This window comes from Salvelinus namaycush, chromosome 4, assembly GCF_016432855.1.
Source record: "Salvelinus namaycush isolate Seneca chromosome 4, SaNama_1.0, whole genome shotgun sequence".
Taxonomy (NCBI): domain Eukaryota; kingdom Metazoa; phylum Chordata; class Actinopteri; order Salmoniformes; family Salmonidae; genus Salvelinus; species Salvelinus namaycush.
The window spans coordinates 16,002,819-16,109,797 of record NC_052310.1 but is presented as its reverse complement, the minus strand read 5'-3'; the positions used below and the strand labels follow the sequence as shown (position 1 = coordinate 16,109,797).

At 43.0% G+C, this 106,979-nt stretch overlaps 4 protein-coding genes and 3 non-coding genes across 9 annotated transcripts; 3 read left to right on the top strand and 4 right to left on the bottom strand.

The window, feature by feature from the left end:
• Window positions 1–2,120: 2,120 nt before the first annotated feature.
• LOC120046889 lies at window positions 2,121–2,231 on the bottom strand. The gene has a single exon (XR_005476871.1). It is a non-coding gene; the product is annotated as a U5 spliceosomal RNA (small nuclear RNA).
• Window positions 2,232–12,262: 10,031 nt separating this feature from the next.
• LOC120046888 lies at window positions 12,263–12,377 on the bottom strand. Its single transcript, XR_005476870.1, has one exon. It is a non-coding gene; the product is annotated as a U5 spliceosomal RNA (small nuclear RNA).
• Window positions 12,378–16,839: 4,462 nt separating this feature from the next.
• LOC120046228 (transmembrane protein 180-like) lies at window positions 16,840–24,649 on the bottom strand. The gene is made up of 8 exons (XM_038991282.1): window positions 24,539–24,649; window positions 22,336–22,603; window positions 22,090–22,169; window positions 21,395–21,844; window positions 20,791–21,008; window positions 19,128–19,299; window positions 18,496–18,689; window positions 16,840–18,312 (listed from the first exon to the last, which is right to left on the bottom strand). The coding sequence occupies exons 2-8, from the start codon at window positions 22,504–22,506 to the stop codon at window positions 18,062–18,064; spliced, it is 1,536 nt and encodes a 511-aa protein (XP_038847210.1). The 5' UTR covers window positions 22,507–22,603; window positions 24,539–24,649; the 3' UTR covers window positions 16,840–18,061.
• Window positions 24,650–29,268: 4,619 nt separating this feature from the next.
• On the top strand, window positions 29,269–29,345 carry trnae-uuc. The gene has a single exon. It is a non-coding gene; the product is annotated as a tRNA-Glu (tRNA).
• A 6,476-nt stretch (window positions 29,346–35,821) lies between these two features.
• Window positions 35,822–69,847, top strand: LOC120046227 (semaphorin-4G-like). Of its 3 annotated transcripts, none has more exons than XR_005476783.1 (16): window positions 35,822–36,000; window positions 41,958–42,229; window positions 50,611–50,759; window positions 51,599–51,661; window positions 52,255–52,353; window positions 52,518–52,611; window positions 52,752–52,865; window positions 54,645–54,799; window positions 57,133–57,308; window positions 58,858–58,996; window positions 59,332–59,554; window positions 59,762–59,877; window positions 59,988–60,142; window positions 60,785–60,846; window positions 61,310–63,428; window positions 68,743–69,847. XR_005476783.1 is itself a non-coding variant. In XM_038991281.1 (15 exons), exons 2-15 carry the CDS (start codon window positions 42,100–42,102, stop codon window positions 62,338–62,340), a joined length of 2,709 nt encoding a protein of 902 aa, XP_038847209.1. In that variant the 5' UTR covers window positions 35,823–36,000; window positions 41,958–42,099; the 3' UTR covers window positions 62,341–63,827. The 3 variants fall into 3 exon arrangements, 1 of the variants encoding a protein (XP_038847209.1); XR_005476782.1 differs by having other exon boundaries at window positions 35,823–36,000; window positions 61,307–63,428; XM_038991281.1 differs by lacking the exon at window positions 68,743–69,847 and having other exon boundaries at window positions 35,823–36,000; window positions 61,307–63,827.
• A 2,835-nt stretch (window positions 69,848–72,682) lies between these two features.
• Window positions 72,683–74,104, bottom strand: mrpl43 (mitochondrial ribosomal protein L43). The gene is made up of 3 exons (XM_038991280.1): window positions 73,853–74,104; window positions 73,547–73,653; window positions 72,683–73,229 (listed from the first exon to the last, which is right to left on the bottom strand). Exons 1-3 carry the CDS (start codon window positions 73,981–73,983, stop codon window positions 73,012–73,014), a joined length of 456 nt encoding a protein of 151 aa, XP_038847208.1. The 5' UTR covers window positions 73,984–74,104; the 3' UTR covers window positions 72,683–73,011.
• A 195-nt stretch (window positions 74,105–74,299) lies between these two features.
• twnk (twinkle mtDNA helicase) lies at window positions 74,300–80,619 on the top strand. Its single transcript, XM_038991278.1, has 5 exons — window positions 74,300–74,380; window positions 76,604–77,994; window positions 78,242–78,482; window positions 78,576–78,825; window positions 79,151–80,619. Exons 2-5 carry the CDS (start codon window positions 76,629–76,631, stop codon window positions 79,532–79,534), a joined length of 2,241 nt encoding a protein of 746 aa, XP_038847206.1. The 5' UTR covers window positions 74,300–74,380; window positions 76,604–76,628; the 3' UTR covers window positions 79,535–80,619.
• The last annotated feature ends 26,360 nt before the right edge of the window (window positions 80,620–106,979 follow it).

Below are 106,979 nucleotides of genomic sequence, written 5' to 3'. Positions count from 1 at the left end.
TTCCCAGTGTTTCAGAAGTTTACATACACTCAATTAATATTTGGTAGCATTGCCTTTAAATTGTTTTACTTGGGTCAAACGTTTCGGGTAGCCTTCCACAAGCTTCCCACAATAAATTGGGTGAATTTTGGCCCATTCCTCCTGACAGAGCTGGTGTAACTGAGTCAGGTTTGTTGGCCTCCTTGCTCGCACATGTTTTTGTTCAGTTCTGCCCACAAATTTTCTACAGGATTGAGGTCAGGGCTTTGTGATGGCCACTCCAATACCTTGGCTTTGTTGTCCTTAAGCCATTTTGCTACAACTTTGGAAGTATGCTTGGTGTCATTGTCCATTTGGAAGACCCATTTGCGAACAAGCTTTTACATCCTGACTGATGTCTTGAGATGTTGCTTCAATATATCCACATAATTCCCCTTCCTCATAATACCATCTATTTTGTGAAGTGCACCAGTCCCTCCTGCAGCAAAGCACCCCCACAACATGATGCTGCCACCCCTGTGCTTCACGGTTGGGATGGTGTTCTTCGGCTTGCAAGCCTCCCCCTGTTTCCTCCAAACATAACGATGGTAATTATGGCCAAACAGTTCTATTTTTGTTTCATCAGACCAGAGGACATTTCTCCAAAAAGTACAATATTTGTCCCCATGTGCAGTTGCAAACCGTAGTCTGGCTTTTTTATGGCGGTTTTGGAGCAGTGCCTTCTTCCTTGCTGAGCGGCCTTTCAGGTTATGTCGCTATAGGACTCGTTTGACTGTGGATATAGATGCTTTTGTACCCGTTTCCTCCCGCATCTTCACAAGATCCTTTGCTGTCATTCTGGGATTGATTTGCACTTTTCGCACCAAAGTACATTCATCTTTAGGAGACAGAACTTGTCTCTGTCCTGAGCGGTATGATGGCTGCGTGGTCCCATGGTGTTTAAACTTGCGTACTATTGTTTGTACAGATGAACGTGGTACCTTCAGGCGTTTGGAAATTGCTCCCATGGATGAACCAGACTTGTGGAGGTCCACAATTTTTTTCTGGGGTCTTAGCTGATTTCTTTTGATTTCCCCATGAAGTCAAGCAAAGAGGCACTGAGTTTGAAGGTAGGCCTTGAAATACATCCACAGGTACACCTCCAATTGACTCAAATGATGTCAATTAGCCTATCAGAAGCTTCTAAAGCCATGACATTTTCTGGAATTTTCCAAGCTGTTTAAAGGCACAGTCAATTTAGTGTATGTAAACTTCTGACCCACTGAAATTATGATACAGTGAATTATAAGTGAAATAATCTGTCTGTAAACAATTGTTTGAAAAATTACTTGTGTCATGCACAAAGTAGATGACCTAACCGACATGCCAAAACTATAGTTTGTTAACAAGAAATTTGTGGAGTGGTTGAAAAACGAGTTAATGACTCCAACCTAATTGTATGTAAACTTCCGACTGTACGTGATGAATGCTTAGCAGGACAGGAAAATGGTCCAAATCATGCACTTATCAAGAGGACACCTGGTCATCCCTACTGCCTCTGATCTGGCAGACTCACTAAACAAATGCATCGTTTGTAAATCACGTCGGAGTGTTAGAGTGTATACCCCTGGCTATCCGTAAATTTTAAAAACAAGAAAATGTGCTGTCTGCTTTGCTTAATATAAGGAATTTGAAATTACTTCTACTTTTACTTTTGATACTTAAGTATATTTTAGCAATTATATTTACTTTTGATACTTAAGTACATTTAGAACCAAATACTTTTAGACTTTTACTCAATTAGTATTTTACTGGTTGACTTTAACTTTCTATTAAGCTATCGTGCATTAAACCCAAAACTAACTGGTAAATGCACCACCTAGCCTCGTGTTCACCTGGTTTCTCTTTTTAATTTATTTCACCTTTATTTAACCAGGTAGGCTAGTTGAGAACAAGTTCTCATTTACAACTGCGACCTGGCCAAGATAAAGCAAAGCAGTTCGACACAAACAACACAGAGTTACACATGGAATTAACAAACATACAATCAATATAGTCTATATACTGTGTATGCAAATGCTTACTGGTGTATTGTTTACATTAAGATATTCAATATACCCAACAGAATACTACTGCAATTTAATTTCAAAATCAAAGTAAGCCCCGTAGTAAAGCAAGGTGTCAAAAAAAGTTATTGATACTTGTATTGTTCCTCTCCACGGAACACATTAGTAAAAGGCGAAAGATTTACGCGACATGAAGAGAACAGAAAGCGTACGCCTAACATTGGGACGGGATTCAAGGATTTCCCTTTTCCTATTGCGGTAATACTAATCTCGCTGCCCCGAAACAAATCTCGTGCCATGTTCAATGTGTACAGTCATAACTATGTAATGCATAACATTAGGATAGTAAAAAATATATTCCTGTTTTAATATATTACAGTGGAAAACAAAATTATTTTACACGACGTGCATGATGGGTAACTACAAACGCATGCGCAGTTGGATTTGCACTTGCTTAACGGCAGGTGGCACTCTTGTGCTGATTTCGCCGTGCGTTTGAGGCTGTCAGGTTCTGAAATCAACCACGTATCATTGAAACCCAGCTTTAGTTCCAAAGAGAAAAATTATAATGTAAAATGAAATAAACAACAACTGGGTCATTTTATCTTAGGTAAAGTCGAAGTGTCCCCACCAAGATCTTAGAATGTTTACCATGATAACTTTTAATGACAGAGATTATGGAGGAATTTCTTTCTCTACCTGTCTGATCATGATTCCGTGCAGCACATATTTACACTGAACAAAAATATAAATGCAACATTCAAAAATGTCAAAGATTTTACTGAGTTACAATTCATATAAGTAAATCAGTCACTTGAAATTAATTAATTAGGCCTTAATCTATGGATTTCACATGACTGGGAATACACATATGCATCTGCTGGTCACAGATACACCACATGGACAAAAGTATGTGGACACCTGCTCGTCAAACATCTCATTCCAAAATCATGGGCATTAATATGGAGTTGGTCCCCTCGTTGCTGCTATAACAGTCTCCCCTCTTCTGTGGAGGCCTTTCACTATATGTTGGAACATTTCTGCCAGGATTTGACTCAATTCAGCGACAAGAGCGTTAGTGAGGTCCGGCATTGATGTTGGGCAATTAGGCCTTGCTCGCAGTTGGAGTTCCAATTCATCCCAAAGGTGTTCGATGGGGTTGAGATCAGGGCTCTGTGCAGGCCAATCAAGTTCTTCCAAACCGATTTAAACAAACCATTTCTGTATGGACCTCATTTTGTGCACGGGCATTGTCATGATGAAATAGGAAAGGGGCCTTCCCCAAACTGTTTCCACAAAACTGGAAGCACAGAATCGTCTAAAATGTCATTGTATGCTGTAGCGTTAAGATTTCCCTTCACTGAAACATGAAAAACAGCCCCAGATCATTATTCCTCCTCCATCAAACTTTACAGTTGGCTCTATGCATATGCTCTTCAGCACTCGGCGATCCCGTTCTGTGAGCTAGTGTGGCCTACCACTTCACGGCTGAGCCGTTCTTGCTCCGAGACGTTTACACTTCACAATAACAGCACTTACAGTGGACCGTGTCAGTGTTAAGAACCTGAACACGCTGTCGTACACGTCAATCCAGAGCATCCCAAACATGCTCAATGGGTGACATGTCTGGTGACTCTGTAGGCCATGGAAGAACTGGGAAAAAATATTTCTTCCAGTTATTGTGTACAGATCCTTGCGTTATGTGGCCTTGCACTATCATGCTGAAACATGAGGTGATGGCAGAAAATTAATGGCACGACAATGGGCCTCAGGATCTCGTCACGGTATCGCTGTGCATTTAAAATTGCCATTGATAAAATGCAATTGTTTTCGTTGTTTGTAGCTTATGCCTGCCCATACCATAACCCCACCGCCACCATGGGGCACTTTGTTGACATCAGCAAATCTCTCACCCACACAACGCCATACACGCCGTCTTCCCATTCAGTTGAAACCTGGATTCATCCGAGAAGAGCATACTTCTCCAGCGTTCCAGTGAACATCGAAGGGGGGCAGTCGGTTACACCGCCTAACTGCAGTCAGGTCAAGACCCTGGTGAAGACGACGAGCACGCAGATGAGCTTCTCTGAGAACGTTTCTGCCGGTTCGATTGTGAAAACCCACAGTTTCATCAGCTGTCTGGGTGGCTGGTCTCAGACGATCCCGCAGGTGAAGAACCCAGCTAGACCAGTTCAAACGTTTAGCTAATAGTAATACAGATACATATCTTGCTAAAATACATAGCATACATCACGCATAGGTTTTCAATAGGCCTAGCCGATCTGTTTGTCTAATCCTTTCTCCTTCCATCTGTCTAGACCCCTAGCTACTCACTCGGTCTGCTGCTGTGGATATTCGCCCTGCGCTGCTTGTGGCTCACGAGTAGAGGTGTCTGGACCAGAAAGACCCAGAGCCCTCACAGATTAGAGGGAAACAAGAGCTCAGTCAGTCAACAAGTCAGGACAAAAAGCAACTTCAAGAACTGCAGTCTGATATCTCCCCTTTCCATTCCATCCTGCTGTTGGGAACCAGTTGAAATCTCTCCGGGTTCAACCACTGACAGTAAACAACCAAATTTGGCATCTCAATGATGTGCCAAGTTTTTTCTCAATTTTATTACTATACTACTCCATATTACATGTACAATTTACATGTGGAAATAAAGAATGCACTTTAACCACAGGCTAAATCTAAACAAATGGAACATTAACTTTCGCAGATCTGCAAAACACTGACAGGTTGCTTCCAGGTAGGAGATGTACAAAAAGTAATGTACAAAAACAGTCCAATTTAGACACGTTTGTGTATCTCCAACATGTGCAATTAAAGAAAGTGCACTAGATAGAAGATGACACCAGAAACAGTCAAGGAAGACATAGCCCTGTGTGTGTACTGTGAGTACAGCCTCTCTTTATTTATAGATCACTGATCAGGGAACTAAAGATGCCTTTTTGCCACACAGGAAACGGTCATGTTTTCTTCCTCTTGGGCATTCTCCTCATGGGTTTGTCATTAGTGTGTTCCATAGTGTGAATTGTCAGATGCTTGGTTAATATATTTCTGTCGCTAAAACATTCGTCACATACTGTGCACACAAAGCTTTCTCCCCTGTGTGGCTCCTCATGTGCAATTGCGGATTTCCACTCTGATTGAACACTTTGCCACACTGATAAGGATCCTCCCCTGTGTGAGTCCTCATATGTCTCTTCATTTTAGTACTCTTGTTGAAATTTTCACCACAAACATGGCCCACCAGAGTACTCACCCCTACTGTCGACCCTGGTCTTTTAGTGGACAGGAGGACACGAAATGACCAGTAGTCCCGTAATACAGACTCTCAGGGGAACTCGGGTAGTCTTGGGTCTTCTCGGCCACGGAGACGTCGGGAACTTCCGGGAAGCCTCGGAGGTAAGGTGGAATCCTTGGGTGGGCGAGTGGAATCGGACCTCCTCTCCTTCCTACGTTCCCTTAGCCTCCCATCGATCCGGATGATCGAGGCAATGAGCGAGTCGAAATCCGTCGGTAGATCCGGGCTACTAGCTCGTCCTTCACTTCCTCCTATAATCCGTACAGGAATGTGTCGAACAGCGATTACGGGTTTCAGGCACTCTCCGCTGCCAATGTGCGAAACTCCACCGCAAAGTCTGCCACACTGCGGTAGTCTTCCCAAAGCTGGAGTAACTTCCGGGCAGCCTCTCTCCCGGACAATATAAAATCTAAAGCCTTCTTCACCTCTGCCACAAACTCCTCCAGACTGTAGAATACGACCGACTCGAGCAGTCCGAGGGGAAGGAGGAGGGCTGCAGCTCAATGATGAGAGAACACTGCGCGAGAAACGGCCGACAGGTTCCCGACTCTCCAGCGAAGCATTCCGGAGAAGGTAAACAGGGTTCTCTGGAAACCGGGGAGGCCGCGTTGCTAACAGCCGGGTTACTGAGGGGCTGGGAGGTTACGGCCTTGGTAGGCTGCCTGACAGACAACCCGCGGAATTGCTCCAGCAATGTGTTCAACGCTCAGTCAAGGTGTTCGGCCAAGGATTTTATTACGTTTGCAATCGCAACAAATAATCTGCTCAGACCCCAACCAAGGAGCATCAAAAGTAGTGCTATAAATTCTCAGACAACCCAAAGATTCCTTGATGCCCTTCCAGACTCCCTCTGCCTACCCAAGGACGTCAGAGGACAAAAATCAGTTAACCACCTAACTGAGGAACTCAATTTAACCTTGCGCAATACCCTAGATGCAGTTGCACCCCTAAAAACGAAACACATTTGTCATAAGAAACTAGCTCCCTGGTATACAGAAAATACCCGAGCTCTGAAGCAAGCTTCCAGAAAATTGGAACGGAAATGGCGCCACACCAATCTGGAAGTCTTCCGACTAGCTTGGAAAGACAGTACCGTGCAGTATCGAAGAGCCCTCACTGCTGCTCGATCATCCTATTTTTCCAACTTAATTGAGGAAAATAAGAACAATCCGAAATTTCTTTTTGATACTGGCGCAAAGCTAACTAAAAAGCAGCATTCCCCAAGAGAGGATGGCTTTCACTTCAGCAGTAATAAATTCATGAACTTCTTTGAGGAAAAGATCATGATCATTAGAAAGCAAATTACGGACTCCTCTTTAAATCTGCGTATTCCTCCAAAGCTCAGTTGTCCTGAGTCTGCACAACTCTGCCAGGACCTAGGATCAAGAGAGACACTCAAGTGTTTTAGTACTATATCTCTTGACACAATGATGAAAATAATCATGGCCTCTAAACCTTCGAGCTGCATACTGGACCCTATTCCAAATAAACTACTGAAAGAGCTGCTTCCTGTGCTTGGCCCTCCTATGTTGAACATAATAAACGTCTCTCTATCCACCGGATGTGTACCAAACTCACTAAATTGGCAGTAATAAAGCCTCTCTTGAAAAAGCCAAACCTTGACCCAGAAAATATAAAAAACTATCGGCCTATATCGAATCTTCCATTCCTCTCAAAAATGTTAGAAAAAGCTGTTGCGCAGCAACTCACTGCCTTCCTGAAGACAAACAATGTATACGAAATGCTTCAGTCTGGTTTTAGACCCCATCATAGCACTGAGACTAAACTTGTGAAGGTGGTAAATTACCTTTTAATGGCGTCAGACCGAGGCTCTGCATCTGTCCTCGTGTTCCTAGACCTTAGTGCTGCTTTTGATACCATCGATCACCACATTCTTTTGGAGAGATTGGAAACCCAAATTGGTCTACACGGACAAGTTCTGGCCTGGTTTAGATCTTATCTGTCGGAAAGATATCAGTTTGTCTCTGTGAATGGTTTGTCCTCTGACAAATCAACTGTACATTTCGGTGTTCCTCAAGGTTCCGTTTTAGGAACACTATTGTTTTCACTATATATTTTACCTCTTGGGGATGTCATTCGAAAACATAATGGTAACTTTCACTGCTATGCGGATGACACACAGCTGTACAATTCAATGAAACATGGTGAAGCCCCAAAATTGCCGTCGCTAGAAGCCTGTGTTTCAGACGTGGTGGATGGCTGCAAACTTTCTACTTTCAAACTCAGACAAAACAGAGATGCTTGTTCTAGGTCCCAAGAAACAAAGAGATCTTCTGTTGAATCTGACAATTAATCTTGATGGTTGTACAGTCGTCTCAAATAAAACTGTGAAGGACCTTGGCGTTACTCTGGACCCTGATCTCTCTTTTGACGAACATATCAAGACTGTTTCAAGGACAGCTTTTTTCCATGGCAAAAATAACATGGCAAAAATCAGAAACTTTCTGTCCAAAAATGATGCAGAAAAATGTATCCATGCTTTTGTTACTTCTAGGTTAGACTACTGCAATGCTCTACTTTCCGGCTACCCGGATAAAGCACTAAATAAACTTCAGTTAGTGCTAAATACGGCTGCTAGAATCCTGACTAGAACCAGAAAATTTGATCATATTACTCCAGTGCTAGCCTCCCTACACTGGCTTCCTGTTAAGGCAAGGGCTGATTTCAAGGTTTTACTGCTAACCTACAAAGCATTACATGGGCTTGCTCCTACCTATCTTTCCGATTTGGTCCTGCCGTACATATCTACACGTACGCTACGGTCACAAGACGCATGCCCCCTAATTGTCCCTAGAATTTCTAAGCAAACAGCTGGAGGCAGGGCTTTCTCCTATAGAGCTCCATTTTTATGGAATGGTCTGCCTACCCATGTGAGAGACACAGACTCGGTCTCAACCTTTAAGTCTTTACTGAAGACTCATCTCTTCAGTAGGTCATATGATTGAGTGTAGTCTGGCCCAGGAGTGTGAAGGTGAACGGAAAGGCTCTGGAGCAACGAACCGCCCTTGCTGTCTCTGCCTGGCCGGTTCCCCTCTCTCCACTGGGATTCTCTGCCTCTAACCCTATTACAGGGGCTGAGTCACTGGCTTACTGGTGCTCTTCCATGCCGTCCCTAGGAGGGGTGCGTCACTTGAGTGGGTTGAGTCGCTGACGTGATCTTCCTGTTTGGGTTGGCGCCCCCCCCTTGGGTTGTGCCGAGGCGGAGATCTTTGTGGGCTATACTCGGCCTTGTCTCAGGATGGTAAGTTGGTGGTTGAAGATATCCCTCTAGTGGTGTGGGGGCTGTGCTTTGGCAAAGTGGGTGGGGTTATATCCTGCCTGTTTGGCCCTGTCCGGGGGTATCATCGGATGGGGCCACAGTGTCTCCTGACCCCTCCTGTCTCAGCCTCCAGTATTTATGCTGCAGTAGTTTATGTGTCAGGGGGCTAGAGTCAGTCTGTTATATCTGGAGTACTTCTCCTGTCTTATCCGGTGTCCTGTGTGAATTTAAGTATGCTCTCTCTAATTCTCTCTTTCTCTCTTTCTTTCTTTCTTTCTTTCTCTCTCTCGGAGGACTACCTAGGACCATGCCTCAGGACTACCTGGCATGATGACTCCTTGCTGTCCCCAGTCCACCTGGCCGTGCTGCTGCTCCAGTTTTAACTGTTCTGCCTGCGGCTATGGAACCCTGACCTGTTCACCGGACATGCTACCTGTCCCAGACCTGCTGTTTTCAACTCTCTAGAGACAGCAGGAGCGGTAGAGATACTCTCAATGATCGGCTATGAAAAGCCAACTGACATTTACTCCTGAGGTTCTGACTTGTTGCACCCTCGACAACCACTGTGATTATTATTATTTGACCATGCTGGTCATTTATGAACATTTGAACATCTTGGCCATGTTCTGTTATAATCTCCACCCGGCACAGCCAGAAGAGGACTGGCCACCCATCATAGCCTGGTTCCTCTCTAGGTTTCTTCCTAGGTTTTGGCCTTTCTAGGGAGTTTTTCCTAGCCACCGTGCTTCTACACCTGCATTGCTTGCTGTTTGGGGTTTTAGGCTGGGTTTCTGTACAGCACTTTGAGATATCAGCTGATGTAAGAAGGGCTATATAAATACATTTGATTTGATTTGACTGGAACCCTTCCAAAAGACCACGAAGCAACTCCTCGTGCCTTCCAATGGTGTCTCCGTGGGAGGAGACTGCTTTGCAGAGCTGGTCCTATCTGCTGGGTCCGTCATGGCCAGTTTGTACTATCAAGGCTCAGGAGAAGACCCAGATGCAGACAGTTTCAAAGTAACAAAAGTTTATTACAAAAATTGGGGGGCAAGCAAACGACAGGTCAATGGCAGGCAGAGGTCAGTAATCCAGAGCAGAGTCAGAAAGGTACAGAACGGCAGGCAGGCTCAGGGTCAGGGCAGGCAGAGGTCAGTAATCCAGGGTGGTGTGACAAGGTACAGAACGGCAGGCAAGCTCAGGGTCAGGGCAGGCAGAGGTCAGTAATCCAGGGTGGTGTGACAAGGTACAGAACGGCAGGCAGGCTCAGGGTCAGGGCAGGCAGAATTGTCAAAACCGGGAAAGCTAGAAAACAGGAACTAGAGAAAGACAGAAGCACGGGGAAAACGCTGGTAGGTTTTTTGTTCTGTTGAACGAACTGGCAACAGACAGTAGATAGCCACTAGGTAGCCTAGTGGTTAGAGTATTGGACTAGTAACCGAAAGGTTGCAAGATTGAATCCCCGAGCTGACAAGCTAAAAATCTATCATTCTGCCCCTGAACAAGGCAGTTAACCCACTGTTCCTTGGTCGTCATTGAAAATAAGATTTTGTTCTTAAGACTTGCCTAGTTAAATAAAGGTAAAAAACAGAACACAGGTATAAATAGCCTGGGGATAATGAGGGAGATGGGTGACATCTGGAGGGGGGTGGAGACAAGCACAAAGACAGGTGAAACAGATCAGGTTGTGGCAATTGGCACTAAAACTGAATTACGAGACAAGCTGTCAAAAGGGCTTATACCAAAGAGGAGGAAATAGCCTACTGTCAATCATTAATGTATATATTTCTGTAATTAACTGATAATAGAAACATGATAATATGAAAGAAACAAAGTTCATCACTTGTAATATACAGTACATTTAGAAAGTATTCAGACCCATTGACTTTTTTATTCTAAAATTGATTACATGTATTTTCTTCCTCATCAATTAACACACAATACCAAATAATGACAAAGCGAAAACAGGTTTCTAGACATTTTTGTACATTTATTACAAATAAAAAACAGAAGTACCTTATTTACATAAGTATTCAGAACCTTTGCTATAAGACTCGAAAATTGAGCTCAGGTGCATCCTGTTTCCATTGATCCTCCTTGAGATGTTTCTACAACTTGATTGCAGTCCACCTGTGGTAAATTCAATAGATTGAACATAATTTGGAAAGGCACACACCTGTCTATATAAGGTCACACAGTTAACAGTGCATGTCAGAGCAAAAACTAAGCCATGAGGTCGAAGGAGCTGTCCGTAGAGCTCCGAGACAAGGATTGTGTAGAGGCACAGATCTGGGGAAGGGTACCAAAACATTTCTGCAGCATTGACGGTCCCCAAGAACACAGTGGCCTCCGGCAGCAGGTAGCCTAGTGGTTAGTGCGTTGGGCCAGTAACCGGAAGGTTGCTGGATTGAATCCCCGACCTGACAAGGTAAAAATCTATCATTCTGCCCCTGAGCAAGGCAGCTAACCCACTGTTCCCCGGGCGCCGTGGATGTCGATTAAGGCAGCCCCCCTGCACCTCTCTGATTCAGAGGGGTTGGGTTAAACGCGGAAGACAGATTTCAGTTGAATACATTCAGTTGGACAACCAACTAGGTATCCCCCTTTCACCCATTCTTAAATGGAAGAAGTTTGGAATCACCAAGACTCTTCCTAGAGCAGTCCTCCTGGCCAAACTGAGCAATCAGGGGAGAAGGACCTTGGTCAGTGAGGTGACCAAGAACCTGATGGTCACTCTGATAGAGCTCCAGAGTTCCTCTGTGGAGATGGTAGAACCTTCCAGAAGGACAACCATCTCCGCAGCACTCCACCAATCAGGCCTTTATGGTAGAGTGGCCAGATGGAAGCCACTTTTTAGTAAAAGGCACATGATAGCCAGCTTGGAGTATGTCAAAAGGCACCTGAACAACTTTCAGAGCATGAGAAACCAGATTCTCTGGTCTGATGAAACCAAAATTGAACTCTTCAGCCGGAATGCCAAGCATCACGCCTGGAGGAAACCTGGCACCATCCCTACCGTGAAGCATGGTGGTGGCAGCATGTTTTTCAGCGGCAGAGACTGGGAAACTAGTCAGGATCGAGGGAAAGATGAACGGAGCAAAGTACAGAGAAATACTTGAAGAAAACCTGCTCCAGTGCGCTCAGGACCTCAGACTGGAGCGAAGGTTCACCTTCCAACAGGACAACGACCCTAAGCACACAGCCAAGACAAAGCAGGAGTGGCTTTAGAACAAGTCTCTGAATGACGCTCCCCATCCAACCTGACAGAGCTTTAGGGTCTGAAAACTTATGTAAATGTGATATTTCAAATTTTTATTTTTAATACATTTGCAAATAATGTTTATATAATCCTTTTTATAATAAGAATGTAATGTAACAAAATGTGGAAACAGTCATGGTGTCTGAATACTTTCCGAATGCACTGTATAAATGTTATAGCGACTGAAAATAATTATAGTAGTAATAGAGTATCAAAGCTGCAGAAAGTAATACGCTCATCATCTAACACATAACTAACTTGTAAATGCACCACCAAGCCTCGAGTCCACCAGGTTTCGCTTACTGATATAGTGTTTACAATGACATATTACTGTCCTAAATGTTAATACCTAACTGCACAGGTCTGAAATTACACTTCACAATCCGAAGGACGACCCGCAGTAAAGCAGGGTATCAAAAAATGTGTTGATACTCATAATGTTCCTCTCCACGGAAATCTTTAGTAAAAGACGAAAGATTTATGCGATCTGAAGAGAAACCAGAGTTTACTGACAACTCTAACGTAACATTGGGATGGGATTCAAGGACTTCCCTTTTCCTATTCCGGTAATACTAATCTCGCGATCCAGAAACACATCTCGTGCCCTGTTCAACGTGTACAGTCACGACTATGTAATGCATAACATTAGGATCGTAAAGAAATATGCCTGTTTTAATATATTACAGTGGAAAACAAAAACCATTTCACATGAAGTGCATCATGGGTAACTATAAACGCATGCGCAGTTGGATTTGCACTTGCTTAACGGTGGCACTCTTATGCTGATTTCGCGGTGCGTTAGAGGCTGCCAGAGGTTCTGAAATCAACCACGTATTATTGAAACCCAGCTTCAGTTCCAAAGAGAAAAATTATAATGTAAAATGAAATAAACAACTGGGTCATTTTATCTTAGGTAAAGTAGAATTATCCCCACCAAGATCTTAGAATGTTTACCATGATAACTTTTAATGACAGAGATTATGGAGGAATGTATTTCTCTACCTGTCTGATCATGATTCCGTGCAGCACATGTTTACACTGAACAAAAATATAAATGCAACATTCAACAATTTCTAAGATTTTACTGAGTTACAATTCATATAAGTAAATCAGTCACTTGAAATTAATTAATTAGGATCTATGGATTTCACATGACTGGGAATACACACATACAGTGGGGAGAACAAGTATTTGACACACTGCCGATTTTGCAGGTTTTCCTACTTACAAAGCATGTAGAGGTCTGTAATTTTTTATCATAGGTACACTTCAACTGTGAGAGACGGAATCTAAAACAAAAATCCAGAAAATCACATTGTATGATTTTTAAGTAATTCATTTGCATTTTATTGCATGACATAAGTATTTGATCACCTACCAACCAGTAAGAATTCCGGCTCTCACAGACCTGTTAGTTTTTCTTTAAGAAGCCCTCCTGTTCTCCACTCATTACCTGTATTAACTGCACCTGTTTGAACTCGTTACCTGTATAAAAGACACCTGTCCACACACTCAATCAAAAGACTCCAACCTCTCCACAATGGCCAAGACCAGAGAGCTGTGTAAGGACATCAGGGATAAAATTGTAGACCTGCACAATGCTGGGATGGGCTACAGGACAATAGGCAAGCAGCTTGGTGAGAAGGCAACAACTATTGGCGCAATTATTAGAAAATGGAAGAAGTTCAAGATGACGGTCAATCACCCTCGGTCTGGGGCTCCATGCAAGATCTCACCTCGTGGGGCATCAATGATCATGAGGAGGTGAGGGATCAGCCCAGAACTACACGGCAGGACCTGGTCAATGACCTGAAGAGAGCTGGGACCACAGTCTCAAAGAAAACCATTAGTAACACACTACGCCGTCATGGATTAAAATCCTGCAGCGCACGCAAGGTCCCCCTGCTCAAGCCAGCGCATGTCCAGGCCCGTCTGAAGTTTGCCAATGACCATCTGGATGATCCAGAGGAGGAATGGGAAAAGGTCATGTGGTCTGATGAGACAAAAATAGAGCTTTTTGGTCTAAACTCCACTCGCCGTGTTTGGAGGAAGAAGAAGGATGAGTACAACCCCAAGAACACCATCCCAACTGTGAAGCATGGAGGTGGAAACATCATTCTTTGGGGATGCTTTTCTGCAAAGGGGACAGGATGACTGCACCGTATTGAGGGGAGGATGGATGGGGCCATGTATCGCGAGGTCTTGGCCAACAACCTCCTTCCCTCAGTAAGAACATTGAAGATGGGTCGTGGCTGGGTCTTCCAGCATGACAACGACCCGAAACACACAGCCAGGGCAACTAAGGAGTGGCTCCGTAAGAAGCATCTCAAGGTCCTGGAGTGGCCTAGCCAGTCTCCAGACCTGAAATCAATAGAAAATCTTTGGAGGGAGCTGAAAGTCCGTATTGCCCAGCGACAGCCCCGAAACCTGAAGGATCTGGAGAAGGTCTGTATGGAGGAGTAGGCCAAAATCCCTGCTGCAGTGTGTGCAAACCTGGTCAAGAACTACAGGAAACGTATGATCTCTGTAATTGCAAACAAAGGTTTCTGTACCAAATATTAAGTTCTGCTTTTCTGATGTATCAAATACTTATGTCATGCAATAAAATGCAAATTAATTACTTAAAAATCATACAATGTGATTTTCTAGATTCCGTCTCTCACAGTTGAAGTGTACCTATGATAAAAATTACAGACCTCTACATGCTTTGTAAGTAGGAAAACCTGCAAAATCGGCAGTGTGTCAAATACTTGTTCTCCCCACTGTATGCATCTGTTGGTCACAGATACACTACATGGCCAAAAGTATGTGGACACCTGCTCGTCGAACATCTCATTCCAAAATCATGGGCATTAATATGGAGTTGGTCCCCCCTTTGCTGCTTTAACAGTCTCCACTCTTCTGTGAAGGCTTTCCACTATATGTTGAAACATTGCTGTGGCGACTTGCTTCGATATAGCCACAAGAGCGTTAGTGAGGTCCGGCACTGATGTTGGGCAATTAAGCATAGCTCGCAATTGGTGTTCAAATTCATCCCAAAAGTGTTCGATGGGGTTGAGTTCAGGGCTCTGTGCAGGCAGGTCAAGTTCTTCCACACCAATCTCGACAAACCATTTCTGTATGGACCTCACTTTGTGTACGGGGGCATTGTCATGATGAAAGAGGAAAGGGGCCTTCCCCAAACTATTGCCACAAAATTGGAAGCACAGAATCGTCTAGAACGTCATTGTATGCTGTAGCATTAAGATTTCCCTTCACTGGAACTAATGGGCCTAGCCCGAATCATGAAAAACAGCCCAAGACCATTATTCCCCCTCCATCAAACTTCACAGGTAGCAGGTAGCATTCTCCTGGCATCTGCCAAACCCAGATTCTTCCGTATTACTGCCAGATGGTAAGAGCGATTCATCACTCTAGAGAACGCGTTTCCGCTTCTCCAGAGTCCAATGGCGGCGAGCTTTACACCACTCTAGCCGACGCTTGGCATTGCGCATGGTGATCTTAGGCTTGTGTGCAGCTGCTCGGCCATGGAAACGCATTTCATGAAGCTCCTGACGAACAGTTCTTGTGCCAACGTTGCTTCCAGAAGCAGTTTGGAACTCGGTAGTGAGTGTTGCAACCGAGGACAGACGATTTGTACACGCTACGCACTTCAGCAGTCGGCGGAACCGTTCTGTGAGCTTGTGTGGCCTACCATAACAGCAGTTACAGTTGACAGGGGCAGCTCTAGCAGGGCAGAAATTTGACAAACTGACTTGTTGGAACAGTGTCATCCTATGACGGTGCTACGTTGAAAGTCACTGAGCTCTTCAGTATGTGCCATTCTACTGACAATGTTTGTCTATGGAGATTGTATGTCTCTGTGCTCAATTTTATACCCCTGTCAGCAACAGGTGTGCTGAAATAGCCAAATCCACTAAATCAGGCTGTTGATTGTGGAATGTTGTTCCACTCCTCTTCAATGGCTGTGCGAAGTTGCTGGATATTGGCGGGAACTGGAACACGCTGTCATACATGTCGATCCAGAGCATCCCAAACATGCTCAGTGGGTGATATAGCTGGTGAGTATGCAAGCAACGGAAGAACTGGGACATTTGACATTGTGTACAGATCCTTGCGACATGTGGCTGTGCATTATCATGCTGAAACATGAGGTGATGATGGTGAATGAATGGCATGAAAATGGGCCTCAGGATCTCATCACGGTATCTCTGTGGATTCAAATTGCCATCGATAAAATGCAATTGTGCATTTGCCCACTGAAGTTGGTTACGCCACCTAACTGCAGTCAGGTCAAGACCCTGGTGAGGACGACGATCACGCAGATGACCTTCCCTGAGACAGTTTCTGACAGTTTGTGCAGAAATTATTCGGTTGTGAAAACCCAGTTTCATCAGCTGTCCGGGTGGCTGGTCTCAGACGATCCCGCAGGTGAAGAAGCTAGATGCAGAGGTCCTGGGCTGACGTGGTTACACATGGTCTTCTGTTGTGATGCTGGTTGGATGTACTGCCATATTCTCTAAAACAATGTTGGAGGTGGCTTATGGTAGAGAAATTAACATGACATTCTCTGGCAACAGCTCTAGTGGACATTCCTGCAGTCAGCGTAGAATGCTACATTGAACGCTCTACTAATCTGAGCAAAATACACAATTAATATCCACATAACATCTGCAGAAACCATGTTCATGGATTTCTGTTTTACACATCATTGTGTATGCTGTGCAGTGAGAGCACCTATGTTTTGCCTGGTAAAAAAAAAAATGCATCATGGTAACATTCTGTATTTTGTAATTAGTGTTCCAGAAGAGGCCTGAGGTGAGAAACTTCACCTGTCCCAGTTGAGGAAATGAAGGTCGATCAGAGACAGACATGAGCTTCTGGGTTTGGTGCAAGGCTGCTAGACTTGTCCTGACAGAGCAGAAAACATATCTGTGAAAGGGGGCAACAAGACACATTCCACAAGCGCTCAAGTAGTGAGATCACTTTAATAAGTCACAAAGATGGTCAGAAAATGGCAGATGCTACAATGAGCAGTTGTACAACCAGACAAACATTGTACAGTATTTTGTAACACAACTGGCAAATACAGGCATCTCTGCTGTAAGGCTGTCTTGAAAGATATAACCTCTGCTTTCCTTCTGGTTACTTAAATCCCATTGTGCTGAAACTGTAATTCCTGAGTCACTCAAACACTTCCATGAAGGTGTCTTCAGTATTTGACAAATTACGAGAACACTCAGACAACTCATGTAGCAGCAGTAATAAAAATGACTTTGAAAAAAAGTACAGAACGTATTCTCCACGATTATCATACATCAGGTCATCATGACGCAATAGTTTCATGTTTCCAGTCAAATCTGTTTCTCAATTCTCTTCATGGTCTATAAAAAAAAATGGATTTCTTTCCTGACTCTGGGGTACAAATGTAAACAGAGGTTGTTTAAGGGCCTTGTTATGTAATCGTCACCTAAATGCTTCCACGTGTCAGGTTAAAACATCATGCGTGAGAAAACATAGGAGACACCGGAGTTGAATATTGGCGATGGCAGTTATTTTAGTACCGGTCACAGTAAAACAAATAGAAAAACATTTGTTAGACTTTTGAAAATACAGATTAGTACTAGAAGTACTTCATGAAGACAATAGCATGGTGATGGTCAAACCTTATTTCAATTTCAAGAGCAAATCAGGATTTAGATGTTATGCTCATGTACACGCACACACATACCTGTTCTCAGTACTTAATATTTCCCTACACACACACACATCAGAAAGATGGGTATTTACCTAGCTATGCAAACTCTCGATTTGGTTAACCACACTGTAATAGCAAGGTTGGTGATTATGTGTGTTCCTTTGGGGATAGAAATGCATACCAGGCTACGCCTCAACCTAGGATGATGTCTACTCGCTGGATAAACAGGAGGCGTCACACCTTTGCCCTACCCCAGAGAGGGGCATGAGCTTGGCTCTGCGGTATCATTTGGTCATCAGTTCATACATAAATATAGTCTTTGTCCTCTTAATATCAAAATAAGGCATGTTTCACACCCCCAAAATATTTTTGTCCCTGGCTAGACAGCGAGATTTCATCAGTTCTCCAGTCTACGTCCCTCTGCTGACCCCAATGGCAGAGGGTGGTATAGCATTACGCAGTTGAGCGAAGGTGCAGACGAGCTGGCCTCATATCAGATAGCCTTGACGTCCATGAGGTGGCTGTGCTGGGCTCCCTGCCTCTGGGCCTTGACGCCCTGCAGTCTGCGGCCGTGGAGGGTGAAGCGGGACCAGGCCATTAGCTGCAGCAGGGCGCATGAGATGGGCACAAACACCAGCAAGTAGAAACAGCCCTGGCGCAATGGAACAGTGGAGCTCGCTAGGTCCAAGACAGGGGGCGCTGCCGCAGAGTCCTGTACGGAGTTTCTCTCAAAGATATCGTAGCCTGGAAAGAAATAGACAGATTAGAATAAATAACAGGCATGAATTTGTGGGAATCCACCTAGAGTAAGGTTAGTGAAATTGGTTTGATTCTAGTTCATTCACAGTGGCGGATTTCTACATTTCCATCATCAAGGAGCCTTCATTAAAACAGGCTTTTGCCCTCCACTGTCCATATAAAGTATACCTGTGTAGACACACAGCAGCCAGGTGCCGATGAGAGGGGCGAAGGTCTGGCCAGGCTTGGTCACTAGGGCCACCATGCCGAAGAGCAGCGCCGACGCCGCCTGCTGGCGCCGGTTCACCACAAAGTCCTCGTCCACCAAGTCCGTGATAACCAGGTTCAACAGCTTGCAGGTGCCCTCCGTAAACACTCGGTTACTGAGGGAGGGGGGAGAAGGATATTTCAGAGCCGTTACTGATGTGTTGTCACTGTTTCCAACTGCTAATATACAATGATGTGGATTCTGCATCAGATTTTCCTGAGCGGGAGTTTAAAAATAATAATAATGTTTAAAGATAATAATACGGGTCAAGGCATTTATATGAAGTCCGAAACCAAGAGCCTCTCCCCCACTCCGACTTTATCTCAGAGTACACTATGAAAACAATGGCACTGTGCCAAGAGGACAAGTGGTAGGCTGCGCCCAGCCACTGCCAGCCTCATGTTGATAAAGGGATTGGCCATCTTGGCTGACAACACTCAGCCAGATCCAATGCAAACAGAGCCACACAAAACAAGTATTGGAAAAACCCACTGGATCCTTGATATGAAAATAACTTCCATGACCTTGATATCTAAACTGTGTGTGTGAGTACCTGGCAATGAAGATGCACAGCAGGTAGACCTGGTCGGCCCCGGCCAGCAGCATGGCCACACTGAGGGCTAGTTTGACCAGGAACAGCCAGCGGATGACCGTGTACACCCCGTAACGCTGGCACAGGGTCAGGAAATACAGGTTGTTCAGGTGGGGCGCTATGTAGGAGATCCCTGTGAGGAGTTGAGAGCAACTGTTAGTGGACGGTAAATAAACTCAGCAAAAAAAGAAACACCCCTTTTTCAGGACCCTGTCTTTCAAAGAAATCATAAAAATCCAAATAACTTCACAGATTTTCATTGTAAATGGTTTAAACACCGTTTCCCATGCTTGTTCAATGAACCATAAACAATTAATGAACATGCACCTGTGGAACGGTCGTTAAGACACTAACAACTTAAAGATGGTAGGCATTTAAGGTCACAGTTATGAAAACTTAGGACACCAAAGAGGCCTTTCTACGGACTCTGAAAAACACCAAAAGAAAGATGCCCAGGGTCCCTGCTCATCTGCGTGAACGTGCCTTAGGCATGCTGCAAGGAGGCATGAGGACTGCAGATGTGGCCAGGGCAATAAATTGCAATGTCCGTACTGTGAGACACCTAAGACAGCGCTAGAGGGAGACAGGACGGACAGCTGATCGAGGGGTGATGGTCGGATTCGCGTTTATCATCGAAGGAATGAGCGTTACACCGAGGCCTGTACTCTGGAGCGGGATCGATTTGGAGGTGGAAGGTCCGTCATGGTCTGGGGCGGTGCATCACAGCATCATCGGACTGAGCTTGTTGTCATTGCAGGAAATCTCAACGCTGTTCGTTACAGGGAAGACATCCTCCTCCCTCATGTGGTATCCTTCCTGCAGGCTCAACCTGACATGACCCTCCAACATGACAATGCCACCAGCCATACTGCTCGTTATGTGAGTGATTTTCTGCAAGACAGGAATGTCAGTGTTGTGCTATGGCCAGCAAAGAGCCCGGATCTCAATCCCATTGAGCACGTCTGGGACCTGTTGGATCGGAGGGTGAGGGCTAGGGCCATTCCCCCCAGAAATGTCTGGGAACTTGCAGGTGCCTTGGTGGAAGAGTGGGGTGACATCTCACAGCAAGAACAGGAAAATATTGTGTAGTCCATGAGGAGGAGATGCACTGTAGTACTTAATGCAGCTGGTGGCCACACAAGATATTGTCTGTTACTCCCCTCTTTGTTCAGGGACACATTATTCCATTTCTGTTAGTCACATGTCCGTGGAACTTGTTCAGTTTATGTATCAGTTGTGGAATCTTGTTATGTTCATACAAATATTTACACATGTTAAGTTTGCTGAAAATAAACAGTTGACAGTGAGAGGACATTTATTTTTTTGCTGAGTTTACAAGTATGTAGACAAATAATATTAATTACTAACGATAATAATAATGTTTCCTCACATTCTAAGAACTAATCCTCCCAAAAAAATAAAACACCAATACGAAAAGCCTGGTCCTAGATCTGTTTGTGCAGTTTTGCCTATTCCTATGGTCATTGTCAGACCAAACGTAGACTAGAATAGGCAAGACAGCACAAATAGATCTGGGACCAGGCTATGAAACTAAGCCCATTCTATGAATGAGGCCTTTCCCTGGTCATGAAACATAACCAGCAGTAGTACGCTTGTCTCTTACCCAGCAGAATGGAGCCAGTGGAGGCAGAGATGCTGTCAGAGAGGAGGTGCTCCAGGAACAGAGGGAAGAAGTTGCTGTTGAAGTGACAGTGAAACACCTGGACCAGGTTCATAGAGGCGAACCACATAAAGTTTCTGTGCTTGGAGAGCTGCCTTAGATACTCTCCTAGAGTGACTGGCTTCTCCTGCTGAGTCAGAGGGTTCTGGACAATGCTCAACCTGAGAGAAGGGGGAGGGGGGGATTAGTGAAAGGACAATCAGTGTAACACACACTACCCAGGGGATTGAGTCTGTAAACTGAGCAAGTGTTACCGTCATCTCCCTGACAGATATACTGTATGAGTGTGTGCACTGTGCAATATTATTAACTCGCAATTAAATTCCACTAGTCTCTTTAAAAATACCATTAGCAAGCAATATCCATGACCAAGGCTGGCATAGGCACCACTGGGTAGAAAGATTAAAGGCTTGATTTGAAGCCATAAGGTGAGTTGTTGGAAGCAAACCCACAAAATATGGGTGTTGTTCAGTTGCCCCTTGCTTGTTAGTGAATAATGTAAACCGAGTGTTTCTCAAGTGCATACATGAATGATCGTGTCACCTACTCTTTTAGTGCCAGTGCCTCGTCCTGCCTCAGACGCGCCTCCTTCTCAAATCGCCTCGTCAACAGGCGCGACACAGTGGCGAAACCCAGTGCCGAGACGGCAGCCAGCGTCACGCAGAAGAGCCGGAACGAGTGGAAGTCGCCCTTGTCCCAGACGCTGTAGGACAGGAAGACGGAGAGCGAGCCCAGGGCGCTGAACAGCGAGCAGTGGAAGTTGAGGCGCGTGCGGTCGTTGGCCGACACGGCCAGGTCGGCCAGCAGGGCGTTGTGGTTGAGGTCCACCACGGTGAGGAATCCGTCGTACAGGCACAAGCACACTAGGAACTGGATGCCCGGCCGTGCCCATGACACCCAAAAGGCCAGGAACGAGATGGCGAACAGGGGGCCATTCCGGGAGAGGGCCGCCAACCGCTTTAGTACCACCTCTGGGCTGGAGATCTGGGTGCCAGACCTACGATGGAGGAGTGTGAAAAGTGATTTTTTTTTTCAGTACAACGGTAAAGACAAACTTCTCCCACTTTTCACCAACTGTGGCGTTCAACCGTGCTTTCAAGATAGAGTGAGAGAAAGTTAAAAATAGGGAGGGAGCGAGAAAGCGGGAGAGAGAGCAAGACAAAGATATTTAAAAAGGGGGGGGGGGGACGAGAAAGCGGCACCATTGATTTGAGAAAGAGAGGAAAGAGAACGAGGTCTTACTGTGAGGAGCTGAGGAAGGAGCGGTCACTCAGCCAGCCGAAGAGAGGGTCGTTCAAGCTGTTCCATATCAGAAAAACTGCCTGTGTGGGCAGAGAGAGGGGGAGGAGTTAGTAGAACAGACTAGCATTAAACACCCTAACCCAGAAAAAAAGCCAGGGTATCAGTCATTGTCACACCGTCTAAAGCAGAAAGCTTCCAAAATACAGCTATTATAATAACCCATGGAAAGCAGGAAGTGTCACTCACCTCTCCCACCCAGAAGGAGAGCTTGTCGATCTTGTAAACAGAGACAAAGGTCTCCACATAGTACAGCAGGAAGACGTTGTGCAGGATGGAGACAAAAAGGGCCAGGGAGCCGTAGAGGACTGCAGTGGAGACACCAGTGGAGACAGCTAGCCTGCAGCCCCTCCTACCCATTCTCGTCACTCAGTCACTCTGCTGTTCCATTCCCCGCCGCTACGCCACGCTCATCGAGTCATCCCACAGACCAGCTGGGGCACCACCGTACCCACTCCTGCCAGAGCAAACATGTCAATAACCATTTGGAGGGTAGACTAAATGCGGATGTACGAAGCAGTGGAGGCTGCTGACGTGAGGACAGCTCATAATAATGGCTGGAATAGAGTGAATGGAATGGCATCTAACACCTGGAAACCACCTGTTTGATATCATTCCACTCCAGCCATTACCATGAGCCCGTCCTCCCCAATTAAGGTGCCACCGACCTCCTGTGGTGTGAAGTATGAGGTGGGTTGCATTACCGTACAGAGTGGGAGAAGAGCCAGCTTGAGCAAATAGACATGAAGGAACAAGAGTAACACATAGCCTACTTACACACACACACACACACACACACAATAGGCCATGTCTGAACAGGGTAGTCTCCATTACAGAGATCAGGGTAATTTCACACACCGAGGGCCATTCAATGCATTATAAACTGGATCGCAGGGCTGTGTAAGCAGGTGAGGGAGAACAGGCCATTTCCATGGCGACCCCTACTCTATTCATTAGGTGAGAGTGAAGTTGTTGTGAGCAGTTACACCGTTTCCCAAATGGCCCCCTATTCTCTACACAGTGCACTACTTTTGATCAAAACCCTATGGGCCCTGGTCAAAAGCAGTGTGCTGTATAGAGAATAAGGCACCCTTTAGGACAGCATTCATTTCTCCTGTGTCTCCTCTGGCCCAGCTGGATGACAGGGGAGGGTGTAATCCTATCCTCTGATCACTGCGATTATGGGGTCCGTCTCAGGATACTAACTACACCATTCTCATAAAACACTTAGCTGGCCTCTTTCACACAAGAAGGGAGACAATTAAAAAAGATACCAAATCTCTCTCACACTCATATTCTAGATTTTGGTCCTTATTTGTTCTATGGTTGGTTTTGTAGGTAGGCCCTCTTTTTGCCTGAGGCACACTAAGGTGTAGCCTTGCTTTGTCCTCTCAAATGTCAAGAAAGAAAAGTTGCCTTAATTCAATATTGTTCTGTTATGTTGAGTCACTTCCGCAAATAATTAGCTCATCTGCTATTTGTTAACTGGGTGGAGCATTGCCTGCAAAGCCTAACAATTATTTTTCCCCCCATATCCTCCTTCTGTGGCCTGGTGGTTTACTGCTGTAGTTTTGCCATCTGTAAAGTGAAGCCTAGAGGCAGTTATTCCCCGAAATTATCCAGCATGATCCTCCCTTCAGAGCACAAGTCTCACATGTGGCATCCAATGGAACAAATATATAGCCTAGGCTCTGGCTACACCTCACAAGCCATGGCCCTGTTCTACCACTATGCCATTTTACAGAAAACAGTCAACTCGCAAAAACAAATTCTAAACAATTACATTTTCTTCAGCTCTCACTAGAGAAACTGCACACAGGGTTCTGGTTAGACTAAATTTCAACAAATACAAGTACAGCAAGTGCCAGCTGTGTCTGATCCCATCAGATCCATGCGGTGGAGCTGAACGACTTCGCAGCATTGTACTGTATCACATCTCCAAATGTGATTCCCATCCCAGTCGTCTTAATTGATCTAGTCTTCTGGAAACAGGTAGTTTGTGTACAGTATAGTTCAGTGCACCTCTAAATAAGGTAGAACTTAGTTATAATGGATATCAGGGCAGCTCTCACCTGCCTGTAGAGACTGGAGAGGCTTCTTGGCAGAAAGAGTAGGTCGTGATTATCAGCCAGTCAAGGCATTGGTAGCTAGTTAGTAACGTTACCTATTTAAAGAGTTAGCGAGATAGCTGTACACATATAGCTAGCTGTACATATATAACTAGTTAGCTACACAATACGATTGGTGCCCCGTATCAGACATTTGTTCAGTCCTTCCACAGGTTAACGTTAAGTTAGCTGGTTACAGCTAGGCTAACCAGTAACCAACGAGTTAAGTAGCTAGACCTGGCTGTGGTTAGACAGGCGCCTAACCACAAAGACAATGTACTTACCATCATCATTGAATGAAGCCTTTGAAACGAGTGGGAAACCTTGCTAATCAATACAATTTTCAACAGGCGGCTGCTAGCAAGACAGTTTACATTAGTACACGTCACATCAACCTCGCCCACTGGGCTGATCACGAATCGGATTTCAGAAGGGTTTCCCCACCATAGAGATAGATAGAGGACTCATCTTTGTATAGTGTTTTTGACAGCATGGGCAGCGCCCATTGTCAATTTTCTTCTTCACGATTTTTGTTTTGTTTTTTTAAAACCTTTTTTTAACTAGGCAAGTCAGTTAAGAACAAATTCTTATTTACAATGACGGTCTACCCCGGACGACGCTGGGCCAATTGTGCGCCGCCTATGGGACTCCCAATCACGGCCTGTGATGCAGCCTGGATTTGAACCAGGTACTGCAGTGACACCTCTTGCACTGGGATGCAGTGTCTTAGACCGCTGCGCCACGATTGGCCGATGCCTCCTGATGACCAATTTTGACATGAATCCATGTCAACAGGAGGGTTCAGCCAACAATGTCAGACTAGTATTAGACATACTTGACTACTCAGACCTAATAACTGAGGATAGCTTCATATTATTTTTAGATTTTTATAAGGCATTTGACACAGTAGAGCATCAGTTTCTCTTCCACTCCCTTGAGAGACTTGGCTTTGGGGATTTTTTCTGTAAGGCTATTAAGACTCTCTGTGCAAATGGTAACAGCTCTATCAAATTGAAATATGGCACCTCACCTAGATTTGAGTTAAAGAGAGGAATTAGGCAAGGTTGTCCTATCTCCCCGTATCTGTTTTTATTAATCACCCAACTTCTTGCAAATTCTTTAAAAAATAGTCCTGTACAAGGTATTTCCATAGCTGGTAAAGAAATTATTATAAGCCAGCTGGCTGATGATACTACACTTTTTTTGAAAGACGCTAACCAAATTCCCATATCGATCAATGTGATACAATCCTTTTCCAAAGCGTCTGGTCTATACCTTAACATTAATAAATGTGAACTCATAGCTGTCAAAGATTGTGTGACACCTTCATATTATGGTATTCCAGTAAAAGAAGAACTTACATATTTAGGCATAACCATTACAAAGGATCAGAAGTCTAGAGGCTTACTAAATTTTAACCCTCTTATTAAAAATACCCAGAAGAAGCTAAATCAATGGCTACAGAGGGACTTATCTTTAAAAGGTAGAGTCCTAATAACCAAGGCCGAAGGTATCTCTAGACTAACATATGGCGCTCTATCTTTATATCTTGACAGTAAAATAAGCAAGGAGATAGACCAGATGCTTTTCAACTTTCTTTGGAGAAACCGTACCCATTACATTAGGAAAACTGTTGTAATGAACACTTATGAGAATGGTGGACTGAATTTTCTGGACTTAACTACTTTAAATAATACTTTTAAGATCAATTGGATAAAACAATTCCTAAGAAAACCCACTTCTATCTGGAATTTTATTCCTCATCATGTCTTCCCTACTTTTGGTGTCCTTAACTTCATGTTGTTGTGCAATTATAATATTGACAAAATTCTAGTGAAACTTTCTGCTTTTCATCGGCAGGTTTTCTTGTCATGGTCCTTAATTTATAAACACAATTTTTCTCCACACAGATATTATATATGGAATAATCGGGATATATTGTATAAAAATACTTCTTTGTTTTTAGAATATTGGTTCCAAAATAATATCCTATTGGTGAGCCAACTGGTAAATGCAGAGGGTCTTTTACTCAGTTATAAGGAATTCTTATCTCTTTACAAGGTCCCTGTAACACCTAAAGATTTGCAATTGTTTTAGACGCCATTCCCTCAGGTGTTGCTCTGTTATTCAGGAACGTGTCAAGACCTGACCCTCAGAGCCTACCTTCTATTGACCCTGTTGACTCATCAGTAGGAAAGATTTGTTTCTCTTTTGGCCCATTCAACAACAGAGCGATACGAACCTTGTTTCAGCAGCATGTTGTATCTATACCTTATTTCATGCCTTATTGGAATGGATTTATTGATAATATTTGTTGGAAAAAAGTTTGGATGTTGCCACACACATACCTACTGGTTAACAAAATTAAGGAGGTTTCCTTTAAAATTATTCATAAATATTACCCTGCCAACCACTATATGAAGAAGTTTAAGGAAAACATAAATTCAAATTGCTCCTTTTGTAATGACCACCCAGAAACAGTGTTGCATCTTTTTTGGCATTGTATACATGTAAGAAAACTGGCAAGACATCAGTAGATTTATAATTGAACACATTTATGAAGATTTTACACTATTGTGGAGAGATGTACTGCTTGGATTCTTTACATACGATAAAAATAAGCTGAAACATTTTTATGTAATTAATTTCATTATTCTTTTGGCCAAATTTCATATACACAAATGTAAATTTACTAACAAAAAAACACATTTTCTTACCCTACAAAAAGAAATTGAACTGTATTTTAAGACTATTAAATACTCTACTAACAAAAAAGCTGTTAGAATTGTAAGTGTATGTATGTCCCTTAATAAGGTCCTTGTGTAATTGTAATGTGATATTTGTACCCCCTAGCTCGATTGTCCATTATATATAATCTATATATACTTGTGTTCCCTTATGTACTTTCTGTATTGATTTGTTGTTAATTAAAAAAAAAGAAAAAAAAAAAAAAAAAAGGAGGGTTCAGCCAATGAAGTTGAAATTCCCACCCAGTTGATTACATACATTAAAATGGTGGAAGCCCTCAATGGCTCTGCCTATGCTAATAAGGCATTTTGGCCACTAGTGGTATGTATCATTGGGCTCGTTGGAGTAGATCACATTTGTCAAGTCGGTGACCACAGCCTTTCAACGTATGTTGCATTATGGGGATAAAAATTGTCCAGCTTGCACCTACATGTCAACTGCATGAACATTAGAACAACCATTTGATCAAAGGTCATGAAGTTTCGACTGTAGTCGATTTAACATTTCTGCAGTTGCTCCTCACCAGCTGCAACTTGCAGCCATCATCTGCATTGTGGGAGGCACTATTTGTCTGCCAATCATTCGATTTCCTTTGTTTGACCCACGTTAACCTAACGTAGCATGCGTAAAATAAACTACATGCTAGTCTTGACAAGGAGAAAAAAACTGTTGGGGAGGTTCTCTTCTGCACTGTTCAACCAATCCTGTAAATGTAGAGGAGCAGGAGTTAAGATGAAGTGTCGCCACAGAGTTTCTAAAACTACCGTACTGTCTTTGTTTTTGCCTTTGATAATGTCCACGTGCGGAAGTTGCGTCACAGTCTCTCTTTCCATTTTCCCTGAAATCGGATCATCTGGTTGTTGGGGACTTGGCAGAGGCCGTTAGACCCACACGAACGGGACCAAAGATGTGACTGAAATAGGAAGCAACTTTGTCGCGATTCATATGTATACAGTGGATATGTACAAATTCATGATATTTTAATCTATATCTCCCCAAATGATACACACATATATATTTACAGTTTGTGAGTGTGTGATCTGGGGGTTGGATACATGTTTATTTCGACATGACAAATAAACGTTATAAACAGTGAGCCTTGCTGTTGGAAAACCATTCGTCTGCAGTCGGTTGTTTCAGCCTTGCCACTCAAAGAAGCCCAATCGCTATGTTCCCTACTCATTTTTGGAGCATTGATGTGTGTAGTAGCTATGACCAGGGATGGGAAACATTTTAAAAATACAAATACGAAACACCATAAAGATCAATGTATCAAAATAAACTACAAAGTACTTTTTCACAATACTTAACATTTTTAATTGTTTTTATTAAAATACATGTACTTTGTATTTTTAAATACAAAAATTAATGCGCCAAGTAGCCAGCCTGAACAGCCAAAATATTATCAGTTATGGTTACAGACACGTTTTACTTGCTGACTGTGATATGTTGTTTATCTACTTTAGTTGAGCAAGTTACTCTGGAGAAGAGTGTCTGCTAAATAACCAAAATGTAAATGTAATGGAAAATTAAAATACTAAAATGAACTGCAAAGCACACTGGGTATTATTATTGGCCTTGTTTGGGGGGGGGGGGGGGGGGGGGGGGGGGAGATTATTAGAATAACACTCAGCATGCTTTGTAATTGTTCATTTTTACATTTTCATTTACATTTTAGTCATTTAGCAGACACTCTCATCCAGAGCTACTTACAATTATGTGAATTCATATTAAGATAGCTAAGTGAGACAACAACATATCACAATCGTATCAAGTACATTTTCCCTCAACAAAGTATTTATCAAAAGTTTTACATCTACATTTATATTTAATTAATTTAGCATACGCTCTTATCACACCATAGTGCTATCAGACTTATGATACCAATGCAGGGTGAAAGGGGGGCCACAAAATTTGAACCGCTATAAAAAAAAATGCTATAGAAAAGTATTTTATATTTTGAAAAATTTAATCACAGTATTTTGAAAATGCAAAACAATAAATACATTGGAGTGTAGTTCAGCCCAGTGTAATTCAAATGACAAAATACTCAGAAGTAATTAAAATGCGTATTTCAAATACATGTAACAGAAATACTGCCCATCTCTGGCTATGACAAGGGTTGTAGTGCCACCTAGAGTAAAGTTTGCTTGAAATTGTGTTTGTGTGCTTGTTATGTTTTCTTCTTCCTTTCTTTTCTGCAGATTCAAATATCTGCACAATAATGGGACAAGTGTGCTGACAATAAGAATGAAGCAACTTCGTTGGTCCCGTGTGGCTCAGTTGGTAGAGCATGGCGCTTTCAACGCCAGGGTTGTGGGTTCAATTCCCACGGGGGGACCAGGGTTCAATTCCCATGGGGGGACCAGGATCAATATGTATGAACTTTCCAATTTGTAAGTTGCTCTGGATAAGAGTGTCTGCTAAATGACTTAAATGTAATGTAAATGTTGTAATTCACATGTATCTGCTAAGGGGGCCAGACATTTTTGCAATATCCTACCAACGTCAAATTAACAAAGTGTTTCTTTCCTCGTCTCTGTTGTCCTTGATAGGTGATGGGTTGCTGGTTGTAGCTGCCAGGCAAGAAGAACTGAATCCATAGATGTCTATCTGAGCAACTACCATCTATGGAATTCAGTTCTCATGGCCAAACGCTCATTTGCAGCATCAGATAGACTTGTTGGTTTCCACAATTACATTATATTAGTAGACCAGAAAGTAGCACACCAGAAAGGCCAGAAACAAATGTTTTCATAATGAATTGTTGTTAAATTTGGTAGACATCTTAATATGAAATGAAATAGCACTGTTATTGACATTTAAAACCATACATACCTCTAATCTTTGACAGCACATCTAGTTGCTTATGCCCTGTGAGAGCCCATTGAAAGTACAGTGCTAGGGCTGGTACACAACCCTCCAAAATCCCCAGCTGAAATGACAGTGAAATGTCCATTAACTGGAAAAAGAGTGGCCACGGTATTTCACGATAGATTTGCAGAGAAAACAAACTCACATGAGAATGAATGAGTCAGGGTTATCTCTAGGCCACTCCCTGAGTCACGGCGTACAGACGTGTGCGATCAGACAGTTTGTGTGAGTCACATGAGGCCCAGGGTGGGCATTTGAGTGCGTAGAACCTTCATGGAATAAGACATGACAACACATACTTTAGGTAAGCTATAGCCTGTCACAATATGTATGTAGCGGACAAGTGTAAAGTGAATTATTGATCTTTGTCTTGTTGAGTCTGATTTAAGTCACAACTGTTTAATCTCTCTCTCTCTCTCTCAAGAAGTACAAGTATGGTACACTTTACTAAGGTTTTATTTCACTGAATAAAATTAGATAGAGATCAGTCACAGTCACTGTTAGGGAGACTAGTAAAACAATCTTGAGCAGCATTACCATAATAATACAATAGAGAGAATCACTAACTTACCCCTTGACATTTCTCACTGACGTTGAAGTTACACTGGTCCCCGGTCCCTGTTGACATTAGCACTGTTACCATGTTGTACAATAGACCCCTGTTGAAAGAGAAAAGCCTACTTTCATCCAATGAAAACTATGTTCTGTCTTCAGTTTGACTTCGATTATTGCAAGGCTTTCTGATACATACTAGCATTAGTGTGTGACGAACTCTCTACATACCCTCTGTGACATATCTGTTTCTGTGTCTGTCTTTCTTCAAGTTGAGCCAAGCAATCACTTCCAAGTATGAAGGGAAGGGGTGGGAGGGTGCCTCTGAATCAATACAAATATACAAAGCAGTTCTGAGAATAGAAAAACAGCTGACTGGCTGCCCGGCCCTTGGTTCCCATAAAAATACAAAGGGAACTGCTTGGAGGAGGAACTAGGAATTCCCCCAGTTGAGATTAAACTGTAACATAGTCCAGAGAGACGGGAACTAAAGATGGGCTATGGACTGGAGGAAGAAAAACTTGTGATAAAATGAGATGTTTTCAGATTATGTCACCCTGTAAACTTTGTGGCGTAAAAAAAAAAAAATGTAAGGAATGGGGCAGTCCCACTCCTTTCGTATTTTTTTGTGTGTTTTATTGGGTAGGATAGAGATAACGAGGTAGAGATGAAAGGAAGGGGGAGAGCCGTGCTTGCAGCTGTACACAGTACATGTGATTCTAGAGGCAGCGGCTTAGACCGCTAGACCACCCCAGGGCCCAGGCCATCATTGGGCTCTTTTTGAGGTGTAATATTGTATTGGTGTAGGCTATACAATGCTACTGTATGTCTCAGTATGAGGTGAATCCTTGAAAAAGGAGCTATTTGGGCTTTTGTGTCTCTATTTGGGTCTTGTGTGACATTCGTTTAATTCCTAAAAACCTATCTATTTTAATTGTATAGCCTCCAAAAAAACAGTAATTGCTTCTGGAATCTTATGTATCAAGCTTCTCAGAGTAGGAGAGCTGATTTATGATCAGTTTTTCCATTTGATCAGAATGAATAAGATTTCATGGATGGGGGAGCTGATCCTAAACCAGCACTCCTAATCTGAGATGCTTGATACATACAGTACCAGTCAAAAGTTTGGACACACCTACTCATTCAAGGGTTTTTCTATATTTTTACTATTTTCTACATTGTAAAATAATAATGAAGACATGAAAACTATGAAATAACACAAATGGAATCATGTAATAACCAAAAAAGTGTTAAACAAATCCAAATATATTTTATATTTGAGATTCTTCAAAGTAGCCACCCTTTGCCTTGATGACAGCTTTGCACACTATTGGCATTCTCTCAACCAGCTTCACCTGGAATGCTATTTCAACAGTCTTGAAGGAGTTCCCACATATGCTGAGCACTTGTTGGCTGCTTTTCCTTCACTCTGCGGTCCAACTCATCCCAAACAATCTCAATTGGGTTGAGGTCGAGTGATTGTGGAGGCCAGGTCATCTGATGCAGCACTCCATCACTCTCAAAGGGCTATCTTGGTCAAATAGCCCTTACACAGCCTGGAGGTGTGTTGGGTCATTGTCCTGTTGAAAACCATATGATAGTCCCACTAAGCACAAACCAGATGGGATGGCATATCGCTGCAGAATGCTATGGTAGCCATGCTGGTTAAGTGTGCCTTGAATTCTAAATATATCATTTACAATGTCACCAGCAAAGCACCCCCCACACCATCACACCTCCTCCTCCATGCTTCACAGTGGGAACCACATTTAACCAGTGCTGTACTGCACCGCTGTAGCTCTGCGTTGTGTGTGGTTGATTGAGACTATAGACGTGGACTTCGGAGATCAGGTTGTTTTAATGAATCAGAATTCACTCTCTTCATCCAAAAGAAAAGACAAAACATTTGTAGAGCACAATTCTGCGAATCGTTGTCTCTTTCTCTTATAGTGCATCAAAATGATTTGCCAGAATACAAAAATGAGTACAGCCTCTCCTTATTATGCATCAACACATAACATATATTTTTACATAGATACAACCACATACCTGCATCCAAATGAAAAGACAAAATATAGCACAAATATGTTCTGCGAATCATCACCTTTTTCTACAACAGACGCACAACACAAGGGACTGGAATCATTCGAGGAGCTAGCTATCGTTCACACATACAATAGCTAGCTAGTAACCACATGTTGAATACAGAATGCTAATATCATCCTAAAATGTACAATTGCATTTTAACAATACCATCCACTTATGAGTAACCTCTAAATATACAACATTATTCATGAACAAAACACTGTGTGTATGACTTTGTGCTTAAAGGAATCAAACTTTTCTGAAGATGACCGAAAAAGTGTGCCTACCTCTCATAGTGCATCAAAATGATTTGAGCAGAGCACGCAGGGCAAAACGTAAGTACACACTCACCTATTCCCAGGATGCAGGCATGCATAATACCAAATCAACATGCCATATTCATATATGAACCTGGTGAAATTCACAAAGTACTTTAACAAATGTTACACATGCGGAGATCATCCGTTCACCTACTCTGTGACACGGTGGGTGGAACAAAGATCTCACATTTGTACTCATCAGACCAAAGGACATATTTCCACCCGTCTAATGTCCATTGCTCGTGTTTCTTGGCCCAAGCAAGTCTCTTCTTATTATTGGTGTCCTTTAGTAGTGGTTTCTTTGCAGCAATTCAACCATGAAGGCCTGATTCACGCTGTCTCCTCTGAACAGTTGATGTTGAGATGTGTCTGTTACTTGAACTCTGTGAAGCATTTATTTGGGCTGCAATATCTGAGGCTGGTAACTCTAATGAACTTATCCTCTGCTACAGAGGTAACTCTGGGTATTTTCCTGTGGCGGTCCTCATGAGAGCCAGTTTCATCATAGCGCTTGATGGTTTTTGCGACTGCACTTGAAGAAACTTTCAAAGTTCTTGAAATGTTCCTTATTGACTGACCTTCATGTCTTAAAGTAATGATGGGCTGTCATTTCTTTTTGCTTATTTACGCTGTTCTTGACACAATATGGACTTGGTCTTTTACCAAATAGGGCTATCTTCTGTATACCACCCTTACCTTGTCACAACACAACTGATTGGCTCAAACACATTAAGAAGGAAAGAAATTCCACAAATTAACTTTTAACAAGGCACCTGTTAATTGAAATGCATTCCAGGTGACTACCTTGTGAAGCTGGTTGAGAGAATGCCAAGCGTGTGCAAAGCTGTCATCAAGGCAAAGGGAGGTACATTGAAGAATCTCAAATATAAAATATATTATGATTTTTTTTACACTTTTTTTGGTTACTACATCAAATCAAATCAAATTTATTTATATAGCCCTTCGTACATCAGCTGATATCTCAAAGTGCTGTACAGAAACCCAGCCTAAAACCCCAAACAGCAAGCAATGCAGGTGTAGAAGCACGGTGGCTGGGAAAAACTCCCTAGAAAGGCCAAAACTTAAAAAGAAACCTAGAGAGGAACCAGGCTATGAGGGGTGGCCAGTCCTCTTCTGGCTGTACCGGGTGGAGGTTATAACAGAACATGGCCAGGATGTTCAAATGTTCATAAATGACCAGCATGGTCAAATAATAATAATCACAGTAGTTGTCGAGGGTGCAGCAAGTCAGCACCTCAGGAGTAAATGTCAGTTGGCTTTTCATAGCTGATCATTAAGAGTATCTCTACCGCTCCTGCGGTCTCTAGAGAGTTGAAAACAGCAGGTCTGGGACAGGTAGCACGTCCGGTGAACAGGTCAGGGTTCCATAGCCGCAGGCAGAACAGTTGAAACTGGAGCAGCAGCACGGCCAGGTGGACTGGGGACAGCAAGGAGTCATCATGCCAGGTCGTCCTGAGGCATGGTCCTAGGGCTCAGGTCCTCCGAGAGAGAGAAAGAAAGAGAGAAATAGAGAATTAGAGAGAGCATACTTAAATTCACACAGGACACCGGATAAGACAGGAGAAGTACTCCAGATATAACAAACTGACCCTAGCCCCCCGACACATAAACTACTGCAGCATAAATACTGGAGGCTGAGACAGGAGGGGTCAGGAGACACTGTGGCCCCATCCGATGATACCCCCGGACAGGGCCAAACAGGAAGGATATAACCCCACCCACTTTGCCAAAGCACAGTCCCCACACCACTAGAGGGATATCTTCAACCACCAACTTACCATCCTGAGACAAGGCCGAGTATAGCCCACAAAGATCTCCGCCACGGCACAACCCAAGGGGGGGGGGCGCCAACCCAGACAGGAAGATCACGTCAGTGACTCAACCCACTCAAGTGACGCACCCCTCCTAGGGACGGCATGAAAGAGCACCAGTAAGCCAGTGACTCAGCCCCTGTAATAGGGTTAGAGGCAGAGAATCCCAGTGGAGAGAGGGGAACCGGCCAGGCAGAGACAGCAAGGGCGGTTCGTTGCTCCAGAGCCTTTCCGTTCACCTTCACACTCCTGGGCCAGACTACACTCAATCAGATGACCCACTGAAGAGATGAGTCTTCAGTAAAGACTTAAAGGTTGAGACCGAGTCTGCGTCTCTCACATGGGTAGGCAGACCATTCCATAAAAATTGAGATCTATAGGAGAAATGCAGTTACATGATTCCATATGTGTTATTTCATAGTTTTGATGTCTTCACTATTATTCTACAATGTAGAACATAGTAAAAATAAAGAAAAACCATTGAATGAGTAGATGTGTCCAAACTTTTGACTGCTACTGTACGAGCATCACCAGTTCGATTCAGCTACAACCGGAAGCTACTTTTTCGTAGCACTAGCAGGTTAGGAGAACCTGCTCTCCTAACTTGCTACGAAAATCACTTCCGGTCATAGCTGTATCGAAGTGGCGCGAAAAGAGTGTGTCCCTGATACATACGGTCCCTCTCACATCAACTCCCATTGTCCCCCAACAGGTGGCGCTCAGTCGATATGGGTGCATCTTTATCATGATGAAGAAATTCATGAAATCACGTAAAAACATAAGAGCGCCAGATGCAGTTTCAAGTATAACCTGTGCAAAATCATTTAACCTGTCAGAAATCAATCACACACACACACACAAACATTTCTATGAGGGATAATAACATTTATTATATCGATTTGAATATAGTTTAATCGTAGGAGGCTATTAGAATTATATATGTTGTAGGCTTTCGACATCAGGCATCCACATTAAGTAACACTATTAACCCATTAAAATAACATTTTAACCTATGTGTGGTGACACATTTGACCAATGAGTTGCATGTTATCATGTCAGAAGTAGCAAGGACATGAGCATAGAGAGAATTGTTTACAATGGCAAGAAGGGATTACAATTCTGTTTTGAAACCATTTGCGCATGTTTTGAGAGAGAGAGTGCGGGCGAGCGAGCGAGCGAGCGACACCGGTGTACGGTCTAGAATACACATGTGGCAAAATACGCTGGTTTTGACAGAACAGAGGCTGGCATCTGCGCACCACTTCACCACGTAGGGACTCAACAAATAATTATTCTTCAGAAGATAATTCTCTAGTTTCGTAGAACATTTGCAAGGTAAGATTAAAAACATTGTAACTACAGTAGGCTTACTGTACTGTACGCTACTCTACCGTAGCCTACTGCTCTATATTGTATTTCGTTCAGTTTACCTATTCAGCCTTGAATGTGGTGTAAGAGGTATGGGACAAATTGCAGGCAGGTGAAGGTGAATGAGAATGCGCTCTGCTAGGTGTTCTTTAAAATGCTGCAGTGTTCGTCAAACAGGTTACATTGTGGAAATGTGTATTGCGTCGGGGGTGTACTCGGCTATGTACATTTCTTTTAGACAGAGCACATCGCACGGTTTTATCAATATCTGTAAATGTGTGATAACATGGAACAACATTTGCACGCGTGGCAGAATCGTCAGAAGTTATGTTGGAATGTGTACATGGGGGCATCGGAATGCAAATTAAGCATAGCTATGGTTTTGTCTGATCTTGGAAATAATACAAAATATTTAGCCTACAAAATTGCTACGATATTGAGAACCAGCCTGGTCTCATAGACTAGACGTAACATAATCAATGTAAATACGGGACATTCAAATTAGTATGATATGTTACGTATGGTATGGTTACACAAGTCAGAAGGTTAAAGCCCAATTATTATTTTTTTATGAGCGTGAACGAGAGTGTACACACTGGAATTATAATGCATGGTAGAGAATGAGAGAAAAAAGACGGACTCCGAGCGTCAACTTCAAATTAGAAAGCATGCAAACAACAAATACTGAGCCTTTATATTCATGCATAATGAACCAAATACTGAAAGACTGTAGTTTTGAGTTCCACAAAGTGGGTGTGGAAGAGGTGAGAAAATGGTTGCTATCTATAAATAAGGACAAACCACCTGGTACCGACAACCTGGATGGTAAACTACTGAGGTTGGTAGCGGAATACATTGCAACTCCTATATGCCACATCTTCAATCTTAGCCTAGAAGACTGAGTGTGCCCTCATGGAGGGAGACAAAGGTCATTCCGCTACCCAAGAATAGCAGATCACCCTTTAATGGTTCAAACAGCCGACCAATCAGCCTGTTACAAGTGCTTAGCAAACTTTTGGCAATTTTTTTTGTGTTTGATCAAATACAAAGTTATTTTACAGGAAACAAATTAACAACAGACTGTCAGCATGCTTATAGGGAAGGGCACTCAACATGCTCGGCGCTGACACAAATGACTGATTGGCTGAAAGAAATTGATTGTGAGAAGATTGTGGGAGCTGTTTTGTTAGACTTCAGTGCAGCTTTTGATGTAATTGATCATAACCCATTGCTGAAAAAAACCTAGGTGTTATGGATTTGCATTCTCTGCCTTATTATGGATTGAGAGTTACATATCTAGTAGTACACAGAGGGTTTTCAATAATTGAATAATGTGGCTATTGAGCACGTTCAGGAGACTAAACTGCTGGGTGTAACCCTAGATAGCAAGCTGTCATGGTAAAAACATATTGACTCAATAGTTGCTAAAATGGGAAGAGGTCTGTCCATGATAGGACCAGTCGACCAGACTGACCAGTCTCTCCTGCATGTCAGTCTCTCCTGGCTCAAAGTTGAGGAGAGATTGACTGCATCACTATTGGTCTTTGTGCGAGGTATTGATGTGTCGAAGGTACCGAACTGTCTGTTCAAGCAGTTGGCACACAGTTCGGACACTCATCGGTACAAAACAAGACATGCAACCAGAGGTCTCTTCCCCAGGTCCAGAACTAAGTCTGGGAAACGCACAGTATTAAATAGAGCCATGACTACATGGAACTCTCTGCCACCCCAGGTAACTCAAGCTAGCAATAAAACCAGTTTAAAAAAACAGATAAAAGAACACCTTACTGCACAAAGGGGACTGTGAAGAGACACAGCCATTTTATACATATTGTATTGTAATTTACACTGTACTATGTATTAGACCAAGATACTGTCTATATGTACTGATATGTAGGCTGTGTGTGACGTTTTAAATTTATGTATTTCAGTCCTTGACTAATAATGTGCTGTACTATGTATGATGTCACGTTTCATGTGGACCGCACGAAGAGTAGCTGATGCTTTTGCAGCTGCTAATGGGGATCCTAATAAATACCAATACCAAGTCTATTTTTCTTGCGTCTACGCAAAGTAATGCTGGTAAAGTGAGCTGATAAATTGCCAGAAAATAGACTGTGCGTTGTTACGTCTGGAATGGTGACATGTATAGTTAAAAAGTGTGAAACTCGAGGAACTCCGTTCAATAGAAAATACTGTTATGTAGAAAGAATGAGACTAGCTAAATTCTTTATAAACTGCTAGGGTGTATTAGCTACAACTTTCCTCACCTTCATGAGCTAACATAACAGGCGGCAGGTATGTTGGCTCCCGTATGATATATAAGGTGAGTCAAAGGGAACACACAACACAAATTCACAAGGGCTTCATAGCGAACATAACAAATACAACTGTTTATTATGGATTCTCATAACAATTAAGTTGGAATACGCTACGCAATGTACGTGAATTTACGCTCTTTTCTCTCGCACGCATATTATGAAGCTGTTGACGGCGTCTCTTCGGTTTCAGTTTAAGGCAAAAACAAAAGGAGGGTTGTTGGTCGAGGTGAACGTATAGCAACACAAGGGTTGCGTGTTCGAATCTAATCACGAACAACTTTAGCATTTTAGATAATTAGCTACTTTTTAACTACTTATTACTTTGTAGCTACTTTGCAACTACTTAGCATGTTAGCTAACCCTTTCCTAATCTTTTTAGCTAACCCTTCCCCTAACTCCTAACACTTTAACCTTAACCCCAAACCCTAGTCTAGCTAACGTTAGCCAGCTAGCTAATGTTATCGTTAGCTTTAGCCACCTAGAAACCTAGTTATTAACATTAGCCACACATTTTTTAAAATTTGTAATATATCATATGTTTTGCAAATTCATAACATATTGTACGTTTTGCAAATTCGTAACATATCAGACGAAATGGATGATGGACATCCACAAATTAATACATATCATACGAAAGGTTTAAATGACATCAACATCATGGGCATCCAGTGCCATCCTCTTCATGTTTGTATCACCAACCAATTAAAAGTGTTAAAATGAAAGTGCGTAGCTACTTGTCCATCGCTAAGAAGGAAATTACATTGGGTCATGGCTATTCACTAGCCCTTTAATGCTCTTATCTGGATTGGCTTTGGTTTTAAAAAATACACTTTTTATGCAGTTTGGTATTTTACAAAAAAACGTATCTCTATCAATGTGACAGCATTGTTAATATGCCTCTAATTACTACGTTGTAGTAATGTTGTTAGAATGTTGTATTTGTTATTGGGTGCTATGTGTCAGATAAGGCTAAATAAATTGGCACAACATAGTAATACAGGCATATTAACTATGATGTCATATGTTAAATTGCCATCCGGTTCAAAGGATGTGCTTGATACCCAAATAAGATTGACATAGACATCTCAATCCTTCTGTATACAGTTCTTTAGACTTATCCAGAATAGAATGGCAGATTATTTGAGACACAATCCCCATTTCATGCTACTTTGCCTTGGTACATTTGCTGTCTCCTAGTGGATATGGTCTCTACTTAGAAAAGGGTGATTTCATTCATCCATCCTCATTCATTTGATTAATCTCTTCAGTTACGGTTATTTATTTCATACTTGGCAAACAAGTATCCGACAGCAGCAAAGGCAGAGCTCTTTTCGCCCTTCTATGTGGGACAGAAAAAGTAAGTCTTAACCCAATCACTTGGTTTCCTGGTTACTAAAATTCGAATAGTTTGCCTAATTTCCATTTATGTGACAAAACAAGCAGTCATTGTGTAGAGAATCATTGTACCATCTAAACCTCTATGAAATATATTGACCATAACCAAAAATATTGTCTTTTCAGCTGTTTGAAGCTGATGTACAAAACCGAAAGTAAAAGCAAAAATGAAACTTAACATTGGGAAGTATAGAAATAGTGCACATAGAACAGATTTACCGCTTCTTAGACTTGCTTTCAATGAGAATTTTGGTGAAATTTTCTTCTCATAGCTACAGTACCAGTCAAAAGTTTAGACACACCTACTCATTGAAGGGTTTTTCTTTATTTTTACTATATTCTACATTGTAGAATAATAGTGAAGACATCAAAACTATGAAATAACACATATGGAATAATGTAGTAACCAAAAAAGTGTTAAACAAATCCAAATATATTCTATATTTGAGATTATTTAAAATAGCAACCCTTTTGCCTTGATGACAGCTTTACACACTCTTGGTATTCTCTCAATCAGCTTCACCTGGAATGCTTTCCCAATAATTTTGAAGGAGTTCCCACATATGCTGAGCACTTGTTGGCTGCTTTTCCTTCACTCTGAGGTTCAACTCATCCCAAACCATCTCAATTGGGTTGAGGTCAGGTGATTGTGGAGGCCAGATCAGAAAATAGTAAAAATAAAGAAAAACACTTGAATGACTAGGTGTGTCCAAACTTTTGATTGGTTTTGTATATTAAAGCGAGGAAGAGAAGAGACAATTGGAGCGTATCGGTAGAAATGTCAGACTGGATAATATTTTGCATATCATTATGTCTTGCCTGACAGATGGCCATATCCAGAGAGACTATAACTCCATTTTATATCTTTGCACATTCTGTAGGCCATCAATCAATATAACTGTGCTTTCTGAACAGGGAGGCAACTGAGGCCAGTTTGTCAGAAACGTTTTAAAAACGCTCAGGGGAAGTAGCCTCCAGCAGTAGTGCTGAAGAAGTTACCCTCAACCCAGTACTTCTTCTGTCCCAGATAAAACCCTTAAAAATAGTTGAATTCCATTTCAACAATGAATACATGTAATATTTTGAGCTCCAAATAGATGTAAAAAAAATTTGGGCCAGATTTTAAATGTTTTTCAAAGCGTTTCAGGGGAAATCCTGCTCGTGCTGTTTTGTTCGACCCTTTCGTTCATGAGTGTGTTATGATCCAGGCGTGATACAGCTCAGGCAGATGTCTTTACCTTTCCATGTGCAGTTTCCATGTTGTCATCACGGTGACAACAGATAGGCCGTCATCGCCTGGCCACCTTCCACAAGCGACACCATCAACACAATAGTGGCAGATGGGTGAGACCCTGGTGTGTTTACACAGTAGGCTGTGTGCGTGTGTAGTAGTGTTTCTCAACTCTGATCCTCAGATACCCCCAAGGTTGCTCATTTGTGTTCCAGCCTAGCACCAGGACACCTCAACTAATCACCAAGCCCGTTTGAATAAGTTATACCTTGGAGGTAGCCTACCTACACAAGGACTGGAGTTGAGAAACACACAGACATACAACAGACTCAACCTTCCAGAAAGAGTTGCCTCCCTCTCTCTTTTCTCTCTCTGTGTGGGATCCTATAGAGAGGTTCGAGTGCCCTTGCTGCTACTACAGAGTTCATTAGCCACATCATGTCTTCTACTGTGAAAACATTGTCAGAGAGGCAGCCGGGGAGATCAAGGCTATGGGAATTCTCCTGTGTCACCGTGCGGAGGAGAGGAGAACAGGATTCATGGCAGAGGCCTTTGATCAGTGACAGAGCGCGTGAGTGCAGGAGACCAGGCGAAGACTGTGCTGATGGCATCGGGCCTAATCACTAGATTAGTCATCAGATAGCCTAGCCCGCCTAGCCTAGCCCCTTGACGCACACTGCTAATTAGGAAGTGGAGAAGTGGAGCCATGTGCCAGAATATGAGAGAAAACAACAATACTTTTTCATCATCGACTTTTTAAATTGGTGTTTTATGTAACACGTCTTGTACTAATTGTTCCTAAGCTAATGTGGGGTGACGCAGTGTGATTATGCACAAATTCAACCAGGCCCAGGAAATGAACACACACACACACACACACACACGCTCTCATCTAAACAATGGCATCTATAGTTGCAAGTTGCGCTATATCCTTATGGATCTCTATGAGGGATAACATCTGTTTTTCTTCTGTGTAGAGTGAGCCTTCCTACAGACTGAGAATGACCTAGAAGCCACCACTGCTGAGCCCAGCAGAGCAGGATATCATTCTTGTGTGTAAGCAACAAGGTGTGTGACAGAAAACAGGGCTCCAGCTGCACCCGGGTCAACCTGTCAAACATGGAGGGCCACGTCACACTGTTGCCCCCCCTGCTGCTGCTCCTCTGTAGCCTGTCAGGGGTGTGGGGGTTCCCCTTCGGCCCCGTCCTTGACATGGACGTCAACCCCAGGACCACAGTGTTCTCCCAAGGTAAGATCAGACCAAGGCTCCAGCTCTGCTGTACACTCTTAGAAAAAGGGTTCCAAAAGGGTTCTTTGGCTGTCCCCATAAGAAAAACTTATTTGGCTCCAGTTAGAACCAATTTTGTTTCCAGGTAAAACACTTTGGGGTTCAATGTTGAACCCTCTGTGGAAAGGGTTCTATATGGAACCTAAAAGGGTTCTACCTGGAACCAAAATGGTTCTACCAGGAACCAAATAGGGTTCTTCAAAGGGTTATCATGGGGACAGCCGAATAACCCTAGATAGCATTTTTTTCATAAGAGTGTATACTAGTTTGAGCCAGGTTGTCCTGTCAACATGACAGCACCTGACCTAGAGAAACCTCTGGGACCTAGCTATAGGCCTAGGAGTTTTTCCTGGTCAGATCACATGGCCTGGGAAAACTCCTGGCTCTACATCTACTGTGTACTAGTATCACACGCGGTGTCCTGATTCAATACAACTGACTTTTAACAAGTGGCACAGTTTTGAAATTTGCCCTGAAGACAGCCAGCCCCTACTTCCAGGGAGTTATTAATCGTCTCTCTCAAGTCAAGTCCTAGTTCACTTAGTTCACCATGCAGCTCTAATGAAACACTAGAGAATAGAAGAGGACCCCATAGAAGAGGACCCCTCTACGTTGGAACCCTGACCAGTGCCTGTGTAGAAAATGAAATAGTACTGAACAGGGGATTTTAAAAAGGGGTTAGGGTACATCATTTACACGCATCAGCATCTCTTTCCCTCCCATATCAGCTCAGCCTCTCTTTGTCTATCCACTGCAGCATAATCTTTCACCCAGAAAGCTACTGTAGCAAAGGGATTACCCAGCCCTGGCAGGTTCTTCAGATGACTATACTGTACCTGGCTACTCTCTCCTCTCCACTCCTCTCCACTCCTGTCTCGAGAGGAGGAATATTATTAACAGGAGGGGAGTAAAGAGAGCCTGGTGTATCGCCTTCCTGGACAGTGGTGCCGTCACAAAACCAGGCTATTACAGTGGAAAGAGATGGTTAGAGATAAGATAGACAGGACTGTTAGGGGGGGTTAAAGGTGACATAAAACCACCCAAAAGTATGGGTTGAATATTTCTTCCCTCTACCCAATCAGGGAAATGGATTCCAGATTATTTGATGGGTGCCCTATGGAAATCATTTTTTTTGTTCAGAAAGCCTCTATTGCTAAGTCGGTCTAACACAGTCAATCTTATTTTTCTCCTTGTCCTTGTAGAAGGAAACCCGTGACCTACATTCAGACTCCCATGGGCTGTGTGTGTGTGCACGTGCGTGTGTGTGTGCATGCATATATGATCTCTACTCACATCTAAAATCTGCACGTGCATGCACCCCCAGTCACTTTCACTTAGGAGAAACATGCCCCAGTGCAGAATGAAGAGTGGAGAGAGTAGCACCTCGTAGAGAAAAATGGCCGCCGGGCAAATGACTGTAATGTGTATGAAAAGGAGGGCTATTCTATATGGGTGGTGCTGGTGGTGGTACTGTATGACCACCGTTGGTAGTCTGAGATCTCAGCTATATTTATCTCTGTGGGTGGGGTGAGAGGGCGATCATTAATTTGCAATATGTTTTACAGTTGGTCTGTAGGAGTGGGTGTACGTTGACTCACAATAAAACTCGCTAAGAGCTGGCATATCTGACATACTGAAATTCAAAAAATGTGTATGCATGCGTGTTTGTGATTGAGTGTGTCTCTCTATGGTTAGATGAATGCCTGTCTCTGGTCTGAACTCAAGGGAGGAACCTAGGACATTGTCTCCCACTCTCTCTGCTGGTGCCAACCAGACCTGAAGTAATGGAAACATGCATGTACTATTGATGCATGGGTAAGATCTGTCTACTGCTGCTATGAGGAGAGAGTGCAGCGGAGGTCTTGATCGTAGTGGATTCCTGTGTATTATTTAGTCATTGGTTTAGAATATTGCAGTTTCTTCAGTTGAAAGGGGGAGATTTTATGTAGACTAGCATACCACTCCTGAGGCATGTAGCTATGTTCAGGGCGTGCGATAGTAAGGTTAATAATTGGCAATAGTGATCTGTAATTCACATTTCAAATCAAATTGTATTGGTCACTTACACATATTTAGCAGATGTTATTGCGGGTGTAGTGAAATGCTTGTATCTATTTAGTCAAGTCAGTTGTTGTGTGTAGGTAAACAGAAAAAAGGGCTCACTAAAATACTAATGAGGTGACGAGGCTCAATCTGAAAACAAGTGTTTTGTCTCTCTCAGCCCCTAGAGTCTATCTCTCTGCCTTTCGTTCTTCTTGTTGGATGCAGCATCTCACAATTTGTTCTCACCAGTCAGTGTTTGCAGAAAATGGCTTCTTTTAATGTGACACTCGGGTGACAATAGAGAACAATTGGACATCTTGACCCTGGTGAGTTATCCAGTGATGCTCTGGTCGATCTCTTTCTCTGGTGTTCCCTGAGCTTGGTGGTTGACAGGATCTTAACAGAGACAGACTCTGGCTAGATACCTGAAATGGCACCAGGATGTATGCACTAACTGTAGGAGTTTTTGATACCATCATAAGACAAATATCTCTGCTTTTTGTTATGGCTGTGCGTGCACTGCTTTCGTTGTAATGTTGTCTTTCAGAACTCTCATGGTAACCAAAAAATATTGGGAAAAACATAGTCAGGCTGATGGAGATAAATAGAAAGGGTTACATTGTGACAGGCAACCATGAGAGTTGCATAAGGCCAAAACCTCAGTACTGCCAAACATCACAAGAATGATGGTAAATATGACAGACCACTCGTGATAGACAGAACACACTTGTTTATGTTGACAGTGTGTGGGCTGTTCCCTCCGATGATTTAAGGAAATGAAGCCACTAGTGGTGAGGCAGCTATGCCGATCCTTGGTCGAAATAATCGATTTCCCGATATGCTCAGACATTTTAGGGGTTTTTGAAAATAGGGAACAGGAAGTATTGTATTCTTGATCATTTATTTTTGTCAAACTTCATTTTAAAAGTCAGTACTTTATAGTCTTGCTTCTCGAGATGTACATTTGGGTGCAATTTATTCCAATCATGTTCTATAGATAAATCTATGATAGTTATGACTAGAAGGCTAGAACTCCTACAGTTTGCCTTGACAGGTATTGGTGGACCAATACCTGACAAGGCAATATAATAACATTGATCAATTTAGCAACAGCTGACAGTTCTCACCAGTGTCAACAGTGGTTAAGTCATGTCTTGTCCCCCCAGCCCATGTACCCATGTGTGTGTGTGTGTGTGTGTATGTGTGTGTATGTGTGTGTGTGTGTCATGTGCCTGTCTTAGTTAGTCAGAGAGGATCAGGCGTGCGCAATGAGTCACAAGGGCAATCACACACAGAACAGCTCTATACTCCCTCAATCCAGTAAGACACACACTAGATTTACTGTGCTTTTGGACCGACCCCAAGGATAGGAAAACAGACGGACACACACACACACACACACACACACACACACACACACACACACACACACACACACACACACACACACACACACACACACACAACACAATAAAACACACACACATCCTTTGTTCTTCTATCCATGAAAGCACCTGTAGGGACATAAACTCTTCACATACATAAACATACATGAACATACATGAACATACATAAACATACATAAACACAAATGCACCCTCAGACCTCTTCTGATGCCGAGAGAGCCGACCCTCCTTTTTCTCTGTGAGACAGGTGAAATGGCATAGATGCAGAGTGTGTGTGTTCAGTTTACACACAGGGGTGATTCCACGTGCGGCACTAGGGACAGGGGTGAGAGGTCACAGCGACAGCCTCCCTCAGATCCTCCTATCATCGCTGGACGACAATGGTAGATAGAAGAAACCGCCCCGTCGGCTCAGACTCAGCTGGCACTCTCCGTCGCTTGTTGACTCTCCTCATCGATTTGTTAACGGAGCACAAGGTGCAGCTTGTGCTGTGGGTTTAGAACCTCTCTCTCTCTCTCTCGCTCTCTCTCTCTCTCTCTCTCTCTCTCTCTCTCTCTCTCTCTCTCTCTCTCTCTCTCTCTCTCTCTCTCTCTCTCTCTCTCTCTCTCTCTCTCTCTCTCTCTCTCTCTCTCTCTCTCTCTCTCTCTCTCTCTCTCTCTCTCTCTCTCTCTCTCTCTCTCTCTCTCTCTCTCTCTCTCTCTCTCTCTCTCTCTCTCTCTCTCTCTCTCTCTCTCTCTCTCTCTCTCTCTCTCTCAGAAGTGCACAACTCAGGCCCTCAAGTTTCTGAGTATTGTTGTTGTCTGCCTGTGTGTAAGTCAGTTTCTAGTTGATGTAAAAAGTATATATGAAATCAGCAGGACTGGGGCCCTTGACGACTGGATCTATGCCTAATAGATTCTTGGTTTTTCCATAGTTGGGAGGAAGCTGGGGCCGTCCTAATACTTATGTCTATATAATCGTATTCTTCTGTGTTGAGAAAAATGTACCTTCTATGACTATGATATGTGGTTGTCTCACCTAGCTTGTCTCACCTATCTTAAGATGAATGCACTTACTGTAAGAACTGAACAAAATAATGAAATCATCATAATCGTTTTATTGCGTTCATTGTAGGATTCAAATTTATTTTCAAGTAGATTCACCCAATAGAAGTTTTTCATTTTAATATGAAGAGGGTAAAGTTGGTAATAATTTTACGAGCAAAATTCAATAATCGTCACATCGCTACTTATGTGTTTGTTTGGCCTTAGAACGTTGCCTTCGGAGCAGCTCATAGGTCAGGCTTCTGACAGACATCAAGGACACTTCGCCCCCGACTGCCTTGGGCGGCGGCCTTATTGCATCATCATCGTCATCATGGTCGGCCTATTTTTAAAACGAAGAATCCAAGGCTATTCTTGTGCACACACTTGGATTAGTCAAATGAAAAATGAGATTTGTTTTTACATTGCCACGGGTTGTCATTGTGTTAGCGTAACTGCGCAAAATAAAATAATCTGGGACAAAACGTAATGTTCTTGTTGGGTTTTGAGAAAGGGAGAGTGATAGAGAGTGTGAGTGTGTGTGTCTGCCTGTCTGTGTGTGTGCACGTCTTTGTGTGTGTGTGTGCGCGCAGGTTTGCTTGTCTGTGTGTGGTTCTGTTTGTGTGTGCCCTGCTGTGTCGTGACTGCCCCCCCCCCCTCCCTTTCTGCATAACCTCCAGTGTGGCCTGACCTTTGAGTTGGTCAGAGGAGAAGAGATTCTCATGGCTCACTCATGTCTCTGCCTGTCTCTCGGACTGCCTGTCTCTCTGACTGCCTGTCTGACTATCTCTCTGCTTGCATGCTAGTCATGGGTGCTACTCATAGTATCACCATTGTATCCCTGAGTGACTGTTTGTGCGGGGAGGAGGTTTTCAAACAGGTTTGACAGCATAACGAAGTGACTTTACCAGTGACAAGTGACAACATGTAGTATTTGTTGTAGTAACTGGCAATCCCAATTTTTTTGTCATTTAAGCCATTGCCGTCTGCGAGGGCGGTTGAATTATGCGAATTGTGCACCTGTCCACAGAGATGTATTGAAGGACATTTACTACTTTTTTGTCACAAACTACAGTAATGCAATTGATGACATTATTAACCCTATCAGAAGAACCCAATAAATCTGACTGGCACGATTGTGTGTATTATAAGTCTTGGCACAGTGTGGTCTCTCCATAGTGTGTTTTATTGAAACAATTTTTCAATTCTTATAGAAGACCAAAAAGTCAAAGCATGATTTAATGAACAGCATTCTGTTCATCAAAGAAGGTGTTTAGGTTGTTCGTGAGCGAGGCGTTGGTGTCCGCGACGTGGCTGGCGTTCCCTTTATAATCTGTGATTCTCTGGAGTACCTGCCACATATGTCTTGCGACCACTTTGTCCCTGTACTGTCATTTGTCCTCTTTGATTGCCTTATGGAGGGCATAGATGGTCTGTTTGTACACGTCCATGTTCCCAGTTACCTTGCCGTGTTTAAATGCGGTGGTTTGCGATTTCAGTTTTGCGCGAATGCTGCCATCCATCAATGTTTTTTGGTTTGGATAAATTCTAATCGTCGCAGTGGTAACAACATCCTCTATGCACGTCCTGATGAACTCAGCCACTGAGTCAGTGTATACGTCAATACTATTCTCGGAGGCAACCCGTAACATTTCCCAGTCTGCGTGATCAAAATGATCTTGAAGCATAGATTCTGATTGGTCGGACCAACGTTGAACAGTCTTTACATGGGTGCTTCCTGTTTAAGCTTCTGCCTGTAGCCATCTTGGAAGGGGGAGTAGCAATGGTCAAGAGTGCTCGATGAGCGAGGAGCTTTGGTTGCATTTTCCTCAGATTTCCTTTATTAAAGTCCCCAGCTACAATAAATGTGGCCTCAGGATATGCGCTTTCCAGTTTGCACATAGTCAAGTTTAGTTCCTGAGAGCTGTGTCAGCTTGGGGCAGATATATCTCGGGAGGTAATGAGGTCGGCATTTGATGGTGAGATATTCCATATCAGGAGAACTTGAGTTCCTGTACATTACCACAATCACACCACGAGTAGTTAATCATGAAACATACTGTACACCGCCACCATTTCTGGTCGAAATGCTGATGAGTGATCGCCTATCTAATATCCATAAGTTATTTTCGGCTCTAGGTAATAATGCAAGAAACGTTATGAGCAAATAATGTAAGAAATAACATACACAAACAAATCAAATATGCAAAATTGGATAGGAGCTGGAAACAGGGCGACCATGTCTGTCGTCGACATCATATATAAGTTCCCAGTAATATTGGGTAAACCACCAATATTTCAGAATTACAGTGCCTTCTTCAGGGTAATATCATGAATGCTTTTTTAACCACATGGGAGCATCGATCGATGAGTCTTCTTTTTGCTGAACATGCAATTTGATTTATAGCACCTGCTCACAACCATTGCATGTTTCTATGTTGTAAATCTTAATATCGTGGGGTAGTAGAAGTGATGGTTGTGTTTGAAATGGGGTATTGGGGGAGGGCATTTTAAGGCCATTCAGCAGGAGATGTGCCCCAGTACTGTCAAATCATATAAGCGTACAAATGCCACAATTAGGGCAGTGTGCGTGTGTCTGTGTGTGTGTGCCATTGGGGGAAGGGGTGCACAAGAAGGGTTGATTAGGGTTATCTCAATCACTGCATATTGTACAGCGCCTGAGCTTCATAACCCTTGAACAAATACAGCAGACAAACAACACAAGGTTACACATTTCTTTCATTCCTTTGTGTTTTGACCTTAATTCATGGAAACGGATCAAACTAAATATTTTATCAGTAGTCTGGAACCTCTGAAATGGGGGCAAGCTGCTCCGTTTCTACGAAGTGGTGAAAAAGAGGTCATTGTTTTCATCTAGGCTGCTATATTTAAGATGTGATCTTATTTAGTGGTGAGGCAGATAAGACAGTATTTTAATTGTGAGTAGCAGCACTGCTCGTTCATTGATGGAGTTTGAAGATAAAAAAGTGAGGAATATGGGATAGAAAAAGAAAGAGAGATTAAGAACGGGATAGAGGTGGACAGAGATGACGAGAATAAATGTGAGATGGAGAGAGGGAGAGTTGAACAAAAGGAGGAAGGAATAATGGAAAATACACTGAGGAATATGAGTCAGCATGGTGTAGATGGGTATAATAATTTAGCACACATCCTCCCCTCTTTAACCTCCTCTCCTCCTCCCCTTCTCCTCCTCTTCCTCCTTCCTCGATCCTCCTCCCCCTCGTTTTCCTTTCCTCCTCCTTCTTCCCCTCTGTTCCTCCTCTCCTCTTCCTCCCCCCTTTATTTTGGTGAATTGATGGGAGTATGTCCCAGGCTGATTGCAGTAATAAGAACTTATATGCATGACGTCCCACATATTGATTTACTGGGGACGGATGCACGCTTGTCACAGTCAATCTGTTGCACTTCCCATTTACTTCTGATAGATAGTTAAGCTACCGGGAAAAAATTATGAATCGGTAGAAAACACAACCTGATATAATGTCACCGAGACCATTGGAAAGAGGAAGTATGTGCGTAGTTTTATATAACTTTAAGTACAACTTTAAGTACAGACAGTTTCATTCTATGAGGCAAGACTTACAGCATACCTAAGACTGGAATTCCACCAAATCCAACATAGTAATATTTGGGGAATGTTTTGTCATTGCGCTATATTTTCTTATTCTGAAAGTAGAAGCATCAACTTGTGGGTCTAGTATTTGGCAGTAGTAATAGTACTTATAGGTTTTTCCAGTAACAACACCATTCTGTGACTTTATTTGACCATGGGAAAACTGTGCAAATACCACAATGCAGGTTCAGTTAAATCGACCCCAAAGACTCAGTAAGTTTGTGTGTTTGTTTTCAGGCCTGTTAGGTTGCCAGCGTTTCAGCAGCCCATCTCAAAACTACAGCACACTGCTCCTGGAGGAGGACAATGGGGTGCTATACGTGGGGGCCAGGGGGGCTCTCTATGCCCTGGACACCACCAACATCTCCACGCCCGGTAACCTCACGGTGAGTGCCGGGATGCTATCTTGCTAACCCTTAGATCGGCAATTAAGTTGTATTGTATTTGTAACTGGTCAGCTGGTACAGCACATCATATCTGTCAATAGTCTAGGTGATGTGGGTAAGGCGGAGTCAGGCGCAGGACACAGAGATGAGTAATAATCGTAACTTTACTCAATAAACAATCTTCCATCAAGGAGAACAAAATTCCAGAGCACATAAACGAGACAACTTGACAACAATAAACACACACAAAACCATGATGGAACCCAGAGGGTTAAATAGGGAATAAATTATAACGTAATGGAAACCAGGTGTGTACAATCAAGACCAAACAAAAGGAAAAAGAAATGTAGATCGGTGGAGACTAGAAGGCCGGTGACGTCGACCGCCGAACGCCGCCCGAACAAGGAGGCACCAACTTCGGCGGAAGTCGTGACAACATCTCATGACCGTTATGTTGCAATTTGCAAAACTAACCCTCTTTCACAAATCTTTTTCTCTTTCACAACTTTTAAACAGGACAGGCTAATAATAGCCTTAAGGAGATTCAGTAAATCCTATTGTATGTTCATTTTCTTCAGTGTAGGCATTGGATTAAATGCATGGGGTAAGCTTACTCACGGGCCAACAGAATAGATTAAAACACAATGTGGTTGATGGGAGTAACTGGAGTATTAAAATGGAGTATTAAAATGGAGTATTCACTGGAGTATTTAAATGGAGTATTCACTGGAATATTAAAGAGCAGTATTCACTGGTATTTAAATGTTGGCATGTTACACTGTCCATCCTCCCACTACCTATTTGGGTGACATGAGAGGTCATTCTTCTCCCCCTTACAGATTGACTGGGAAGCTTCGGCCGAGCAGATGAAACAGTGTCTCAACAAAGGAAAAGACAATCAGGTACAACCCATTGCATGTAGCTAACACCGCTCAACACACACTCTCTCTCTCTCTCTCTCTCTCTCTCTCTCTCTGTCTGTCTGTCTGTCTGTCTGTCTGTCTGTCTGTCTGTCTGTCTGTCTGTCTGTCTGTCTGTCTGTCTGTGTCTGTCTCTCTGTGTCTGTCTCTGTCTGTCTGTCTGTCTGTCTGTCTGTCTGTCTGTCTGTCTGTGTGTGTCTGTCTCTGTCTCTCTGTGTCTGTCTCTCTGTATCTCTCTCTCTCTCTCTCTGTGTCTGTATCTCTCTCTCTCTCTCTCTCTCTCTCTCTCTCTCTCTCTGTGTCTGTCTCTCTGTATCTCTCTCTCTCTGTGTGTGTCTCTCTCTCTGTCTCTCTCTCTCTGTGTCTGTATCTCTCTCTCTCTCTCTCTGTGTCTTTATCTCTCTCTCTCTTTCTCTCTCCTTATTAAATGGTATAAAAATGATGTGCTGTTGTTATTATAATGTAATAATGTAGTCCTCATGCAGAAGGAGTCAAGTGAATGTGTTAGCCTGTGTCTTCAGGACTAGGTTGATGCTTTATAGATGTATAACCGTCCTGCGTTGTCTCTCCTACAGACAGAGTGTTACAATCACATCCGCATCCTACAGAGGTACAATGAGACTCACCTGTACGTCTGTGGCACGCACGCCTTCAGGCCCCTCTGTGCCTACATAGTAAGAGCTGGTCTTCCTGTTGCTGGAAGCTTCCCTGTTTACATTCTGGCTTCCAACGTACTGCCCATTAGCATGCTGTGTTATCTGTTTTGTTATGGTGGTAGTGTGATTTATGTTCCCGTAGTGTAGTTATTGACCCTCTCTCTTCTTCTTCTCTCTATCAGGATGTGGAGCGCTTCAGTTTCTCCTCTGGCTTCGAGGAGGGCAGGGACAGGTGTCCCTACGACCCAGCCAAGGGCTACACCAGCCTCCTTGTGGGTAAGAACCTTAATCTACTCCTTGGGGTGCACTATTTTGCCCTAACCAAGCAGTAAGAAGAAACTGAGAGACACTCTTCGATCTCCTGTTCTGTGTCCTCTCTCTCTGACCCCTCCATATCTCTCTCTGTGGTCTGTCAGACGGTGAGATGTTCTCAGCGTCCCAGTATGAGTTCCGCAGCTCTCCGGACGTTCGTCGGAACTTCCCCTTCCCCACTCTGAGGACAGAGGAGGCTCCGACCAGGTGGCTGCTGGGTAAGGACAGATTATGGCCCATCCCTTATCTTATACACATTGGTCACATTTTGCGGCTTGATCCCTACGGTTATGCAATTTTGGAATACCAATACCAAAACTGTCATTTTGATTCATAATACTACAGCTATACGGCACTAAGCAGACCTGAGGGTATTTTCAAATACACAGCCAAAAAACAACTACTTCAAATAGACATGGTTGTAAATACATGCCAATACTTTCCAATTTCCAAATACATTATGGCAATATTCAACTACTTGTGAAAATAATTCAAGAAACTTTGTCAAAATACACTATATATACAAAAGTATGTGGACACCCCTTCAAATCAGTGGATTTGGCTATTTCAGCCACACCCGTTGCTGACAGTTGTATAAAATAGAGCACACAGCCATGCAATCTCCATAGACAAACATATCACTAGAATGGCCTTACTGAAGAGCTCAGTGACTTTCAACATGGCACCATCATAGGATGCCACCTTTCCAACAAGTCAGCGTGTCAAATTTCTGCCCTGCTAGAGCTGCCCCGGTCAACTGTAAGTGCTGTTATTGTGAAGTGGAAACATCTAAGAGCAACAACGGCTCAGCCGCAAAGTAGTAGGCCACACAAGCTCACCGAATGGAACCGCCGAGTGTTGAAGCTCGTAAAAATCATATGTCCTCGGTTGAAGCACTCACTACCAAAAACTATTAGTCGGGAGCTTCATGAAATGGGTTTCCATGGCCGAGCAGCCGCACACAAGCCTAAGATCACCATGCGCAATGCCAAGCATCGGCTGGAGTGGTGTAAAGATTGCCGCCAATGGACTCTGGAGCAGTGGTAAAGCATTCTCTGGAGTGATGAATCGCGCTTCACCATCTGGGAGTCCGACGGACGAATCTGGGTTTGGCGAATACCAGGAGTACGCTACCTGCCGATATGCATAATGCCAACTGTAACGTTTGGTGGTAGAGGAATAATGGTCTGGTGTTGTTTTTCATGGTTCGGGCTAGGCCCCTTAGTTACAGTGAAGGGAAATCTTAATGATACAGGACACAATGACATTCTAGACGATTATGTGCTTCCAACTTTGTGGCAACAGTTTGGGGAAGGCCCTTTCCTGTTTCCGCATGACATTGCCCCGGTGCACGAAGCAAGGTCCATACAGAAATGGTTTGTCGAGATCGGTGTGGAAGAACTTGACTGGCCTCAACTCCATCGAACACCTATGGGATGAATTGGAAAGCTGACTGTGAGCCAGGCCTAATCGCCCAACATCAGTACCCGACCTCACCAATGCTCTTGTGGCTGAATGGAAGCAAGTCCCCTTCAGCAATGTTCCAACATCTAGTGGAAAGTCTTCCCAGAAGAGTGGAGGCTGTTATACCAGCAAAGGGGGCACCAACTCCATATTACTGCCCATGATTTTGGAATGAGATGTTCGACAAGCAGGGGTCCACATACTTTTGGTCATGTAGTGGAATTGTTTCTAAATGTATTTAAACGTAATTCAAATACAGTAAATAGTATTTGAAACCAGGTCTGGTACGAAGTACTGGTTGAAAACATAGGTCATTTAATATCCATTCCTTCATAATATAAGATCTTCCTTCACTTTAGCATTCTTCAATTTATATACTGTGGTCATCCTTGCTTTCAGCCTACATTATCTCTATAGGAGTTGGTGGCATGGTAGCAGGTTGTCGTTAACATGAATCTCTCCATAGTATGTGCTTTGTCCGAAGTTGGACAGAATATACACAGAATGATGGTGTGTTGCTATTGTATGAGCAGAGGCGGACTTTGTGGGCTCGGCGCTGCTGAAGGAGAGTGTCAACAGCTCGATCGGCGACGACGACAAGATCTACTTCTTCTTCACGGAGAGGAGCCAGGAGCAGATGGCCTACCCCAGCCAGACCAGGGTGGCACGGGTTGCCCGCGTCTGCAAGGTAGGCCTGGAGGGGGACAGGTGTTATGTAATTTGGGGTTGCCCTAGAGGACAGGCTCAATGGCTGGAATGGAATGAATAGATCAAACACAAGGAAACCAGCCATTACTATGAGCCCGTCCTCCGATTTCGCCCTCTACCAGCATTCTCCCGGAATAGCTTCCCTTCTCACCAAAACTCCAGGCCAAACCTGGAGGGTTGGCAACCTTATATTGGATTAATTTAGTGTACTTCTTGTTTTCAGTTCTGAGGAGAGGAGTAGCGAGCTTGCTCTTGGAGTTGCCTGTGTTTTTCATTCACATTGTGCTCTCACCCACTGAGTGAACTTCAGGTTGATTATTGTTCTCCTCACATCTTGGCTGCTTTCTGAAGGGCTTCACAGTGTGCCACTGTTGCCAGGCAGGGTAGAAGCCCACCCAACCCCCGCTGCAGTGGTAGACTCTCTTTCTCTCCCCACTTTCTCTCTCCTCTCGCTCCCTCCCCCCACTCTCTCCCTCCTACCTAATTTTACTGGAGATCAGCGTCTCTCTCCAGACACTGTGCCCAGAAACCACTCCTGGAGATACAGAAAATGGTTGTTTCACTCCTCCACCTCCTCCTTTCTCTTTGGCTGTGCCTGGTGTAACTGTAATCTTCATGCTTGCAGTCTCCCTATTTCAAAAATGCAGCTTTCTGGGAATGGGGTCAAGTCTGCTGCCTGTGCCCACTTTGTGGTAGTGGTGGTGGTGGAGGGGTAGAATGTGATGGATCCAGCCATAACTGGGCCACAGCAGACCACGCAGATGTCAGTCTGGGGGGTGGCGACTCGGCACAGTGGCAGTCACCCATGATGATGACAGTTGCAGCGGCGACAGATCCCCAGACACAGAATTCCCATAAGTTGCTAGCCAGAGACAACTGGAGGCGTGCCACTGGTCGGTCTGCTTCTCAGCCAATCCCCAACCTTCTTTTCATCGGCAACCCACATCTACGGTGTGCAATCCATTGCACAGCCATCCAGATGCCAGATGTGGCATCCATGCTTAAGGTGGCCCTACATGGCTATCAGGCTATATAGCTCTTAGCCATAGCCCCTGCATGGCTTCTACCACTCGTTTTAGACCGTTGCCAAGTAGTAACACACCTGAACCAAGGGCTTGGTTAGTTAATAAGTTGATCAGGTGTGCTACTGCTGGGCTAGAATGAAAATGTGCACCACTTGGCACTGGTCCACTTCCTCCACAATTTATTTTCACATAGGCATATCCTCAGGGTGCTGTGCTAGGGTCCTTGTGTCTGTTAACAGATTATGAAGTGACAAGATGATTAGCCACAGAGCGTGTGCATTACAATTCACCTGACAGGCTATTGTTAACATCACCACAACCAACATCATCACAACCCAAATATCTTTAGTCTTCTATACCGGCTGCTTGTGCCTACTTTTGGATGGCGGGCATCTTGTCTCTCTGCCCAGAGCTGGTTGCCAACTCTCACCAGGGGTCTAATTCACTAGGGAGAAGATTAACCTTCAGTGCCGGTGTATTTCTCTGCTTAATCTTCTCTTTTTTTTGCATTGAGAACAACGCTATTGTTCTCGATGGATCAGCCCTTTTTATGTATGAGTAATGTGTGCTGTTTTGTGTTTGTTTTGGTTACTTTGTTTACTGTGACTACAGTGTTTTGCGGCGGATACAGTACTGAGGCTGGGTAGAGAGATGATAGAGGTCTATGAAAGACAGAAATGAAGAGCGACGGGTGTATTAAAACCCTGCCATACAAAGAGGGGAGAAGTCTCTTGTCTAAATGAGGTGTGCTAAATCACTCTATTCAGGCTTCTTCTCCTCCGAGCGCCTCCTCTGCTGCTGCTGCCTGAAATGCAATTGGAGTAAATGTGTTCCAGGCACACTGTGAGCCTCAACTGAACACTCTCATTCAATGGTGCTCAGTACTGCTTCTAGGTGGGGTTGTGAATAAGTGTGTGTGTGTGTGTGTGTGTGTGTGTGTGTGTGTGTGTGTGTGTGTGTGTGTGTGTGTGTGTGTGTGTGTGTGTGTGTGTGTGTGTGTGTGTGTGTGTGTGTGTGTGTGTGTGTGTGCGTGTAAGGGGGTGCGTGTGGGTCTGTGTGTCTGCCTCTGTGTGTGTGTATACAGTATGTGGATGAGTTTGTGGTATGTGTACGTATGATCATGAGTAAACCTGTGTGTGTGTGTGTGTGTGTTACTGTATGCGTGTGTATCTCTGTGTGTGTGTGTATGTGTGTTTTGTGTGTGTGTGTGTGTGTTACTGTATGAGTGTGTATCTGTGTGTGTGACTGATGTTCTGTCCATCGCTCCCTTTCTCCCCCTCCCTTCCAGGGTGACTGGGGCGGCCAGAGGACCTTGCAGAGGAAGTGGACGTCCTTCCTGAAGGCTAGACTGGTGTGCTCCGTTCCTGACTACGAGCTCCACCTGAATGTGCTGCGTAGCGTCTTCGTACTGGAGGGCCCAGACGTACACAGCACCGTCTTCTACGGGATCTTTGGCCTGGAATGGTAAGAGAATGGAGCAATGGACTCACTGTAAAGCCTATTGTGTTGTCTACCATACAGGGGACTGGATAATTGTCAACTGGCTTTATACTGTTGTGTAGTCATGCACTCACCACTTTGTATGCAGAGATTTGTGGTCTGTTGACAGTGTAAGTATATAGTAGTTTGTTGGGGTTATCGGATGGGAGATTCTAGGCTGATAGAGAATGATGGGGAGTGAGAGAGGCTGACATTGGGGCTGCAGTAGGAGCATATCAAAGACCCTGTCAGTATCAGAGATTCTCTCTCTCTCTCTCTCTCTCTCTCTCTCTCTCTCTCTCTCTCTCTCTCTCTCTCTCTCTCTCTCTCTCTCTCTCTCTCTCTCTCTCTCTCTCTCTCTCTCTCTCTCTCTCTCTCTCTCTCTCTCTCTCTCTCTCTCTCTCTCTCTCTCTCTCTCTCTCTCTCTCTCTCTCTCTCTCTCTCTCTCTCTCTCTCACTCACTCACTCACTCACTCACTCACTCACTCACTCACTCACTCACTCACTCACTCACTCACTCACTCACTCACTCACACACACACACACACACACACACACACACACACACACACACACACACACACACACACACACACACACACACAAAGGTGCACCTTTGTGAGTTACACCCATCACCATGTGTGTGACCTGAGTGAGTAAGCCCTTGGGCAACACTGTATTACTCTGGGCAGACACCAGAAGAAGTCCTGGATTGGTTGTGCGGGCTGAGGAGGACACACAATAGGCTTTACAGTGACTCACACAGGCTAATCCTACCTGCAGGCTAGGAGCATTTGACAGTTATTTCACCTGGTTCCCATCTACTAGCACATACACAGGACAAAACGACTCTTTCTTTCCTAGGTACTCCCCAACAGAGCCATGTCATGTGGCTTAGAGTGTGTGTTCCAAATGACACCTGACCTTGACCAGACTATTTGTCTCTAGTGGAAATAAGGTACTGTAGGAAATCGGGTATCGTTTTAGATGCGGCCATCCAGTCAGTCTTTCACCCAAGCGTGTAGTCCCAGGTAGTAAGACTTATGCCAACACAGTTGCGAGTACATGACTCAACTGCACATTGAATACGAATAAAGCATAAGCTTAGTGCTGATATACAGTAAGACAAGAGCTTACCCCTGTCAATGACGTGGTCTCAACTCTCCATATCCCTGTTGAAAACAAAGGGAAGGAGAGAACAAGGAAAAGATTACTGTTACCCAAAACCAAACCCCCACTTTCCTTCCCACCAGTGGTGGAAAAAATACTCAGTTGTCACACTTGAGTGTGACTTTACATCACTGCTTCCATCACTGCTTCCCACCCACTACAGCTTTCAGTGAATTATCTACTAAAACCTTACCAAGTCTATTGACATTTTCTCTCTCGGTGAGTGGATCGCTGATGTGTTTGAAATTAGTTTTGGGTGGCCGGTGGCAGTTACTTTCCAAGAACAAGCTTCAATGTTTTATATAACGTAGAATTATTATTCTCTGACTTTTCTTCTGTGTCTTGGGGCATTTTTTTCTCTCAGGAAAAATGTCAAGGTGTCTGCGGTGTGCCAGTACTCCTTCACAGATATTCAGAGGGCCTTCGAGGGGCCTTACATGGAGGTGCAGGATTCCAAATGGAGGGAATATAGAGGGAAGGTTCCGGTACCAAGACCTGGCTCGGTAAGTCTCTAGGAATACCCCTCAATCACCTATTCCTCCCCTTTCCCCCGTTCCTTACCACCTTGGATCAATCTCAATACTCTCTACACAGTGTCCTCCTTTCCTCGTCTTCTTTCCTTCATCTGAAAAGACTGAATAAGTGAAAGCAGTACTTAGACTTGGCTGTCACCTGACTAGTTCTTTAATATGCGGGTGTAGAAGAGGAAGCCCCTTAATGCTGTTGAGGTGAGCCCTTGTCTATTTCTGTCTCACTCACTCTCTTCTGATCTGTATTGACTGCTCTCTCTTTCCCTCTCCTGCCCCTCTCTCTCTCTCACTGCCTTCTCTCCCTCCAGTGTATCACAAACATACACCGGTCCCAGGGCATCAACTCGTCCCGTGACCTCCCAGACAACGTGTTGGCCTTTGCGAGGCGCCACCCCCTGATGTCTACACAGGTCCACCCCATAGGAGGGCGACCCCTACTATTCAAGAGAAGTGTCAATTACGTCAAGATGGCCGTGCACCGGGTGGCAGCTCTGGACGGACACGTCTACACCGTGCTCTTCTTGGGAACTGGTGAGTCTGGCTAGATGTGTAATGCGTAATACATATTTTTTCTTGAATGAACGTTACATGAATGTTATATGACAGTTATATCAATGTTATATCATATGAATGTTATTTGAACGTTATATAAACGTTGGATGAACATTATATGTCTGTGTTTTTTACATTTACATTTACATTTAAGTCATTTAGCAGACGCTCTTATTTTTCCTGCAGATGAGGGCTGGCTGCACAGGGCTGTGGAGGTCAGAGGTCAAATGCACATCATAGAGGAGCTGCAGCTTTTTGAGAACCCTCAGCCTGTAGACAGCATGGTCATCTCCCAGACACAGGTACTATATGTTGCTCATACATGCACATGCTACGTTTTAAAGCATTGTGCCTGCCAGTTATAAGTAAATTGTTACCAAATAGTCATGAAACATGAGCTCTCGTCCAACAGGGAAGTGTCTATGTGGGCTCCAACTCTGCAGTGCTCCAGGTCCCCTTGTCCTCCTGCCAGCGCTACACGTCCTGTTTCGACTGTGTGTTTGCCCGGGACCCCTACTGTGGCTGGGACGGGACGCTGTGTGTGGAAATATCCTCACGCACAAACAGGTGAGGGCAGGCACACACACGCACGTGTACACGCATGCGTACACACACACACACACACACACACACACACACACACACACACACACACACACACACACACACACACACACACACACACACACACACACACACACACACGTGGGAACACCAGTGAGTGAGGCTGGGGACTGTTTTGTGTCTGGATTCATTTACTCTGCATGAGTGAGCGTCAGACATTTTAATCTTCATTGCTGCTGCAGACACATCAGACTCCTCTGTGGTTTTCCTGTGGATTTGTTGCTGTGCTTTGAGCACCGCGTTAGTTTGAGAGAGTTTCATTCCAATTGAAAGAAACCTTGCAGATCAACTGCTGTCATATTTCAATAGGCTCTGCTTAGAATGTTTTTGTTGTTTAATTTCTTTTATTGACTTTAACTGAACGCACCGTGAGGTACCTCTATAAAATGGGTGGATTGTTTGATTACTTAAATACACAACCCAACATCCTATTTTATGTGTACTTCAATGAGTAATATGTAATGACTCCTGTTCAAATGTTATACCGTTTCTGCATTCCTACTTGGTCTGTGTGTACAGTATGTGTGGGTGCCCACTGCCCTGGAAGCATAAATGAGAACTAACATTCTTCTGGCTCCTATTCAGCTCCAATCTAACCCAGGATATACAGAAAGGCAACAGAGGCTGTGACAACAGCACAGGAGCTGGTATGTACTAAGCACACACACACACACCATACACTCACACACCACGTGTGTGTTCATCGCTCTCAAACACATGCATCGTACATTCACACACACACAAGTTCTATTTTAAGGGATATCACAGCATTAATATATTCCGACATGTGGCTCTTTTACCCGCAAACCCAAACCATTTAAAGGCCATTAAGGGATTTCATTAGGTGTGCAGTGCTGTTACTACTCCCCCGGGCTGCTCCACTCACTTTAATCAGTTCCTCTTACATTAAATTAGAGGTCAGATGATCGAGCTGTCTGCATTGCGGGGTTCTGTCCGCTTTCAGAAGCTTACTACGAATAAAGATGAGAAGTGACGCTGAAAGGTTAATATGTCCTGCTAGCTCTGCTTTGATAATATGACCTGCCATTTCTTTACATCTGTTTCTGTATTCATCTCTCTCTCCTACTCTCTCTCTCTCTCAATCAGTAGTCCACCGCAGGCGTACGGTGATGTCTGGGGACGACATCCTCCTCCAGTGCGAGCTGCACTCCAACCTGGCCACGCCGCACTGGACCCTGGATGGGCACGAGCTCCAGGGCTATGACCTCGACTCGGGCCACCGCGTGGGCACCGACGGCCTGCTCCTCATAGGCGCCCGGGCCGACCAGAGTGGAGACTACCACTGCTACGCCGTGGAGAACGACGTGTGGGTGCCAGTGAGGCTGTACACGGTGAAGGTGCACCCTGACCTGCCCTTCCCTGTGGGGCCAACAGTCACGACGAACACTTTATCAACCACCGCCACTACCGCCACTACCGCCCCACCAAGCCCTTCTCTTACTCCCAGCAGCCCCACCGAGCAGCCCCTGCCCTCCCCACCTGCTCCCCTCCCCTTTGGACCCGAGTTCCAGACCTACAGGCACATGGAGGCCATGTATATCTCCCTGGTGGCTGTGCTGGGCGGGCTGTGCCTGGTGCTGACCATAGTGTTGCTCTACGTCAGCTTCTGCAAACGAGCGCCCTACCAGGGCCGCAAGTACTCCCAGGAGGGGCTGCCCGAGTCAGGGGCCGCAGCCGAGAGGAAGAAGAGCTCCCATTCCCATCTGGAGCTCAAGACCATGTCCATCCACTGCAACGGCAGGCAGGACAGCAAGCGAGGACGGCGCTCCCTGTCGGCTTCTAACGTGGAAGACGTGTGCGACGGCTTCCTTCAGATTGTGCCCGGGGGAGGGTCTCCGGGGAAGTCGCCGGCCCCTCCCGCCCCGCCTCTCCCAATGCCGCCGCCCCTGCCCTCCTCGGCGTACGCATCGTCAGAGTACGCCAACGGGATGTCGGCGACATTACCCAGTGTCCTTCGCAAGATGAACGGCAACAGTTACGTGCTGCTGAGGCAGACGGCGGACCCCGAGGGGAGCACGTCTCCCCTCTACCACTCGTTCACCGAAGAGCTCAACCGCATCCTAGAGAAGAGGAAGCACACACAAATGGACCCCCAGCTGCCAGACGAGAGCTCTGTCTAGCCCCCCCCCCCATCACTTTCCCATTGATCTGTTTATTGGTTTAACCCAACTACCCCAGAGTTCCCCCAAGAGGCAGGGAGGTCAAACTTTTGTATTATACTGCTGCTGTTTACCCAGTGTCAAAGCAACCTGTGGGAGTATCCATACCTAAAACTCAATGTGCAGCTTCCTGTGACTCGAGATAGGTGCCCCACGTAATTTCACTACTGAACATTGGAGTAAAGAAGACTTAAAGAAGACAAACTGGAGCAGTCATTGATATAGTCATGGTAACCATTTTGGACACACATTGTACTATTACATGGACCCTTTGATTGACTTTCAAGGACTTAAGGTCACATACATGATACATATACACAAGTTAGTTACAATCCTACCTCAGATCCTTACCCTATTGGGAAAGTAGGGTCAGTGATGGTCTGGTCAGCAGACACACTGACAGCGAGTGCTGTGGTGTATCGTCGGACACGGGACGATGAGAGCCCAGGTCATATGACCAACGACCATGAAGTGAGATGGTGATGAACGTAAGACTGTGAGGAACTACCAAATCCGGTATGAACATTATAGACCATCGTCTAAACTATTGAGTTTGGAGAACAATGGGTACGGTAGTTTAGTGCCATACACGTCTAAGATGGCTCTTATTGACCCAGGCCTACAGAACTTCATATGAGAGCAAATATGGTTGGACAAATAATACATTTCAGTCATAACTTAATACCACACACTTATCTTCGTTTTCTTTTGTGCTTATGTAAATAGCAATAGTATCGCGTGGCAGCCATCAGTAGCAACCTGTTGAAATAATGCCAGTTGAAATGGTTGCACCGAAACCATATTGAAATGGAACTTTTTAGCATCTTTGTGTTGTTAGCGTCGGACTGTGTCAAAGGGGGAAAGCAGTATGGATAGACGGCAGGTTTTATCTAAGCTTGGCGGGATGAAGACTATCATTAAAGAATGAAGACAATCGTTAATGACTGATCTCTGGTCAGATTTGATCAGAGAAACTGAGTGATGATGATGTTGATGATGGATCTGATTGCCAGAGATGTGTGAGCCCAACAGGAGACCAGAAGGCAAAGGTAAGACTGAGAGAAAGCTGTGCCCTGCACGTGTTGTTGAAATACTTCTCAATTACTATGAACATGCACATTGTCACTGTCATTCGAACCTTTTTTTCAAAGTCAAAGTCCACCACTACCAAACATCAGCAGATGAAGGCGATTGCGGCAGACATATTGATTTACACAGTTTAGCAGATGTTATAGCGGGTGCAGCGAAATGCTTGTGTTACTAGCTCCTAACGGTACAGTACAAATATCAAACAATTAAAAACTAGAACGAATCCAGATAACAATCTCAAATAACACTGTATCGGTAATCCAAATGCAATCTATTCGTATGTACGGAGCTTTCAGAAACTATTCATACCCCTTGACTTATTCCACATTTTTGTGTTACAGCCTGAATTCAAAATGAATTAAATATACACTGCTCAAAAAAATAAAGGGAACACTAAAATAACACATCCTAGATCTGAATGAATGAAATATTCTTATTAAATACTTTTTTCTTTACATAGTTGAATGTGCTGACAACAAAATCACACAAAAATTATCAATGGAAATCAAATTTATCAACCCATGGAGGTTTGGATTTGGAGTCACACTCAAAATTAAAGTGGAAAATCACACTACAGGCTGATCCAACTTTGATGTAATGTCCTTAAAACAAGTCAAAATGAGGCTCAGTAGTGTGTGTGGCCTCCACGTGCCTGTATGACCTCCCTACAACGCCTGGGCATGCTCCTGATGAGGTGGCGGATGGTCTCCTGAGGGATCTCCTCCCAGACCTGGACTAAAGCATCCGCCAACTCCTGGACAGTCTGTGGTGCAACGTGGCGTTGGTGGATGGAGCGAGACATGATGTCCCAGATGTGCTCAATTGGATTCAGGTCTGGGGAACGGGCGGGCCAGTCCATAGCATCAATGCCTTCCTCTTGCAGGAACTGCTGACACACTCCAGCCACATGAGGTCTAGCATTGTCTTGCATTAGGAGGAACCCAGGGCCAACCGCACCAGCATATGGTCTCACAAGGGGTCTGAGGATCTCATCTCGGTACCTAATGGCAGTCAGGCTACCTCTGGCGAGCACATGGAGGGCTGTGCGGCCCCCCAAAGAAATGCCACCCCACACCATGACTGACCCACCGCCAAACCGGTCATGCTGGAGGATGTTGCAGGCAGCAGAACGTTCTCCACGGCGTCTCCAGACTCTGTCACGTCTGTCACATGTGCTCATGTGCTCAGTGTGAACCTGCTTTCATCTGTGAAGAGCACAGGGCGCCAGTGGCGAATTTGCCAATCTTGGTGTTCTCTGGCAAATGCCAAACATCCTGCACGGTGTTGGGCTGTAAGCACAACCCCCACCTGTGGACGTCGGGCCCTCATACCACCCTCATGGAGTCTGTTTCTGACCGTTTGAGCAGACACATGCACATTTGTGGCCTGCTGGAGGTCATTTTGCAGGGCTCTGGCAGTGCTCCTCCTTGCACAAAGGCGGAGGTAGCGGTCCTGCTGCTGGGTTGTTGCCCTCCTACGGCCTCCTCCACGTCTCCTGATGTACTGGCCTGTCTCCTGGTAGCGTCTCCATGCTCTGGACACTACGCTGACAGACACAGCAAACCTTCTTGCCACAGCTCGCATTGATGTGCCATCCTGGATGAGCTGTACTACCTGAGCCACTTGTGTGGGTTGTAGACTCCGTCTCATGCTACCACTAGAGTGAAAGCACCGCCAGCATTCAAAAGTGACCAAAACATCAGCCAGGAAGCATAGGAACTGAGAAGTGGTCTGTGGTCACCACCTGCAGAACCACTCCTTTATTGGGGGTGTCTTGCTAATTGCCTATAATTTCCACCTGTTGTCTATTCCATTTGCACAACAGCATGTGACATTTATTGTCAATCAGTGTTGCTTCCTAAGTGGACAGTTTGATTTCACAGAAGTGTGATGGACTTGGAGTTACATTGTGTTGTTTAAGTGTTCCCTTTATTTTTTTGAGCAGTGTATATTTTTCTCACCAATCTACACACAATACCCCATAATGACAAAGTGAAAACGTGTTATTACAAATTTTTACAAATGTATTGAAAATGAAATACAGAAATAGCTTATTTACATAAGAATTCACACCCCTGAGTCAATACATGTTATAATCACCATTGGCAGCGATTACAACTGTGAGTCTTTCTGGGTAAGTCTCTAAGAGCTTTGCACACCTGGATTGTACAATATTTGTCCATTATTCTTTTTACAATTCTTCAAGCTCTGTCAAATTGGTTGTTGATCATTGCTAGACAGGCATAGATTAGTCTTGCCATAGATTTTCAAGCCGATTTAAGTCAAAACTGTAACTAGGCCACTCAGGAATATTCAATCTCATCTTGGTAAGGAACTCCAGTGTATATTTGGCCTTGTGTTTTAGGTTATTTTCCTGCTGAAAGGTGAATTTGTCTCCCAGTGTCTGTTGGAAAGCAGACTGAACCAGGTTTTCCTCTAGGATTTTGCCTGTGCTTATAGCTGTATTCCATTTATTTTTATCATAAAAAACTCCCTAGTCCTTGCCGATGACAAGCATACCCATAACATGATGCAGCCACCACCATGCTTGAAAATATGAAGAGTGGTACTCAGTGATGTGTTGGATTTGCCCCAAACATAACACTTTGTATTCAGGACATAAAGTTAAATTCTTTGCCACATTTTTTGCAGTTTTACTTTAGTGCCTTATTGCAAACAGAATGCATGTTTTGGACTATTTTTATTCTGTACAGGCTTCCTTCTTTTCACTCTGTCATTTAGGTTAATATTATGGAGTACCTACAAAGTTGATCCATTTTCAGTTTTCTCATTCAACTCTGTAACTGTTATAAAGTAACCATTGAAATTCGCTGCTCGACTGAAGGACCTTACAGATAATTGTATGTGTGGGGTACATCGATGAGGTAGTGATTAAAAAATCATGTTAAACACTATTATTTCACACCGAATGAGTCCATGGAACTTGTGTGACTTGTTAATCACATTTTTACTCCGGAAGTTATTTAGGCTTACCATAACAAAGGGGTTGAATACTTATTGACTTAAGACATTTCAGCTTTTCATTTTTTATTCATTTGTCAAAATGTCTAAAAACATAATTACACTTTGACATTATGGGGTATTGTGTGTAGGCCAGTGACACAACATCTTAATGTAATCAAATTTAAACTCAGGTTGTAACACATCAAAATGTGGAAAAAGTCAAGGACTGTGAATACTTTCTGAAGGCTATGTACACCAAAAAGATCTACAAAGAATGATATATACAGTAGTAGATGTAGTAAAATGAGTTATGTGAAGAATACAGTATATGGATACACAGGGTGAAAAACAGTATAAAAGAAACAGTCCAGATTCCATCCCAGTTTGATGTTGGCGCTATGTGTCCTTTGCTGTCCCAAGCTGGTGGCCACATGCCAGATGAGCTATATGACCTTCGCACAAAAAAAGACCTGCGTCATTGTTACTTAACCCGCAACGCTCTCTCAATGTTTACGTGACATCGGTGTCAACGCAAACACAATGCATGCCGCTAGCGACGACCTACTCCACTGCTTCATTCCCTTGAGAGTCCACTCTGACCAAAGCAAGTATCTGTGTCTGAAATGGCATCCTTCTCTATGAAGTGCACTACTGTTAGTGCACTATAGGGAATATATAAGGCTCGGGCCAAAAGTAGTGCACTATATAGGGAATATGGTGCCATATGGTAGAATTTGCATCCAGCATAGGAACAAGATGACAAACAGCCAGTCAGTCGGTACTCTCTAAGCATGTCAAGGCTTGCCGTGTTAAATAAAGGCCTTTCCTCATCACAGTAAAGTGTGGAATCAGCTCTTGCCCGGCTGCTCCCTGGTGGCTCGCAGCACAGCGCGCCGGTTTGTGTATCTGATACTGCATTGCTGACAGTAACAGCGGTGCTTGGCATCGCTCATGGGCTGGACTCCATAGAGACACCAAGTGAAGGCTTGTTGTCCTTTTGTGTGTGGATTCTATCGAAGGCGGCCGAGCGGCACAGGGAAACATTTGACCTGTGTGTCCTGGGCATTGATGTAGAGAGCTGATAGAGTAGGAGAGGGAGGGTGTGTGCATATGTGCGTGTGTGTGTCTGTATTTGTGTGTGGGAGGGGGGCTGTCAGGAACTGCTTTGCACCCCAAGAGGTTTCCCGCTCCTCCTCCTCCTAACCCTCTCTCCCCCTACCTTTATTCCCGCCCTCTCTTTCTCTCTGTCATTATATCCTCCCTTTTCCATTCCCTGTTCTCTCCACGTTACAGTATCCATCATCCCCTCCTGCCCTCCTTTTCTCTCATTCTCCCTCTTCCTTAGTTTCCCACACTTGGTCCTGGGTGCATGTTTTGGTTTTTGCCTTAGCACTACACAGCTGATTCAAATAACCAACTCATCATCAAGCTTTGATTATTTGAATCAGCTGTGTAGCGATAGGGCAAAAACCAAAACGTGCACCCAGGGGGGACCCAGGACTGAGTTTGGGAAACCCTGCCCTAGAGGACCCTGCTGAGTTCACAAACCTCCATGATAGCACCCCAATCAATTAAGCCTGGCCTATAAACAGTGCCTGTGACCTTGTCTTTGGAAAGGGGCTACGGCAGTGTTCCTAAATCCTGTTCCCTGGAAGGACCCACAGGGTGTGCATGTTTTTGTTCTCGCCCAGCACTAATGAAAACACCCTATTCAACTAATCAAGGGCTTGGCAATGATTTATGTTGAATCAGGTGTTTTAGTGCTGGGCTATAACAAAGACATGCCATCTCCCCATTGGTCATTAATAGCCGAGCAGAACCTGGTTGTTTAGAATATTTCTGCGCTATGATGTGTGTTTCATTACACATGCCGTTTTCACAAGGTGTCTCGGTGGAAGTGTAAAGAACACAATGTCACAGGAGCGTTATATTGATGTTGTACAAAAGCTTGTCTACAGCAGGGGTCAAGCAAGCCTGATGAATGTGTTTTGCTTATCTTATTATCTTGTCATGTCAAATAAATAATGATGTATCGAAAGTGCAATCACACAAATGAGGGTAGTTGAGCATGTTCACTCAGCCTATGATAAGAACAAACTGGACATTTATGACAAACTGGGCATTTATACTGTAGGGCATGTCATTTCTCATTAGAGGTGATTCACTGATGCTGTCAAGTTATGTTGAAAGTTTTAACGGAGAGAAGTTTTAACGGACCAAAACTAAAAAACAGACATACTGTATATGTAGAGTGTATTTCTGCCGTATTAAGTCTTTATGTCCGCTGTCTTATATTGAATCTGTCTTTAGATATGCAAGAAGCCAGATCACATTGATCTCAGAAGAGATGGAGAAGATGGATGGAAGGAGTGTGTGAGGAACCCTGATGATCTGAGCCAATGACTGCTCAAAATACACAGAAGGACGATCAGCACGTGAAATCTCCAATGGCAGGGGACTTGGATATGGTTATTGTAGTGTGCTTACTACTTATGGTCAATTGGAAAATATGCTGGCTACTACAGTCAAATACGCACCTCCAGTATGCCCCCATAAACACTGTGGAACACTTATTTCAACAAACATACTCGCTCACGTCACACTGTACAGACATGACAACATTCAAATGGAGGTTTAGACAAAGGCCCAGTGCAGCCGGTTTTATCTCAATATCAAATCATTTCTAGGTAACAATGAAGTACCTTACTGTGATTGTTTTCAGTCAAAACAATCGAAAAGAAACAAAAATAGCTTCTTAGCAAAGTGCAATTTCTCAAGCAAGAATGTTGCTATGACTCTCGGAGTGGTCTAAGTGGGGAGGGGAAAACTAGCTGTTATTGGCAGAGAGGTTTGGAACTCTTTCCTATTGGTCTATTAACTATGATGTCACCAGGCAGGCCAAAACTCCATCCCACCAAAAAAGGCTGAAAACTCAGGCAGGCTTTTCAAACAGCTCTTACACTAAAAGGGAATTATCATCAATTTCGCAGTTTTATTCCAACCTCAGTGTGGAAATACAGTATAAATAAAACACAGAAAAATTGAATTATTGACTGCACTGGGCCTTTAACTCCACATCACCTACAGAATACATTTGAGTGAACAATGACTAAAAGATTAATTTGCGTTATACCTCTTTCGAGGACTTTTCTTGCTCTGTACATAAGGAGATTCAGTATACCCTTGTAAAGTGTTACATCAATGTGTTACATCCATGTTGTGTTGTTTTCTGGTTCGATGTAGATATGACTACTACTTCACAATCTACTTAGTATTTTATCAGCCATGTAATTGGCCATGTCATGCGTAATTCTTTGGGCATCATTGCACTTGAGGAGAAAATACAATTCTCATACAAGTACCAGTCAAAAGTTTGGACACACCTACTCATTCCAGGGTCTTTCTTTATTTTTACTATTTTCTACATTGTAAAATAATAGTGAAGACATCAAAACTATGAAATAACACATATAGAATCATGGTAACCAAAAAAAGTGTTAAACAAATCAAAATATATTTTATATTTGAGATTCTTCAAAGTAGCCACCCTTTGCCTTGATGACAGCTTTGCACACTCTTGGCATTCTCTCAACCAGCTTCATGAGGCAGTCACCTGGAATGCATTTCAATTAACAGGTGTTCCTTGTTAAGTTAATTTAGGCCTCCCGAGTGGTGCAGTGGTTTAAGGCACTGCATCGCAGTGCTAGCTGTGCCACTAGAGATTCTGGGTTCGAGTCCAGGCTCTGTCACAGCCGGCCGTGACCGGGAGACCCATGGGGCAGCGCACAATTGACCCAGCGTGGTCCGGGTTAGGGGAGGGATGCATAGCTCTCGACCTTCGCCTCTCCCAAGTCCGTACAGGAGTTGCAGCGATGAGACAAGACTGTAACTACCAATTGGATACCACAAAATTGGGGAGAAAAAGGGGTAAAAACCACAGAGTGAAGGAAAAGCAGCCAACAAGTACTCAGCATATGTGGGAACTCCCTCGACTGTTGGAAAAGCATTCCAGGTGAAGCTGGTTGAGAGAATGCCAATAGTGTGCAAAGCTGTCATTAAGGCTACGGGTGGCTACTTTGAAGAATCAAAAATCTATTTTGATTTGTTTAACACTTTTTTGGTTACTACATGATTCCATATGTGTTATTTCATAGTTTTGGTGTCTTTATTATTATTCTACAAATGTAGAAAATAGTACAAATAAAGAAAAACCCTTGAATGAGTAGGAATGTCCAAACTTTTGACTGGTACTGTATGTTGTAACTGTTTTGTGCAACTACCCGTAAAGGATAAAAAAAACACTATTTTGCATCAGATTGACTGGAAATAATCCTGTGTGTCAATTCCCAAGGGCGAAGTCAGTACAGTACAGCATTATGCAAAACATGTTCCAACGGCGTCCTTTTGTCTCGACAGCATGACACCCAATAGTATTGCTGTTGGGTGATAATGATAATCAAGGCCTTGGTCATGTTCATTAGGACACGCAATGGAAAACGTTTTATACAATGCAAAGACCGGTAGTCCCTCCCTATTTTAGTCTGTTTTCTTTCGTTTTGGAACCTAATGAACACGACCCTGTTTTCTCCACAGACTGCTCAACATATCATTGTGAGTAACTCACACATATGATTGTGACAGGGTATGGGGGTACAGCACAGGCTGAAAGACTGGTGGGAAAAAAGGCAAGTCTGAGTGGCGCGTCTAGGGCCGTAACTAAGCAACAGCAATCTTTATTTAGAGCTTTTACACCCGTAGTGTCAGTCAAGCTCTGACAGTTCTCGTTGGGGGGAAAAAATGTGATGTGAGAACTCTAATCTGGTCAGTCTCTGCTGCCTGTAATCGGTGTGTGATAATTAGCTATGTTAATACTAGTGGCAACCCAACTCCAATCCATAGAAAAAAAAACAGCAGTCTGTTCAGCAGATGTTCTTAGAATAACAGACTTATCATTTTTCCCAATTTAAATAACTTAACTAGTATGAAGTTAAGTGGATTCAATTAAGGTTAACATCATCTCCTGTTTTAAGTCCAACCTACATTCTGACAGGTAACCGTCAAAAAACGAGCCAGAATGAATAGAGGCACAATTTCACATTTTATGAATTGTTGAAACTATAAATCTATAACACTGACTACACAACCGGAAAATGTAATGCCATTCTCTTTGGTCACCAAACAAATTGCTAACACATGACCACATGACTGTAATTGCTCTGCAGTCACAGGTACACTTCCTCTTCCCTTCCACACTCATGAGTCACGCACCCTTTGCATTTTACACAATCAACCTTCGGTTTATACTATTTCCTTTCCTGTGACCAGTCACACGCAACCCGTCTGTAACTCATCCATCAAGTTCAACCAGAAATCCTATCTGACCACATATTTTACATCACGACCCACAGCTATGTTGTCATCGGCAGACAACACGGAGTTCATACAAGACATGCTTACAGTCAAGTCGTTGGGGACATTCACTGTTCTCTTATTGATGGGTAGCTGATAGAGACGTTCAAGAGCCATATGTTTCTGGGTCATTCCACACTGTTTAGATGGTTTTGGTGATTGGCAGACATTTTGTGAGTTGAGATTCTGTCTGAACTGTGGTGTAAGTAATGGCAACTTGAAACACTGCTGTTGATGTAAATGAGTACATCTGCTACATGCCATGGAAAATAAACATCTCTACAATGTGTCTAGGATTGTCTGTCGTAGTCATCTGTAATTATTTTGATGTATCTTTCAGAGAACTCAGTCGACTGATTCAAAAGCTTGAACAGTTTAAATGATCATCCATGTAAATACCTAGCCTCCCAGGGTCTTAAATTACCCCCTCCCAAATGATCATCCATGTAAATACCTAGCCTCCCAGGGTCTTAAATTACCCCCTCCCAAATGATCATCCATGTAAATACCTAGCCTCCCAGGGTCTTAAATTACCCCCTCCCAAATGATCATCCATGTAAATACCTAGCCTCCCAGGGTCTTAAATTACCCCCTCCCAAATGATCATCCATGTAAATACCTAGCCTCCCAGGGTCTTAAATTACCCCCTCCCAAATGATCATCCATGTAAATACCTAGCCTCCCAGGGTCTTAAATTACCCCCTCCCAAATGATCATCCATGTAAATACCTAGCCTCCCAGGGTCTTAAATTACCCCCTCCCAAATGATCATCCATGTAAATACCTAGCCTCCCAGGGTCTTAAATTACCCCCTCCCAAATGATCACAAATTAGTCACTTCTGAGTCTAAAACATTGACCACTTTATTCTATTCGTAAAACACAGCTGCAGTGAGCAGTTTGAAATACTGGTTTGGACACACAAACTATTCTGTATGCACACCACTGATACCAGTTGACAAGCCTCTGATAACTGTGCAAAATTCGTTCAAACGAAAAGGGCAGATATGCTATAACATATCTGGTGATTCAGGTGTTTCAGAAACACAATGGCTTGTCTGCCATGGACAGTTCTGTGGAGAGTGGATACCTGACTTGTAGTCGTTCTACCACTGATGAGGGTGACGATAACAGACAAAAATATTGCCAGTATTATGAGGTTTCACAGTCTTCAGTTGGCCTGCTGTTTCTGGGGTCCGATTGGTCCAATGGACAGGGGTCGGTTGGTGAAGGGATGCCATTGGCCCTGGATGCTGGGGCTGTCTGTGTGGACGGGCTTGCGGATACGGATGATATCCAGGCCAGACTGGTTGGTCAGTTTGGTTATTAACTCTACGATCTGTTGAGACGTCTTGCTTGTGATGGCTTCCTCCTTCACATTGCCGTTTACTGCAGGAAAAAACAAGGCACATTCTGCATCACGTGAATATCCAAACTGCAATAATCACAAACAATGTAATGTAAAATTAATTTAAAAAATATTCTATACAACGACATTGGTTTTCAATGCACAATGATCCTGGATCACACTCAATGACAGAGAACATGGCTCTGGCGCCACCTACCGTAATGTTTGTGTAATGCATCCACAAAAATGTGACGCGTTCATATTACTGTAGCAGTGAATTCTGATATGGCGGAACAATATTTAATACATCGACGTTAACACATTTCTCCATACAAAATATCATGCAATTCACACTTACAGTATTCCGCAACAATTTTAGGGATCCTGCATGACTGAGGAGATACGTAGACAACGGTTCCAGGGTTATTTTGGGCAAAATCCACCACTCCTTCTTCGATGAATTCCCTAAGAAAGGATTTGTTGATAATCATTTACATTTTATTAATTTAGCAGATGCTCTTATCCAGAGCGACTTACAGTTAGTGCATTAATCTTAAGATAAATAGGTGGGACAACCACATATCACAGGCATAGAAAGCACACTAGATAATAAATGGTAACTAACCACATAGGCTAGATAGCTAGCTAGCTTTATGACACTAACCTGGCTCCCAGAGAGCTCTGTCCATTCTTGGAGAAGATGAGGGAAATGCGCTTCAGTTGACAAACATACCGACCCACCCCGTTTTGCAGAACACTTTGTAGGAAGCGACTCGGGGTGCCTCTAGATGTCATTTTGCAATATTGATAAATACTTTGACATCTATATAAATGTAAAATGTGTATGTTTAACTTCCATGGACTAGGTAGCTAAAGGACAATTTGACGGACATGAGAAGAACATGCAGTCCGTCAAGTGAAAAGTCCGGGCGGAAAGACAAACACAGGATTCAATAAATGTTTAATTAATTTATACATGTTATACATTTCAGTTGGATTTTCGATGTAAAAAATAATCAAATATGAATATAAAATAGATTTATCAATCACAAACTTACAATCAAAGCGTTCTTTGTGTGATTTGTGTATGCGATTAGAGTACTGGTTTGATGGCTTTGTTTCACACGGACGTATTTTTATAACGCAACAAAAGCCCACAAAAGCATGCATGGGAGAAGAAATGTAAGAAAAGGTTGGTGTGCATCATTATAATTTTTGTTTAATTTGAAAGAATGTATGCGGGGATGCATATCAATATAAAAGGTTAAAGCTACCGCAACCTCGCTGTTGTCCACTTCTGCCTTCCTTTTTGGCCTCTTAAATCACGTGTCAAACTCATTCCATGCAGAGCCGAGTGTTTGCGGTATGTCGCTCCTCCCTTCGTCAATCAAGTAACATTACTTGATTGATGAATTAAGGTTACTGTTTAGTTTAGAACTCCCCTCACCTGGTTGTCTAGGTCTTGAGTTTGACACCCCTGTAAAAATGTTGCTAGCTAGCTTAGGTCACAAATTACTAACGTCAGTTAGCTAATTACCACGGCACTAAGTCATAAACCACACCAATTTCTACAATTTATCTTAACATGTGATTTTAACTTAACCACACAGCAAACCTTATGACTAACCTTAAATTAAGACCAAAAAGCTACTTTTCCCCCCCATGAATGTTTACAATATAGCCAGTGGAAACCGGTAGTTAGCTGGTTAACAACAACCAGCAATCTAGTGCAGGGGTAGGTAACCCTGGTTATGGAGTGCCACGTGTTATTGATTTAACCGACCTGGAAGACCAGGTGTGTTAAATTTAGGCAGTCATTTAACTGATCTATTATCTCAGTTGGTCAGAGGTGTGGTGCCTAGTTGGAACAAAATCCTGCAGTACCTGCGGCCCTCCAGGAACAGTTGCCTACCCCTGATCTAGTGGTTAATGTACAGCAGGGTTCTCCAATTGGCGGCCCGAAATAGATTTTATTTGGCCCCAAGTTTTCTGAGCAAAATAAATAACACAAAAGACAAAAATCCCCAGGAAATCTGTTCTAAGCTATTTTTATTTAGGAAATCTGTTCCCAAGTATTTCCAGCATAAATAGAGAGACATAGATATGGAATCGTAAACAAATGTTATCAAGAAATTATTTTATTTTTGTCAAATACTAGCTAACTATATTTGTTTGGGCTTCTTGTGGTCAATTTGCAGTGTACAAATTAATTAAATGTTCTGGCCATGGTTTCCATTAGGAAAATGTGGCGCCGGACTGGGTGACCTGGAAAATTTAGATTTACTGGCCATTTGAGATACACTATATATACAAAAGTATATATTAGTGAATTCAGCAACACCCACTGCAGACAGGTGTATAATATCGAGCACACAGCCATGCGATCTCCATAGACAAACATTGCCAGTAGAATGGCCTTACTGAACAGCTCAGTGACTTTCAACGTGGCACCGTCATAGGATGCCACCTTTCCAACGCGTCAGTTTGTCAAATTTCTGGCCTGCTAGAGCTGCCCGGTCAACTGTAAGTGCTGTTATTGTGAAGTGGAAACGTCTAGGAGCAACAACGTCTCAGCCGTGAAGTGGTAGGCAACACAAGCTCACAGAACGGGACTGCTGAGTGCTGAAGTGGACAGCCTAACATGCTTTTCAAACAGTTGGAGACAGACAGAAGGGTGTGTTCATAACAGTTCAACTTGGTTGGCTAGCAAATAGATCCAAGTTGGCTAAACTTGAAATATAAAGATTAGCTGGCTAATCACTAGCACGAGGCCTTGAGGTTGTTGAGACCAGTGTTCATTTTCTATAACCAGATGCCTGCTACAAGAAGTTAGTGCATTATGCATAGTTCTAGTTAAATTTGTAACAAAAAAAGGCATTTTCATAGATACTTGAAAGCCAAATAAAAAGCAGGTTAAACTATTTTGATTAAATAAATTCATTTTTAGTTGGTCTTATGGTTGTGAAAGGCTTGTGTGTGTGTGTGATAGTTGTGTTGGATAAATAAGATACATGATGAATTACAAAAATACACACAGACCAATTTAATTCCACTAAATAATGCTAATTAACCTATAGACCTATAAGCATGAAGGTCAAATGTATTTCCATCAACTGGTATTTCCAACAATGAATAAAAAGCATTATTTTGCCATGTAATTTTTTTCCGGTCATTTTGGCGAGCAACAGTTTTATTTATCTGCTTTTCTTTTCTGGGGGGGGGGGGCAAAGGCCGGCAATTAACGGCTAACATAAACCCTGGTTCCGGCCCTGACTATACGCTCAATAAAAAAATTGTCCCGCGGCTGAATGTATTTGGGATCTCTAATGTACAGTATGTTGCTTACTAGCTAACTGATTAGCGTAGCTATGTTTTTCCTTGCTAGTTGTGTAATCCTTTCTTTTGTATGTTTCAGGTCCAATGTCTTGAACAGGTAACAAATGTGGATGAGCTGGTTCCTGAAAGGGACCACCTGTCTCTTGCAGGTGGCAGCCCGTAGCACCCCAAGGATGCCTCCCCAAAGATGCCTCTCTTCCTCCCTTGTCAGAATCCTAACCAAGCCACACCCCCCAAGATTTGCTATTCCTTCATACTATCCTCAGGGACAACTATGGGGGATGTCATTGTCAATCAGTTGTACCAGGAGCTACAAAAAGGATACCAAGTCTATCCTAGACTTTCCTGTCGACCCTATTACAGTGACCGATATCAAACAATATCTACGCTCTAAAGACATCCCATTCCACGATGGCTACAGCTGCTTGCACGCCCCCAGCATGTTCCTGGACTCGGCTGTGGGTGTCCCTGCGGATACAGGGAGGGAGAGCTTTACAATGTTCATTGACAAAACCACAGGCCAATTTCTGTGCAAGGAGACCCTGGTGGAGGGGAGCTGGGAGGACCTGCAGGACTGCCTGGAGGTGATGCAGAAGGAGGGCCAGGCCTCCCTCAGCCCTCACGTGCTGCTGGGCTACCCCGAGAGCCAGGAGGAGCGGGAGGAGAATGAACAGGAGCTCAGGGAGGTGCAGAGGATCTGGTCCAGTGCCGTGCCCTTCTCAGACCTCCCTGACGAGGAGGCGCAGCTAGTCAAAACCATGTTCCAGATCAGCAAGATCTCCAACGCTACGCTCAAAAAGTTTGCGGTGAGGTTATTCAAGCCCACCAAGAGCCTGGTGTTCCCCTGGTTTGGTGGAAGGGACTCCAGCCTGCGAGGCGTCAAGCTGCTATCCGCCCAGAGCATGGAGGGCGGGACGGTGGCTTATACCGAGGCCACGGTGCCCAAGGCTGGCTCCTACCACAACCTGTTTGGACTGCCTCTGGTGGGACGCATGGACTCTGAGGTGGTGCTGACAGGCCAGGAGGTGGACACCCTGGCAGTGAGCCAGGCCACAGGCCTGCCCAGCGTGGCTTTGCCCCGGGGTGTTAACACCCTGCCCCCAGCTCTCCTGCCCTACCTGGAGCAGTTCAAGCGGGTCACCCTGTGGCTGGGAGGGGACATGCGCTCCTGGGAGGCCTCCAAGATCTTCTCCAGAAAGCTGGGTCTTAAGCGCTGCTCCCTAGTGCGCCCGGGGGAGTTCCAGCCCTGTCCTCTGGAGGCCCTGTTCCAGGGCAGGAACCTGGCCCGCATCGTCAAAGCCTCCATCCCCGCCGCCCACAAGTCCATTGTGTCGTTCAGGCAGCTCAGGGAGGACGTCTACGGGGAGCTTGCCAACACGGAACAGGTGGCTGGGGTGAAATGGATCAGGTTTCCAGAGCTCAACAGGATCATGAAGGGTCATCGCAAAGGGGAACTGACAGTCTTCACAGGTATAGCGTATAGTAGGATGACATATTGTCATTTGATCATGTTGTTCTACACAGACGTATATAGCCAGTTATGGTAGAATATGCTTCAAATTGGGGTTGATTTTTAACCTGACACTAGACTGAGTGAGAATATTCCTTTACTGTGTAATTCAAAACAAAAGCAAATGATCAATCTGCTACCAGACTATGTTGATAGTGGCTCTAACTTTAACGTACCTCTCCTCCCTTTTTTTCTTCTCCCCTCCAGGACCCACGGGCAGCGGCAAGACCACCTTCATCAGTGAGTTTGCCCTGGACCTGTGCATGCAGGGCGTCAACACGCTGTGGGGCAGCTTTGAGATCAACAACGTGCGCCTGGCCAAGATCATGCTGACCCAGTTCGCCATGCAGAGGCTGGAGGAGAACCTGGACCAGTACGACTCGTGGGCCGACAGGTTTGAGGACCTGCCCCTCTATTTCATGACCTTCCATGGGCAGCAGAACGTCAAGTGAGTCCTCTGAAAGTGTTGAGTGATATGTCAATCAGTAGATGTACTGTACAGCTTGAGTTGTAAATAACTTCCTCCTCTCTCCCTCTGCAGAGCTGTGCTGGACACCATGCAACACGCTGTCTATCTTTACGACATCAGTCACGTGATCATTGACAACCTGCAGTTCATGATGGGCCAGGAGCACCTCTCTGTAGACAAGTTTGCCGTCCAGGACCACATTATCGGAGCTTTCAGGAAGTTTGCCACCAACAGCAGCTGTCACGTCACTCTGATCATTCACCCCAGGAAAGAGGAGGACGACAGAGAACTACAGACAGCGTCCATCTTTGGAACAGCCAAGGTGAGTACAGGGTTAAATCTAATACTGAAACATGTCAATATAAATGTAGACAGATAAATATAACGCGGCTTCCTTGTTTGCCTCTTTAAAGCATTGAGTGCTTTTATTACACCTGTCATTCTGTTGGGCGCATCGCTATGTTTGATCGATAGGTGGTGCTTGTGACAACATTATCAAAAACAGTTCCATGTACTGTATATCTATTAGTTTCACAGACCCGCATTCTTTTTCAATCAAAGAGATTCACCATAACACACATTGTCACCAATGTATTTTTAACCTATATGTGTTGGTACTAGTAATCTTTGAAATTCCTGTCTACCAGGCCAGCCAGGAGGCGGACAACGTGCTCATCCTGCAGGAGAAGAAGCTGGTGACATGCCCCGGCCGGAGGTCCCTCCAGGTGGCCAAGAACCGCTTCGACGGAGACGTGGGCATTTTCCCTCTGGAGTTCAACAAGGCCTCGCTCACTTTCTCCGCCCCAGTCAAGGGCAAGCACAAGCTGAGAAAGGTCAAAGGTGACAAGGGGGAGGGGTCAGATAATGAGGAGTCTTTAGGAGAAACTCTAAAGAAGGAGGAGACAACGGTTAAAAAGGAGAAACTAGTGAAGTTGGAGAGGCCACCCAAAGCTACCAAAACTCCCAGAGCTGTTAAGAGTCCTGCAGCAGGGAAGGGCACACCAGAGGGCGAGGGGAAGAAACAGCCATAGAGAGAAGACTTCACTCATTGATCTAAGCAAAGAACATTGTCTCAGTGTATAATGATTTGAAATGACAGAAAGGTATTGGGACTTAATTTATGGTACAGTATCATAAAATGAAGGAAAATGTATTGCTTAATATTGATGATTTGTCACCTGATTGGAAAATGTGCTTACTTATGTCACAGAAAGATGGGATGAAAGCTGTTATCTAAAGGAGAAAAGAGCTATGTAAAATAACATTAGTATGATATGGATGTTGGCAATGAATGACCATTGAAGAGTACAGTATTGTCACTTGAAGTAACTATCCAGTGTTTCCAGATTTCTATGAAATGATTATTAATGCTTACAATATGAGGGAAATAGTTTTCCTTACAAAAATTGTAATTAAGTATGTTGAAAAGCAGCTTTTTTGTTTTGGAATGGTGTAGGCGTACCCCAACAACAGAATGGTGTGGGCGTATAATGGTCATAAGATATTCATTCAAGTATACCACTGATTGGCCAGCTCATCCTCCTCTAAACCACTGATTGGCCAGCTCATCCGCCTCAGGGAGATGACATCATATTCTATGAGGAAATAGCAAGCATTTTGAAACTGTATGTTTGAGATGGTTTTATTTGTTTTTTTCTTCAATTTATGCATTGGCCACAAATACAAATATAGGACAAGTCAACAACCTTATTTGCATATGAGTTAACAGAATATTAACTTTTAAAAGTGATATTTTCACTGGGCAGCTACTTTAAAATAATAGTTGAAAGATAGTTGACTTACCGAAATGAAGTTCTGATAGTTTTTATATTTCTACTACTACTGTACTGTTATGTCTGCTTTTCCCCATTTCAAAGGTGGTGAAATTCCGTTAAGCTAAATTCCGTTAATCCAAACCCTTGACTGTCCATGTTATTAAACGTATTGTTATATAGTAACAGTATACTGTCATAACAGGAGCTAGGACTTCTGAGGTACAGTATTCCACAAGGATAAGCGCCATCACTGTACGTGGATTGTTGCAGAATGTGAATGTTACCCTCTACTGAACACAGATATAGTGCTGCTGCTTGTTTGCCTCATTAAAACGTCAAGCGCTCATGTCAAACGTCTGCATCTCCAATTCTGATCCCTAGAGGGTGCCTGTGATTCATCACAATAGTGTGCTGTGAGTTTCATGCATACTCATGAGTGATTTATTTACAGTAGGCCTATGTAGCTAACCTACAGCTTAGTACGTTTATGTAATACCAGCGTCCGAATGAGAATAATCAGGTTTGTGCCCCCTACTGAAACGTTGTCCGACACCCCTGATGTACTGTGTCCCAGTGTCATAACAACATTACATTTTTAAACCGACCTCGACGCGGACCATGTGTTTCTACATTAGATACCCACTAAAGAACACTCAATTATTCCTTAACGTGCATTCCAGGTCAGGGATTCTCATGATATTCAGATTGATGTACAGTACAGGGATATCGGGGTTCGTCTCTATGTTTCATAGTATTGTTCCTCTTCTCTCAGGGTTGAAATGATAAGACTGTGGAGTCTGTCAGATCCACTAGTGGTCTTCCCTACACAGAGCAGTCCTCGGAAGCTCCTGGCTGGCAAGACACACTGTTTAAACACATGTCCTGTAGTCCACCTGAGCTCTCTGGGCAGCTACTGGAACTAAAATATTGTTCTAAGCACAGCGAATCATCCCCCCCAAAATGGTATTGTGTTCCTGTAGTCTAACCACGGAGTCGCATGCTGTACTTGGCTTGAGAAGTAGGGAAAACCAACAGGATATCATCCACTCATTGCTGAACACAAGCAATGGAGAAGGGAGCAATTTTAGTGTGACACACAGCTTTGCTGAGACAGCAGCAGGGGAGACAGTTTCTGGGCAGATTTGGTGCTAGGTTTTTCATTACATAATTTCCCTCCTTGGTTCTGAGGTTTTTCTTAATGTGCCTTTTCATGTGAATGCTTTACTGCTGTCGAAGTAGGCTACAGTAACAGAACATTCCATAATGATTCCAGGCTGTGTGGTTCTGGGTGTCTGGATGACAGTGTGGGTGTGGGACATTGGCGTTAAAAGCGTGGTTGAAAGAGGCCCTTTGTGCTCTCTGGGCGTTCCTGGATGGGGACGGCGGCTCCATCACTTGCCAGCATCGGCTCCGAGGGGTAGGAAACGTACACAAACACAACTGAATGCATATGTCACATACACATGTTTCTACGCACACATGGTAAAAAACACACACTGAGTCATTACCGTAGTCAACATTAGTGACAATCATACATTCATGAAACCCTGAATGGTTCACATATGTTTTCTTCTTCTTCGTGTAACAGTTATATATTGCGTTTCATATATTGCGTTTCAACAACCATGTTTATCCATTTCCGCAAGATCACATGGAATAGAAACCTGCTGTTGAATGGACTGAGTACATAGGAAACAATAAGCAGTGAATAAGAGGACCGTTTTGAAAGAGGAACTATGATCAGGTATTGATATCCCCAGTTCCTCAAAGTCCTGAAGCTTTGTTTGTTCTTTTGATTTATGATTTGTTAAATCTGATCTGAGCTCTGTGCTCATTCAACTTACTGACATCTGGAGAAGGAGAGGAGGATGGAACACTTCAGAGCAGCAACTTAATTATGGAGGAGGCAAAGCACGAGATCTTTGTAACCACAGGAATTTCACTTATCAAACTCAAGTGTCTGACTGTTTCAGAATATAAGGGAAATTGGCAATAGCTCATAATCTACTCACGCAGATTTAAAGGTTTATCTTCAGAGAGCTTATACGTTATGTAAATGTACTGTACACGTCATCTAACACAAGCATAGAGCCATACAGATAAAACAGGAATCTCAACAATCTTGTTTATCCCATGAATCCTCTACTGCTCTTTTCTAATACAAGGTTGGTGGGGATGGATATGCAGAGTTCTTCGGTCCATTAACTCATTTTGAGATCAAGGCAACTATGTGGACAAAGCTGGAGGTACAGCGCCTTCAGAATGTATTTACACCCCTTGACTTTTTCCACATTTTGTTGTGTTACAGCCCAAATTTAAAATGGAGGAAATTTTGATTTTGTGTCACTGGCCTACACACAATACCCCATAATGTCAAAGTGGAATTATGTCTTTAGAAATTCTTACAAATTAATAAAAAATGAAAAGCTGAAAAGTGTTGAATCAATAAGTATTCAACCTCTTTGTTAAGGGAAGCCTAAATAAGTTCAGGATTTGCTTAAAAAGTCACATAATAAGTTGTATGGGCTCACACTGTGTGAAATAATAGTGTTTAACATGATTTTTGAATGACTACCTCATCGCTGTACCTTGCACATACAATTATCTGTAAGGTCCCTCAGATGAGCAGTGAATTTCAAACACAGATTCAACCACAAAGACCAGGAAGATTTTCCAATGCCTCGCAAAAAAGTGAACTTATTGTTAGATTGTTCTTTTACCTAACAAAAAAAAAACAGTCACTTCAAAGATACAGACGTCCTTCCTAACTCAGTTACCGGAGAGGAACGGAAACCACTCAGGGATTTCACCTTGATGCCAATGGTTTAAAACAGTTACAGAGTTGAATGGCTCTAATAGGTGAAAACTGAAGATGGATCAACAACATTGTAGGTACTCCATAATATTAACCTAAATGACAGAGTGAAAAGAAGGAAGCCTGTACATAATAAAAATATTCCAGAACATGCATTCTGTTTGCAATAAGGCACTAAAGTAAAACTGCAAAAAATGTGGCAAGGAAATTAACTTTGTCCTGAATACAAAGTGTTATGTTTGGGGCAAACACAACACATCAATGAGTACCACTCTTCATATTTTCAAGCATGGTGGTGGCTGCATCATGTTATGGGTATGCTTGTCATCGGCAAGGACTAGGGAGTTTTTTGGGGTGGATAGAAAGAAATGGAATAGAGCTGAGCCAAGGCAAATTCCTATTTCAGTCTGTAATCCAACAGACACTGGGAGACAAATTCATCTTTCAGCAGGAATAACCTAAAACAAGGCCAAATATACACAGGAGCTGCTTACCAAAATGTAATTGAATGTACCTAAGTAGCCTAGTTAAAGTTTTGCCTTGAAAATCTTTGGAAAGACTTGAAAATGGCTGTCTAGCTATAATCAACTACCAACTTCAAAGCCTTTCAAGCATTTAATACAATAATCCAGGTGTGCAATGCTCTTAGAGACTTACCCAGAAAGACTCACAGCTGTAATCGCTGTCAAAGGTGATTATAACATGTATTGACTCAGGGGTGTGATTACTTATGTAAATAAGACATTTCTGTACTTCATTTTCACAAAATTTGCAAAAATTGCTAAAAAACTGTTTTCACCTTGTCATTATGGGTTATTGAGTGTAGACGGGTGAGAAAAACATATTTAATCAATTTTGAATTCAGGCTGTAACAACAAAATGTGGAATAAGCCCAGGGATATTAATATTTTCTGAAGGCACTGTAATTTCAGGATTCTAAATCACAGTCAATCAGCAACAGGGCTGTGGCATCAGAGAGCTCTTGTAATTTGTGAGGAGGCCACCTATTGGAAGACCCCAGACCCTTTCTTCCTGATACAAAGACGCATCAAGAAGACACACTTTTGCAAAATATGTGCTTCCTGTTCAGCATTGATGCTGCAATAATCTTCTGGAAGCAATATAGTGTTTTCATGGAGGAGCCTTTTGAAGTTTGGCCTTTGTGGGAATCAAGTGTTGTCTATGTCTTTGATGCTTTTCTTTGAGTTCCTTCCTTCATTACATCTAGATCTTTTCTTTCTCTCTCTTTCATGATCCTTCCTTCTTCATCATGACATTAATATTTCAATTAAACAACCTGGTTTCTGCTTTACACTTCAGGGAATTTTGTTTTTGTTTCATACTGTGTGCTTCCATCTATATAATATATATAAAATAAAACTAGTTTTTTTGGCATAATTATATTAGTCTATTTCTCTGTGTACTTCATGCTTAGGAGGGGCGTTATGCACCCCAAAAATCCGAAGGGGCACAAGGTACTAGGATGGCTGGGGGATGGCCCGGAGGGGGCTCTGCCCCCATCCGTAAGTTGGGGAATTTCGCACATTTCAACACCTGAAGCAGCTTTTTCCTGCAATCTAGACACATAATCATTATGCTTAATTCTATGTAAAAAAACAAAACATGTATATGTATGTATTTTTCTGCATATCTAAGCATACCACTCAAGCTGTCTGTATCCTCCTGACTGGTGGTTATTGTATTTCTTGCGGTACATGTATTTCTTGCAGTACATGTATTTCTTGCAGTACATGTATTTCTTGCAGTACATGTATTTCTTGTATTTCTGCATGCCAGCTAAGATAGTTAGTCAAGCTAGCTACTCTAACTTGATTGATAGCCTGAAATGGCTTCTTGGTAGCTAATTATGAAGTTGGGAGATTGGGCTAACTAAAGCCAACTTCATAAAATTGGCTAGTAGTATTACAGTATTATACTTTTTAAAATTATAATAATACATTTTAAACAGGACAAATATGTGCCCCTTATGGGCATGATGCCTCTGATGCTTAGTGTAGCATGCAGGACAGGTCTATGACTAAACTCCCTCAAAGCCACTTTACAGGCCACTACTGGCTCAGATTAGATGGTGATGAAGAAATTCTCTCCTCCCCTCTACTCTCCTCTCTCCTTTGGTTGCGAAGACATCAGGGGGATATCTCTCCGTCTGAATAACTCATGTGCGCTTGGCATGTTTGACCCACGTTATCCTCCATCCTAAAAGCGCTTTAGAGGAGGATACACTACCGTTCAAAAGTTTGGGGTCACTTAGATATTTCCTTGTTTTTGAAAGAAAAGCGAATTTTTGGCCCATTAAAATAACATCAAATTGATCAGAAATACAGTGTAGACATTGTTAATGTTGTAAATGACTATTGTAGCTGGAAACGGCTGATTTTTTATGGAATATCTACATAGGCGTACAGAGGCCCATTATCAGCAACCATTACTCCTGTGTTCCAATGGCACGTTGTGTTAGGTAATCCAAGTGTATCATTTTAAAATGCTAATTGATCATTCGAAAACCCTTTTGCAGTTATGTTAGCACAGCTGAAAACTGTGGGTCTGATTAAAGAAGCAATAAAACTGGCCTTCTTTAGACTAGTTGAGTATCTGGAGCATCAGCATTTGTGGGTTCAATTACATGCTCAAAATGGCCAGAAACAAAGACCTTTCTTATGAAACTCTTCAGTCTATTCTTGTTCTGAGAAATGAAGGCTATTCCATGCAAGAAATTGCCAAGAAACTGAAGATCTCGTATAACACTGTGTACTACTCCCTTCACAGAACAGTGCAAACTGGCTCTAACCTGAATAGAAAGAGGAATGGGAGGCCCCGGTCCACAACTGAGCAAGAGGACAAGTACATTAGAGTGTCTAGTTTGAGAAACAGACGCCTCACAAGTCCTCAACTGGCCGCTTCATTAAATAGTACCCGCAAAACACCAGTCTCAACGTCAACAGTGAAGAGGCGACTCCGAGATGCTGACCTTCAAGGCAGAGTTGCAAAGAAAAAGCCATATCTCAGACTGGCCAATAAAAAGAAAAGATTAAGATGGGCAAAAGAACACAGACACTGGCCAGCATCCCGGAGTCGCCGCTTCACTGTTGACGTTGAGAAAAACAAAAAAACAAGGACATTTCTGAGTGACTCCAAACTTTTGAACGGCAGTGTATGTGTTCTCTATGTATATAATAACCATATGGAGATCCTCCCCTCTGTACTCCCGGTCAGTCCCCAACCACAGGAAGGCTCATGTTTCTGCTCATTATGTCAATTTGACATTCCTGTTTGCTGGCTGTGTGTGTGACTGTGAGATGTACAGATGTAGGATCTTAATTTGAGGCAGTTTGCTACAGCAAGACAATTATCCCGCAGCAAACAGGAAATGTGAATTATTATGTGGATTATAATTCATTGACTTTTTTGTAGGGGTTGACACATTTTTCGTTAGGGAAAATCAAGTCTGACATTTCAAAGTGGAAATTACAGACTTCAAAAGCCTTTTCAAACTACCAGTTTTACATTTCCTGCATTGCAAGAAAGTTCTCCTGCAACAGGGTATTCAAATGAAGATCAGACATATGTAGATTAAACTGTTAATTGAATGTTGCAGAAAAATTATACTGATGTCTTATTTATTGTCACAGAGATTGTATTACAGTTCTATTGATACTAGTACTATTTTTTTAAGTTGTGCTAACTTGTATCTATTGAAACTTAAGTTTAGTCAACTCAACTTGATCTACTGAGTTGACAAAACTTAAAGATTTATGGCAGTGGGGTAACTGATCTTTTCAAATGTAATTTCAAAATATTTATTTTGATTCATCAGAATTGTTTTGATTTTGTCAGGCAACTAGTTACTGACAAAAAAACACAACGATACCATGATTTCTGTGTTAATATGGAGGAATTTTGTATACTAGTAGTGCACAGCTAAACTGAAAATGCACACATTAGTGCACATTGTGATAAAAGCACCAAATGTGGTGTAGATGTAGATGCATGTACCGTGAAATGTACCCTGGTATATATATGTATATATAAGATATTAAAACATTACTCAAACATTTAAATACATATTTAGCTTCCATCAATGTCTCTATGCTAAGTTGAGAGTCTCATCTTTCAGATGCAATTGGAACAGAGTTGATAGTTCTAACTTAGGAACGATATGGGCTAAAAGTCTGATGGCACCGGTGCCCATATCTCCTCTACAGGGCCGGATTAACAAATCATAGACAGTAATGTTCTGTAAACAAATCCATGCACCAAGATGCAATTCATTGCATGGTAAATTTACTGTTGAAGAAAAAGCCCATTTATAATAAGCCATAATAACATTTGTGATGTGGTATAGGCTACAGTCAGTTGAGCAGAGGCATTTTTAGGATTTCCACACAAGGGGCCTTTTTTTTGGCAGGGTTTGGAAAGAATCTGCTTTTTAAAAACACATTTCATGCAATTCTACCCCATTTAAATGACAGAAGACATTAGCTGAATCTTTTTTAATACCACACGAATGGCCAAAATGAGTCGCTACTATGACATTGACAAACTGAGATCAATCTGGTCTTGAATTCCAGCAATCAATAGCCCAAGCCAATGAAGCGACACACAGATGGTACAATATTAGGAGGAATTATAAACATATTATACAGTGGTTCTTCCTTTAAAAGTTTTGAGTTTATGCCGCGACCGTTTGTGATAGATGGTGGCAATTGTCGTAAATTGCGTCATTCTGTCATTGCACCACACTATCACAAGGGGAAGTTAGAATGCTGATCTATCGGTAGTCTAGGCTGTGGCACAAATTGACTATCTTTTCGTAAATTAATGGAGGTGTGAGTCCGAGAGTCCGAGAGTCTCTCTTCTCTGGCACTAGAGTCCTGCATCAGTAAAAAAAAAAAATGCTGGCGGCGGTCCTGGAGTTGAGAGAGAACTTGGGTAAATACAATGACGCAATTACACTTGACATGTGGACTGATGATTTTTGAAAAATACGCACAGTGGGCTTTTGGTTTCTCTCCCTTTAAAAACAGAAAGAAATCATTCTAAATAACAAACTAGCTTTATTTACCACAGTGTGGAAGAGGGATACAGTAGCCCCTCTATATAAAGTGAGTTTCTGAAACATGGAGTCCTTCTTTGCTGATGTGAAGAAGAAGTTGAATGAAAGAGAGTCCAGTGAGTATTTGTCAGCATAAAGCTGCGTGACTCATTCATGGCTTTGGATCAAAATAAATAAGTACCAACATTCTTTCTGATAGTCTTTAGTAAATACATGTTTTGACCAAGTTAATCTGCCATGTGTGTGTTCAATTGTTTGTGACATTGTGGTTACAATGAAGAATGTAAATGAAATAAATCAAATAAACCCTATTCATAATGAATAATAATGTGTGTTGCAAGCTTGTAATTTTTCCTTCTTTTTTGTAAGATTTTATTGAATCTTTTTAGACAATACAAAACATACACATACGAACTACATCACACTTGCCCAGACCCACCTGCTCACATCCCCATATCCAGCGCCCACATCACTCTCCGCCACAAGTCCTCAAACTATACCATTTGGTTTCTCTCCGTCGCCCACATGCACTTTCAATATTTGGATAATAAAGCATTTAAAGGCTGACGTTGATTGATTTTAATACTTCTGATATCCAATTTTTTAACTCCACTCATAACTTTTGGACTTTTTAACATTCCCAGAAAGCATGGAATATTATAACCTAATGAAAAATGAACCTGGTTATCTAATTTAATTTACTGCAGGCCTAAGACCTATGGGTTTAACCTTCTGAATAAATGATTATATTGAAGATAGACAAACATTCACACCTCCATTAATTTACAAAAGGATAGTCTAAAAGCTCGGCTAGTTGTGAAGAATCCCCCAATTAGTCCAAAAGTTTAGACTACCGATAAATGCTGCGGTCAGTCAGAGTTGAGTCCTTTTGTAAAGTGTAGCCTAATGGCCAAAAAAGGGCAAATTTGCAATGTATTCGATGCTTAAGTATTCTAAAGTTTTTCCATTTCTAACTCAATATCACAGACCAGATTTACCCTAACGAAAAATGCATCAACCCTACAAATATATTAATTTATTATAATTCACATAATAATTGCTATTGACAATCAGAAATAATGTGTATTTTTAACCATGCATTATAATTTAGGTAATTTAATATATTTGTTTAGGCTTGGCCTATGTAGTAGGCTATTTCGCAGCATAAAGCTATGTTTGTCAGCATAAAGCCGAGTGACTCACTCATGTCACGTATACTCCCTCTCCGGCCTCTAGATCATCAGGCTGCTGATTATCCTGTACACCTGTCACCATCGTCTCGCACACCTGCACCTCATGACACTCACCTGGACTCCATCACTTTCTTGATTATCTTCCCTATATTTGTCACTCCCCCTGGTTCTTTCCTCAGGTGCTATTGACTCTGTTTTCATGTTGGTGCGTTGTTTGTGTTTTGTGTTCATTGTTTATTTTATTTATTAAAAACACTCACTCCCTGAACTTGCTTCCCGACACTCAGCGCACTCGTTACAGAATAACACCTCTCCTAAGGGAAGCATCAGGGTGTTTTTTTTCAGGAACTGCTACAGGCTCCCATGCCTCAGCCGGCTCGCCGGGCTCCCATGCCTCAGCCGGCTCGCCGGGCTCCCATGCCTCCGCCGGCTCGTCGGGATCTCATGTCTCAGCCGGGTCGCCCGGCTCCACTGCCTCAACTGATCTGTCAGGTTCCCGCGTGACAGGTTCTCGCGCCTCAGCAGGGGTGACCAATCCGCTCCTGATCCCCGGGATCGTCCCCTTTGACGGCATCCTGCGGCCGGAGCCGCGTGTCGGGGAGGGGGTATTGTCACGTATACTCCCAAAGAAATGTCCTTTGTTTCAAGATACTTTTCCTGACAAAACTCTATCACGTTCAAAAGCACCTACTGGAACAATATTTCTAACATAGAACGTGGGGAATGGTCAGAAGGGGTATCTGTACTTAACTATTTATATATTTTTCTTTTCAATTTAAAGTTGTATTAAGTTTTCAATCAACCAACCAAACACATTCCACATTCACAGATGTGACAGACTTAAAAAAGAAAATATATATAATAATAATAATAAAACATTGTTTTATATATATATATATATATATATATATATATATATATATATATATATACATACATACACACACACATCTCACAAATAATAATTATAACAAAATTTAAAATATAGAACTTGCAGCAGCACTATCAAGGTTTTTATTAGCTATTTCCAGCCTTAGCTGAGATGACGAGCAAATAATTAGTTTTTAGATTTTACAGCACCTTACACAACACGCATCTGCTCCTGACAAAACTCTATCACGTTCAAAAGCACCTACTGGAAGAATATTTCTAACATAGAACGTGGGGAATGGTCAGAAGCGATCTATAGAACACTAATGCCATTTTGTTTGTTATTTTGTGATGTCATTAAAAATGTTATGAAGGAAATACTGTAACTTGGAAGGTATACCAACTACATGTACAGTACTTTGTGGTGTGCATGTAATATGAACAATTATGAGAGTTTTTGATAAGAGAGGGATGTTATTTAAGAAACTATAAGAGATAACTGTTTTACAAAACTTTGTACAAGTGACAAGTCACGCCCCTGAGTGAGGTCAGAGAGCGTATCAGCCTGACGGATCCGCCCCTTTCGAACAAACTGTCTAAAATGATGGGTTAAGAAATTAACATGCTAGACCAGAAAAGCGTGAAGCTGCATGTTTAAAGTGGTTTGAACTTTGAATCTCAACACGAGGTAGAGACGATAAACTCACCTCCTGGACAATCACTGGTACGGCTGATTAGCTATCCTAAGTAAAGTATCTTCGAAAGCGAATTTAAGTGGGACAATTCTACTACTCTGTTCAAACCATCGTATTACGCTACTCTCATCACCCCACTGGGAACCATCGACACTGCTGGCTAGCCTATCTTCAAAGAAGCATCTTCAAGAGCTAATGGAAGGAAAATAAACTATGTAGTTCTGTTCAGGACTACACGACAAGTCACCGGATACAGGACAACTACAGAGAAGAACAACAGTAGAAGACTTGTTGGAACCCTTTTGGACAATCAGAGCCTTACAAGCCTGCCGCGAAAAGGCCCAACTCCCTTTACAAGGTGGCCCTGTCCACGAGAGAGATCCGGCAAACCAAGGCTTTTCATGTAAATACATTCACGATTTCTTACTCAAAGGGGGCGGCGGTTCCTGTACAAAGTATATGGTTACTGTAGGTGAGAGTAGTTTCAAAATGTACCAACGTTAAGGGTCTCTGTCCCTCTCTCTCGCCCTCTCCATCTCTTTTGTAACAAGCAGCCATATTGTTGTCAGTCCGCTAGGGACCTGAGAATGACTCGATCTCGGTCTTCAAAGTTTGAAATAAATAAATAATGAAACCAATTTGTGTAGTACTGAATCATAAGTAAGGCTCGGGTTTTTGCAGATGCAAGAAGTTTACAACTGTTCAGAATGATGATATGATACAAGGTTATGATTAATAAGTAGACTTTTTATTGATGTGATAGGTAAAGACCTTTTAGAGCTTAGTCCGGGAGATGGTACCGTGGTACGCCAGATCCCAATTAGTTAATTGTTACATGATTAATTTAAATTGGGTAACAATTAAACATAGTTAGTTGATTAGATAAATAACAGTCATCAGATTGATGTTAAAGTCAAGTCACGACAACGTGTAACTGAAGAGAGATACCACGAGTGGACACAAAATACCAACTGGGTAGGATCCGGAGGAAAATGTGGCTTACCAGTGAACCTCCGAGTGTTCATTAATACTGTGTCTCAGAAGTTTCTGTCCATGACTGATGCAACCTGAAAAAGCATTAAAGACAGAGTTAATGAGTACTTGAGGTCACAGAGAAAGTCTAGACATGGCCTGCTCTCCCTTATGTAAGGAATTAGGCACTTTGCTATGTAGGCTACTGTAAACATCTCATTGTCCTGTTGGTTTTTGTCAGACTGCACAGTAGCCTATTAAACATATACATTTTAAAACAGTATTTTTTAAATCAAATTCAATCATATTTGTACCACTGTAGATGCTGTGTAGTTATTTTTAGAATATAGTTCTCCGTTTACAGTAGTGATGGACAGCTGGAGGCATTTTGAAACATGTCTTTAAACACTTGTTTTTCACAAGTGTAGCAGGTTGTGAACTCTGCAAACAACATTTCCACTCCGAGAATGAATGTTAAATGACTGTAATTAATACATTCATTCAATACATTGGAGTACAAAAGAAGCCATCAACCCATGACGGGTTATTAGCAGGACAATAGACTCCTGCCAAGAAGGACATCAAGGAGGAGGGTAGGAAAGGAGGACAGGTGGCGCATTGTATTCAAAGACACTGCACAGTAGCCTAATAAACATTTGCATTTTAAAATAGTTTGTCTTTTTATCGAATTCAGTAATATATTTCTACCACGGTAGATGCTATGTTTTTGGGTGATGGCGAAGCCATAAAGCCTCTGCTACTAAGCACAGATTATTTTTAAATCTAAAAGGTTTCACATATTTTGAATGAATTCCTGAATTCAATTGCTTTAGCCGACATGTTGCGGTTTATTCATTGTTTAATTATTCAAGGTTCCTTTCTCAATAGCCTACCCGGGTGTGGTCAACGTTTTCAGCACCGTTTCGCGCTGCTTTGAGACAAGCATGGGGATTGGTCTTGATAAATCAATCAGATTTTTATTTCCACTGAATCTCTGTTTGGGTATTGGTTGGCCTACAATTAGGGTGTGGAATGTTAGGATTATTTTGCTCTTCACTCGCAGTCACTTAGTAGCCTACAGTAGGCCTACTCCTGACCGGTCACGGTGTACAGCGCCATATTTTCCTAACGGAAACCCTGAGGGCTACATAGGCTACTGTAAAATGCATTTTAGTTTTTATTGGAATAGAAACACCAAAATATGAATCTAATTAATTAAACTACATTTCTAAAAATCCATCCCATATAGTCTGTTCTAACAAAAAAGGGTTTTAAAGTCTCTAGTACAGCCAAAATTAAAAACAGTGAAATGCATTCCTGAATTCAAATCGCTTTCGCCGACATGTTGCGGTTTATTCATTGTTTCATTATTCAAGGCTCCCTTTGTTATTTCATGTTATAACTAAAATGCTTGACTGTATTTAAAGACATGGATGACTTGTATGCTTTGCCAATAAGTATGTTACGCTAAAACAGCTACAGTAAACAAGACTGTTAGGACTACAGCTCCATGTCATTTCAATAACTTAGCTTCTCAAAGATGCCTTCTGGTGGGCAAACTAGCACTAATGGCAACAATGGCTGACAGTTAAATAACATGCCCGCAAGCTGTGCTGCAGTATGACGCAACTTTTAAAGGAAGATCCACTGTAGGCTACAGTAAGCTACTAAATAACATTTCCAGTGGCACACTGACTCACCTAATGATGAAGATGAAGCCATAGGGTACTACTCACGCCATGGCAGTAGCCTATCTCAAGATGAGCAACTTTGAAAAACAGTGCTGCAGTTCCCAATAAACTGCGAGTTGAGGTAAAACAAATTATATTGGGTCGACAGATTAGTCTTTTCTTTTCAGCAGTACGCATTTGCTTTCCAAACTGTATGTTTTTCCGATTGTATTTTGAAATCTGCAAATGGCAAACCTACAGCTGCAACCAACCATAGTAATATAATCCATATATTGCAGTTCCCATTCATGTCAGGACTGGCAGCCATTGCTACTGTACCCATGAGTTTATTAACAGTCAAATTGCCAGGGTAAGAGGTTACAAAACCCTTCTATTGATTATATGACCACAACACAACAAGCTGTATATTTGGCCCTGCATGCTGCCCAAAATGTTGCTTTCCCGACTGTAGGCAAAGTATATGTTATGGTGTGGGTGTCACGTTCCTGACCTGTTTTCCTTTGTCTTGTATTTATTTAGTTGGTCAGGGCGTGAGTTGGGTGGGTTTGTCTATGTGTGATTTTCTATGTTGGGATTTTGTGTTCGGCCTGGTATGATTCTCAATCAGAGGCAGCTGTCAATCGTTGTCCCTGATTGAGAATCATACTAAGGCAGCCGGGGTTTCACGTGTGTTTTGTGGGTGTTTGTTCCTGTGTCAGTGTTTGTGCCACACATGACTGTTTCGGTTTTGTCACGTTTGTTGGTTGTTTTGTATTTTGAAGTGTTTTGTTGACTTTCATTAAATAATGAACACTAACCACTCTGCGTTTTGGTCCTCTCCTTCTGTCAGCGAGGACAGCCGTTACAGTGGGGTGCATTTACATGGCATGGTTTAGGGCCACTTGTAGAATCTATGCCAGGGTGCATTTAAGCTGTTCTGGCAGCTCGTGGTGGACTAAACAACCCTTTAAGACGCTTTATGTTGGTGTTTCCTTTATTTTGACAGGTACCTGTATTATTATTTTTTTAACTATTAAACCTCTGTTGCTAAATTATACTCTCTGGTGTATTTTGAAGAATGTGGTTGGATAAAAAAAAAATATAAAAGTATGTCATGTTTTTTTTGTTGCCTACATGCTTGGGCCCAGCCCTTGACTCACAATTGACCAGACACAGTAGTGTAAAGTACTTAAGTAGTACTTTAAAGTATTTTTACTGAAGTATTTTTTGGGGGTATCTGTACTTGACTATTTATATTTTTGAATACTTTTACTTCAATACATTCCTAAAGAATATCATATACTTTTTACTCCATACATTTTCCCTGAAACCCAAAAGTACTCGTTACATTCTGAATGCTTAGCGGGACAGAAAATGGTCCAATTCGCACTCTTATCAAGAGAACATCCCTGGTCATCCCTACTAATCTGGCAGACCCACGAAACACAAATCTTTGTTTTTAAATGATGTCTGAGTGTTGGAGTGTGACCCTGGCTATCCATAAATAAATAAAAACAACAAAACTGTACTGTCTGGTTTGCTTAATATAAGGATTTTTTTTTTTCTTCATACTTTTACTTTTGATACTTAAGTATATTTTAGCAACTACATTTACTTTTGATACTTAACCAAATACTTTTAGGCTTTTACTCAAGTAGTATTTAATGGGTGACTTTCACTTTTACTTGAGTCCTTTTCTATTAAGGTATCTTTACTTTTACTCAAGTATGAGAATGGATGACTTTTTCCATCACTGACCAGACACATGTATTTATTATGCAGTTAATTTTTTGATGTATCCGTTACCCAATCAAGGCAGGGCCCCCCAGTCACCCATGTGGGCACCCTACCTCCTCTCCTCCCCCATCTGATGATTAGCAGAGCAGTGGTAGGCAGCAGCAGGCTGTCTACTCTCATTGAGAGCTGGCTCCTGAGTCCTCCTGTGGTTGGCGGTTGCAGTAAAAAAATACTTAATACATACTACATACTGAACACAATTATAAACTCAACATGTAAAGTGTTGGTCCCATGTTTCATGAACTGAAGTAAAATATCCCAGAAATGTTCCATATTCAAAAAAAATCTTATTTTTCTCACATTTTGTGCAGAGATTAGTTTACATCCATGTACTGAGCATTTCTCCTTTGCCAAGATAATCCATCCACCTGACAGATGTGGAATATGAAGAAGCTGATTAAACAGCATGGTCATTACACAGGTGCACCTTGTACTGGTGACAATAAAATACCACTCTTAAATGTGCAGTTTTGTCACACAACACAATGCCACAGATGTTGAAAGTTTTGAGGGCAGTGATTACAGCATTGAGTCTTCTTGGGTATGACGCTACAAGCTTGGCACACCTATATTTGGGGAGTTTCTCCCATTCATCTCTGCAGATCCTCTCAAGCTCTGTCATGCTGGATGGGGAGCATCGCTGCACAGCTATTTTCAGGTCTTTCCAGAGATGTTCGATCAGGTTTAAGTCCAGGCTCTGGCTGGGCAACTCAAAGACATTCAGAGACTTGTCCCAAAGCCACTCCTGCATTGTCTTAGCTGTGTGCTTAGGTTCGTTGTCCTGTGGAAGTTGAACCTTCACCCCAGTCAGAGGTCCTGAGCACTCTGGAGCAGGCTTTCATCAAGGATCTCTCTGTACTTTGCACCGTTCATCTTTGCCTCGATCCTAACTTGTCTCCAAGTCCCTTTCTCTGAAAAACCTACCCACAGCTTGATGCTGCCACCACCATGCATCACCGTAGGGGTGGTGCCAGGTTTCCTCCAGACGTGACGCTAGGCATTCAGGCCAAAGAGTTCATTCTTGGTTTCATCAGACCAGAGAAACTTGTTTCTCAAACTCCAAGCGAGCTGTCATGTGCCTTTTACTGAGGAGTGGTTTCCGTCTGGCCACTCTACCATAAAGGCCTGATTGATGGAGTTCTACAGAGATGGTTGTCCTTCTGGAAGGTTATCCCATCTCCTCAGAGGAACTCTAGAGCTCTGTCAGAGTGACCATCAGGTTCTTGGTCACCTCCCTGACAAAGGCCCTTCTCCCCCGATTGCGCAGCTTGGCCGGGCCTCCTACTCTAGGAAGAGTCTTGGTGGTTCCAAACATTTTCCATTTAAGAATGATGGAGGCCACTGTGTTCTTGGGGACCTTCAATGCTGCAGAACTGTTTTGGTACCCTTCTCCAGATCTGTGTGCCTCTATACAATCCTGTCTCGGAGCTCTACGGACAATTCCTTCGACCTCATGGCTTGGTTTCTGCTCTGACATGCACTGTCCACTGTGGGACCTTATATAGACAGTTGTGTGCCTTTCCAAAGCATGTCCAATCAATAGAATTTACCCCAGGTGGACTCCAATCAAGTTGCAGAAACATCTCAAGGATGATCAATGGAAACATGATGCACCTGAGCTCAATTTTCGAGTCTCATAGCAAAGGGTCTGAAAAGTAATGTAAATAAGGTATTTCAGTTTTTTATTTCAAATAAATTGGCAAAAATGACTAATAACCTGTTTTTGCTTTGGCATTATTGGGTATTGTGTGTAGATTGATGAGGGGGGAAAAAATGTTTAGAATAAGCCTGAAACGTAACAAATTATAGAAGAATTCAAGGGGTCTGAATACTTTCCGAAGGAACTGTATCTATAGTATGCTTATTTTGCATACTGTAAAAAAAAAAATGTTACGGCTTGACAGACAGTGTCGGTTTGCAATCATTACCAATTTCGGGTAAAAATGACCCTAGTTGACACTTTTAGGGTTAAATAAAGTAAGCTTTGAGGTCTGAGCTGTAAAGACCTTGATGTGTCACACAGGACTGGACCTGAGTGAAAGCAGCTTGATATGAGCTGGATCCCTCTGTGGATGCCTGTCCTGGTGTGTTGTATCTGTCTGTCTGTCTGTCTCTGTCTGTCTGTCTGTCTGTCTGTCTGTCTGTCTGTCTGTCTGTCTGTCTGTCTGTCTGTCTGTCTGTCTGTCTGTCTGTCTGTCTGTCTGTCTGTCTGTCTGTCTGTCTGTCTGTCTGTCTGTCTGTCTGTCTGTCTGTCTGTCTCTAGCTGTTACTGGAGACAAAAAGGTAATCTGACACATGATGCTTACTTCTGCCTGCCCTACACATTTCCTTTGGTCACGTTCCACCTGCCCTACACATCCTGGTCACAAAGACTCCCTTCCTAACACCAATTGCCCGTGTAGATCGCAGACCTTAACCTACAGTTACTTCAACTCTGTGAAGTGTACACACAGTTTACTGAAGCCTCACATGGTTTGCTGTCATAGGTTGTCAGTGCTTCATGTTCGCCTGGCCATGGACTCCCACTGACAGCGCTGTGCTGTACACTCCTGCTGTCTCACATACAAACTGTACTCAACCGCCTGCATTTTGCCTTTGAACACAACAGGAGGCCTTCTGGAGAGAGAAAGCCAAGCGGGGCTGGGACCAGCCTTACATAATGTGTTTCGAGACCCAGAGAGACTGGGAGGCTTAATGTGTACACCTTCAGGGTGGATATGGACGCAATATAATCCCGAGCCCTGTGGGAGAGGGAGTGTGAGTGGCCCCCGCAACCTATCACGACCACTTTTCAACAGAGGTGGAAAAGGGGGTGTTTAGGAGATTTCAGGGTAGAGGGGCTGGCAGTGAGCTAATAATAGGTGGGTAATTAAATGCTGCGGTCAGACCATTGGAGGCTTAGGAGTTGAGGTATGGCGAGAGGGAGGGAGTGTAAAGGGGATAATGAGTCTGGAAGCTGTGGTGGGGCTTTATCAGGGAGTAGAAGGGGCCACCTAACTCTGTGAGGACACATAAAAAAAACTCTCGGCTGGAGTGGGGGCCTCATACTACTAATAAGGGGGCATTGAAAATGACTACTGCACGCTGAATGAGTGAGGACCTCGCCAGGCCTCTTATACCTCACACCAGAAGGCTTCACAGACTGAGGGGGGAGAGAGAGAGAAAGAGAGCTGTACTCAGCTAAACAAGAGTAGATAATACTCCAGCCTCCCCCCCAAAAAGCGAATTGAATTCACTCTCAAATTAGGCATCTGTACAGGCCTTCAAAGTGGGCCCTAGTAAGCCTAATCCACTATTACTAAACACATGCGCTGCATATGCCGAGAGATCATTGGCTCTGTACATATGCTGCTCACCACCATGAAAGCCAGTGTGCAGCATATGTACAGAGCCAATGATCTCTCGGCACAGCAGTTAATTGCAGCATTATCGGCATATGCCATGTCCCAGAAGCCGATTACCTAACAGTGCAGTGTCCAACCCCAATAGCCCCCATAAATATACCCACAAAATATGCCAACCTGTCTATTATGTATGAGTGAGGGTAATTTTGCAATCTTTCAGTCCATTATGTCTCCTAAAGTGCTGACTGTGGAGAATGACTTGGTAAGGTAGAGAGCAGTACTGTAGACTGTGGTATGCATGGAGTTTTACTATGCATCAAAGGTGGTGTTTTTTCTTTCTAGTTTGAAATAATGTGTCATTCTGTATTGGATAAAATGACCAACATCCTCAGCTCATTTGATCTGAAATACAGTACAAAATGAAACGTTACAGAAAAACCCACATGATGTTGTAGTTCAGTTACCTAAAGACTAATAAACCTGGCATCAAAGTAAGTGCGCCATTCACTGGATGACAAAGCAATTCCTCTGGCCCTCTGATTGGCTACGCCGGGATAGTTGGCTCGGTTGGAACACCTTTGTCTCCAAGCCGGTCAAGTCTCCAGCTCCAGGCAGTAATCCCAAGACCGATGCCTGTAGAATTACCACAGATAGCAACCAGGGAGACAGAATGGAACCAGAACAAAAATGTTAATTATCATATCGAATGGCACATTCTGACTGTGCAATGACTGAAAATAACCCCTTTACTATCCCCATTTCCCAATTGTTGTCCCAATTGTTCATTTACAAGCACATTAGTGAATACCAAATAAAACACAGTTATTCAATGCTTTATTGATTAAAATGCAGGATTATGGATAATGACACAACTGAGCTTATTTTTACTCCATGGAAAACAGATGGAAATTTCATTTATAATCAACTTATTCTGATTAGGGACATGATCCATGCCATTTTCCCTACTTACCACGAAAATGAATTCTAGAATATAACCACCATAACAACAGCAATTTAGCAGAAGTTTTGCCATGGTTATTCACAGTATACGAAACAGCTTTCCTTCTTATTTCTCTTTTCATAACGTGATGGCAAAAATAAACAGGCATGCCAATTTCTGTAACGTCCCAGTCACATGCTGATTAACATTTGTCTTATTTTGGCACAGGGCATTTACAAATTCAAATGTAGGACACACTATGAATACATTAGAATAACATTTCATTAAAGCTCCCTGGAAGTGTTGACGAAGCAACTTGGAGTAGTTATTTCCCTTATGGCTCAGTGTTATATAGACTAGTCTCTCATGTGAGACATTACATTGGACCAGAATAATGAGAACATCAGTTAAATCCACCTTTAGAGTGGTTCTTTTCATAGGAGTTCATTGATGTCTTTTAAATGAATGAATAGGGAAGTACACAGAGTGTTCAAAACATTAAGGACACCTGGCATTTCCATGACAGACTGACCAGGTGAATCCAGCTGAAAGCTATGATACCTTATTGAGGTCAATTGTTAAATCCTCTTAAATCGGTGTAGTTGAAGGGGAAGGGACAGGTTAAAGAAGTATTTTTAATCCCTAGAGATTGTGTATGTGTGCCATTCAAAGGGTGAAATCAAATTCTATTGGTCACATACACATATTCAGCAGATGTTATTGCGGTTGTAGCGAAATGCTTGTGTTCCTAGCTCCAACACTGCAGTAATATATCATTTACAACTATATACACAAATCTAAAAGTAAAAGAATGGAATTAAGAAATATATAAATATTAGGACAAGCAATGTCGGAGTCCGGAGTATATATATATATATATATGTATATATGATCGGATGTATAGACATTATGGACAGTATGTGGATAGATGATTTAGTATATCTGTAGAATACGTAGGATAGAATAGTATATACACAGCAATACTTGAATAGGATGGCATTGACTAGAATACAGTATATTCATACGAAATGAGTAAAACAGTATGTAAACATTATTAAAGTGACCAGTGATCCCATGTCTATGTATATTGGGTAGCAACCTCTAAGGTGCAGGGTTGAGTAACCGGGGAGTAGCCGGCTACTGACAGTGACTAAGTTCAGGGCAGGGTACTAGGTGGAGGCCGGTGGAGGCCATAATGGCTATTTAACAGTCTGATGGCCATGAGATAGAAGCTGTTTTTCAGTCTCTCAGTCCCAGCTAAGATGCACCTGTACTGACCTCACCATCTGGAAGATAACGGGGTGAACAGGCAGTGGCTCGGGTGGTTTATGTCCTTGATGATATTTTTGGCCTTCCTGTGACATTGGGTGCTCTAGGTGTCCTGGAGGGCAGGCAGTTTGCCCCCATGATGCGTTGGGCAGACTGCACCACCCTCTGGAGAGCCCTGCGGTTGTGGGCGGTGCAGTTGCCGTACCAGGCGGTGATGCAGCCCGACAGGATGAGCTCAATAGCGCATCTATAAAAGTTTGTAAGGGTCTTAGGGGCCAAGCCAAATTTCTGTGTGGGTGGACAATTACAGATTGTCAGGGATGTGTATGCTGAGGAACTTTGAGCTTTTCACCTTATCTACTGTGGCCCCGTCAATGTTGTGGGGGTTGGGGTTGTGCTCCCTCTGCTGTGTCCTGAAGTCCACGATCAGCTCCTTCGTTTTGTTGACGTTGAAGGAGAGGTTATTTTCCTGGCACCACTCCGACAGGGCCCTCACCTCCTTCCTGTAGGCTGTCTCGTCATTGCTAGTAATCAGGCCTACTACTGTTGTGTTGTCTGCAAACTTGATGATTGAGTTGGAGGCGTGCGTGGCCACGCAGTTATGGGTGAACAAGGAGTACAGGAGGGGGCTGAGCACGCACCCTTGTGGTACCCCTGTGTTGAGGATCAGCGTAGTGGAGCTGTTGTTTCCTACCTTCACCACCTGGGGTTGGCCCATCAGGGTTCCAACCCAGGGCCCGAGCTTAATGATGAGTTTGGAGAGAACTATGGTGTTGAAGGCTGAGCTGTAGTCAAGCATTCTTACATAGGTATTCCTCTTGTCCAGATGGGATAGGGCAGTGTGCAGTGCGATGGTGATTGCATCGTCTGTGGATCTATTGGGGCGGTGTGCAAATTGAATTGGGTCTACGGTGTCAGGTAAGGTGGAGGTGATATGATCCTTAACTAGTCTTTCAAAGTACTTCATGACAACACAAGTAAGTGCTATGGAGCGATAGTCATTTATTTCAGTTACCTTTGCTTTCTTGGGTACAGGAACAATGGTGGACATCTTGAAGCATGTGGGGACAGCAGACACTCCAGCCATCTGATCTGCGCCTTGCGAGGGTTAACATGCTTAAATGTCTTACTCACGTCGGCCATGGAGAATGAGACCCCACAGTCCTCGGGAACAGCCCGCATTGGTGGCACTGTGTTATCCTCAAAGCGAGTGAAGAAGGTGTTAAGCTTGTCCGGGAGCAAGATGGTGTCCGTGATGTGGCTGTTTTTCCCTTTGTAATCCGTGATTGTCTGGAGTCCCTGCCACATAAAAATCAAATCATATGTATTGGTCACATACACATGGTTAGCAGATGTTATTGCGAGTGTTGCGAAGTGCTTGTGGTTCTAGTACCGACAGTGCAGCAATATCTAACAAGTAATATCTAACAATTCCACAACAAATACCTAATGGAATAAGGAATGGAATGGAATAAGAATATATAAATATATGGATGAGCAATGACAGAGCGGCATAGGCTAAGATGCAAAAGATAGTATAGAAAACAGTATATACATATGAGATGAGTAATGCAAGGTATGTAAATAGTATTAAAGCGGCATTATTAAAGTGACTAGTGTTCCATTTATTAAAATGGCCAATGATTTCAAGTCTGTATGTAGGCAGCAGCCTCTCTGGCCTAGTGATGGCTGTTTAACTGTCTGATGGCCTTGAGATAGAAGCTGTTTTTCAGTCTCTCGGTCCCTGCTTTGATGCATTTGTACTGACCTCGCCTTCTGGTAGCGGGGTGAACAGGTAGTGGCTCGGGTGGTTGTTGTCCTTGATGATATTTTTGGCCTTCCTGTGACATCGGGCGCTGTAGGTGTCCTGGAAGGCATGTAGTTTACTCCCGTTGATGCGTTGTGCAGACTGAACCACCCTCTGGAGAGCCCTGCGGTTGTGGGTACAGTTGCCGTACTAGGCGGTGATACAGCCCGACTCAATTGTGCATCTGCAAAAGTTTGTGAGGGTTTTAGGTGCCAAGCCAAATTTCTTCAGCCTCCTGAGGTTGAAGAGGCGCTGTTGCTGTCTGTGTGCGTGGACCATTTCAGTTTGTCAGTGATGTGTCCACATTCTCCACTACTGTCCCATCGATGTGGATAGGAGGATGCTCCCTCTGCTGTTTCCTGAAGTCCACGATCATCTCCTTTGTTTTGTTGACATGAGAGGTTATTTTCCCTGACACCACACTCCGAGATCCCTCACCTCCTCCCTCTAGGCTGTCTCGTCGTTGTTGGTAATCAAGCCTACTATTATTGTGCCGTCTGCAAACTTGATGATTGAGATGAGGCATGCATGGCCACGCAGTCATGGGTGAACAGGGAGTACAGGACAGGGCTGAGCATGCACACTTGTGGGGCCCCATTGTTGAGGATCAGTGAAATGGAGAGTGGGCAGCCTGGGGGCGGAATGACAGGAAGTCCAGGACCCAATTGCACAGGGCGGGGTTGAGACCAAGGGAATAATAGTTGTAGAATAATAGTGAAGCAATAAAAATTATGAAATAACACATATGGAATAATTTAGTAACCCAAAAAGTGTCAGAAAATCTAAAAATATTTTAGATTTTTCAAAGTAGCCCTTTGCCTTGATGACAGCTTTGCACACTCTTGGCATTCTCTCAACCATCTTCATGAGGAATACTTTTACAACAGTCTTGAAGGAGTTCCCAGTTAAGCTGAGCATTTGTTGGCTGCTTTTTCTTCACTCTGCGGTCCAACTCAACCCAAAAGGTTGGGTGATTGTGGAGTCCAAGTCATCTGATGCAGCCCTCCATCACTGTCCTTCTTGGTCAAACAGCCTTTACACAGCCTGGAGGTGTGTTAGGTCATTGTCCTGTTGAAAAACAAATGATAGTTCTACTAAGCGCAAACCAGATGGGATGGGGTATCGCTGGAGAATGCTGTGGTAACCGTGCTGGTGAAGTGTGTCTTGAATTCTAAATTTATGACAGACAGTGTCACCAGCAAAGCACCTATCACCATCACACCTCCTCCTCCATGCTTCACGGTGGGAACCACACATGCGGAGCTCATTCGTTCACCTACTCTGCATCTCACAAAGACACGGTGGTTGGAACCAAAATTCGCAAATTTGAACTCATCAGACCAAAGGACAGATTTCTACCGGTTTAATGTCCATTGCTTGTGTTTCTTGGCCCAAGCAAGTCTCTTCTTCTTAGTGGTGTCCTTTAGTAGTGTTTTTTTTGCAGCAATTCGACCATGAAGGCCTGATTCATGCAGTCTCCTCTGAACAGTTGATGTTGAGATGTGTCTGTTACTTGAACTCTGTGAAGCATTTGTTTGGGCTGCAATCTGAGGTGCAGTTAACCTGTACTGCTCTGGCGTTCCGCCAGCGGAACTCCTCCCACATTCCACTGAAAAGGCAGAGCGCGAAATTCAAAATATATTTTTTAGAAATATTTAACTTTCACACATTAACAAGTCCAATACAGCAAATGAAAGGTACACATCTTGTGAATCCAGCCAACATGTCCGATTTTTAAAATGTTTTACAGCGAAAACAGCACGTATATTTATGTTAGCTCACCACCAAATACAAAAAAGGACAGACATTTTTCACAGCACAGGTAGCATGCACAAAGCCAACCTAACTAACCAAGAACCAACCAAACTAACCAACAAACAACTTCATCAGATGACAGTCTTATAACATGTTATTCAATAAATCTATGTTTTGTTCGAAAAATGTGCATATTTCAGGTATAAATCATAGTTTACATTGCAGCTACAATCAGAAATTGCACCGAAAGCAGACAGAATAATTACAGACACCAACGCCAAATACCTAAATACTCATCATAAAACATTTCTGAAAAATACATAGTGTACAGCAAATGAAAGACAGGCATCTTGTGATTCCAGCCAATATTTCCGATTTATTAAGTGTTTTACAGCGAAAACACAATATAGCGTTATATTAGCTTACCACAATAGCCAGAAACACAAGCCATTTCCCAGCAGCAAAAGTTAGCGATCATAACAAACCAGTAAAAGATATATAATTTTTGACTAACCTTGATAAGGTTCATCAGATGACAGTCCTATAACATCAGGTTATACATACACTTATGTTTTGTTCGAAAATGTGCATATTTAGAGCTGAAATCAGTGGTCATACATTGTGCTAACGTAGCTACAACGTCCGGATTTTTTTCTGACACTTTTTCTGACACACATATTCTGACCAAATAGCTATTCATAAACATAACTAAAAAATACATGTTGTATAGGAAATGATAGATACACTAGTTCTTAATGCAATCGCCATGTTAGAATTCTAAAAATAACTTCATTACGACATCCAGCTTAGGTATGGCGAGAGAGTACCCAAAAGCTGGGAGCAAATGACTAGTTCACATGTTCGACAGATATATGAAATAGCATCATAAAATGGGTCCTACTTTTGCTGATCTTCCATCAGAATGTTGTACAAGGTGTCCTTTGTCAAGAACAATCGTTGTTTGGATTTAGAACGTCCTTTTTCCCTCTTGAATTAGCAAGCGCACTAGCCAAGTGGCGCGAAGCTCTCCTTTCTGAACAAAGGCACACAACGCAACACGCCTAACGTCCCGAATAAATTTCAAAAATCTAATAAAACTACATTGAAAAAACATACTTTACGATGATATTGTCACATGTATCAAATAAAATCAAAGCCGGAGATAGTAGTCGCCTATAACGAAAGCTTTTCAGAAGGCAATTCCAGGTCCAACCTCGCGCCTTCCTGAAAACAGGAAATGGGTGACACGTCATTCCAAGAGGATTCATTCCACTTCAGACCAAGATAAACACTCCATTTCTTCTCTCACAGCCTCTTGACGTCCAGGGGAAGGTGTATGATGTGCATGTATACTAATACGTATCATGCCCATTTATAGGCAGGACCTAGAAGAGAGCATCGATTTCAGATTTTCCACTTCCTGGTCAGGAAGTTTGTGCCAAATGAGTTCTGTTTTACTCACAGATATAATTCAAACGGTTTTAGAAACTAGAGAGTGTTTTCTATCCAATAGTAATAATAATATGCATATTGTACGAGCAAGAATTGAGTACGAGGCCGTTTAAATTGGGCACGTTTTCCCCCCAAAGTGAAAACAGCGCCCTCTGTCCTCAACAGGTTTTAACTTAACTGAACTTATTCTCTGCCGCAGAGGTAACTCTGCGTCTTCCTTTCATGTGGCGGTCCTCGTGAGAGCCAGTTTCATCATAGCGCTTGATGGTTTTTGCGACTGCACTTGAAGAAAATTTCTACGTTTTTGACATTTTCCGTATTGACTGACCTTCATGTCTTAAAGTAATGATGAACTGTCGTTTCTCTTTGCTTATTTGAGCTGTTCTTGCTGTAATATGGACTTGGTCTTTTACCAAATAGGGCTATCTTCTGTATACCACCCCTACCTTGTCACAACACAACTGATTGGCTCAAATGCATAAAATGTACTTTTAACAAGGCACACCTGTTAATGGAAATGCATTCCAGGTGATTATCTCCTGAAGCTGGTTGATAGAATGCCAAGAGCGTGCAAAGATGTCATCAAGGCAAAGTGCGGCTACTTTGAAGAATCTCAAATATAAAATATATTTTGATTTGTTTAACACTTTTTTGCTTACTACATGATTCCATATGTGTTATTTCATAGTTTTGATGTCTTCACTACCATTCTACAATGTATAAAATAGTAGAAATGAAGAAAAACCCTTGAATGAGTAGATGTGTCCAAAGTTTTGACTGGTACTGTAGACTTCCAACACTGTTTTCAACTGGTACAAGTCTTGTGATTCATGTTTTGTATACTCAGTCTATGTAAGGGACGAAATATGGAGTGATGAAGAAACCCCCCTGTCCTAACATTCTAATGGTTTGAGATGGGTTTATGTAATCTTGTTTGCTCTATTTACTTTGAATAGGGAAGTATGTAAGGGATGAATTAAGGAGCGCTGAAGAAACCCACTGTCATAACATTCCAACGGTTTGACATGGGTTTATGTAATGTTGTTTG

Excerpts from the sequence above, each read along its gene's own strand:
- LOC120046228 (XM_038991282.1), bottom strand. The coding sequence starts at position 22,506 with ATGGGTAGGAGGGGCTGCAGGCTAGCTGTCTCCACTGGTGTCTCCACT. Across the intron at positions 21,845-22,089 it reads TCCTTCCTCAGCTCCTCACA|GTCTGGCACCCAGATCTCCA; the intron begins GTAAGACCTCGT and ends CCTCCATCGTAG. Across the intron at positions 21,009-21,394 it reads GAGGCACTGGCACTAAAAGA|GTTGAGCATTGTCCAGAACC; the intron begins GTAGGTGACACG and ends CCCTTCTCTCAG.
- LOC120046227 (XM_038991281.1), top strand. The coding sequence starts at position 42,100 with ATGGAGGGCCACGTCACACTGTTGCCCCCCCTGCTGCTGCTCCTCTGT. Across the intron at positions 51,662-52,254 it reads ACAAAGGAAAAGACAATCAG|ACAGAGTGTTACAATCACAT; the intron begins GTACAACCCATT and ends TCTCTCCTACAG. Across the intron at positions 58,997-59,331 it reads CGGTACCAAGACCTGGCTCG|TGTATCACAAACATACACCG; the intron begins GTAAGTCTCTAG and ends CTCTCCCTCCAG.
- mrpl43 (XM_038991280.1), bottom strand. The coding sequence starts at position 73,983 with ATGACATCTAGAGGCACCCCGAGTCGCTTCCTACAAAGTGTTCTGCAA. Across the intron at positions 73,654-73,852 it reads CAGAGCTCTCTGGGAGCCAG|GGAATTCATCGAAGAAGGAG; the intron begins GTTAGTGTCATA and ends ATCCTTTCTTAG. Across the intron at positions 73,230-73,546 it reads TAAAATTGTTGCGGAATACT|TAAACGGCAATGTGAAGGAG; the intron begins GTAAGTGTGAAT and ends TTTTTCCTGCAG.
- twnk (XM_038991278.1), top strand. The coding sequence starts at position 76,629 with ATGTGGATGAGCTGGTTCCTGAAAGGGACCACCTGTCTCTTGCAGGTG. Across the intron at positions 77,995-78,241 it reads GGAACTGACAGTCTTCACAG|GACCCACGGGCAGCGGCAAG; the intron begins GTATAGCGTATA and ends TCTCCCCTCCAG. Across the intron at positions 78,483-78,575 it reads CATGGGCAGCAGAACGTCAA|AGCTGTGCTGGACACCATGC; the intron begins GTGAGTCCTCTG and ends CTCCCTCTGCAG.